Source organism: Podarcis gaigeae (genome assembly GCF_964106915.1).
Source record: "Podarcis gaigeae genome assembly, chromosome: 7".
NCBI lineage: Eukaryota > Metazoa > Chordata > Lepidosauria > Squamata > Lacertidae > Podarcis > Podarcis gaigeae.
The window spans coordinates 23,488,528-23,607,205 of record NC_139683.1 but is presented as its reverse complement, the minus strand read 5'-3'; the positions used below and the strand labels follow the sequence as shown (position 1 = coordinate 23,607,205).

At 40.5% G+C, this 118,678-nt stretch overlaps 4 protein-coding genes and 4 long non-coding RNA genes across 28 annotated transcripts; 4 read left to right on the top strand and 4 right to left on the bottom strand.

Annotated features, from left to right (window-relative positions):
* Positions 1-3,117: 3,117 nt before the first annotated feature.
* On the bottom strand, positions 3,118-11,488 carry FBXO43 (F-box protein 43). 3 transcript variants are annotated; one of them, XM_083749790.1, is made up of 6 exons: positions 10,507-11,488; positions 9,452-9,520; positions 6,494-8,001; positions 5,563-5,665; positions 4,458-4,643; positions 3,118-3,653 (listed from the first exon to the last, which is right to left on the bottom strand). In XM_083749790.1, the coding sequence occupies exons 3-6, from the start codon at positions 7,975-7,977 to the stop codon at positions 3,405-3,407; spliced, it is 2,022 nt and encodes a 673-aa protein (XP_083605916.1). In that variant the 5' UTR covers positions 7,978-8,001; positions 9,452-9,520; positions 10,507-11,488; the 3' UTR covers positions 3,118-3,404. The 3 variants fall into 3 exon arrangements, with proteins under 3 accessions (XP_083605916.1, XP_083605917.1, XP_083605915.1); XM_083749791.1 differs by having other exon boundaries at positions 10,538-11,488; XM_083749789.1 differs by lacking the exon at positions 10,507-11,488 and having other exon boundaries at positions 9,452-9,584.
* A 2,653-nt stretch (positions 11,489-14,141) lies between these two features.
* POLR2K (RNA polymerase II, I and III subunit K) lies at positions 14,142-17,852 on the top strand. Of its 2 annotated transcripts, none has more exons than XM_083749871.1 (4): positions 14,142-14,229; positions 14,646-14,709; positions 16,779-16,871; positions 17,692-17,852. In XM_083749871.1, the coding sequence occupies exons 2-4, from the start codon at positions 14,649-14,651 to the stop codon at positions 17,712-17,714; spliced, it is 177 nt and encodes a 58-aa protein (XP_083605997.1). In that variant the 5' UTR covers positions 14,142-14,229; positions 14,646-14,648; the 3' UTR covers positions 17,715-17,852. The 2 variants fall into 2 exon arrangements, with proteins under 2 accessions (XP_083605997.1, XP_083605996.1); XM_083749870.1 differs by having other exon boundaries at positions 14,149-14,285.
* A 1,950-nt stretch (positions 17,853-19,802) lies between these two features.
* Positions 19,803-49,748, top strand: SPAG1 (sperm associated antigen 1). 4 transcript variants are annotated; one of them, XM_083749772.1, is made up of 19 exons: positions 19,803-20,079; positions 22,390-22,531; positions 23,479-23,638; positions 23,765-23,890; positions 26,324-26,391; positions 27,167-27,279; positions 28,061-28,166; positions 29,622-29,752; positions 31,663-31,769; positions 33,211-33,373; positions 34,846-35,265; positions 35,627-35,726; positions 38,723-38,875; positions 43,289-43,464; positions 43,818-43,959; positions 44,610-44,736; positions 45,026-45,190; positions 47,774-48,142; positions 48,286-49,748. In XM_083749772.1, exons 2-19 carry the CDS (start codon positions 22,392-22,394, stop codon positions 48,415-48,417), a joined length of 2,898 nt encoding a protein of 965 aa, XP_083605898.1. In that variant the 5' UTR covers positions 19,803-20,079; positions 22,390-22,391; the 3' UTR covers positions 48,418-49,748. The 4 variants fall into 4 exon arrangements, with proteins under 4 accessions (XP_083605898.1, XP_083605896.1, XP_083605897.1 ...); XM_083749770.1 differs by having other exon boundaries at positions 19,812-20,079; positions 43,289-43,470; XM_083749771.1 differs by having other exon boundaries at positions 19,819-19,890; positions 43,289-43,470.
* Positions 29,678-32,529, bottom strand: LOC310849561. The gene is made up of 2 exons (XR_014566979.1): positions 32,137-32,529; positions 29,678-29,737 (listed from the first exon to the last, which is right to left on the bottom strand). It is a non-coding gene; the product is annotated as an uncharacterized lncRNA (long non-coding RNA).
* Positions 33,549-88,553, bottom strand: RNF19A (ring finger protein 19A, RBR E3 ubiquitin protein ligase). 14 transcript variants are annotated; one of them, XR_014566954.1, is made up of 16 exons: positions 88,269-88,553; positions 87,604-87,683; positions 84,318-84,467; positions 70,084-70,864; positions 64,747-64,955; positions 62,688-62,832; positions 61,126-61,288; positions 60,589-60,703; positions 59,703-59,864; positions 59,133-59,346; positions 58,204-58,347; positions 56,541-56,740; positions 52,940-53,018; positions 51,671-51,860; positions 46,254-46,486; positions 42,578-42,833 (listed from the first exon to the last, which is right to left on the bottom strand). XR_014566954.1 is itself a non-coding variant. In XM_083749779.1 (14 exons), the coding sequence occupies exons 4-13, from the start codon at positions 70,677-70,679 to the stop codon at positions 52,984-52,986; spliced, it is 1,983 nt and encodes a 660-aa protein (XP_083605905.1). In that variant the 5' UTR covers positions 70,680-70,864; positions 84,318-84,467; positions 87,604-87,683; positions 88,269-88,553; the 3' UTR covers positions 33,549-33,661; positions 52,940-52,983. The 14 variants fall into 14 exon arrangements, 11 of the variants coding, with proteins under 11 accessions (XP_083605905.1, XP_083605904.1, XP_083605906.1 ...); XR_014566956.1 differs by lacking the exon at positions 42,578-42,833 and adding an exon at positions 43,230-43,801; XR_014566955.1 differs by lacking the exons at positions 46,254-46,486; positions 51,671-51,860 and adding an exon at positions 42,922-43,027.
* A 197-nt stretch (positions 88,554-88,750) lies between these two features.
* LOC310849560 lies at positions 88,751-99,307 on the top strand. 2 transcript variants are annotated; one of them, XR_014566977.1, is made up of 2 exons: positions 88,751-88,934; positions 98,403-99,307. It is a non-coding gene; the product is annotated as an uncharacterized lncRNA (long non-coding RNA). The 2 variants fall into 2 exon arrangements; XR_014566978.1 differs by lacking the exon at positions 88,751-88,934 and adding an exon at positions 93,943-96,231.
* LOC310849554 lies at positions 89,289-90,933 on the top strand. The gene is made up of 2 exons (XR_014566968.1): positions 89,289-90,251; positions 90,283-90,933. It is a non-coding gene; the product is annotated as an uncharacterized lncRNA (long non-coding RNA).
* LOC310849553 lies at positions 98,419-115,408 on the bottom strand. Its single transcript, XR_014566967.1, has 4 exons — positions 115,231-115,408; positions 113,939-113,998; positions 110,933-111,027; positions 98,419-98,507 (listed from the first exon to the last, which is right to left on the bottom strand). It is a non-coding gene; the product is annotated as an uncharacterized lncRNA (long non-coding RNA).
* Between the last annotated feature and the right edge of the window lie 3,270 nt (positions 115,409-118,678).

Below are 118,678 nucleotides of genomic sequence, written 5' to 3'. Positions count from 1 at the left end.
AGCTTCAGATTCAAACAACCAGACAACTACAGTGGTACCTTGGGTTACATACGCTTCAGGTTATATACGCTTCAGGTTACAGACTCCGCTAACCCAGAAATATTACCTTGGGTTAAGAACTTTGCTTCAGGGTGAGAACAGAAATCGCATGCGGCAGCAGCAGGAGGCCCCATTAGCTAAAGTGGTGCTTCAGGTTAAGTACAGTTTCAGGTTAAGAACGGACCTCTGGAACCAATTAAATACTTAACCTGAGCTACCACTGTAGAGTCAACCCAAATAAAACTATCACTGCAATCAAGATACAGCTCAGGTTAAGAAGCCCATTCACTTCCTATACTAGCTCTGTTGAATAGCACTTTACAAATGTAATGATTCCAACAAAGACAAATCTTTTGACACTACAATGAAACTGATATCGAAACCTGACTTTACTGATGACCAAAGTGTATTATTATTTTATAATTCTAAGAGACCAACAAAACACCCACCAAATGAGAGGATATATTCCACAGAGTTCTAGAGGCCCATGGTTAGGCTATTCCAATCATCCTATCACCACAAGGAAGCAACAAGCCTGGGATTTGTCAGCAGCCTAAAGACACCCCAACTTATTGGAATACTTGTGTTTCCAGAGCTATGCTGAATATTCTTATTTCCAGCAAATGTCCTATGTGTGCTAAGCCAGCTGAGCTGCTAGGGAGACCAAGAAAGAAGTCATAACTTAGTCCTGATGAGCCAGCTTCTTCTTGCCTTCCAGGTCTTTAACATGATCTCACTGAAACAAACAAAGACTTCTCAGAGCCATAAGTTATAACTGATAGCCAAAGGAAACACATTTTTAATATTAAATACTCATTGGCTATAGTTGGCAGGCAAGGCTGAAGCATGAACCTACGATGCTAAGTTTACAGATGCACTGAATAACCTAAAAGCATTAGTTCAGGTTCGCCCCCCCCAAGCTTTTGTGAAGTATTTTTCGAAGATGAATCTTTGATGTCCCCTAGCGGTGAAATTGAGTATATTTCAATGAACAATGCACAGAAGAGCTTCAGATATCAAACACCAAGGGAATAGAAAGATGTTTGGTACTCTTAACTTACTCACTCCAAACCCTCCTACACGCCTCTTAGCACAGGCTCCCCTGAAGATCCAAATTCAACAAAGAAAGAATGCCCTCCATTTCTCACAAGATCATCTGGCAGCAACTTAAAGTACTCAGAAGGGGGGGGAGTAGGCGTTTTAGTGTCTGGTTTATATCACTTGGGTTCGTATGGCATGGATACTGCTGTAATTAATTTCATTCTAGTAATGGAAAAGCACAGGCAATTTGGAACCATACTTCCATGCTGTGACAGAACTTTTTTTTGGAAAAGATTTCTTCTGGCTTGTTCTCTGCCCCTTTCTTATGAAATCTCGTATTAACTTTATCATTATCTGCTTCAACATACTTCATGTTGAAACAGTTAACGTTGCCATCTTCTTTCTATGTATTTTAGAAACACTGTGCCCTTATTTATGCCCATTACAAATTGCCATCTATGCTGCCGATCCATAATTTCTTTAGGTAAACACTCTTGCGCTCTCTCTCTCTTACACACACCAACACACACACACCAAGGCATTTCCACATGCAACAACTGGTTTGTGGACAAATTGCCACCGACTATGTGACTGCAGAAGGAAGAGGAAACACACACGTCAAGGGCTTTGAAGAAACACAAACTCAGGACGAAAGGGAAAAATAGCTAAGAGAAAGACACATTTGGCAAATCCTCACCAGTAATCAACTTCTGCTCTGATACCTGTGTCCCCACTGTGGAAGGACGTGTGGATCCAGAATTGGCCTCCACAGTCACTTAAAGACAAGACTGTGTTCATGGAAGACAATCTTACTCAGCTACGAGTGATCGCCAAAGAAAGAAGACTGTGTCCAGTTCTGGGCACCACAATTGAAGGAAGATGCTGACAAGCTGGTACACGTGCAGAGGAAGGCAATCAAGAAGATCAAGGGACTGGAAACCTTATGAAGAATGGTTGAAGGAGCTGGGCAAGAGGAAACTGAAAGGAGATATGATAGCCATCTTCAAATATTTCAAGGGCTGTCACATGGAAGATAGAACAAGCTTGTTTTTGCCTGCTTCAAATGGTAGGACCTGAACCAATGGATTCACACTACAAGAAAGGATACTCCAACATATTAGGAAGAGCTTTCTGACAGAGTTGTTCAACAGTGGAATGGACTCCCTCCGAAGGTGGTGGACTTGCCTTCCTTAAAGGTTTTTAATCACAGGTTGGATGGTGTTTCCTGCATTGCAGGGGATTGGACTAGATGATCCTTGAGATACCTTCTAACTCTACAATTCTATGATTCCATTATCAATTGTTATAGCTTCACTTGCATTCGCAGCACAGTTGATTAGGAGGAAATGCATACAATCAATCAATTTCTGTTCCTTGTTAGGAGAGGGATGTATTATAAACACAGCTTGGGATGAAAGCAGTTGTGAATGAAGAAATTATATTTGTTTATTCCAAACTGATTATTTTGATGTATTTGTATATCTTCCAGTTGCCTTATGTTTGATCTCTGGTGATTTTATTATTCAGCTGCAACTGCCAGTTGCCTTGGAACTGTGGAAGGGGGTAAAATGAAGCTCTATCAATAGCCATCAAGCAGAAGGCTATGGGCTGCCTGCATGCTTCTGCATACTTAGAAGCAGTGAGTGTTGCACCTCTGATCAGCTCAGATGATACTGCTGAGATTATCAATTTAAGGAGTAACAAATTTTATTAACTTGCAAGAACTGCTACCTAAATTTACTTGGTTTTCTCTTCCTTACCTTTTTCATTTTGCAGTGTGTCTATTAGATTGTTAACTTGGGCAAGCAGGGAGTCTTATCTTTTGATCTCTGTATAAGACTTCAAAAATAATAATAGTGATGCTTGATATTAAATAAAATAATTTTGGCTTGATGTATGCAGTATGTTTTAATGTACTATTATGGCAATATCTTCTCACATTTATCATAAAATACTCCTTAAAATGTAACAAATATTTAATTATTTTTAATTTACCATTATGACAAGAACTGTATTTAAAATCTTAGAACACGGTTGTAAGATGTAGTAAAAACTACACTGAAAGTACTTTATTGAAATCTCATTGAATGTGTCTGGCAAAATGACAAACACCAAGACAAAGAGTTTAAAATGTTTTCACTTTTTTCTGAAATGTATCAAAAGTCAAGTTTAGGATATTTACACAGAGAATTAAATTATCAACTTGATTAATGGTCAAAATTACAATATGTAATACTTTCAAAATGCATAATTATTTAAAAGTGCTACCTATACAAAATAGAATTGAGGGGGAGGGGAAATACGTTCCATGCATTTGAAGAAATTTAGAGACGTTTTAAGTTTCTCTTGCTTTTTGCACTTCCTGGCAGAGCATCTTTTCTGTTTTGTCGTTTAGCAGATGGACTGCTACAGTCTCTTGATCCGTGGAAGGCATAAAGACATAAAGTGCAGAAGTCAAACGCACAGTCTTCCCGGCTACAGAGTCCTCTTTTTTGAAAGGCTTGGTATTTTGCAGGACACCGACATCTTGGACAAGGTTTTAAAGCTTCGTCACTGAAGAGGGATCGGGCAACCTACATCAGGGAAAGAGATATTTAAGATTTGGTCATGCATTCATTTTTATAAGGTTGCTAACTACCCCATCCTGTTTCTTTAATTTCTAGAGAGTTGCATCAGAATGAATAAATTAATTTTCACTATAGAAATATATCAAGATAGAAGAGTCAATAAAATTTTATCCCAGATGACAAGATACAGCAAAAGAGACAAAGGGTAAATGTTACTAATATGGGCCTACGGGCAGTATCCAACTAAACAGTTCCTCTACTGCAGGGGTCAGCAAACTTTTTCAGCAGGGGGCCACTCCACTGTCCCTCTGACCTTGTTGGGGGCCAGACTATATTTTGGAAAAAAATATGAACCGATTCCTATGGCCCACAAATAACCCAGAGATACATTTTAAATAAAAGGACACATTCTACTCATGTAAAAACACACTGATTCCTGGACTGTGTGCAGGTTGGATTGAGAAGGCGATTGGGCCGGATCTGGCCCCTGGGCCTTAGATTGCCTACCCATGCCCTACTGCAAGGACTTTTAGCTGCAAAATGGAACTTCCCCATGATCTCCTCTCTCCCTGTGCAACTCCTGAATCTGTTATGGGGTTTTCCCCAGCCCTCTGGGGCCAACTTAGGGGGTCACATAAGAAAGGACAGAGTGAGGAAAGTCCAGCTAAAAGTCCTTGCACTAGTAGAACTGTCTATTTAGATAGCCCCGTCACTTTCCCCTCATACTTCTTGTGGCAGCCTTTGTTTAACTTGTATCTGGCAACATTCATTACTAAAGGAATCTTTCTCACACATACTGCAGTTTCCTACCTTTACACACACTTCTTCTTTGCTAACTGACTGAAGAACAGGGCTGCATCCACGAGGTGTCAAAGACTCGTCACAAGAGGGCTGCATTTGTAATACAGCAGGTTTTGCTTGAGCCTGGACTGATCGTAGTGCAAATCTGGTCATCAGAAGTCTAGTGGCAGCATCTTCAGTATCTGGCAGGTGTCTCTGGTAAAGTAACCAAACACCACAAATTACTTCCTCAAAGAACAAACTGAATGTGCTGTTTACTACTTAATGCCAACCATGGCTTGTAGCAGAAGCCCATACTGGGAAGAAGGGGGGATGCCATGTGGTCAGAACCATCTTGGGTGCTGGCTGGAGAAGTGGCAACAAAGAGACTGGGGAGCACAGCCAGCTGCTCTAGACTCAAGCTGCCTGAAGCCATGAGAGAAGCAGGGAGAGACACTCTTGAGAGGACAATGGTGTAAGATCTGTACTGTAGCTCCCTCCAGCTACACTCGGGTTGTATATATGTGAATAAATTCACTAGTCTACACCACGTCTTGACTCTCAATGGAAGCACAACTCTGGGTGAGGGGGTGGAACCCCCCCCCCGAATTTTGTGCACTGCTTGGCAGTTGGTGTGCCACCTTTGTTACAATACAGCTTGAAAAAATAGTTTGGCACCGAAAGGAAATAAAGATGAATTGGAGTATGGGTCAAAGGGAGACGACCACGAAAAGGACCAGGTTTAATCCAAAACTGATCTGCCAGAAGCATTAAAAAAAATAAAAACAACCCCCCAACAAACCTCTAAGAGGTCTTGAAAGAACTATTTAAAAATAAATGTGCTAAATGTGTGGCTAGACACTAAAGACAGTGTGTTATATCCAACTAAGTCATACTAAATAGGCCCACTGAAATCAATAAACTATGAATCTAGTTTATAGGCTCATTTCTATTCTCAGTATGAATTTGTTGGTTATCACCCTAAATCTTTTAATAAGTATCACAGGTAAGCAGTACAACAAATTTCATCTGATGAAATGTCTATTAGATACAGAGTTTTATTTCTGCTTTTCCTCCTCTTCAACCCATACTCTCACCAAACACCCTCAATAATGCCCGTGCAGTGGTATATTACCTTAGCTTCAACTGCCAGCTGTTTTATGTACAACTTTCTCCTCCGATTCGCATGTCTATCTTGTATAACAATTTCTCGCCAGTTCTTGCTTACTTTCCACATACTAAAATAAAGAATCGCTATCAGCCACAATTCAAACATTTTGCTAGAATTTAGAATGGGGCTGCTTTGTCCTCAAGGAACCTGATCTGCTTTAACGTCTTCACCAAGAATCAATAAATCAGCTTCAATGATAGCTGCAGCACAGGATCAAAGGGACAAGTGCTCTGAAGCTGATATACATCAAAGTATAGGGGTATTTACATATATATTGGTCACTTTTAATCATCATACCCTCTTGTCACAGAGGGACAGACAACAATCTTATTTTATTTGCTAATGTTTACCGTTAATACATAGCATTTTTAAATATTATTTATGCTTCAACCTTGCTATGCTTAATAGTTATATGCCAAATTCCGAAACCTTAATTAATGGAGGAATCCAAAAGATTTGTCATTTTGTAAAAGCTTATCATAATACAAAAACAGGGTATCCAAATGGGAAAACTGGAGTGAAGTTGTAACTGCAACAAAACATGGAGTGCTTCAGGTTTATAGCCACTCCCTTCCATTTTTCCTTCTTCCCCGTTTTTCATCCCACACCCCAGGCAGCTAACACCTGTGCCCACTAAGGATGTTCAGTCTTCTGTGGCCTGCTCTGGGTTTTGCTTAGATTTTTCTCCAAATAATTTTTGTTCTTCTGCAAATTATGATGCTCCCACAAGCCTCATGGTGCCTCCCATGTGTGTAGATGGTGCCATTTTGGCTACATAAGCATAAGCATTCAGATAACTGAATTCACTACTAGTATACAGAATTTCAATTATGTTACACTTGTACAATGTCATTAGGTTGGCACCCAGTGAAAGTCCCAAAGTTGTTTCTTTTACCTGCATAGGCTTTCCACAGTCAGGATATCTAAAATCAAAGTAAGAACATGTCTTAAGTCTCTGATTCTTAATTCTGTTAATATATCTAGTTTCTCAATGCCCATTTTCCTGCCAATGAGTTGAGCCACAATACACTTCAGCGCAGATATGTCAGCTCCATCAATTTTCTTCAGCAGGTCATCTTGTTTTGTTCTTTTACTTCTGTTTTGCATAAATAGCGCACGCACTATCTGCAAAGCAGGGGTTCTTGACAGACTGCCAAAATCTGGAGCCATGCATTTGTCATCCTCATGAAAAACCAATTCATTGCTTTCGGTGATAGAGCCAGCTATCTTTAGTATGCATTTTGAATGAGCAACAGTGGTATCACAGTCCTCCTCTTTTTCTGATTGGGAACCACATTCTGAAAGTGTGGATAATCTTCTTGAGCGTTGTAGCTTTCTTACCTTTCTTTTAGAGTTTAGAGATGATTCTGTACGTTTTTGAAGTAGTTCTTGGAAAGATCCCTCATGTTCTGACAAGGACTCCTCCGATTTATCTAAACTAAGTGAATTATAGCTGCTGCTACCAGGGGTTGATAGGCTCAAGTCACTTATTTCTTTAACTGGAGGGGTATTTATTTCAGATATATTAAGACTAAATCCTTCTACAAGACTATTGATGGGTGTGATAAATCTATCATCATTTGTCTCGGACAATGTACAGTTAGGAGTTTCAATCAATTCTGGACAAGTGCTTTGATCATTAAAACTATTAAGAACATTGTCAATAAAAATATTAGGTGTATTTGTAGATGATTTAGGCTGGATTGGAGATAAACAACCTGGCTCGGACAAGCAGCCGCCTTTAGATTTTGAATCATCTATTGTAGATGTCCTCTGCTGAGAGAAAACAAGCCTGAGTTTCTGACAACCAGAAATAGGGTCCTCACTTTTTAAAGTACTAGTAGCCAAAGGCTTGTAGCTCTTCTCTCTTGGAGAATCCAAGGCACATTTTGAAATTATTTCATCAAGACTAAGAAAGTGAGCTAAACATGTTTTTTTCTGACGGCTCCCTGAAGATACTTGTTTTTCAGAACACCCCAAAGAACCAACAGAAGCTGATTTAGACACAAGCAATCTTCTGCGGAGTGACAAGTCTTTTTTAACAACTTTTGGTGTTTCATATAAGTCTGTATGTGTAATTGGTTCCTTTCTTTCAGATAAAAAGGTAACATTTTCATGGTCAATGGGAGACAATGAAGTGCTTAAACTAGAATGTGCATGTTTTGAATATTCAGGCAGGCCTGTTTCATTCTGTTCGCCTTTATGTTCTGCATCATTATAATCAAAGCTTGGGTCTTTTAATGATCCATTGTATCCACTGTCATGAAATATGGAAGGGGAGCAAGAATCTTTAAAGCTGAAGTATCTTGCACTGTTGCCGGGAGAGGTCAGTCTGCCTCTTTTAAGAATACTGGATAGAACTGAGTGGCTTTCTGACATCTTGTGCTTGGAACTGGTTATGATCTGTAAAGTGGAAACAGCATTTTACAATTAATAACATCATACCTGGAATCTCTGGGTACCAAACAAAACACTTACAGGAAGCTATTTCATCAGAGAAGGAAGCCAGTCACCACAGTTGAATGCTGATAGAATGAGGATTGCCTATATACCTATTATAAAGTTATAGGAAAAACGCTCCACTATGTTCGTAGTAAGAGGTCACTCAAGTTATCATTTACCATTCAGTTGCCTCCTTTAAAAATATCATGACATTACATATTCACAAATAAGGGTTATAGTTTTTCAAAAAGCTCGTATTGAAGTAACCGGAAGCCCCCGCCATGCAATCTTAACCATATCTAATCAGAAGTCCTATTTAATTTAATGGGGCTTCCCCCTCTGTTAAGTACAGTTAGGAACGCAGTCACAGCCTTCATTTGAGTGATATGGCTTAGTAACCTTGCATATATAGACAGAGCAAAACAAAAATCTGTCTTATCAATAAGCAGTAAATTGTTGTACTGCAAATAGCATGAGGGGCATTAGAGAGATTTCGGATTATGCTCCTATGTGGTATAAAGGCTCTCCTTAACCACAAGCAAATGTGTCTTGATTTTTATAGCAGTCAGTTAGTAAAAATGATTTTAAACATTAGCTTAAATTGGTCTCTGTTCTTAGTGATTTAAAATCAATCCACTCTGGAGGCGGTGCATTCTGTTTTGCTGCTTGCTGCTGCCTCGCCATACCACACTTACCTGTGTTGTGCAGCGGCACCCACAAAGCACCAGCAGCAGGGCTGGCTCCCATGAGATCTCGTGAGATTTCGGAGAGATCTCATTGGATACCGGCACCACTGCCAGTGGAGGCAGAGAGACAGGCAGTGGAGGAGAGGTGGGTGCTGTCTATTGGTATTCTGCCACTCAAAGAGGGCACCTCACCTTGCCTCGCCTGAAACACTCCGCACTCTCCCTAAGGCTTGCTAGTCTAATGGAATTGTTCGTTTTATTTAAACCGCTGACTCTCATGAAAGATCACAAATTATTTTTGCAAATCCACTCAGTCTTACAAGTGGTTTGCCATGCACCTTTCAGGAGCTGTTCAAAAAACAAACAAACCCCATTCTTGTGGTATAATAGAACTAGCTGCTCAGTTCTTTGGATCCTGGCCAGTACAGTGGTACCTCAGTTTAAGTACTTAATTCGTTCCGGAGGTCCTTTCTTAACCTGAAACTGTTCTTAACCTAAAGCACCACTTTAGCTAATGGGGCTTCCTGCTGCTGCCGCGCCACCGGAGCACGATTTCTGTTCTCATCCTGAAGCAAAGTTCTTAACCCGAGGTAGTATTTCTGGGTTAGCAGAGTCTGTAACCTGAAGAGTATGTAACTTGAAGTGTATGTAACCTGAAGTGTAAGTAACCTGAGGTACCACTGTATTTGCAATGACTCTTCAACAAACTAAGATTTTGTACTTACCCTGATGGAGTCACAAGGAGGCTGAAGTTAAATAAATACTCCACAACTGTATAGGCATCACCTAGGATGCTGAGGGACAAAAACATTTGCTATTACAAAACATAGCATAGCTTTCTTAGACTTTAGTATATGGTGGGCCAAAGTTTCTCATGATTGTATGAGAATCACAGGTTGTGCAGAACACAGCAACCTATCCCATGATAGTTTATCAGCTGACAGTATAAATGAGGTCTCCCAAGTCCTGCACTGCCTTCGAATTTAAGACCTATACAGTCTTAAAATGCATTTGTAATGCAGTTACTACCTCCACCCTCCAGTTAAGTTTGTACTATGTGCTTGGGATAACATTTCATGTGTTTGATGAAGTGGACTCTACAAAGGTATTGTGAATTATAAATGTTTCACTCTTTCACTCTTTAAGGCACAAGACTAACACAATAACGCAGAGAACAAACTGACATTTTTAGTGTCTTGTAAAAAAAAAGAGGCTTAAGTAGCTGAGTTTTTAGCTTAAAGACAGCTGAAAGAACATGACACAGGATTATAAAAACCATGAACAATATAAAGAAAGTAACTAGAAGTGTTATTCAGACTCTCAACATAGGAGAACCAAGGGTCATCTAACAAAACGGATTGTTCTGAACTTGCTACTAGGGAGATGGAAGTACTTCAAACAATACAAACATTTACCTAGAGAATCAACTGTCACAGTTGTTGCTATAGCCACTTGCACAGATGGCTTTAGGGTTGTCAAATCACAACCCGGAGGTTCCCCCTGTACTTTTAATCTAACACTGAATCAAAGGACTAGGTTAATTTCTCTCTCCCCATTTCCCTGTCTTTTTGCTTGTGTCTTGTCCCTCTGTGGTAGTAAGCACTCCTGATCAGCTGCAAATCATGCATGATTAGTCTCATTCAGTGGTAGACTTAAAAGTACAGAGGAGCTTTTCAAATGAGACCTGGAAAGTGGAAACTGACTATTTTTTAAAGGCTTAGATATATACAATTAGGAAAATTGCAAAATGGAACCTCCGTTGGTGGCAAGTTGTAATTACCAGCTATCTGGAGCAAACAGGAAATTATCACCTGTACGCAAGATACCACTGTCATCTTCCTCACTTGCTTGGAAGATGTTTAGAATTTAGAACTATGATCCTCTGCTTTAAGTAAGTAAGAAAAGAAACAGTTATTAGTATAAATGCAGAGCCAGTAGAAGACACATAAGGCAATAATGTGTGTTTCTGGAAACAACTAGGTTGGGATCATAATTTCTTAAGGCACCATCCACAGTATGCTCTAATTAAGTGGCCTGCAAATTAATGCAAAAAAGAATAATTGTGCCTAAAAACAAAACTACAAATGTAAAGTCTTAACATTATAGCTTACTCTATAGTGACTTTTTAAAATATTGAATATAAAAAACTATTTGTCAATGTGTCTGTTTTAAGCAAGAGCATTAGAAAAGCAGGATTTTCTGGTGCAAATGTGTATTTTCTTCACCCTCATCATTTCATCACCTATACCACAGTAACAATACAATCCTACAGGTGTCTACTCAGAAGTATGGTAACTCCCATTGTTATTCCCAGATAATTGTGTACAGCCTCTACAGAACACTTTCTCTTCCAGCTAGGATTTCATTAACTCCATCATTCAGGACTGATTTAGGGGAGAAGAGTGGCTGTGTGAGATCTCCCTCAAAACACACAACAGCCCTACTTACCTTGTGAGTTTGAAAGGCAGGAGCCGCTTCTCATGAAGGTTTCCTTATTGTTAAAATCAGAATACCTTTTTAACCTGGGGAGGAGGGAACGGTGAAATGGAGGAAAGGCGTCCAAGATGGGGAAAAAGAAACAGAACAAGCCAAGCACTCTACCAAACATACAATCTTAATCATGAAACTGATAGGTATGGTTAGAGTCAAAGTATGTTCAAATAAATGGATTAGCATCAGAGTTAATTAACTGTACTCTGTTTTCTTTTAGTAAATAACAGGGACAGAAACGGGACTTTGAGGGATTCAGTCACCTTTGAGTGCAAAACACCACCAGCAGCAGTTCCGCACACCCCAAATCCTCGCACAAGTCAATGGAGACGGTGAAAAGGGCGCTGCTCCCACATGTGGAGCAAGAGATGGGTGCGGGGCGGCGGCTGGAAAGAGTGATTAAAGAGGGCTTTTAAAAGGGAACGAATTCGCACCCATCCTAAGAACTGGCAGGGGCTGCGCGCAAGATCTATGCAGAAAGAGCACGGCTCTCTGCCTGTTGGAGAAAAAGCAGCAGCAGCAGCAGCAGCTCTGGGCTTCCCCCGCTCCAGCTCGCCTCAGCCCCAGAGCGTTGCCCTAAGCGAGAAAGAGAAACGCCTCCCGCTGCACTGCCCGCGTGCGCCTGCCGTGGTTTTCCCTCGCTCAGTTTTGAACTACCCGCCTTTTCCCAACTGCTGCAGCTTCTCTCCTCCGCTCCCTCTTCCTCCGCGTTGCTTCCTAGGAGAGGAGCTCAGAACGGACGCCACGCGCAAGACCGGCAGAGAGAGGGAGGGAGGGAGGCAGAGGGGAGAAGTTGCAGTTGTGCATTAATTGCAAAGGACAGAAAGTTTCGTGAACTGAGGCTGGGCAAGGAGCAAGTTGCAGAGCTTTTCTCTGAAGGCGTGCTAGCTAACACGCGCCGGTGCGTGTGCATTTTTATAACCTGGGGGCGTGTGAAGGAGGGCTTTCGCCAGTCAATTTCCTAAAGTTGACCTCCTTACCCCATGACCCACTTCCTTTCACAAGAACTGAATTTCTCTGACGTCTTCGGTGTTTTTCAGCCACACATGAACACATTTTATACCCCGTATTAATTGAGGTGGATGTACACCTTCTCTCCCCTCACCCCTTCCCTATAGTAGATTAGAATTTCCACTTCCCGCCCCCGCCCCCATTAAGGAGAAGAGAAATGTCATCTTTCACAGCAGACAGAACTAATGTTAAGAATGAGCCAGGAAATCCAAGATCCAAATCCTGCAAATTGCAGTTCCCTCACTCCACCTGCAATGTTGACTAGTGTTGACTAAGTGTAGTGAGGGCTAGCTGTGAGTATATTTTTAATTATAAGGTTTTTTAAAGTGTATTTTAAATGGCAATCTGCCCTGGGACTTTAGGGTGCAGGGCAATCAATACATTAAAAATTAAAATAATAATAAATATTATTACAAAACATTGCAAGATAATGGAAGTGAATTACTTTGAACGGTAATAAACGGAAATCTGCCCTTATTCCCTTATGGGGTACACAAGAGCCCTTGTAGAGTCCTTTGCAGGTTCTCCATCGGTTGGAAAAAATAACTGAGGCCAACCAGAGAATATTGAGAAGCAAAGCAGTTAGTAAGCCTGATCTTTATTGATCTGTTGCAACAGGGTGCTCCCCTCATACGCAAGAAAGGAGGAGGACCCAGAACCCAGCTGTGTCCGCCCTTATACTGTATAGACATTTTAAATTGCCCGCCCTGGAGTTCAAGACCACCCCCAGAAACATCATAAATACATCACAGAAAGGGTGGTCTACAGCAGAAATCTGAGTGTGTTTTTTACCTCCTGTTGTTGTTCATCTCCTGTCTGGCAGGTTACATTTAATGCTTACTTGATTGGATACCCTGGGGAGCCGTGCCAGTCTTTTGTAATGATAAATATTTAGTTCCTGAGCCAGGTCACAGGCTCACACCCTATTCATATCTTAAATGTACCCTTAAGACAGGATTTGTGAGAAAAGAGCCAATGGGGAGGTTTCCCACTTTGACCTTGCAGAGAAATATTTGAGGTCAATTTGTTCAGGACTTTTTTCTGTGGGGTTTCAGACACGTGGTTTATATATTTATGTATTATGTTTATGAACAGAACAGTCTAAAATACTACTGTATACTACTTAAAAGCTTAGTAGTCATATTCTTACTACTTGCTTCTCTGTTTTTGGGTTGCACCTACTGTATTTGGTTTACTCCTAGCAAGTCTAATTGTGTGTATAACTACTAAGAAACAAGTCCTACTACGTTCAGTGGGGCTTACAGGAAAGTGTTTATTATAGCCTTAAGGGCACCCAACCTATCTGAAAGATACAGAACTAATTTGCATTAAAAGACACCTTGTGACAAGACATGCTGCCTCCTCTCTTTTTCTTGATGTGGGTGGGAATTGGGTGGCTACTTGACGTGAGAAAAATACACGTGGCAAACGCTCAGATCCATTTTTAATCATAACCAGCCTATAAACCTTTGAGAGAGAGAAAAGGAGGGGGCGGGAAGTAGACTACAGTAGGTGACACAACCCCTAATATAGATTTTGGGTCTGAGCTTCGAGCCACAGTTCGAGTTTTACCTATGATAAATGTTCAAAACGTACGTTGCAGTGGAGTGTAATACTGGAAGCTAATATACTGAAGTTAAACCTGAACAAATTGTTATAAGAAAAAACTGCTCCTTTGAATTCCTATAACAAAGTATTTGCTGAGCAAACCATTAAAGGCGCAATCCTAAAACATGTCTACTCAGAAGTAAATCCCACTGAATTCAATGGGATTTACTCCCAGGTAAAAGCGATTAGGATTGCAGCCTCTTAGTTTACTGAGTAATTACGAAAGATTATTAAACGCTAAATGGGGTTGCAACCCAGCTCTTTAACAACACGCCTTAACTAGCGGGGCGGGATTCGCTGGCTTGCTGTATGTGCTTCTTACGTCATCAGCCTGCGCCCAAGAGTAGTGCTCATTAGGCTGCGCCCTAGAGCCGCGCATGGGAGATACGAACTGGTAACGGAGCTGGTTTTTAAAAAACCTGTTTTGGGGGGGATTGTTTCTGTTGAAAGGTGAGGTTATAAATTCCCTAATCAGGTCCTTCCCCAAAAGTTGTAGCTCATTCGTGCAGTTTCCTGCCTTCCTGGGTGAGACTATAGATCGACCCGCGAGGGTTGAGTCATGGGTTGGTTGGGGGAGCGGGTAAATAATGTAGCGTCTTCCTCGTGCTCTTTTCTTTTGGTATACTCTTGCTTGGTTTTAAAAGTAAAAAATCGGCGTAATAAAGAAATCAGGTAGAAACCTTCCCTTTTCCAGCCTGTAACACCACCGCCCGATTTTATTTAAAAACAAGCCTGAAGTGGACTTGTAAGAGAACTATGCGTACTAAACTCATAACAGATGTGCATGATTTGTCTTCTTTTTACTGACAGAATATGGACACCCAGAAAGACGCTCCTCCTCCAAAGCAGCAACCTATGATATACATCTGTGGAGGTAAGATCATTTAATGCCTAACTGTTAGGAGTTGTGTGATGTATAGCCTCTTGGTAAGGTGACTGTGCCACAGAGTGTTGCTGAAATTGAGTTTTATCTCATGTTCTGAGGGAAGGATAATGTTGCGACACATCTCTCTCTCTTTCTTTCTCTCTCTCTCTCTCTCTCTCTCTCCCTCTCTCTCTCGTTTCGGCATCCTAGAAGTTTGAGCAAAACCTGGGTGGCATCCAGCACACCTGTTCCATGTTTTTAATGTTTTAAATTTTATTCTGTTTTTAGTGTTCTGTTGAGAGCCGCCCAGAATGGCTGGGGAAACCCAGCCAGATGGACAGGGTATAAATAATAAAATTAGTAGTAGTACAAGGACTGTGCAATGGGATATTCCCCCCTGTGCATGCCCTAAATCTGTTTTGGGAATTCTGCCAACCCATTGATGCGGTGCAGGATACATGTGGGGGGAGGGAAAGGGAGAAGTACCTTTGCTTGAAAAATAAATCCTTGCAGACCCTCCTGGGGTGGGGGGGAGAGAGTTTTGTCTCACGTTCATGAGGCCTGCCATTAATTGCATCTCAGAATTCTGTAGGTTTAAATGAGAGGGAGAGGGAGATGACACAAAGTGCCTGTTGCTGCTTTGTTTGGTATCTCTGCTCCCCACCACAGGGCCATTTGCTACCAACTGCCCTGTGGAAAGGAATATCAGATCCCAGCTTGTGCTCCAATGGAATTAGTTTTATTTTGACTGGGTTCTTGGTGTATCTGTTGTACTTTATAAATGCCCTAGGCCACTTTGAGGACTGATGAAAAATCAAAATATAAATTGTCTATATAACTATTGAACTCAGATGCCATTCTAATTTGACAAACCCCAATATGAAATGTTAAGAACCTTTCATAATTCTAGTGTAAACTAATTTATAAAATACAGTGTGAATATATGTTTTCTGTCCTCACAATCTAAAGCATAACTGAGGAGTAGATGGGTTTAACAGAGCGGCAGGGCTGGAGCTACAACTGTGATTTAGGGAGCAATCCTATGCACACGAGGACGCGGGTGGCACTGTGGGTTCCGTGCGCTGCTCTGGTTCACCAGAAGCGGCTTAGTCATGCTGGCCACGTGACCTAGAAGCTGTACGCCGGCTCCCTCGGCCAATAAAGCGAGATGAGCGTCACAACCCCAGAGTCGGTCACGACTGGACCTAATGGTCAGGGGTCCCTTTACCTTTACCTATGCACACAAAACTGGCATAAAATAAGCTGTTGTAGTTATACCAGATCCAAACCCTGTTCAGTAGCAGGGCTGTTTTTGCTCTGTCAAAAACCGAAGGGAAACAAACCTTTAAAATGGTATTTTACACTGCATTGCCAGGTCACATGACCAAGCTAGGCAAGTTTAGGATCCAGCCTAACCCCCCTTTTCTGGTTGCAGACCTAGAACACCCCTGTTTTTGAACCTACATGGGCCTCAGCTCAGCTCCAGCTCAACCAAGATGAGCAAGTTACACTGTTGTATCTTCAGCTGAGCTAGGAATTAGCCAGCTGAACCGGAAATCTGCGTTGTAAACTGCTAATTGCAGCATGTCTTGCCATAGGATTGCCCCCTAAATCTGGATCATGTCAATGCCATAATATGATAGTAGGGTTAGTTTGGGATTCAGAGGATCCTAGGCCAGCTCAACCCCTACCTGGAATGTTCCAATTCGGGGTTTTCTGCCAGCTGCTGGTGGCAGAATCCCCCCATTAGCATCTCCACCTGCATGTACAGTGGATGGAATGGAGAGTTGTAAGCCAGCAGTGATGCATCACTCCTCAAGTAGAGGCCAGTAGGGCTAAGCGGAGGGATACCTCCACTCAATCCAACTTTCTCCTTAACCCCTCAGGACTTGGATTGCAGCCTAACTTCTCTAACATTTATGTAAAATGAGTTAGCCAGACTGTTCTTTTCACTAAAATGTGACATTGTTTATAATATTTTGTGCGTTATAATAAAAGGACAGTTTTTCTCTCACATTGCTAAGCTTTGTTCTCATTGCTTTGTTTCAATTTTCATATACTTTTTAATATATTTTCAGAATGTCACACAGAAAATGAAATAAAAGCAAGAGATCCCATCAGATGCAGAGAATGTGGATACAGAATAATGTACAAAAAAAGAACAAAAAGATGTATCCTTCTATGTGGGCCTGTTCATTGCTTGATTATTGCATGCTGATCCTAACTACCTGAACTTTTAAAATTTGTTTAGAGTTGCTATAATGTGATGGCATAATTTTACACTAATAAAGGTCTACAAATCTCATCAGTACTTAAAATACTTGTGTTGCAATACTCTGATCCACTCTATATATTACATTTCATATACAGATACTCTGGTTGGTAAGTGTGTTCTTTGCCTGCCTTTCATTATACACAGCTTGGATGGATTAGTCAGATTGTGAAGTGTAATGTGTAAACTGGTCAGCCATAAATATTTTCAACACATAGCACATAGCACCATACTTGTGCATATGTATATGATTCTATGATTCTGTACCCTAGTTGCTTTTATTTGCATGCCAGTGCCATTGCATTCAGTGGTGTTTAAATAGATCAGGGGTTGTCAACCTGGTCCCTACCACCCACTAGTGGGTGTTTCAGGATTCTAGGTGGACAGTAGGGGGTTCTACGGCACAAGCTGAATCCTCCTCCTATTGAGCACTGGTGGACGGTAAGGAAATTTTACCATCGAGAAAGATGCATTAGTGGGAGGTAGGTATAAAAAGGTTGACTACCCCTGAAATAGATAGAACAGCTGATTGCAGAGGGAGATGTGAAAGTTACACCTTGAACACTGGAAAGAAGCACAAAGCACAAACTTTCTGCTTCTTGCTTATGCCTCTTGTTGAAATGTGTTAGGAGCGTGAAATAATTTGCTTGCATAATTCTTATAACTAACCGGGGTTTTTTCCTTGTGCTCTCCAGCTTTTTTCTTTAACTCTACTATAGTGGTTGTGTTTGATGCCCGATGAAGAAAACAGAAGATGCATCTGGTTTATTGCAATGTATTTTATTCATGTTAGACTTTGATTTTCTTATGGGCAAATGCATTCTTTCATTCTGACAGTGTGTAAATTATTCTGTTATGACAATAAAGTTTTATTCCAGTACTTGCTTGACATTTTTGCCAGTAATGAAATCTGATAAAACTTTTAAAAATCTTTTAAAGTTCTATAATATCACCCACTACTCTAAAATCTAATTCTCTTCCTAAGTGGGAACAAAAGGAATACTATTTTATGTTAATAACGATCCCGTTTCTTTGGAACAGCTGGCAACTAATACAGGAAATCTGAATTTAGCATGGTTCCAGATACACCAATGACAACATTTGTTATTGGACCCATGACTGAAAATACAGGCTTGTCAGCCATTAACATGATTTGAGAATTGAATATCTATGTGTGACCATGTAAGGGTATGGTGTCATTAATTTATGGAGGATTTGTAAGCAATTTGATAGGCCCTCTAGAGGGATTATGGGAGGGTATGGGAGACAGTTGTGAATATGACTGTACACAACTGTAGACAAACCAGTTAAATATGTCTCAGCATATGTTTGGGAAAATTCTATCAAGATAATCCATAGATGGCATAGGACACTGGTTCAATTACCCCATAGGACATACGGATTTGCACCTACCTTTTGGGAGGGATGCAATCACAGGAAACATGTCCCCTGTGATTGTCTTTCCCTATGGCCCAGAACTATCGATGGACAACAGGTTTGGAAGTACCACAAATTATCCAGGAGCATGTGGACTTCACTGCTTAGTGTAGTGGTTATGAAAGGGCAAAAGAAACCACACACACATTTTATGCAGTTTGACGGTCATTTATTACATTGACCAACAAATCAGGTTTACAAAACAACTTCTCACCAGATCATCACAAATTTGTATGCCATGTTTCTGCTCTGAAATTTATCCTTGGATATGGTGACATCTTGGCAATACTGTATACTCTGTAAGAACAACACAGGCAACAATCACTATATAAAAGAATGAACATGATTACTTGCCTGTTTCTTGTTATACTCAATTTCTATTTTGTGACTTTGTACGATATGTATATCATTGAAAAACCAATTAAAATAGTTAAAAAATCATTTAAGGTCTAATTTGATTGTAGCATCCAAGTCAAACAGGTGGCTAAATCTAGTTGTTAGAATCTCTTATGTTTGAAGGGATGGAAAGAAGCATGGGGTGATGATAGTGGGTTCAGAACTAGGTTAGTGTAATGGTTAAAAGAATCAGATCTTCAAATGCTTGCTTGGTCTTGAAGCTCTCTGAGGGCATCAGACCTATTTTTCTTTAGCTTTGGGTACTTTGCAGAGACCTAATAACTTGTCCTAAATGCCCTGCCAACTGATGCTGCAGAAATAATACAAATTGCTAGCTACCAGCTGAGTGAAGAACCAAGGATTGTCTCCATTTTCTATTCCTATGCCATCAATTTCCAGCAAGCAGATGGAAGAAAGCTGGATCTCTTTTTTTCTATTTTGTGTTAAATTGCAGTGTAACCCTAACATCTACTAAGAAATAAATCCTGTTGAATTTAATTGAGGGTTAGGCTAAGGCTGCAACTCTTAACTCCACCTAGTATTGTGAGGTCCCATTGATTTTACTAGGATTTGCATCTGTGTACAGGGTTAGAATTGTGCTACTACTTGTGTATTCCATTGTGCAGGTATCTTGTTTGCCTCCTTGAGCCTATTAATGAAAAGCCACCTTTAAGGCGACATATCGGTTGTACTGTTCTTATAGCAGAAGTTTAGTCCTGGGTGGTTTTTTTTTATTAATTATGATGGTGCTTTTTAGTTGCTGAACTTCATTGTTTTTATTGCCCGCTGGTTTTGTTCGGCGAGTGTAAAACATGGTGGGATTGGGATATATTTAGAACAAATTCAATAGACAAGAAGACGAAACATTAAACCGTTTTTAGATGTACGCTTTAATAAAGTGCGGGAGGAGGGGAACGAGCGCCTGCCTTCACAAGGTTGGCAAGCCGCCCTTTCCAGAGTGGCGGCGACAGAGCAGCGTCTCCTTAGCAACCGCCCCGCGCGGCCCTCGGTGGAGACTGTCTTCCTTGGGCGACGGCGCTGAGGTGGTGGTGGGCCGCTCGCCTTCTGCGCATGCGCTTGAGGGGGTACGTTTTGTTGCTCGAGCGAATTCTATTTAAAAAGTGGCTCTTGGCGGGGCCACCTGTAGGGTTTCCCTCAACGGCGCCGGTTCAAGGCCGCTCCGAGCGGCAAGGGGCGGCGGCAAAGCTTTGCTGGGGTCTCTCTCCTGTGGAAAAGGACGTTGGAGTGGCGGCGTTCGCTGGGGAAGGAAGCAGGTAGGAGCGTCCGGTGCCGGGCAGGGGATGCTGTGTGTGGCCGTTTGAGGATAACGGCAGGAGGAAGAGGGAGGGCGAGGAATCTCGGAGGATGGATGGGGAGGGCTGTGGGAAAGCGAGGGGGGGGGCGAGTCTAGGGTGATGCAAACGGGGAAGGTGCGATGATGCTGGGAGGCAGCTATAATTGGGAGAACAGGCTTCATAGGGGGGCAAACAGGTGGTGGTGCCAATGTGTGTTTTTCTTTCTTTAAAATAAAATTAATTCTGATTTTTCTCTCCAGTAAGTTCAGGGTATGCTTTTCTCTGACTGTCTTCACAGCAACCCTGTAAAGTAGGATAGATTGTGGTGGTAATTGGCCTGAAGTCATTCAGCTACATGGGTGTAGCCAGATACCCCCCCCCCATCAAGTAAATAAATAAAAATGCTCAGGTAACTGACCAATCGTGTCACATGGAGCTCAGTTCTGCCCCCCAACATAAATCCTGCCCCCCCCACAACATAACTCCTGGCTATGCCCGTGCTCAACCACATGGGCATTTGAAACTGCAAAAAGCCTCAACGGTATATATTACATGGGCAACATACATGCACAGCTGTTATCTTTCATGCTCCTTTTCCTACCCCCCCATGGGCGTAGCCAAGGGGGGCAGCTGGCCCCCAATCAATTAAAATCAATACAAATTTGAGGTTCTGCCCCCCTAAACAAAATCCTGACTATGCCCATTCCCCACCACCCTCATTGCTCTGAGGGTGAACATAGGGGTGTGACTGCTGTTGCTAAGGTCACTTCTTGATTTTTGTGTGAATTGGGGCTAAGGCTGTAGAAATTACTTTGATAAAGGGGCGCTGGCTGGGCCCTTAAAATACTCATGGTACAGGTCCCTACCACAAATTTGTATGTGCTGCTTTATACAAATAGATACAAATTTAGACCTCTGGGCACATTTAGATGGTTGGTGGCTGGAGTCTTGCCAGCTCTGTGCTTTACATCTATGCCCAGATGCCCTGTAAGCAAATAAAAGCATTTTATTTTTATTTTATTTTATTTTAAAAAGGAGAGGGAAGGAGATCGGGGACCCAACACAAATGATCCAGTTATTTCAGACATTCATATAGAATAAAGCAGAATACCTTCAAAATGTTGTTATTTTAGGAGCTTACTGCATGTACTGAAAAAGTGAGGCTTGCCTCTGTGGTGTTGTGAAACTGCGTAGAGCAGGGCCTAATTTCAGGAGATGATGATCTCCTGAAATTTCTGAGCTTTGTGGCTCACTTCAGTACATAGCAACAGTTGCTAGTGGATTATTTATTTATTTGCTGCAACCTGTTCCTTTTTTTTAACTGTAGAGGGCATTGTCCTTGAATTATTCTTTATAAAAAATGTATTTCCCCATTACAGTGCTGAAATTGTGTTTTTATGCTACGTTGTAGGCTTAAATGATTCTTGTTTTGTTTTTTATGTTTCAAAATGGGGATGGGTCAAAATTTTCTAGCATTCCATTTTCATGGGAAATTACAGGGTTTGTTTTTTAACTGATGCTGACATTTTGCACTTGTTAACCAGTGCACAGTAAAATACTCAGTTTTCTTATAAACTGTAGCATTATAAACCATGTTCAAGAAATGAGCTTGTAGGTATTCTGTATGATTTGCATAAGGAGAACAGAAGGTAAATAATGTGGAAGATCTCTCACAACAGGTAATTCACAAATACACAATGTTCTCTGAACCTATGATTCTCTAAGATCATCAGTCACAAAATTTGCAGACAAAGTTCAATCAATGGATTTATTTATATGCAAAAGGATCTGAGAATAATTCTCACAAATAGGATTATGTTCACTTAGTCTGTATTATGGAAAAAAGTTTGACATTCAGATGGCTGCCAAATCTGAATGAACATAAACGTTATGAAGTCTGCACTTGGTATGTTGTAATAAAAAGCAACTGTTATTGCAAATACAAATAAGAAAACAGTGGCTGCAAAGATTTAGAAGCAAAAACAGAATTATACATGTGAAAAATTCTGCTGAGGAAATTCTTTTCACTTCATCAGGGTTTTTTTTCTAGCAGTAGTTGTTTATGCATATAAGCATTCATGGTGCATAAAGTACTACCCACACAGAAAGTCCTGGTCCTATAAATTATTCCATTTCAATGGACTGAAGCTAGAAGGATTTAAAACAGGTGCATATGTACATAAGAAATTATAACTTAAGAGATTATAACACATTATTCAGTGAGCCTGTGCAATTTCAAAATATATATGAACACTGGGAAAATTTAAATATTACCTTTTATATTTCTAGGTATGAGTGCTGACCAAGTTTCATGCTTGTTAAGCCAAGGAACAACAAAAACATATCAAATTCCTATTGAGCATCTAGACTACAAATTCATTGAAACATGCAAAGATGTTAAGCATTTGGAAAAGATTCTTAAGATATTAAGGTAAACATTTAAATTACATATTTATTTTGTTATGGTTTACATATTTTTATTCATATTAACTAAACATTAACTAGAAACTAACAAGGCCATCACTTATTTTGCAGACCTTGTCAGAAAACTTGTTTAAAAGCTAAATATTGTCATAATTTTAAATAAGTGAAAATAGTTTAGTCTTGCTAGCATGGCATTAGTATAACATAAATTGGTTGTTTGGACTGAGAAGGTGATATATTTATACTAGCTAAGGCTGGGCTATTCAGATTTAATATTTTACAGACTTTTTGGTCTTGCAGAATTGAGCCATTGAATGATTATTGAGCTTAAAAAAGCAATACAAAAACAATACAAAATGTAGCAATATCAGCTGTAAACTAGTTACAAGTCTAGAGCAAATCAAACAAAAATACAGTGGTGCCTCGCAAGACGAAATTAATTTGTTCCGCAAGTTTTTTCGTCTTGTGAGTTTTTTGTCTTGCGAAGCACGGTTTCCCATAGGAATGCATTGAAAATCAATCAATGCGTTCCTATGGAAACCGCCTTCAGACCAGGTCCGGAGACAGTCTGTCCCCCGACCTCTTCTGAAGGCTGGGGGGGACGGACAAGGGATTTTCTTCCCACCCCCAGCATTTTAAAAAACCCCGGGACAGCGGAGGACTTCTCCACTGTCCGGGGTGATTTAAAAGCCCCCGGGAAGGCAGGCAGGGGGGACAAAGACTTTTGCTCCCCGCCAGCCTTCAGAAGAGGTCCTGCCTTCAAAAGCCGTCCAGGACAGCGGAGAAACGCGCACTCTCAGGACAGCGGAGAAACGTGCACATATGCACTCTCTCTTGAGTTTTCCCTAACCTGTCATAGCATATTTTGAGGATGCATGGGGGCTACAGGGGACAGAAGAGAATTCTTGTTGTGCTTACTGAAGTTTGTATAATGTCACGTTTATTAATTTTTAGATCTGGTGAAGAAGGCTTCTATCCTGATCTTGTATTATTTTGTGAAAAACGCATTGAGTCTTTGGCTCCAAATAGCAGAGCTCTGCGAAGAGATAAACCTGCAGCCACTGCTTCTGATTTTACTACTGAGGAATGGAAAGAAATAGAGAATGAAATGAAGGTATTGCACTTCTTCATTCTGTAGCAACTTAATTTTGTATGTGACTTTTAAATAACAAATAGTTGTTGCCTGGTAAAAAAACAATTTCAGATTTTGAAATATGTTTATGTTTTCGATTTATTTCAGAGCTGGATTACCGAAATGAAAGAAGATGAGTATAAAATGCGGTATGCTACAACAGAAGTATTCAAGGAGAAAGTGGAAAATTTGCCACCAGTTCGTAGTTCAGATAGCTCTCTTCCATCTAGACAGGTGGGGATCTGTGTTTCTATACAATATTCAATATCTATATATGAATTTTTTTTAAAAAAATAATTTTTATTAAGATTTTCCAAATTAAAACAAATTAAATCCAATTTATACACTTCTTCCAATAACCAGGACTTCCCCCTCCCCCCCTCTTGTGTTCCAAATCTTCCAAATAAACAATTAAATTCAACAAGTTCTTATCCCCAAATTACACTCATCGTCAGTAACCCAATTTTTTCAAATTCCCATCCCCTAAGATCTGTCTTCCCTTCCACGAGTTCCCCCCTTTCAGATATAGTGCAGATGAAAAGAAAATACAAAAAGAAAGAAAAAATAATTTTACAGCCTTTGGATTCCAAATTTCCCTCCCCTCTTTCCCTGTTGCGTTCCTTATATCCCTCCAGTTCTAATATCTTCCTGGTGTTCCCACATTTCACTAAACCCATATCTCTCTGATTCTTTACCAGTCATTTTTAATCACAAGTGTCCAATCTTAGAAGGAGTCTATCTCAAAAAGGGGCTCATTTCTTCTATCCAGATTTTTGTATCCAGGAGTAAAAACTCCAATTTTATTTCCATAAGCTTGTCAAATCTGGATATCCCAAATGTCCCCACTTCCAGTTCTGTCCAGTTCTTGTTGTTTCCTTATTCTTGTCGGTCACTCTCCTCCTTCTTGTTTCCCTGTTCTCCCGCAGAAAGGTTCTTTTTCCAAAAGCTTCTAATTCCTCTGCAGAGGCTTGTTATTCAGGAGCAAAACATTACGTCATGTCCCTTCCATTTTCCAACAGATATATCCATTGTTTCTTGTAGTATGTGGACCTCTGTAGACAAAATAATGTTCCATTTCTGCAGTTTCCCAGGAGGTTGAAAGTTCTATTCAACTGTTCAAGTTTCCTAGCAAAAACACATGCAATATCCCTCAGCTCCTCTAGATGGATTACGGTAACTGAGTTCCCTTCCAGATCACATCCACCAGTCCAAATAGCTTATTAATCCTTATTTGAAACAATTTGTATCCAATTTATATCCAAATGTAACTGGCAAAGTCCTCAAAACACCGTCTCTATTTTGTTCTTCCGTTTTGACAGCTCTTCCATTACTCTTCTCCAGGTATTCTCGCAGATCGCTCCAGGGATTCCGGGGGGGGGGGGTTGCTTTTTAATGCAAATTCTCCTTTTCTCCTCCAGCTCGAACTTATAATTTTCCCTCGCGAAGTTGTTAGTTCATCAAGATAGGGTTACACTCGATCTTAGTTGTCAAGTCCTTTGTTTTGTCTTTTCTACAATAAAGGGGGGGCTGACTTCCTTTTTCCACCTCCCCCGTTCGCGTCAAATTTTAAAAATTTATCCCTCTTTTTAATCCATAGTCCAATTACTCACGGGTTTTTCTTTTGGATCCAAATTTTCAATAGAAGAAGCTAGCGCTCTCCACCGAATGGCATGCGGCTTCGCTCGGCAGGGGAAGCGGCGGACTCAAAGCACCCCCCCCCAGGCGCCCGTTCCTTAGCCTTTAAAAAGGCTCTTTCGCGGGCCGGGGAGGGGCGCAAAGGTGCCAGCCGAGTCACCATGTCCATGGGGCTCCGTGCCCATGGCTTTTGAGGGTCCCCGCGTCGCCGGCGCGGTAGAACCCAACCCCTGCCGAGCCGGCTCCCTCCGGAGCACGGAGGGAGCCCGCCATTCGGCGATGGCGCCAACCCGGAAGTCATATATGAATTTTTTTTAATGTGTTGTTGGCATCTGACTAAGTCATACCTGAAGGAGACCCATTGAAATCATGGCCAACTTGTCCCTATTTCAGTAGGTCTACTCTGAGTATGACTTGGTCATATATCAAATGGGAGGGGGAAAACATCTAATAACCCTGGAAAGAAGTACTCCACAATGGAACAGTTTGTCACAGGACCCTACTTGATTCAATTCAATTCAGGACCCTACATTTATATTTTCTGAGTGCCAGTCGTGTAAAAGGAAGCTATCAGTAGGTTCAGGGCATCTCAAAGGTTTGCAGAAGTAAGAAAAAAGTACAAACAAACCCCAATCAGCCCAGTGATGGCAGAGCATTCCATGCCCACTAACTGGAGGTGAAGAATGGAAAGCTGGAGGGGGAGGGGCTGGATTCTTGATGAGATAGCACTCTATGCTGCAAGTCCCACTTGGTTATGTATGTTTGCAAATGATATGTTTGCAATTCTATTTTTTTCCCGTATGAGAATTTTTAATATCAAAATATTGACATTTATTCTTAGTTGATAAGCACATGATTGTTGAAAGGATAGCAAGTGATTGAGTTACTTACTGAACATATGTGAACTCCAAAACCTCAGTTTGAGGTAGCTAAAACATGTTATAATGCTCATATTACATGAAATGAAAAGTAACAAAACAAATTCTTTGATGAAGCTTATTTTTTTATATCTTGTCTGACTTCTCATTCTAGAGCAAAACTTCAAGAAATGGTGTGATAAAGAATAAAAATGTACCAAGGGACTATAGAGAGTGGGATAAGTATGTCAGATACCTTCTGCATATTGTTTAATTCAGTTATTTTCTAATGTTCTATTTAGGTTGGTTTTGAAAAAGGAAGGTTTTTTTCTATGTTAACGTTCCCTTGAAATTCTCAAAATCTCACAGGTCTAACTATAGACAAATGGTATTCGAAAGTCTAGTATTAATGGAGAACTTTACACAAAAATTGCATGTTGGGAGAAAGCACTCTAAATATGATGAGTTGTATTCAACATCATACTAAGGCAAGTATTTGATCTGTGCAAGAATTTTTGCTTGCCCTGCCAATATCCTCCTTAAATTGTGGTGCCCAGTCCAGGACACAGTACTCCAGGTATGGTCTTTCCAAGGCAGAATAGGAATTCCAAGGCAGTACTCTTACTTCATTTGATAGGGGCACTATACATCCTAGAATAGCATTAGCCTTTTTTTGCTGCTGCACCACACTTTTGACTCACATTAAATGTGTGGTCTACTAAGACACCTAGATCCTTTCCCACATCTTATATTTGTACAGCTGGTTCTTCCTACTTAAGAGTAGAACGTGTCCACTGCTGCAGCTCAATTGGTTAGAGTGAGGTGCCGATAATGCCAAGATCATGGGTTTGATCCCCCTATGGGCCACCTGCATATTCCTACATTGCAGATTAATGGTCCATCATACCCTTAAACTATGTAAGTGTGAAGTCTTGTTATAGTTAAACACACATTTGTATAATTTATGGATGTTTATTATTATAATGTAAATATATTAAATGCTTTTCTATTTTTTAAGGTTTGATGTGGAAAAAGAATGTTCCAAAATTGATGGTTATGAGGAAAATAAGAGTAAACCCATCTTTAAAACTACTAACAAAGGGTTACCAAAATCTGATATAGACACAACAGGTAGGTTTTCATTCAATACTACAGTGATTTTGGTTGCTGTTGCCTTTTATTGAAAAATAAGAAATCTACTACTCATAGGAATCCGTTTTCAAAAATACTGCGACTTGATGCTCATATAGAATTGTGACAATTTTATATGAATTTGTTTATCAGTATTGTATGCATTGTCAGTAACTCCTGTATATATCCAATGTCTGCCTATCCTTTCCCAGAAACATTTACCCCCACTTTACCATGTTACTTCAAAATTCAGTAATGTAGGCAGTACTGCTGGATTACAGTATTTAAAAATCCTGTGTTTTTGATTGCATAATTCTGCTAAGGTAGTAAATAAATCAGCAATATAGCTAGAAAACATTTTTTTTGTAAACAGGGTTTTAAAATGTTATAACCCTTACCTTGAAAAAAATAGTATACCCTTAAACAATAAAGCAAAAAATTCCAAAGTGTAATTTCAACCACTGTATAACTGCCTACTTTGACTGCCACTAGTATTTCAGGATCTCAGAGGTGCTTCCTAGCCTTGTTACAGGAGTTCCTTTTAACTGGACAGACTAATAATTAAATTTGTTACCTTCTGTACACAAAGTATGTGTTCAACTATTTGAGATATAGCATGTTGCCTGAAGTGGGTGGAGACTCAAATCAACACAACAGAGCACTTGTAGATTGTGTCTTTTACAATATTCCCTCTCTCTTATTATTTCTCTGTAGTGTTAAAGAGAAATTTTGGTTTGGCCTGCAATTTTTCTTCCTTTAATATGTAATAGATATTTTCTAGGTTTGACTACAAAGGAAAAAATCTTCATTGCTAATCGTGAAAAAGAAAAAGGAAATGAAGCATTTGTTACAAGAGACTACAAAGAAGCCGTTATCTACTATACTCGGTGAGTCATCCATAGTAATTATTAGCCTGCTGCAGTAATAATAATAATAATAATAATAATAATAATAATAATAATAATAATTTATTTATTTGCTTACTTATTTATTTATACCCCGCCCATCTGGCTGGGCTTGCCCAGCCACGCTGGGGCTTCCAGCAAAATATTAAAATACAGTAGCAACCTGGATGCAAGGCAGGCATTAATATGTAGTCTTAAAAGTTACAACTTTCACTTAAAAAATCATTTATCTGTTTCACTATCAACTTCGTTATTTAAAAGTGGTTTAAACAAAATTTGTACTAGTATACATATATCAATTTTATGGTATGCATTTTTCTGTATATATGTTGTTTAGCCACACAGTAACCCTCACAATAAGGCATTCTAGACTGAAACTGTGTACTGACAAAAACCTCAGGAACTTGAAAGTGTGACATGACACTATTTTTTTGCCTTCTTATCCTGTCCTATTAGGCAGCAAAAATGGCTTGGACTGATTGTATTGAATATGTTATATATAGATGCCTTCTTCCTGGTGGTCTTTGCAGTTGTGCTGGGCTTTGTTGGAGGTTTGAAACCCAGCATAACTGTGGGGATGACTCCCACCCTCCTCCAGTTCCAAATTTGTAGGTGGAGAACTAGAATTTGTTTTGGCACTGGACAGCTGATGTACTTGATGTACCCCTGCTGCCCATTACCCAAATGAGCCTATGCCAACCTTCACCTCCAAAGCCAGAGAGAAAACTTGTGCTTGTTTAGGTACTAGGCAGCAGAGGCACTTTGTGAATCTTTAACTGCCCACAGCCAACATGGCAGGCCACAGCCTTCGTCTTCAGCTTGGAGTTGGGGGTGGGTGCAACTTAGTTTGCTCTAAACAAAAAAAAATTCCTTCCAGTAGCACCTAGTTTGCTCTGTAACTCAGTGCAGTTGCAGGGGATTATCCCAGCTCTACCTTCACTTCTAAGCTGGAGAGTTCATCATCGTTGACATATGTAACTTTTGCGATGACAAGGGTGACAGGCAGAATTGTAGATCACTTGGCCTTTCTTACATGCTTTATCATATAGTCTTCATATTATAATAGCTTTATGACTTGTAGTCAATTTTCTGCACTGAGTTGCATGAGATCAATAGAGAATGAAAATGGTTAGGTAACTACGGAAAATAATTTGTCCCTCTTTAGGCCTTTATGTGTATTCTTTATCTTCCTTTGCCATTTTCATTAGCAGATGGGAGGCCTCACCCACTCTGATTGGATCTTTTACTCTTTTGACCTGTACTTGTTTTCATTTGTACTCTGTACAGTACTGTAACACTCCTATCTTTTTCATTCTTGGGTCTTCTGGCTTTACTTTGTAACAACATCCCCACACCTTAGGCTTTAAGGCATCACCTGACTCTTTTCTGAAGTGTCTGTGTTCATTTCAGCCTGCCTAATGCCTCAGTATTTTGCAGGAGCATATCTGCCTTTCCCACTGTGGCTGCATACAATAATAAAGCTCAGGCAGAAATAAAACTTCAGAATTGGCATGTTGCTCATCAGGATTGTGAGACAGTGTTAAAAATGGACCCTGAAAACATAAAAGGTAAAATTAAAGAAATCACTTTTGAGAAATTAATGCTAGCAAAAAAATCTTTTTAAATTAATGAAGCAAAATCAGCATAGGTGACAAACACTGGTTTTTGAAATTTGTGGATTGCATTCTGTGGAATAACTGCTCTCAGTTTTTTATTTTTCCACTTCTGCTATAGCGGGAAATGAATTGTTCAGCACATAGTGGCTTAGTACCCATGCTAAGTGCTTTACATGGTTTAGTGGAAGGGAATTTATGGGGGTACAGTATCTGTGATTTGCCATTAGAACCCTGAATATTTTCCCACTCATCTCCAATATTCACTGTAAAAGCTTGTATCCCTTCAATTCAAGGTAAATTCCGAGACAGGGCTAGCCAGGCGATGGTGGGAAAAGTTTATTCCGAGCAACAAGAGTTCCCCTTCCAACTATTAATCAGCTGAAGGAAGTTCAGTCTACTTTATCTAAAGCAATTTATTGCAATCCTGACAGATGAAAAGTTGGCTTTTTATATACAGTGTAAATGGGAAGTCCCCACATGTCTAGGTACTGCCTTTTCCTAGCACCAAACTAAGTAAATAAAAAGGGAGGATAACAGAGCAATCCTACAGAGATCCAGGGAAGCACAAGAGTCTAAGCACAAAATAGGACATAAAGTGGTGCTGGTGGACTTATTTCCTTTATTCCTATCCCTAGTTGGTTTCAGTAGGAGGGAAGTTATGCTAGTTCCAGTGTTGGCATAGTTTGTATAAAACTTGCCCCTACTGCAATGAAGAGGCATCCAGGAGTGGAACTCCTCCACCTGGTGAGGAAGGGATTCAGGATTCTGCAGCTGCCTTTCCTGGGAGTGTAGAATTCCTCCTGGAATTATGCTTATACCTTTAAGAGATAGTTGGCCTCTCCCACTCACAGCAACTGTTATCTCTTTTGCTCTGTTTTCCCATTACAAGTGATTGTGTACAGATACAACATTTTGAATTTATGTGTCCATGCCATGCAATTATCATACATACATATACCATGTGGGAGACTTTTTATAGTGTGGTTGTTGGACTAGGACCAGGGAAACCTGGCTTCAAGGTTAGCCCACTTTACAGATTATTTTGACAATAAAACTGGGGAGTAACATAAGCCACCCCAAGGTCCTTGGAGGAAGAACAGCATAAAAATATAATGAATAAATAAGAAACAATGCCATGTTACATTATATAGGTTATTGCAGCTGTAATCACATCTCTTTTAGTGGGTTAATTTTTGGTAACAGATTATACTTTGATGGGAGACTGGGACAGACTAGAAATTTAGCGGAATAATTACAGTATTAAAATAAGGGTTGAGGATCCTTTTTCAACCTGAGGGTCTCATTTGCTTTTGGGCAGCCTTTTAGGACCTCGTGCCATTGATGGGCAAGACCAGAGGCAAAAGTGGGCTAAGCGACTACTGCCATTTTTGCCTTGTGTACTGTAGGTTGGCTTCTTCACACTCGCTCATCTCTCTGTATTCTCCATTGAGGAAGCAAGAAGCCTTATCGGAGTTAAGGACACATTCCAGCCAGGCAAAAACACTAGAGTGGGCTGTAAAGAAGGACTAGTGATGGGTGTGGTTCAGGAGGGGGTGTGGCCTGGGGAGAACCTCAGGGGCCAGATGGAGTGGCCTGGAGGGCTGCATTTGGCCCCTCGGCCTGAGGTTCTGCATGCCTGTACTAAAATGGATCCTTATATGTGAAGCTGGCTTGTCTGCGTCAAATTGAAATTATTTTTAAACCATTCCTCTTTATTACAAAGTTATATTGCAATAGTTGCAAGTTATTATATAATTAATGCAGAATTATTTTACATTTCCACTATTTCACATTATATTGACATATTTATTATGTAACTTAGAATATTGCAATAAAATAATGCATTCTTTATTGATCTGCAGCTTTTATGCGCCGTGCCACTGTTTACACTAATCTACATAATTTCAAAGCAGCTGCAGAAGATTTGAAGAAAGTGTTACATATTGAGCCAGAAAATGCTATTGCTAAGGTAAGTATTAATTGTTGACTTCACGGACGTATTGTAAACTATGGATACCATTTGTATTAGACATATTTACTATTGAAAGATGGTACACAATGAAATATATCTAATACAAATACTGTATTTGATACAAATACTGCCATCCCACAGATGACAGCAGATTAAAGTGGTTTTTCAAAAGGGGGAAAAGCAATAAGTTTCCATCAGCTGATCCAGAGTGGAGAGCCCACCACTCACCCAACTATTACATTACCATATTTTCTCCCAATTTTGATGCTGCTCTGCAAGCTAAGTTATCTGATTTGGAGGGAATGTCACACAGAAATAATCTGCACATTTTGAGGGTTCAAGAGAGATCTGAGCAATTGATTACCTCTGTGGTTGTAGCCACTCTGTTGTGGATATTGCTATGGTTCTGTACACTGAGTTGGCCAATTGCAGCCCAGTTCCTTCCAGAATGAGTATCTCAAGTTCCAGTGGCATAGCATGGCTTTCAATAAATCCTGTAGCCCTCAACCAGTGGAGTACAAGATTGCTGGCTGAGCCATTTGCAGCAGATTGAGTGGGGCAATCTGGTATTGTGTAGGCTGGGGATGTGGTATTGTGAGTTCATTGGCTCCCTATGTGGGTGTTGTCACTGGCACCGTCCCTGATTGGTGGGCTTTGGTAGTGTTTCTCTTGACACGGAAGGCATGTCAGCCTGCAGCTTATTTTCCTCACTCTGGTTTAGTGCAGGTGACCTAAGTAGCACATACATGTCAGGAGAAGTATGGTAACGTATAATTGCTCCACACAATTTATATTTATTTATTAAATTTCTATACCACCCTTTGTCTGAAGATTACAGGGTGGTTTACCAATTACACATGATGAATTTAATATAGAAGATATTCTAAAACAGAGTCTAGTTTTTCTTGCCCTTTCAGTAGCTTAAGTTGGTGAATGATCTTTGTGCCAAACTGAGAGAGAAATCCTGAGCCGATTTCTAATGATGAGCTATAGTCAGTCTGGTTCCAAAGGCCATCTTGATAGACTGATAGTAATGAAAGCATCAAACAAACTGTATTCAGTAATATCAATTGTGGTATTAAACCAGTTGCCTCATTCAGGATTTTAGACATTTCTACTTTAACAATCTCCCACTACAGATAATTTAAAGTACCACTCCCAATATAATATCCCTACATTTACAACGGTATTACTTAAATTTATTCGAGAACTACTATTGTACTGAACAGGTTCTTTTTAAATAGAATTTCCTATAGAGGTATATGTACTTTCAGTTCTAAGTACTTTGGTTCTGATCTCACTTCTGACACTAGGTTCTCTAATTTTCTCCTTTTGCAATTACAGTATTATGTAATGCTGAAAATGTTTAGTGTATCTTTCAGTGGTGGAAGAATTATTATTAAAATTAAAATAAATAAATATTGCTATATTACTACAGAAAAACTTGTTGGATATTGAGAAGAAGCTGAAAGAGTTGGAACCTATTTCTCAAACTAATAGCAAGGGGAAAAAAATACTTATTCAAGATATAGAAGACTCAGATGGTGATGAAGAACTAGGAGGAAATGAAGCAGAATGTGAAAATGGCGGTGGAGATAAAAGTAATTTTAACTTGTTAATTGTTAATGGAAGGACATGGAGCTGACTGTAGTGTCACCTCACTGGAAGATAGTACTGCACATCATCCCAGTCTTGAGCAGTGTGAGATTCCAGGGGTTGCAGGCACTTACCCAGGGTTCGTGTTTCCTTCGGAATGAGGCACAGTGGAGACTGAGGTGTCTTTATGATATATGTTTTATTTACACATATATATGTATACCTGAGCCTACGATGGAGGGGTTCACAGCATTAACATCCCAAGAGGGTCTTGCTTCCCCAATAGCTGTGGCCTGGAATTCAAACAGAAATCAAATATCTCTCTGAATCACCAGCTTCCCAACTTGTTTGTGTACAGTACTTAGACATACTTTCAATCTGTAATATTGCACATTATTCCCCACCCACTCCAATTTTCCTTTAAAAAGTTTTCATAGCATAACCTTGAACAGTTGTTTTTCATATGTCTTTTAACAGTAGATTTGCAGACACTGGAGCTATTTTAAGAGGGAAACTCTCATAAAGTTGTGGTCTTCTATTTTTGGTTTAAGATGGTATTAAACAATTTTGTTTAATATTTTGTGTTTAGATAAGTAAGAAATAAACATGTTCAATATTTCAAGTTTTACTTTTAAAATCTGGAATTATTTGTTTTAGGAAGATGCTGCAAAATGATTATTTCACCTTTTTACGATCTCTTTAAAATGTCATTCTCTTTAAGATGATTATTTCATACTATTATAGGGGCTAACAGAGATAAAGCATGTGGTAAATCTGTTTATCTGCTATACATTTTATATGTTGAATATTCATCAAGTTTCTAAAACTGATCTCCAAATTGTTCACTTTAAGCAATCTATTCCTTTTTTTCAGACAGGAGCAAGTGAATACAGCTCTACTAGTATAAAAACTGTTAATTGGTTTATCCAGTACCATTTTGGCCCCTGCTATCTATTCTAGACCATTTGGATATGAATAGAAAGCCTTTTTGAAATAAAGGGTAGAAGAATTTATCCTTACCTTTTAGTGGACCTGAAACTGTATGTGAAACTTCACAATACAGAACATGGCTTAATCTTTTTATATGTTTGATATAGTCTCAAAAAGGTAGGTTGCAACTGTGACTTCAAATGCAGTTGTGATTTACTGTCTAATTTGCTTGTCAGGCCAAATTTTAAGTTGAGCATCTAGTATTTAAAAGGTTAATTTCAAGGTGATTGTATACCATTCAGAAGAGAGTAGTGCCAGTTCTTAAAAAATACTGATTTGACAGTGTTAAATTCCCACGATGGCAAACCGTTTATACTTAGCTGTGCAGTCTAAAAAGACTGCAGAAAATGTTATCTTTCATTGAATTCATTTCAGTAAGCTAATATGTGTGATATACCGGTACATGCTTTTAATCCACCCCTCCTTTGCTTTTACAATGGTTCCTTCTGATGATGCAGTCTAACCTAGCTGATTAACTTCCTTGTAGAAACTGCTGTGCTAGTGGGAGGAGAGATCACAACTGAGAAGACAGAAATGGGGAATGCACAAAAGAAGTTTCCCAGCAAAGGAGATGGCTGTAAATGGGAACCCAAGGAAGCCCAGAAGCCCAGAGACCCTTTGGAGAATAGTGTTAAAAAAGGCACACCTGAAAAAAAGACAGCCAAGGTTTTACGGGATTCTGAAAATGAAGTAAATGGCTATCTGGGCAGTGACAAAAATAATAGTGAAAACAAGGAAGTAATACAGAAAAATGCAGAATCTTCAGCAGCTGGAAAAAACAGTTCTACTTTGCTCCCTTCCACTGCAGCAAAACTGAAAGCTGAAGGAAATGAATTATTTAAAAATGGACAATTTGGAGAGGCCGTCCTCAGATACTCAGAAGCAATTGAAAATGTAATTAGTTCTGGTGAGTTATATCTTTATGCAGTTCTTATGGTGATTTTAAAATGTATCCTTTCTTCAATTAATATATTTCTAGGAGAAAGCTGAATTTCTCTGTAATAATTATGTAGTTGTGAAAATATTCATATACAGTTGCCATGAGAATCAGATTTATTGTGTAGAATTTCATTGTAACTGAGTTATGGCTGCATATTAAAGCAGTACGATGTATTTATAGGTGATCCACTAAAAAAAAGATCCTTGAAGCTTTGCTTCATCAGCACAATTGCACTACTGCAATGCAACTTACAATCTAATGAAGTATTTTATACTAATAAAACTTGATTTCAGTGATCATAATCCACTATAATTTTTTGTAATTTAAGGAATCCAAAGTCCAGAGGATCTAAGTATTTTGTATTCAAACAGAGCAGCATGTTACCTAAAAGAAGGAAACTGTGTTGACTGCATTCAAGACTGTAACAGGTAAATACCAATCTTACGCAGATAAACAATTCCCCTCCCCCCATGATTAAAAGAGCATTTAACCTTCCTTTAAAGAGTTTAAACAGTTAAAATGTGTAACCCCTATGAATATGATAGTATGTGTTTCGTCAGAATGTGTTGGAAATCACTTCCTTGCTAAGAGGGAGGAAGATGAGAAAGACAGTTAATATTTCTCCAAGTTATATAAACATGTAAGGTTGGTTTGAATGTAAAATTAAAGCAAGTTCATTACAGAATTGTATGTTAGTTCCTATAGCTATTAATGTATTTTCCATTTGATACCTGAGCCTAGAATTATGTTTGATATTATCCAGAACGTTTTTAAGTAGTTGCATCATAATTGCAACATGATTGCAATTGTGTTGCAGTGGTTCCCAGAAAACACATTATTGGTCTCTTACGTATGGTGCAGTATAGGGTATAGTTCTGAAGGCAAATGTCTTGAATCCTTTCTCTCATCTAGAACATGAGGGGAAGGGTGTAGCTCAGTGATAGAGTATCTGCTTTTGCATGCTGAGAGTCCCAGGTGCGGTTCTTGGCACCTCCAGATAGGAGTGGGAATGTTCGCAGTTTGAAACCTAGGGAAGTCGTCATCAGTCTGTGTATACAATACTGACCTAGATTGACTAATGATCTTACTCAATAACAAGGCAGCTTCATATATTCCTAACTTACTGCTGGCTTTTCTAAAATGTATCCTCTTATACAGTGAATGTATTTAATCAGTATCTAATAAGTTAGACATAGCAGCAGAGCTATAGCTGTCCAGGCCTTGCCTTGTTAAATGTAGACATTAGATGGTCAATGTATTTTATACAGGGGTAGCCAGTGTGATGCCTTCCAGGTGTTATTAGACTGCACTACCTGTCAGCCTCAGGCAGCATGGTCATGATGAGGAATGATTGGAGTTGTAATCCAATAACGCCTGGACTCTGGAGGATGCCATGTTAGGATTTCTGATTTAATTTCTGTTTTAATATAGTTAAATTTCTGATTTAATAAGCATTTTTGGATCACAGTTTTCTTTAATAGCTCTTGAATCTCACAGGCAACATATAATTCATAATTGTTAGGCAACTCACACAAGCTTTCAGGTGTCAGAGTTGTCCAAGACAACTAATCATTGTTATATAAAAATAAGTACAAAATAGGTTGGTATCTTTAATTGCACCAACTTTTGTTGGTTTAGAAATTTGAGAGTTTTAGAAGTTACAAAGAACTTGTAGTAATAGGTAGTGATAACACTGGAGACAGTGCTTAACTCTGTCATTACTCACTGCTCAGAACTCTGCCTTGAAAATAATGGACAGATAGTGTAATCATAAAATTCTTTTCTGAGAAATTTTTGTTACTTAATGCTGAATGAGCTAAGAAGGATGAGCGGTAGAAGTAGGGACCAGTTTTAAATATTAAAACTGTATCCCAAATTACTGAATGGTGAGATTGGTGAGACTATTTTCTAAATATTCTCCAGGGGAGGAATGGAATTATCTGATGCTTCAGAAGTGGCTCTGAAAAGGAAATCACCAGAAAATTCTTTGAGAAATTTCAGCTGAGCCACTCACTCACCTGCTGAAGTTCCTCACCACTGAAACTATGAAGATAGGCTTGAAAGTTGTGTGCAGTGCTTTAAGTCTTAGAAGGCAGAGAGTGGGCACAGCAGGATTTCCAGAGCTAAGAACCTTGGTTTGGTATTTTGCAAAACTCTTGTCCCTCCCTATGATTACCTGACACATTATAAATTATGCAAACAGAGGAAATATTTCTAAACAGTCTTAATTTGCATAATTTATACAAGCCACAGAATTCAGCTTTTTTTGATTCAAAATGTTGATTTGAATTGAAGTCCTACCTAGCATTGTTCATATTATTACATAAATGCTTAGAATTCTCAGAACAAGTGCTTCTCCCTCCATTATAAAAATTCCCAAATGTTGGATGTTACTCTTTTATGATATCTTTATTAAAGCTACAGAGTTCATCATCATATGGGATGAACCATTTGTAGGTAAATTCTGTATATATCAGTATTTTCATGTAGGGGTGACAAATTCAGGTAATATTACTTGTAAAGATAATTTGGACCAAGTAATTGGCAGTTGTGTATATTGCAAGGAGACAGTAATAAATAAATACTTTTTTCAGCTATTAGGTTCTGGGTATACAGGGGTACCTCTAGTTATGGACTTAATCCGTTTCATGGTGCTGTTCACACCCCCAAAAGTCTGCAACTAGAGCGCCTCTTCCGCACATCACGGCACAATCAAGCACTTATGGGCATGCACACGTGGTGAACCCAGAGTAAACACTTCCGGGTTTGCCGCGTTTGTAAGCTGAAAGTCTGTAACAAGAGTGGAACGCAACAAGAGGTACCACTGTATTTTGTACCTGTACATACTGAATGTTATGCAACTATAACAATCTGCAAGCTATATAGATATAGATACAGATGACAACAACAACTACTACTACTAATAATAATAATACAATTTATTATTTATACCCCGTCCATCTGTCTGGGTTTCCAGGGATGGGGAATCTGTGGCCCTCCAGAAGTTGTTGAACTCCAACTCCCACCAGCCTCAGCCAACATGGCCAATGGTCAGGGATGATAGGTGCTGTAGTCCAGTAGCATCTGGAGGGCCATAAATTCCCTACTCCTGACCTAGATACTACTTTAAGCGCGATAACCATTAATCCTCTGAGTTGCTTCTCTGCTAATAAGTATCACTCAGTTTAAATCTGTCTCTTATCTATATGATTAATAGACTTTCCTTTATATTGTCCCAATATAAAAAATAATATAATAAAATAGCAATAGATGGCTTGGTAATTATTTCCTTTTCTTTCGATTTATTTTAGGATAGGTCCATATCTGAAATATACATGTTTATAAGCGTATCGAAATTCTGCATGGTTTTTTTGTGTGTTTTTCTTTCAAGTATTTGTAATAACTTCTGGCCATTTGTCCTTAGTGCACTAGAACTTCATCCATATTCTCTGAAACCTCTTCTGCGTCGAGCAATGGCCTATGAGTCTATGGAACGATATCGGCAGGCATATGTTGATTATAAAACAGTACTACAAATAGACAGTGGAATCCAGGTAGCAAATGACAGTGTTAACAGGTAAAACCATTTATAACATGAATATAAAATTGTAGCATACCAATGTGGAATGACTACAAGCTTCAGTGTCAGTTCATCTAAATGGACTTCATATACTGATCTGTTGGATGGGGACCAAAATCTTTTGTGACGGGTGCCTGTTTAGTGATAATCTAATTCTGGATATATATAGCCATATGATGGGTAGAAATAATTAAAAATGGGGGCTGTATACTGCTTCCTTTACTGCATACCCTCCTTTTAAAATTATCTATTATTATTTTTGTGCTGTTTTTAGTTGCTTTTATTCTGTTCTGTACATTACCTTGTGATATATATGTGGAAGGTGATTTAGTAAATATGCCTAATTTAGCAGTAGTGATTTTGATGTAAAATGGTTTGGAGTCACCCAGGTTGGTGAACCTGAGGGAATTAATTATACATTTGTCTGGAGAATGTAAGGATTTCATGGCTGCATGACCACCATGGGTCAGTCTCAATCATTATTGAGCTTCATGCTTCTGGCAGGTTATAAGGTTGATATGGTGTTTTGTACTTGACAGAATGATGGGTTCTAGGGAACTTGATGTGGTCCCCTTATAATGAACAGATTGCTGCCTCACAGTGTTAAAGTTCACTGGGACCTCTAATCTCTGCAGGGGTGGGGAACCGATTTAGAACAGTTTGCCTGGGAATGGATGCATCCAAATGGATTCTTGGTGCTTCTTTGGGAGTTTTCTATTTCCAATGTCTAGCAGTCCTGTTGGACCCCTAGCCTACCTCTAGAATGGGGAAACGACTAGGGCATTTGACATGATTGCTTCTAAATCTCCACTTCACTTTTTAAAGCCCAGCTCCACAATTTCTGGGATGATTGAAACAGTGAAATAGCAGATACATCAGCTAGACACACAGTGGTGAAATATTCAAAGTGAATCCAACCCAACATGGACTAGAGCCCATTTTCAGACTCTTTGGTAGTACTCAGTGGTAGTAGTGATGGTGGCTATTAAATGTTACTGTTCCATCATAATTTGGTCCGTCTGATTTTGGCAAGTGTAGCTTTTCCGAGTGGTGAGAGGGCATTTAACCTTACTGTAACTGATTTCATAGAATATTATAAACATATAATTGTAAAGTTTGAAGGGACCACAAGAGACATCTCATCCAACCCCCCCTTCAATACAGGAATCTTTTTGCCTAATGTGGGGCTGAACCCCACAACCCTGAGATTAAGAGTCTCATGCTCTAACAACTGGTCTGTTGTCTACACTTGTTTACAAGACATTTCCTGCATGAAGTCGCTCACATCCACTCTGTCTTGAATGCCATAGTAATTGCGGAATCATTATGTGCATTTAGAACTCTTGCTCACCCTGTTATTATGGATACACTTCAGCTTGTGCATCATTGGAGGTTTAAAGTCTACAACAGGCAAGGATAGATTGTACACATAATAGCCTTATACCTCCAAGGATCTTGCAGCAAGAGGTGGAACGATTGGTTGGGTGAATCAGTAAATGCTTCTTTGAAAGAAGGCAGGAAAGGAAGTTATGGTGAAAAGGTGACTGGCAATGTTTTCTTAGATGCCACCAGTCTGGGCAAATAGTCGTCTGTGTCCTGCATACCATTTTTGGACAAAGTGCTTAAGCATCTAGTGATGGCACCCAGCAGCAACAAATATTTATTACGGTCATAAACCAGCATAAATGACACCCAAATTCTTTATATTTCTAGATGGTAGAGGTATTTAGATCCTTTTCAGTCTGGTTTCTTGTTTGGATTTGCGACAGAGACTACTTTGGTTGTCCTGGTAGGTGAGCTTCATAGAGAACTGAACAAGCAAATGGTGTCCCTCTTGGGACAGATGCTTTCAATGTCTGCTGAAGACTTGGACAGATGCTTTCAATGTCTGCTGAAGACTTATGTTTTTGCCCAGGCTTTCCCTGACTCATTAAGTTTTACAAGTTTGAAATCATTCAGATTTATGCTTTATTTGCTTTTATGTATTTTACTATTTCTTGCGGGTCTTAGGTTATGTTTTTGTTTTAATGAAATATTGTTCCTTTTTAGACTGTATACCATTAGTTTTTTTTAAAATACTAAGTGATATATGCATAAAGGTAAAGGTAAAGGTACCCCTGCCCGTACGGGCCAGTCTTGACAGACTCTGGGGTTGTGCGCCCATCTCACTTAAGAGGCCAGGGGCCAGCGCCGTCCGGAGACACTTCCGGGTCACGTGGCCAGCGTGACAAAGCTGCATCTGGCGAGCCAGAGCTGCACACGGAAACGCCATTTACCTTCCCGCTGGTAAGCGGTCCCTATTTATCTACTTGCACCCGGAGGTGCTTTCGAACTGCTAGGTTGGCAGGCGCTGGGACCGAGCAGCGGGAGCGCACCCCGCCGCAGGGATTCGAACCGCCGACCTTTCAATCGGCAAGTCCTAGGCGCTGAGGCTTTAACCCACAGCGCCACCTGCGTCCCCGATATATGCATACATGTTTTAAAATGAAACCATTTGGCCTAAACATCTTGATTAATGTACTAATAAGTTCGCTTTATTGCTGTGATAACTGTATTGGCACAATAAATTTAGTTCAGTTTTAGTTTTCCCGTAAATTGATCTCTAGTGTACTGCCAGATTTAATCTTAAGATCTGTACTGTACATTACTGTATTAATAGGGAGCCTTTAAGAAAAGTGGTTTGTTGTTGACCACTCAGTTAAGTGTTTCTTGCACTAAAGGCCAATTATTAATGTACATAATATACCTATATGTCTGTCACCACTGAAAGTCTAATATTAGTTTTGAGGAACCATAATAATAACCCCACTTCACTTTTGGGACACACTTGGAAACTGAACTGACATGCCAATTAGGGAGCTACTTACCAAGATCTGCTACTATAAAGGTTTTTTTTTTCTTTCCTAGCCCACTTTGGATGTTATTAAAAAGGGGGTAATCATTAAAAATAATAATTTTCAAGTTATAAAACTGCTTATATATAATAAATAATTCCCTTTTATTTTTGTCACCTGAGATGATTATACATGTCTCTTAAGTGCTTTCAATTTTAGTTCATGTTTTAAGTTTTATTAAATATGGCTCCTGTGATTTCTCAAGATACTATTTTTCCATCATTTCTCCAAACAAGAGCTTAGTTCATAACACTGGAATTTTAATGAGTTTACAGTAGGAGCTTTGTAAGAGTTTAACATTCCAACACGAAGTCATATGTGCAATATTTCCATTTTATCTTGTATTCATCACACTGAATTACATTTTTTAATGTTCAATCCACAAAACATTGTAGGCCATACAATGTATTTTAGACTAGCTTGGATAGCTTTTTGTACTGTGGTGGTCTGGCTGCAGATGTAAACTATTTGAAACTAAATCCTGTGATATTTAAAGAAATAAACAGTGTTCATGGCATGTCCATCAGTCTTTGAAAAGTGCTTGAGAGATTTGTGTCTTGCTTTGGTTAAACAGACATTTTTTTATTCCATATTTGCTTTGAGAAATGGTGGGAAGCACCCAGTGTTAATAGACCCACTGAAAACCTTGGGCTTAGCATAACTTGCCCATTGATTTCAGTTGTCCTGCTCTGAATATGACTGATATCAAATATCACTGAATATATTTAATTGGGGCTATGTATATTCAGGTGTTTTCTGTCATGTGAAATAGATGAAGTAGAAATTGGAGGTCATAAACTTAGGATTTCCATTCTTTTCATCTTATATTTGCATTTAGATGTTTTAAGAATTACTCCAAATACCTTCTACTTTCTTGCTTCTTATGATGGCTTCTCCTGCGTAATTCTGAACACATGGACTCCCCAGCCCCTCTCTAGGTCTTACTTATGCTTTTGCTTCACTGCTTATTGCTCTCTTCCTGGCAACCCATCTCCTTATTTCAACTGCTTCCTTCTCCTTCTGGTAATTCATTTTCAGCTTGCAAAGTATTTGTTTCTGCACTATGTGAAATAGAATTAAACTAAGTTGACATAGTATTATAAAACCTGAGGTTTGAAATTTGATTCCTATGAAGTAATTATTGAATACCTCAAAGTCTATGTGTGGAATGCTCCTAGCAATACAAAATAAACAGAATTTGATTATCTTGGGGCTGATTTGTGTGTACTGTACTATGAAGTGGTCCTCACTGGGTCTGAAAGAGAGAAACAGTTCAATGTGGCTTTCATGCTTGTACTTAGTTGACATATTCAGTAGATAATGTTATTGTTACTAGCATTCTAAAGATAACATGGGTATGGATAATAAATAAAAACAGCTTAATGTGATTTTTTAAAAAGATTTTTAAAAACTTGAATGCATACCATTTAAATTGTTGCAGTATTTTAATTACCTAGTTAGTTTACTGCATTTTATTGCCGTCGGTGAAAAAAAACAACACCTTGTTTTTCTCTAGGATAACAAGAACTTTAATAGAGGAGGATGGCCCAAATTGGAGGGAGAAGCTGTCCCCGATTCCTGTTGTTCCAGTTTCTGCTCAGTTACATTGGTGGGATGGAGGAAGTGTTACTGCAGAGCCAAAGCAGAAGAAAAATGCAGCCAGGCATGGAGAGCAACAGTCACATTTTCCTAGTATGTGTAACGTGATTGCTGATAAATGTTTTATTTGAGAAAGCTTAATACTTGGGAAATTCTTGCTAGTAACAAAAGAGCTGCATATATAGCTTTCATGCTCTCATTGCAGTGTCCTTGCATGGGCTGGGGGAGGGAGTTCTTAATTTTTGCTTCCTCTACAACTTCTTGTTCCCCCAAAGCCTGGATTATCCAGTGAAAAGCGTGATGGTATGAACTTGCTCTTAAGAAATAGATCCATACTCTATGAATTCCAGCCTTGCTTTCTGAATGCCACAAAACTAGTGCATGAATGATCTCCCTACTCAAGTTTGCCGATGACTGACAATCTGTTTATCTGTTTGGGAAAATAGATGAAAACCCAGAAGAAATGTTCAAGTCACTTAAGAATAAAGGAAATGAATTTGTGAAAAAGGGTAACTATGAAGAAGCATTGATAAAGTACAATGAATGCATCAAATTAAATTCCCAGGAACAGACTATCTACACTAACAGGTAAAGAGAATTTTAAAACACTATCAGATACAACCCAGCTTATTCAAATCAGCAGGCATTTGTCATTCATTTTAGTGGGAAACTGATTTTGTCAGACTTTAATTTTGTAATTGAAAGCTAGGTTCATTGCAGTTCTGTTATATGAAAGTCTATGCCTTTATATTAAGACGTTTATACTCTGCTATGCAGGGAGGACCATAAACATCTGGCCACACAATTCTCATATTGCCTTTCCAACTAGTACAGTCATACCTCGGTTTTTGAACAGCTTAGTTCACAAACAACTTGGAACTCAAATGCTGCCAACCCGGAAGTAGATGTTCCGGTTTGCGAAATTTGCCTTGGAAGCCGAACGTCTGGCGCGGCTTCCGATTGGCTGCAGAACACTCCTACAGCCAATTGGAAGCTGCACCTTGGTTTCCAAATGTTTTGGAAGTCGGACAGACTTCCGGAACGCATTCTGTTTGAAAACCAAGGTACAACTGTATATCAGAATCAAACTTAGGTTGGCCATTTAGCCATTCTTATAACTACAACTATACACATTTCTTAATATACAAATAATGGGACTTTGAGAATTGGCCTCAGGGTTCTATGGGTGCTACCCTGTGTTCTTACAGTGCTTTTTCTTTTTTCTTTTTACTCTATAGGGCCCTTTGTTACTTGAAGCTGTTTCAATATGAAGAAGCCAAAAAGGATTGTGATCATGTTCTTCAGATTGATGGCTCTAACATAAAAGCTTTATACAGAAGAGCTCTAGCATACAAAGGATTACAGGTAAGAAAAGAGTTTTAGCTCTTAACTTGCTCAGTGTTAGTTATAGCATAAATGATAACATTTAAATTATCAAAAGTTTGAAGGAGGGAGAATTCCTGTTGTTTGAAGAAACTGCTGACTGCTGATTTGGAGGAACACTTTGTGGTAGTCACAGCATCACATGACCTAGTCTTAATGCCAGTTCTTACTATGTTTTGCTATGTTTCATATTTCTGAGTATTTGTAAATTTTGTGATATTTCCAGCTATTCAGTTTATAAGGCTAATAATTGACTTTTTAAACATTTCAGAACTACAAAGCCAGTATTGATGATTTGAAGAAAGTTCTTCTAATAGATTCAAATATTGAAGAAGCAAAGAAGGAGCTGCAGGAAACAACAGAGTTGCTAAAACTGAAAAATGAGCATACAGTCAATGGGCAACAAAAGCAAAGGAAAAAAATTGAAATCCAAGAGGTATTCAGTTAAAAAAAAAATCATGTACTGGGCCTATAAGTGTGTAAGATTCAAACCTCCTTATGAAATGTCTGGATTGAGCTGCTCAAGCACTTTGTGGTAACTGGCAAGCTAAGTAAGTTGTGCAAGGCAGTTGTAGACCTGCTGTTTGTGGGGACTCTTTTCTGAGAAAATAGTGGAAGGCTACCAGCTAGTCTATACCTTTGCAGATCATGCTTAGGGTCTTCTGGACTTGTGTTTTATTAATGGGAACCTGTTTTGTTTGATGTTATAAACAAATGTGGCTAGCCACCAGCTGATTATTACATAGTAAGCACCGTATTAAAATAAATAGTTTTGGCTTACTTATTGCTTATTATACAGCAGCCATAAAGAGAATCCCACTACAGTACTAAAGTAAGGTAGTTTAGAATGTTACTTATTACAGCCAAAGTATTTGTAATGCTTACAATCTTGTTGCTATATTTAAATTTAAAATGCCCTCTTAGTCCCATTGCTTCCTTTTCTATATTACAGGTAACTCACAACTTGTTTGCATTCAGCTTTATGTGCTTGGCAAATTTTCTTTAAAAAAACTATAAATGTGAAAATTGAACCACCCTGAGATGTTATGATGAAGAGTGGTATATTAACTATGTGTTCATTTTCCTTTTCACTCAAAAAGGGGTTCCCAATTAATGATAAATGCCAAGAATGTTTCCCCCCCTCTAATTAAATGTTTAAATTTTGCCTCCAATTTCCTCCTTTGTGCATATAAGAATTTATCTGCTGTGATCGTATATTGAGATAATATTCCAAAATCCTTTTATTATGTATCCATTGGCCCACACCCAGTTCTGTATCTTCAATTTCCACTTCCTGTTGTATTTGCCATGTTTTTTCAGCCTTATCTAGTACTTACTCTTCCTTTTGTGTTTCTCTTTCCAAAAAGACTGCCAGAGATTTGATTGCTTTATCCCTAGGATCACTCCAAGTCATAGGTCAAATTCTTTCTCAATTCCATTGATGTCAGATTATCCAGATCTCTCTTCATTTATGTCATTTTTGTTTTCCAAAATCTTACCTTCATTTCTCCAAACACTTGTATAGTGGGTACTTCCATTTCATCAGTTGTTCCTTCTAAGTTTTGTCATAGTTTCATCTCTCAGTCCTGCCAGTTCTCTGTCATCTTCTATATAATTTCTGATCCTAATTTCCATTTCATTAATCTCTGGTTTAATTTCATTCCCCATTTTCATTTTCTGTGAAGCTTTATTATTATTATTTAATTTTATAATGTATCTAAAACAGAGAATTCTAACAGATTAAAAGATGAAAAACATAACTATAAAATAGGAATGAGTAGCACGTTAGTGTTTACTTGCACTTTAACTATCAACGTTGTTATGCACTTGCCATTGAGTCAAGATTATTGTCGAGTGATTGAGGGACAGCAAAAGCCCAAATCAGCAAGTGGGCAGATTGGAAGCTAGAGGGAAATGCCCTGGATCAAGGGCCACCAACATTGCTTTGCAGGTGCACACATGATCACCAAGGGCTTCCCTGGTATCTGCAGGGTCTCCTCTCCTCCACTGAAATTACTGTATTGGCCCAAATATAAGCTGCACCTTTAAAATTGGAGGGAGTGGGGATGAAAAGAACCAAAATATAAGGTGTTCCTGACTGCATACTGGGCGGTGGCGGAGCCGTGCTGCTTTGCCAGCGACCTTTCCCCTTTCTTGCTCTCTCCCTTCCCAGCCTTGGGGGAGAGGACAGGGGACTGCACACAGGACGGGCACTGCTTTGCCGCTCTCTGGATGCATACCATAAGGTCGCAAATATAAGCCACACTTTTAACTTTTCATGGTCGGAATTTGGGAAAAAAGTGAGGCTTATATCCAGGCCAATATGGTAGGGTCTGAAAGTAGCTTTCTGTTGTAGCTAGTAGAATGTGTTAGTGTGGGTGATGCCCATGGCAGTTTCCCTGGTTTGCAGATGTGCCCACAGGCCTCCAAAGGTTGGTAACTCTTATCCTAGACTCAGCCCAGTCTCTCGGTTCTGAACAAAAGTTTTTTGATGCTGGAGTTAACATTGAAACTCTTAATAGTACCTCCCTCACCCAACCTCTCTGATTTTATAAGTGCACCAGTTTGTTTACTGCTTTTAGTATATGCTGCTCTGATCACAGACACTCCATCATATGTGCAGCCAGCTATGTGGAAGTCAGTTAAACATATAAGACACCTGCACGGCATGGGCATGCAGAGGATGAACATGAGCAAATAGGTGAAACCAGACATAATTTTTTACATCCTTTTTTACCATGCAGTCAGCACCCCACTGAGAGGGATGGAGGCACCACAATCAAGCTCACCAATGTTATAATCTGGCAGCTGCACATGTGAACAGGGTCAGACATTGAATATATCATTTTGATGGTGTCTAGGACAGAATTAAAACGTCTCTTGGGAAAAAGATTTTCATAAGTTTTACTCAGGCGGCAATAATAATTTCTCTGTGCTCCTGCTTATCACAATTATGAAATGTTACATGTTGCATACATATATCAAAACCAACTGGGCATGTGGTTATTTCTTTGTGAAGGTGAATGAGGAAGAGGAAGCTAGAGAGACCTGTACTTCAGAGAAGGCTACATCAAATCATGACAGCGCTAAAGGAGAGACTGACGCAGTGCCAATGAATAGTTCAGAAAAACTCATTATTTCAAAGCCATCTAATGCCTATGAATTTGGTCAGATTATAAATGTTGTGAATGCCAATAAGGACATCGCTGCTTGTGCAGAGCTCTTGACAGCGATTGAGCCAAAAGATTTACCAGCCCTTTTAAGCAACAAACTAGAAGGAGACATTTTTCTGCTCTTTATCCAAGCCCTGCAGTCGGATGTATTTTGTCAAGACCCTGGACTGGTGTACCAGCATCTTGTCCACCTGAGTAGAGCAGAAAGGTTTAAGGTAAGGAATTATGTCATTTGCTGTCAATTATTTCTGAAAATGTGCATGTTTATGAAATGCTAGCTTTTACTAGGCATTTAGACAAATACCATTTGCAGATAGTATTTATAAATGCTAACCACACATTATTTTCCCCTTTTCAGATGGTGCTAACACTACTTAGTAAGAACGAAGTAGAACAGGTTCAACAACTGTTTGATTCTCTTTCCAAAGAGGAAAACCAACAATTTTCTTTAGATGATCTGAAGAGCCTTAAGAGAGACTTTGAACTTTAAACAACTTCATTTTGGAACTGCCTCTAGCATGCATTCCCTTAATGCTTGTAGGACGGGCATATAAACTATGCAGGCTTGCATGAGGTAAAGTCAGTCTTTTACCTGGACTGTTCAATATGCTGTACATTTTTTTTACAGTACTTGCACACTGAAAAATCTGCTCTTCCGTCTTGTATATATTTTATCCTACAGAGTACACACGCATGGCTTTATAAGTAATGGGCCTATTCACTTACCATTTTGTTCCTGCAATTATACAATGAGATCGGGAGCACAGGACTCAGGCTTGCACATACCCTTCAGAGGGGAGAGAACACATGAGCCAGTGAGGACATGGTTCTCTGGGACAAATCAACAGTTTCTAAAATGTGGGTTCCATATATAACAGTATATCTAATAATCAGAATGTATTCAATGACATCAAGCTGTATTAATGGGCCTGAATATAGCCACCTATGTTGTATTCCCTTTCTTGTAATACAGGAGAGTCTTCTAAAGATGCTACTATTTCAGAAATGTCTTTGGACATGTAGCAGAATTGATGGAGAACATCTTGTATAAAAGTTCCATTGACAGAATGGAAATTGTGCATCATTATCTTTCAGTGGGGCTTATGCCGAAAAACAATCCTAGTGCATTTGTGCCTACAGCCGCTCTGAGCCCGGCCTTGGCTGGGGAGGGCGGGGTATAAATAAAAATTATTATTATTATTACAGCCTTCATTTTTTTCCTGCTAGTCACATCTAACTGCAGTGCAGCTGAAACCTACCGTTCTTTCCATCAGTCGCCGATGCACTTGAACAAACACTTGCATCTAGCTCCAATTCTGTGTGGCTTCAAAGGAAAACACTGGCACACTTCTTAAAATTCAATGCTAACTTAAATATATGCAGTAAAATGCTTTATGGCACTGAATGTGTAAAGTTACATCCGCACTTTGGTAAGCAGGTTCCAAGAAGGGACAGTTTGGTCGTCTTCTACTTTGTGTCTTCTAGGTATACAAAAATCATTTTATATGGCTTGTGGACTACTGGTGAACAGCAAAACGGGAGCAGGATAGACTATGTTGTTAAATGTTTTAAAGCAATAGAACTGTTATATTTTTAAACCAGAGACTCGTAATTTATTGTTAGTGTGCATATCAAATTTTATTATGGGAGGGACTGCTCAGGTACTTGCACTATTTTGAAGGTGAAATTAGTCAGTGACTTTCCCCATTATTAAATAACCTATGTATGACATTTCTGTTACCTTAAGACTTTAACCCGGTTGAAAGTTGTTTCCTTGAAGAACCCTTACAGGAAAATGTTTAAAAATAAATATATTTGGCATATTTGTGTTTTTGCCTTTTCATTGCCCTAGCGTAGCAAGGCAACAGTTTTAGGATGCTTTCCACACTGGCAAGATACTTTCTAGAAGACTGCAATAATTTAGATATTGTTGATAAATATGAAATGGGGACTTTTATGCTCCCAATTTAACGCTTGTTAATTGCCCAGTCCAAATGTAGGAATGTCCTCTGTAATAATTTGGTGTCCTCTGATAACTGGCTACCTCAGTTCTGTTCTCTGTCACATATACGTTTCTAGCTCATTTTTAGAGGTCAATTCAAGTAATGACAAAGAATAGATATTACATTTCAGTTGCATTCTTAAGTAGGAAGAGGCATAAATTCTCTAAAGACAGCTCTCTTGCATAACAGCTTCTATAGGCAGATTCACATTAGAAAGCATTTGTGAGGTATAAGCCCATATACACAAAAAATTCAGGGTAGCAGTTCATCTGCTCAAGTAAATCATGCTTAAGGCAGTTTTTCACTGCCATTTATTACAAGCAGTATTTTCTTGTTTTCCTTGTATATGCTTTCTGGGGCCTAGGCTTAGCTTGGCAACCTGAACCATGGTTTCAGCAGATATGTTAGTTAATAAAATACTGTCCACCGTTATAAGCAAAACACTTAATTTTGGTTTGAACTACCAGACAACAGCAGACGCCTACCTACAGATTTAATTTTGAAGGGTATCTGTACCTGAATGATTTGTAACTTAATGTATAGTGATGAACATTATCCTAGTACAGTGAAATTAGTTATTTTCCTTATTAGGTTTCATTTATTCATATCATATATTGTCTATATCCTTATGTGTGGGGTAGATTAGTATTAAACATTACTCTTTTTAACTGAAACAAAAAGCTGCATTGTCCATAATGTCTCATCTCTTGTACAATTCTATCAAAAAGTCCTATCCAACACAAGACACGTGCACACACAGCTGGCATTTTACCTACTTAATAGCCTTGATAGGTCTGATTACAAAATTCTCAGGGTATTGACAGCTATTAGACATCGATAGCCCTATAAGTCATATTATTTCGTTCAGTCAAAGGTTGACAATACTGAGGACAGAAAAGACACAGTTTACCAGGATCATATTCATATGAAACTTTTCAAAATCATTTTCCATCTTCAGTGTTTTGGTAGTTGTCACTTGACCACCTTGTCAACCCTAAACTAGTTTTGTTCAGGGCTCTTCCATGGACACTGATTTTTAAATAGGTGCAGGGTACCTAAATGGTATGGTTTGCTTCCTGGAATGCTAATAGGTTTACATTAAAATGCTACTAGTGTTCTTAATTTAGAACTTAAGTAATTTTAGCTTACTCATCCGTTGATCTGTTGTTCATTTTCATCTTAAACTGAATTAACCTCATCATTGCAGTCTTATAGTTAAGATGTGCTTTTTAATTAACACAAACACTCACTTGGTATTTATTTAAAAGCCTTTATGTATCACAATTAGTTCAAAAAATATGTATGTTGTGGCTCTTAAAAGTATAGAGATTAATATTTCATGTACAGCCTAAACAAATATCTATTTCACCATATAGAAAACCTCTTTTTCTTAGAAAGTCAAAGAGTAACATTTAATTTCAGTATTTTCTTCTAACTCAATCATTAGACTAAGACAAGGAGCCTATTTCCTTTGCTCAACAAGTTATCCTGACTTGCAGCAACACAGTCATCTAAACATCCTGCAACTTGCTCAAGGTTGGACAGCAAATTGTCCACTGAAGTAAAGATTAATGTGATGGCAAGCACACAGAGTTGTTACAAAATTGCTATATGTAGAATAAAAAATGCTACTGGTGTGCATGAATTGCTACTTATATATTTAGCATAGCCATGTATATGAATACCTACAGCAATTACAGTAGATATCAACAAGTGAGACCTATTACAGTATATCCTTACCCAGTAACAGAAGTGCTCCTTTTCAGGAATCCAGGCAGCTGTCCATGCCTTCCTCCAGAACACAGTACTGTAAACAGCTAAAGGAAGCCAGCCAAATTCCTGACCTTCAACTTTGTTTGGCTTTTCCAACTTATATAGCATTTAAGAGGCTCCTTCCAATGATCACTGAAGAAGCTCAACTCTCATTGGGCTGTTTAAGGAAGATGGTCCCATTGGGTATTTGATTTTTAGATGTTTTGTACTTCTGGAACCTCTGGCTTCCCCAAGCATGCTAATTTCTCATTTCTCAGTAGCCCCACTTTTGATTGTGAGTTCACTATTAAGAAGAATAAGTCCTATTTTTAGATGTCATCTAGACAGGAATGTTGTAGAAGGCTAAAAAGCCCTAACTCCAGAGAAGACCCACTCTCTGAAAGCTTGTTTAGAAGTCTTCCACAAAGTAACAGAAATAAAACAAGGTCAGTAGAAATAGCCTCAAGGAGCTGGCAAAGACTGTGAGAAAGAGCTTATAGTATTAAAAGCTCACAGTTGATCTAATATTCTATGGAATCGTAAATGCAATGCATATACCAGTTTTCCATGGACTTGTTCCAGAGTCTGGCAGGTGACTCCTAAAATTTTAAAAATCCTTAAATCCTGCTGCGAATAGAGAACATGAATTTAGAGATGGCTACTAATAGTCCAGTGTCAGTCACAGATCCTTGCTTCATGCTTCCAGTCCCTATCTGTCCACCTATTCCCCATTGCTATATCCTTCACCAGTATGCAAATATAGACAAAGGTGCACATGTGCATAACTTACTGATTCTATCAACATATTTCAATGCCAAAAAGTGGCATGCATATGCTGGTTTCTGGAAGTACTGCGCCCATGGTTTTTGCAGCACAGCCCATCCACCTTCCTGCAGCTAACCTCCCATGTGAGGTGAATTAACAGCACTGCTTGAAATTCAGCCACTGCTACTGATTGGTTGAAAGTGAGTTTGGAGAAAAGATAGCAACTATTACACTCTACAGAGAAGGGGGTGTATTTAAATGGCCTTTTCAAGCAGAGCTTAAATGGAGACATAGACACGAAGCCAAAAGCTATGCAAATGAACCTTGTATTAACACTGTCTTCCCATTTGAGGAAGGATGATTCACAACCACAGGTATGAAAATCGAGTAATAGAAATACTGAGCTTTCATAGTTGCTTAAAAAGAATCCAAACCAAGAACTGCAAGACTCAAAACTTAGTGCACTCCAAAGGAAATTCCATAACTCCTTACATTTAGTCAGGTGTGGAGTACGAAGAGAACGCATGAGCTTTTTTCTATCTTGGCAGCAGCTTCTTTCCTAGCCTGGGCCCTGCAGTCACACAGAAGTATGAGTGAATTAAAAAGATTCAAAAATAATGACATCTACACATTACAAACCTTGTTGCGCAAGTTTCTTCCGCTATAGTGGTTCATAAAGCTAATTCTTTATACTATGTGGAACCTATGATCATACTTAACAGCACTGTCAGATCAGAGCAAAAGACTGTTTCCAACAGTGGTCAATCAGATGTTTCTTAGATACCTTCAAGTATGGCCCCAGCCCTCAGGTGCTTGTCACCAGCAGCTGGGATTCAGTAGTACACTACTTCTGACCAAGGAGACTCCCATTTAGTTTGTTGGCTAATCGACATTGACTGATAGGCAAGATTCATGGATAAATTATTTATTTTCCCTTTTAGTCAGTGGCTATCACATCCTACAGCAGTGAATTCTTTAATTATGTGGTATATGAAGTACTTGCCTATCCTGAATCTACTTTTAGTGGATGACTCCAAGGTCTTCATGCTTTGCAAAAGGGAATAATTTGTTTACCTACCCTAACCATACATTTTATAAACATCTATCGTGTCCCCCTCCCCTCTTAGTATTTTTTTCCTAAATTAAAAAAGTTCCTAACAGTTCAGTCTTTTATTTTTCATAAGGTACTGCATAATAGTTGGGTCAGTAAATATATGGTTGCTGCAGCAAAGGAAATAACTGGGAGCACATACATACCATTATACCAAACCTGACTTACGCCATTACCACTCATATGCTATCAGAAGTGAAACTACCCATTAGGAACTCCTACATCAAGCAGTTTTAAGGATGTTTTGACCATTTTGCAGTATCTGACTAGGAACAAAGTAATTTTACAAAATTCCTACCATATTATTATTTTTATTAAGTCTTCTTACCCATCCATCATAAGATCCCAGGGGGTGCTACACTAAATATACAATTATAAAAACAAATAAAACAAAATTATAAAACACTCTTTAAATAAAATGTTCAGGTCAGGTTTCCAATTAAAGTTAAAAAAAGATGGCAAAATATGCCAAACTTTCGTTTCCAAGTTTACATTTATCTGTAGGATAAGACATACAAAGGTATATTACACACTGTGTGCCATAAAACAGTTTTAATGTAGTAAATAATACTTACTGGAAATAAAAATAAGATGCTATATTGAATATTTTCTGTGAAATGTCACAGGAGAGATTATTTGCCCATGTAGCCCTGTATTGTGTACTCTGGTTGGCAGTAGCTCCCCAAGGTCTGACAGACAGACCAACTTCACATTCCCTGCTACCAGATCTTTTAAACTGGAAATGCCAGAGATTGAACATGACATTCCGCATGCAAGGCATGTATGTGCTCCATAGCTGAGCTATGCTTCTTGTCCTATATTCACCACAATAAACTATTTCTGATGGCCTCAGCCCTACTTAAGTAGCTGAGAAGGGAGAGGTGAAAATGCAAGACACACTACTTTTGGGGACCATTCTTTGAAACAGCTATTTCATCCCACACCAATAGTGTATATGCTTGATCTCCAGGCTAAAGGTTCTTTGTTCAAATGGACAGAAGACAAACAAAATAGTACTCAGACATTTATTTCAGGTATGCAGTTTACACACATCATTGAGCAAAAGAAAAGAGCAAATATACAAATATTGTAACAAGCGTTACCAAATGACGTATCTGGCACTAGTGTTATAAGCCGATTAAAGAAACTGGTGAAGGGAAGTCGTGGAAGAAGGCTGCAGCTCACAGCAGCCGTCTTCTCATACAACCAAACTTTCAGTAGCACCATAATGGCAATACTTACAAAAAACACAGAACAAAAATTGGAGGCTATTATGCGCCAAGGATAATCATTTTTTTTCTTTTGGGGGAGGGGCAGAGGGCACATATCATTCTGGATTGTGTAGCAAACATCTAACAGTGCAGACGCCTGAGCTAGCTTCAGCTTATGTTTAGCTGAATATCTTCCATAAGGAGGATAACATGGGAAAGCCCCAAAAGCCAGCCAAATTTGAAGCCCAAATTTTGTATATGTGCAAGCTCTGCACTGTGCTTTATTTCTGTGTATGTGACTCGCAAAAGGGATGTCAGAAAAGTTATCCACTAAAAGCCTGAGTGAGTCTTTGGTAGGCTAATACTTCAGTATTACGATACCCATTAATCTACCACAGTCAGTTGATTTTCTGAAGTTTTCCTTTAGCTTCCAAAAAGGTGGCAAGAGAAAACATTCTGGAAAACTGTACAGTGAAAGCATCAACAGACCAGGCACTTAAACCCCCAGTCTTTTCCAAAGGCACCAAGAATTAAACAGCATAACTGAAGTCCCCTGGGTGAAAGGCGACTAGATCAGCTTCACTATAATGGATTACAAATTAAAATGATCTTAAATTTTACAAAAACTTTTATACAGCATATCATAACCTTACCTTCTGCTGTCAGTTGCAAATATAATTAAATTACCCCCACTTGCTTGATAAGGAGACGTCACCTTGCTACCTATCATATATCAAGTACCAGTTTTTCATACTTAAAAATTATATTAAATGCCATAACCTTGCTCAAGGAACGCTGTGTGTCTCAGCATTGCCTAGAACAGATTACATTCTGTCCCAGACAATATTAACAGCACTGAAATATTTGGTATGGTTAATGCAACTTATTTTTGCTAGGTGCTATTCACCAGAGCTTGAAGTTACTGCTGGGGACTTGAAACCACTTACTGCGTTTTTACATGTTATCTATTACCAAGTGGTCACTTCTGCAATTGACACGAGTCAGCTTTTGCCCCTACCCAAATGCAGACCTTCAGCAAAGTTATGGCAATAATACAAAACATCAACATATTCATTTCGTTGTAATGCACTTGTTTACACCTTCATGTCACTTCACATAGTTCTGCAACAGAGTTCCACGCAAAGCATTCTGCCTTAATAGAGATATATAAAATGTAAATTGCATTGAAGCTTTGCTTCTGATGGCCGCTGAAAGTTACCTGACCAGCTAACAGAAAAGGGCTCTTTAGTGGTAAATACATTTCTGCAGCGCTTACAGGTTTAAATCTCAGTCTGAATTGCAGCATTTAACTCCACAGCGTGCTGTGAATGGTTGTTGTTTGCTTCTTTCAGTGTTTCACCAGAACCCATATCTGCAACACTTGAAGTCCCATTATAAACACATTCTTCAGCAATGTAACTCAGCTGTGGAGCCTCTGAGTTTGGAGCAGCTGGAATCAGCAACGAATTGCCACTTTGGTGTGGAGAGTTTTCTAAACGGTCATTTTCTACCTCTGGGAGAATGTTAACCGTGGTAAACCGGGTATGATAATCGCTGGAACCATGGCTACATGAGGTTTTCATACTCTCCATATCAGAGCAACTAAACTCAGAAAAATGACTTGAGTGGGAATCAGCTACAGATGGGATACTGTCACTGAGGGAGGGAGAGTCAAATTCACTGGAGTTTGTGCTTTGTTGCTCTAATAACTGAGCATCCATGTCCTCTCTGGTCTCATTTATCTTCATGCTACTCTTTTTTCTTAGTTTACCTTTGCATTTTTTCCCTGCCGATGCATCTTTGGACCACTTGGTGGCACTAGATTTGTTTTCTGACAAGCAGGCTGACGAACAACCAGCGTTACTTTGACCTGCAGAACTACCATCGTCAACACTACTGCTGCCACTGTTGTGTCTGAATTTTGTGGGCTTTGATTCAATGTCTACTTGTACCTCCATACTGCTGCTATCTCTAGAAGGGGGAGAAGAGAGAAGTATTCATTAAAAAAATGTTTCAATTTGTGAAATTAAAAATGGAAAAATGCAATTTAAAAGCATTTTAACACAATGCAGTATAGCTTTAGGAAAAAATGGCACTAAAAGCCTGGTGACTCATTCTGCTAATATTGCCCTTAATAAAATGATGTAATACAATATAAACACAACTATTTCAGGTGCTGAAACATTGCCTCTATTTATCTCTACCCATCCCTTTAAGGAAAAATGAGCCACTATTATTCAAATATAAGTTTAGTTTCTTTTTTTTAAAAACTGCAGATATAAAGCCTTATGAACTGCAACTGATTTATGTGTTGAAACTCTGCTTTAAGAAAATAATTAACATATCAGATTTCTCACTGGACCTATGCACATAATCCATTATCTTCACTGTTCACTTCATGGATCAGTTGCAGTAGGGTTTTGCCTTGGAAGTTCTTGTCACAATCCATTTTAGTCCTTGAAGTGTCATAGGACTTTCCACTGTTTTTAGTACACATATCTAAAAGCACATTATGAGAACTTCTTCCTAACTTTAATGTGCCATGGATCCACAAGCATACATTCCAGAAGCCCATCAACCATTTGTAAAAGATATCCAGAAAGAAAACCATACAGGGTTGGATCCAGACATGCCAAATGGAAAAGGATGAGAGGCAATTTTCAGCAATTCTCCTTCCTCCTGCAGCCTGCCAAAAGCAGTTTAAGAGTCGGAGGACTACCTGGAGGCATGGGGGGGGGGGCTGCAGGAAGAATTGGTAGAAATCACTGCTCCTGTCCAGCAGGAAGTCTCTACAAGACCTCAGTCCTTTCTGTGAATGGAATGTCTGAAATTCACAGGGTAGCCAAGCTGGATCTACCTTTACCAAGCTTTGCAAACTGTGGGAGGTGGGGAGATATAAAGACATCTTACACCAGTTTCTCAATAAAAAAGAAATGTGCAAATATAATTTTTAAAACCAAGCCAGGAAAAATATTCTGCCAAGAGCTTTTATTTCAAGGAGCTTTTATTTCAAGCTTTTATTAGATGCACTAAGTGGACAGTGAGGATTTTGGATAGTTCTAGCAAGAAATCTGATTGACAAAGTTACTTCATAAAAGCAGAGATCCAAAGCTTTTTTTAAAAATGAATTTAACAAGGTTTTGTATCTGCAGGTCAAGAAAATTATATTTGAGTAATAGCAGCTCAAACCAAGAAGAAACTAAAAATCCCACCACCTCCCTGGCTCTGAAGGACTGAACTTCAGAAGGGTGGGGCAGAAATTTGATAATAGATAAAAAATATTGTTACATCCAACAACAATCATACCAGAAATTTCAAAGAAGAGGAATTCATTAATGCTGCTTTTGCAGACTACTGCAAGGTATGCATATTGAATACGACATCGTTCAATTAACAGAATTGAATAAGCTGCATTTCCACTACTTAATTCTTACCTGTCCAATGGGATATATGAATTTAAAATGGATCCAGCCATCGCTTTGGTGCTGGCATTGTCACTAACTGTTCCTAAACTAACGGTGCCCGACTCTCCACTCAAACTGCACCTTTCCTTCTGCACGTCTGCTTGAACTTCCAACCTTGGGGAGAAATTCAATTTTAGTTCTCTTATTATCTTTCAGCTTTCATATCACTTGGGAGTCTTTTAGAAGCTTCTGCTTGCAAGCTACTCACAGGCATGTGGCTAGAGAATGAGACTCTTCATCTCAGGGTCGTGGGTTTGAGCCCCACAATGGGTTGGACGATATGAACCTCACGGTCCTTTCCAACTCTACAATACTATGATTCTATTACCCAGTTGGCTACTGTCAGTACAAAAGCTTCCCAGACTACAAAAGACCCATGTTTAGACAATATATTCCTGTTACCCCTGAAGCCATACACATGGTAGAAGGTAGAACTCCTTATGCTATTTTGGTACATTGCTCACTGTAGTTGAGACAGAAAACCAACTACAGAAGAATAGCACTATTTGGCCAAAAAAGAGGGGCAGAAAATATCATTTATTATGAGCTCAACTCATTTCAGAAAAAAATCTTCTCTCAAAGCCCCCCTTTTTAGCAACAGTTTTGACACACCAAACACACTGCACTAAATTCTGTTGCCAGAAACTTTCGAAGTGGCCTATGTAATTTGTAGCACCTGAACTTCCTTCCCTTCCTTTAACTGCAATTGAGTAATCAGGGATCAGAAAGCTTCTTTAATCCATGTAAACAAAGTAACTGTTTTTAGACTACATGAGATCAAAATAAAAAAGTATCACATCAGAACGTACAACACGAAAAAGTTCATCCTCTCAGAGCTAACTGTAGTTTGTTTACAAAAGCAGACACAAAAACTGAACTTTGGACACAAATTATCTTACCTGTTAAAGCAGTTGACCATTGCACTTCCCGACAGACTCCCTGTTATACTGGCTCCAGCCAGGGCCATAGTGCTGGCAGTTTCGCTCAGATTGTCTCGAATTGCTCCCATTCTGTCCATATGGCTACCACTTGCACTCAGGCTTCCAGTCAATCCTCCAACACTTTCTTCCCCTATGCTGGGGTTATTACGTGCCTCTGCTACTGATGTGGTATCTAAATATGAAAGGTAAAGGTAAAGACACTTAAACTCAGGACGTAAGGGAGAAACGTGCTAAGAGGAAAGCACGGTCGGCAAATCCACACCGTGATCAACTCCCACCCAGAAACCAATGTCCCCACTGTGGAAGGATGTGTGGATCCAGAATTGGCCTCCACAGTCTCTTACAGACTCATTGTTAAAACCGTGTTTATGGAAGACAATCTTACTCGACTACGAGTGACTGCCAAAGAAGAAAGATCTAAATATGAAAAGGGTGGTACTTAAAATTAATAGGAAAAGCATTTCACTGAAACTCCTTCAATGTAGAAAAGACATTGCGCTTGGAAAAGCTGGAACAGACTTTCCTTACCTACTGCTGCATTTGTTCCACCAACAGTTATATCATTTTCATCATCAAATTCTATTCTGACACCCTTTCCATTGCCAGCCGATACACCGCAACCTCCACTTCGGCAGAGAGAGATAGGAACTACTCCATAGACATAGGCCAACATAATCGGGACACCAATTCCTGCAATGAAAATGTAGAACACTATAATCAGTACAAAGTTGTCATGTTGTGTGATATGTCTGTCTGTCTGTCTGTCTGTCTGTCTGTCTGTCTCTCTCTCTCTCTCTCACACACACACACACACATGAGAGAGAGATCACTATATATCTCCTTATTATACAATTTAATAGGCTATCACAAAAAGTGGCAAAGAAAATAAAAGCTGAATTACTAGTATAAATGAAAAAGACACTCCCCTTAATCCTATAAACACCTCGTGATGCCAGGAGTTTCTATGTGACACTGAGATCCTCTGCTTCTAATGCCTCTTCCATTCATTTCAACTGATGAATCAGGTCTGTATGTACACTGTTTTGTACCACTGGGTGTGGTTCTTCCCTTGGAATTGATGGGGCTTGACCCAAGGGCTCACATACATATCTGAACACACACAGGTATCTTGTACTGAGGCCCTGGTTTTCAGAGAGAATCTTACCAAACCTACAATAATTGGGATGAGTGCTTAGGCACAGGGATTGTTTCAGCTCCACATACTTTTATAAGCTAGTAATGCATTTTTGAAAAATAGGGTTCAGAGCTGTAAAATGAATGCCTAGCAGCATCGATAATATCAATTCTTTGTGCCCCACCTTTACAGCAATGTGTAAACAAAGCTTTTTATAAATCAGTATAAATAACTAATTCTGAAAGGGTTTTCCTGATTTTTACCTGCACCTTTACTTACCAACAGTTACTGCAGCTACAACCGGTGAAACAATTACAGACAAGGTTACGCCGCCTGCAATGGCCAAGTTCCTCTTGTGCTTTGAAATGTCTTTACCTTCATAGCGATTGTGAATCTTTAAGAAAAAAGAGCATTTTAGAATGCATTGCACATCACAAAACTGAGAAGTATTTCCTGCAAGAATATATATATATTTTATTTTGAGCTGCCTTTTCTTAAATGAAGCGTCTTAATGCCACAGATTTATAGACAGAAACTGTTTGCAAATATTACTAGCTCATTTAATTCTATGCTGCTGCATTATACTATTTTTAAAAAAGTGTTTTTTTAAAAAAAAATATACTTTTTTTCCTGGTTCTAGGTACATTTATTTATGTAAGTTGACTAAAGGCAGTCTCTCTCTCTCTCTCTCTCTATATATATATTACTACAATATCTTGAAGTACAACATGTTGCTGTGTGAACAAACCTTAAACATGTGTACAAAAGTATCCAAGTCGTATGTAACTGAAGACTCTAAACACACAGTCACCTTACCTTACGTCCCACATATACAGGTATTCCAATAATCATAGCTGGAATAGCAATGCCTGCTATTAAGGCGATTCCCACAGGTGCACCCACAAGCGTCCCTAGTTGCCACAGTATTTTCTTCTTCCGACTCCATGGTTTTTTCCCCCAGAATGTACAACCTGATGGACTATTTGAAGAAATTTTCCATAAGTAAGGCAAACTTATGACTCACAGTGAATAGTCTTAACTAACCATCAGTTTTATAATAACATTCTCTAACAGAGAGAGCAAGAATGCTTGAATCTGCAATCCTGCTAAAAGTGTTAACGTAATGTAACGTTTCAGGTTGTGGAGAGAGCAATCTGAAACTAATATAGTACCAGACCAGCAGCACACCATTTATATCCAGTGCATTTTCTTTTTGGTTCCATCAGATCGTGGCTCTTCCCAGGGCTGATGCTAAAATGGGCAACTCGGGATTTGGAACAAAGTTTCTCCACCTACGTTTTAAATGAACCTCTTTACTATGAATGGGGAAAATTTACCTTCCTCAAATTTAACTGAAACATCTGACAAGTTTTGTCTTTCTCTAGGAATTGTATGTTTTACTTAGGCAAAAGCTCTAAGGCCTGTTGATGAAGTTTTATGGCAGCAGCTGTCCCACTTGTTCTGAACACAGCTAGACACAATAACAAACAGAATGTTCTCTTTGCAAAAGGCTTCTCCAAGCATGTAGGACATATGATGGGAGGCGGGGATTGTGGTGATAGATTTGATTCCATTGCTATCTTTCCTAGTGAAATTTACTGCAGGAAGTCCATTTTCTAATCTCCCACAGTAAGTCCTGGGGTTTCCCCGTCACTTTATCATATTCTGAAGAGAGCTTCCGTGTGACCAGGCTATAGAAAGCAAGGCACTTCCTGTAGTTGACACCCATGCAATGGAAAGTCCTGCCTTATCTAATATCAGTAAACTCCCTCTCAAACCAGTTTTTTTATATATTAAAAATCTAACCAGGTATGAAAATAGAATTCCACCTCAAACTAAGGTAAAGGTAAAGGTACCCCTGCCTGTACGGGCCAGTCGTGTCCGACTCTAGGGTTGTGCGCTCATCTCACTTAAGAGGCCGGGAGCCAGCGCTGTCCGAAGACACTTCCGGGTCACGTGGCCAGCGTGACGAAGCTGCTCTGGCGAGCCAGCACCAGCGCAGCACACGGAAACGCCGTTTACCTTCCCGCTATAAAGCGGTACCTATTTATCTACTTGCACTTAGGGGTGCTTTTGAACTGCTAGGTGGGCAGGAGCTGGGACTGAAAGACGGGAGCTCACCCCGCCGCGGGGATTCGAACCGCCGACCATACGATCGGCAAGTCCTAGGCACTGAGGTTTTACCCACAGCGCCACCCGCATCCCTACCTCAAACTAAAGACTACATCAAATGTGCATGATCAAAACAAATGTCACTTGTTTCTTCATTCATTCATTCATTCATTCATTCATTCCTTTTAAAGGATTTATAGCCAAAGCTGCTGTTAATTAGTGGGGTACAACATGAAGTGAGGTATATGAACTCTTTCAATACATACCTTAAATAATGCAAGTCTGAAATCTCCTTCATGCATAGCCAACAGAATTCACATCCACAGACCGCACATGTCATATGATTGCAGCTTCCATCATTCATCTTTATTATATAAGCAGCACAGCGTGGGCATGGCTTTATGTCATCAGCTGTTTAAAAAGAAACCCAATGAACCCATGCTGCTTATGAGAACAAACACTGAAAATCATGTCTGGAAATGTTTGTAAATTTTAACTGGTTGCGACCAATTCCAAGTTCAGCCTAACTTAATAAAGAATTAACCTAAAGGGAGAAAAAATTAACTGGAGAACCGGGAGATCTGTGGGTGTATACAAAATTAATAAATAATAAGAGGTACATGCAGGTGCCTTTTACACAATTTTTGTGCAATGAGCTAGCTTGGTTGCTTCAGCCTGTCATTTGCAGTCAGCAAGGAAAGTCAGCGCTGTTTGGACACCTGGGATCCTAGAGAACTTCTGTTTTCTTCTCCCTTTTAGTGAATTATTCCTGCATCTGTCTTATTTAGAGTAGTCCTTGGAATCTCCCTAGTTTTCCACCTTTTCCTATGGCAACCAGGATACATATATCCTATGGATAGTTCATTTGTGATCAGGTACTGTCTAGAGGTTATTTGTTGCAACTACTACTACACAGTAAGCGTGGGTGGAAGCTAAATAATCCCTTTTCCATATGGCAAATGCAAAACATGAACACTTTGGAAAGTGGCTTAGGCGTGTCTCTTGCAGTGTAGGAGCACTCCAGGCACTCATTAAGAATTCAATGTATACTTAACTTACAGCTCAACAATACCCATACCTCCTTCAGAAGTAGTCTCTGTGCTTAATGGGACTTACTCCCAGGTAAGTGGGTACAAAATAACAGCCTTGGCTTTGGTTTAAAATTGACCCTGGGGGAAATGGGGTTTTTGTGCCTTTAACAGTTGCATCTCCACAATCAAGACCAGCAGGACACAAATCTTCCCATGATAAACATGAGGTTGAGGAGGCTGACCATGTTCTCTTATTTTGTGTTACACCATGCTCCTATGGCAGCCATTTTGTGGCAAAACATATCCACTGGCATGGGTGTAGCCAGGATTTTTCTTAGGAGGGGCAGGCCTTTTGTTAGGGAGGCAGAACCTCAGTTAGCTATGTATTTTTATTTAATGGGGGGCAGCTGTCCCTCCCTGTTCCTGCCCCCAGCAATACCCATGTCTATTGGTCCCAAAAGGTTAGCAACCCCTACTCTAAGTCAACATCTGTGACTCAGTATAACAAAGAAGCACCTGGATCAGATGTTCTGACTATCCATATCCAAATAAAAATCCAACAGAGTGTACAGTGAAATTATTCGCTCTACATTAAGTCAGTAATTATGCTCTAAAGCGATGCCAACTCCTCCCCCTTGCCCAAGATTCTGATGAGGTTTCTGGCTGTACAGTGTGAAATAGGTTCACTGACAAAGCAAGGCATTATACGCAGTCAGTCCTCTTGCACAGGTTACCAAGGAGCATATCATAGGTGAGTCAACAGATAGCCTGTTTTCTCTTCATATTGTATAAATCTTTTGCCTTTAAAACAGGTGGATAGGCATGGTTATCAGCTGCAGAAGTATAAGCACAAGGGCAGTTTTTTAAAATAAAATAAATCTAGTATAGTAAGCTCTGTCCTTCACTTTCTACTTAAGTCATTGCTTATATTTTGAAGGCCTTCCCCAAAGTAATCATAAAAACAAAATAATTCATGAATGGAATCTCAAAGCAAGACAATCATGAAAATGTCTAGTTTCACTGCACTGTGATCCTTGGAAGAAGTACAGTAAATAAATTTAATAAATAATAATAACAACAACAATGATATTGGTTAACCTCTATTAAGTCAACCATTATCAGTCGACTTTTGGATCATCTGATTATGAAAGTTTGCACCATTTGCATAATGCTGAAATAAGGGCTACTGGACTCAGCGCTCCTTTCTTAATAAACATCAATAATCAGTGAACAAAACAGTTATCTGATAGTTTAAAATGTTTTAAAGACACCTAGTATTTCAGGTAATAAATACCTGCTGCTCCAGACTCCTGGCTGTAGCTAATGGACGAAGAACGAATTGTTCGCAAGCGTAGACTCTGGGCTCTCTCCTGGCGAGCAGCATCACAAGTCTGGTTGGGATGCCAAATTTGTTTACAATGATAGCAAAATTCAGTTCCACAGCCTTCACGTCCACATGTAAGTTTAGGACAGCTTGCACAGCCAAAAGCGATTACAGCATACCTTAAAATGTTCAAGAATAAGTAGGAGGAAGATTGTTATTCTCAGTATTGCACAGTGGCAAGCAGTAAAACTGACTTTCGGGGATAAATTAAGAAATATCCCTTATTCTGAAAACAAAACTCCATTGTCATTGTGATCTAGCTAACAAAACTTTGAAGATCTGAACCTAACAATCTAAGTCCTTGTATTTCACAGCCTGTGTAGCATGTACTCTTTGATCTAAGTCCCAAGTTTCAAAAATGAGAATGGTACATTCCAGATTCCCACAATTCTAAATGCTTGGTGCTGACCTCAAGCCATCTATAATAATTGTGTTATTTTTTAAGGTCTTTCAAAGTTGCACACATTTTAGTGGTTAAGAGTTAGCCCAAATAGACTATGTAATTGCAGTTGCTTGTAGTTGCTTGTGTTCAGTGAAGCCCACAGTAGACACTACAAATGACAAATAAGTAATCAATAGGTCTAATCTTAAATTCCCCAAACCACCTCATCAAACTAAGGCAAAAAGGAGTACCCACCAGTTGCTTGCAGCCATTTTATATAATAACTTGAGTTGTGAGAATAAAATTAGTTATTGTCAAAACCTCTTAAAGCCAAACTATGGGGAACTACTATCCTCAAAAGCAACAAAAGGTCAATGTTGTATAGCATGAACTAATATAACTTTTAAAAAAACTACTTCCAATCCTGTGACTTGTCTACTATATAAAATACGATTAATATAATAAGGACCATCTCAGGCTTCCTCATCATCACAGTGGCAGCCAATGCCTGGAACAGAAGATCCCACTAAAATGCAGTCTCTGGTCCTGCATTCAAAATGTTATCTCCTGGTTCACCCTTTACGTTCCCTCCGTGGTGTGGAAGCATTGGGAGGAATGTGGAGGCCCAAGGTTTGCTCTGAATTCCACAAGCTGTAAAATCCCAGGGGCCCAGGTCCAGCTGAAAACAAGCTTAGATTCAAATAATATTTCTGAGAACCCAAAGTTGAAGGTAATCTTAATTTTCATATTCCAACCCAACAACTAACAGAGAGAAGTGGGGCACATTGTATCAAACAGACATAGTGCATATGTGACAGAAAATCAGTGAGCACTGGAGAGTTAACAGTGTCTCTTATAATACACAAGAGGTTTGACTCTGAAATTCAGCTGTTAATCCCAGCTTTTCCCCATGAACATTCTCTAATCAATAATAGTAATGCAATAATGCCATTTATAGAAGGGAAGGCATGTTCAATAGACCAACAGGGATTCTGCCCTTTTGTGTAGAAATAGGGGCTTTACTGGCAGAATCAGAGAACAGAGTTATAAAACATTAGGCGTCTGCATTTCAGTCTTCTCACATGCTTAGAAACTAATCCTCAGTATCTAGAAGCATCAAGCCTCAGGCTGTTTAAAGATATATGGGGGGGGGGGAGAGAGAAGAGGAGGGACAGTGGCACTTTTGTACTTTAGGCTACATTCCAGCTACACAGATACTTCAGGATTCCACAGACACACACACACACACATACCCCATCCTCCAGCCAGGCAACAGCAATCAAGGAGGATGCAGAGCAGGGCTGATGAAAACTTTAACTTGGAGAGGAGGCATAGCCTAGGGAGAGTCCCAAGGGCCGGTGCGAAAGGTCTGTGGGGCTGTGTCATTCCCAGATTCAACATACTAAGCAACAGCACAGCACAACAACAATGGGGAGGAGCAAAGTTCTCTGATCTTTGCCCTGGGAGCCTGTGCAATTGTGCCAAGCCATGGTTTGGCTTAGCATGACATATGAAGCAGGCCACTCACAGAACTTGCTAGTCAACAAAAGAGAACTGATGCACCGTATATTAAAAAAAAAATATCGGGTGGGGGTGGGGAACCTCAGGTCCAGGAGCTAAATGCAGCCCTCCAAGCATTTCTATCTGACACTTGGGACTAAGCCCAGCTCATGCCACCTCCCCAGACTATACCAGCCCTACTCTATGCCTACCTTGATACCTTTTGCCTGGCTGGTTTTTGTGTGGTTGGAATGTAGCTGAGCTCAAAGAAGTAAGAGTCATCCATAGCCACATCCATGTTTTGTCTCTGGCCCACCAATTACATGCTTCCCTCAGAAGGTCACCATATAGTAGCCCTCACAATGCAAAATGCTCCCCATCCCTGGTTTATATCATTGCTTTATTTGTCATCTAATATCTGGCTTTATATCTTAAAATATTTTTAGACTTGGCAGTTTTTTGTTTTTAATGCATGTATTGTCTTTTCGGCATTCCTCTTTCAAGAAGGAAAGTGGATATTTTTATCCCAATCTGTATTGGATATGTAATTGTTCTTATATGTGCAAGTGTTTTATATATGTTTTTATTGTATTGTGAAATAGCTTTGAGATGTTTCACAGGAAGTGGCTTAATAATAACAACAACAATGATGATGCAGAGCCCTTTAATTACAGGCTTGACCAGAGTGACATGCAACCCAGCCATGCAAGAGCAGCTCCCTCACCACTCTTGTAACACATGAATCATTTCTAACAAAGGAATCTATATGCAAGGTCACTGAGAAGTAAATACAAGTGTGTTCAATGAAGCTACCTACCAGAAAAGTGTATGCAAGATTGACGCCTCAACCTAGGACACAAAACTGAATCTGAACATTACACAGGACTCAGTAGATTAAAAAATAAAATAAAAGGTACAATCAACAAAAAATCATTTAAAATAAAAAGTCGCTCAAATAAATCCATAGCATTGTGAATCAAGGAAAGGGGTGGTGAACAAAAACCTATTGTATTGTACTGATTAAATAATCAGGTAACTGGTTCCATGGTCAATCAATTCTATTTCTCAAGGAGTTCCTCTTACTGTTTAACCAAAATCTAGCCTCCTATAATTTTAGTATTTTCTTGAAGATGTGTAGTCTTCTCTTGGAACATGTTCCAACACATGGTTTGGAATCTATAGGTTTCCAAGTTCATAAATGCTGTAGTGGGGCAGAGAAGGACATTCAAAATAGCTACAACGTTGTCCAGAAAACTGGCAACATCTCAAATTAACAGAATTTTATGCTCCATACTTTTGGTCTAGGATTGGACTGATAAGAACAAGATGATAAGCGCAAAGCAAGAAAAGCAAACCACGCTTCTGCAATGTTTCTTTCTAAATAGGACCACAATCCAAATTTGATTCAAAGCCAATACTGGAGAACATGCAATTACTGTCATTTGAACTACTGAAGAACTGAATTTTTTTTTTAGTTATTCAGTCAATCAATAGATATTTAGTAATTACTATCCAACATATACAGAAGTGAAAAAACATACTCATCTGTTATTCTCCATGGAAAACCAATTACTTCCCTACTACCAGCTCATTTTCCATGCTATTTTATTTACAACATCACTATACTTTTTTCTCACCAGCCACCTGTTCCTAGCTACACACAATCTTCTTGCTAACATGATAATGCAGCACTTCAGGTCACAGAATAAGTATATACTTTTAATGCAAAAAGTGCTTGGCTTAATGACTTCATGGATACTAATGCCATGTATACGATAAACACGAACGCTTAAATTGGTCTAAACCACAGAGCCTAGGGCCAATCAGAAGGTTGGCGGTTTGAATCCCCGCAACGGGGTGAGCTCCTGTTGTTCAGTCCCTGCTCCTGCCAACCTTCCCGGCGGGAAGGTAAACGGCGTTTCTGTGTGCGGCTTTGGTTTGCCTGAAGCGGCTTAGTCATGCTGACCACATGACCAAGAAGCTTTCTGTGGACAAACGCCGGCTTCCTCGGCTAGTAAAGCGAGATGAGCACCGCAACCCCAGAGTCCGCGACTGGACTTGGGGTCCCTTTACGTTTACCTTTAAGCTGAAGTTATTCTTTTGCTAAGGATTAAAATCATCTAAAAATCAGCAGAGGACGTGGTATTTGTCATTGTATCTTATTTGTGCTGGTTGGCATACTGTTGTGTAAATTTTGTGTAGGAAGGTTTGTATGATTTAATATAAGGCAAGTTCAGGGGGGAGTGAAAGAGGGATGGAATGTTTGTGTGTGTTGTGTGCTGAATGACAGGGTAGCTTATGACAGAATAGGTATGTGTCTGGGGAATGACAGTTGGGTTTTGGAGGAAGTGAGAGTAGCTGGTGTGGGTGCTGAGGAGTAAGGGGTAGAGTAGGTTGGATAGGATACAGTTAGGAATAGAGGTATAAGCACATGTTAAAACATAAAATAAATGAACACCGTTATTAAAGCAAATCCCATAAAAGCCCTTTATATTCAGCTTTTACTATACTAATGAAGTTTTGTTTGTTCCAATCACATTTCATATTTGGCCAAGTTATCACAGCTATGACAAAATAAATCAGAGATAGGTGTTTATATGATAGCAGCAGAATAACAGCAGTTAGGAGATTGCTTGAAGTTTGAGAACCCAGAGCTAGGAACCGAACAAGGCAACCGAAGGCAGGGAGAGTGGTGAGAGGAGCTTTACCAAGCAAAACAAGTGATTAGAATGAAAAGTAGCCTCTTGCTCCTCCCAAGTAGTGGGCTTGGAAAGGGAAGAATATGACAAAGGGTACACTTGTTCTGGCTTAATGATGACAATCAAATGTGTTTCCTTGAATATTAAAACATTTGCAGCTTAGGAAAAAGTATTCTAGCATCAAGCAGCAACAACAAACTGGTTTATGCTCTCTTATACTGGCCGCCAATATTTGGGGTATTAAAACTGCCATTGCCAGGATGTGTATCTACAAAGTTAACTTCTTTATTTTATAAAAACTTTCACAATTTACACTCAAGAAACTGCTAGGTTTCTTTTCAAAGTGTATTAAAATATTTCTATTTTATTTTAAAGGAACTAAAGTCACTCCTTTAAACACTCTACAGTGTGAAATAACAGTGTTTATCAGAATAAATCTGCCTGTCTGTTCTTTTACTTTGTTTCATCTATGCCATGAAACAATAAGGACTACTTAGCACAACCTGAGCAATATGAGGGAGGCACAAAACTTCAAATGTTAAAATAGTTACAAATTAGTAGACAATTAGAGCAATTTAATGAGCTGAATAATATATTTCAGAATGACGACAAGATCCATGTGCTTTATTAGAATGGGTAGGAAGGGGAGTGGAGATAATAACTTACCCACAATCAGGAGCAGGACACCACCTACAATCAGGGTCTGCCACAAGCCATCTTCTAAGCATAAATTCTTCATATTTTTCCATCAATATGTCATCATTTAATATCAATCGAATATCATGGGGATTGAATCGCTCAGAGCACTCTGGACAGCTGATATTAACTCTGCTCTCAGAGATTTCTATCCGAAGATACTGACGTAAGCAATCCACACAAGATCTATGGTGACAAGTCATTATTTCCGGAAACCTCTCCTTGGAGTGTCGCAAAAGGCACAAGGGACACTCCATGAAGTCTCCGCTCTGTTTGCTGATGATGGCTGTTCCATTGTCAGAAGACATATAGGCAGAGAAAATAGAGTTCTTGTCCATACACATTTCCGAATGTATGCTTTCAATACTTGCAATGCCATCCACACCTCCGTTTATATCTCTGGACTTGCGTTTTGTATCCCTTTTTCTTCGAAAGAGAGACCCCAGTGAAATCCTTCTTTTCTTTGGTGCCTTTTTAATTGAAGGCAAGCTTACAGAGGAGGCAGAAGATTGCAAGTCTCTATCAGATCCCATTTGCCGATGTAAACTCATGGCTAAAACATTCATCAGAAATGGATCAAAGCATGTGTACAACACTGATCACTTTAAGGAAAAAATGCCTATCGAGAAGCAGCAAACTTAGAGGTCATGTTGGGGAGGGGGCTAAGTCATGTTATACATGGTCTGGTCTGTCTTCTTCACATACAAAATTCTTCACGACATACAATTCCAGGAAACTCTTCACAGCAATTCTACAAATGAAAGGGAAAGACAAGAGACAGATTAGCATCACATATATTCAGGTTCTTTGTTGTTTTCAAAGGACTTGTATTACTCTGCTAACTCCTATTACAGCTACCTCATCAACTAAATCTCCACCTTGTTTGCTTCAGCCACCTGTGCACTTCTGTCAATTAGCAAGTTGATATAATCAAGGGGTGGACTTTTTTTTGTTACAATTTAATGATTATACTATATGAGATATATACAACAAAAATAAATAATCTAACAAGGAGAATTGCCTGGGAGTTTTCCATTCTTGTGAAATTGATGCATTATTTAAGAACTAAGGGGAAAAAAGCAACATGATAACTTCATGGCAAGCTAGAATCCATTTATTATCGTAGCAGCTTAATATGCTTTGAGTTGGGGGGATGTAAGACAAAGGGACACAAATGCTGAATATGCCAAAAGGCGATATCCTATAAAAATGGTAGAAGTGCACAAAAGGGGGGGGGGGGAGAACTGGAAAATGATTGTTAATCACACTGACAATCCTCCCAAGTTATAGATGCATTTAAATCCAGTATTTTATTGAACTCTTACAAGGGAGACACTGTTATTGCTAAAGCTGATAAAGAGCAAAGGAGAAAGATAAGAACAACCATACTCCCCAGTTAGATAGCCCAACTGACCCTGAGTGTCGTCTTGTTCAGGCAGAACCATGGAGAAAGTGAGCATAACCAGCTGTAGCTAATAATGGACATCCAGTTACAAAACCAGCACAGGCAAGCTGCAGTGGGTGTCACTGGCAGGGCACCCCAGATAGGGAGACACCGAAAGGGAACTCTCCCCTTTGGCCTGTGCATTCGGGGTTGCAACAAGGGTGCCCTCCTGCTAGTTGGGTTTCTATTTCCTGGGGTGTGTCCATGATGTGGGTAGAAAATGTCTGAGGTTATTCTTTGGTGAGAGGAAGGAGTACCAGGGAAGGGTGTGTGCAGTTCCACCTATCCTTGGGTGAGAAATAACAAAATGGGTGAGAGCCAGATTGCTATGCATTTCTTTTGATAGTTCTGACAGTGCATAGTCAACTCCTGGTGATTCTGCATACATTTTTAGCAGAAACAGTAGAATGATTGGTCACAGCAATGTGACGAATGAGAGGGAGATATTGGAGTAACGGAGTGGATAATGTATTTTTAATTATGGATGTGTGTGAGTTGTGGAAGTGAAATGGGATGAGTGATACGGATGGGTAGGTGGTAGTACATTATTTGTATTTCTGTAGAAGGGAAATTGAGAATACACTTAAAATAGAATCTGGAGGGAAATATGCATGTATTACTTGGGATGAGTTTTGCTTATTATGAGTAAATGTGTCCCTTGGTAATAAGAGCGAAATTGTTTCCAAAAAAAGTACTACTATGTTTTGCTTTAGGGGGGAAAGTTATTATTTTATTTTGTATTCTAGTTCTTCAGTTTCATTGTTTATAAATATATTTGTTACTTTTGTAACCCCCTTAAGACACTTTCTTGGTATAAAATGGCATATAACTCTATCAAATAAAAACTTGCAATCCAAAAAGCAGGAGACACACAGCTTCATATTTTCCAATACTTCCCTCTTAAACATTACCGTTTTGGCCACATAAGCAACAGCACTCACATAACTGAACAGGAATCAGAAGACAAAATGCTGGTTATTAGGAAAGAATGGAAGCATTTGTTTACAACAGCTATGACCAGGCTTTTTTGAGTCAGAACTCACCAGAACTCAATTCCAGCACCTCTCAGGTAAACACCGTTGCCACTGAAAGAGCAAAAGAGGCGTTCATGGTGAGTTCCAGCACCTCTTTTTCCAAAAAATAGCACTGGCTGTGACCATAATAGAACATCAAGATCATAGAATCTTAAAGAGTTGGAAGGGACCCCAGGGGTCAGCTAGTCCAACCCCCTGCAATGAATGATGATAAGGCTTCTTTCCTGATGTAGGACTAAGCAATGGACTTCTGAGAGCATATTGACAGTTGGAATGCAACAGAAGATTCAGTTTAGGGCACAGCTTTCCAAACTGTGTGTTGTGACATGTTAGTGTGTTGGCTGCAGTGTTAGGTGTATAGTATGAACGTTCCCCAAGCTCCTCCCAGGACTGGAAAGGGGTTAGTTTAACCTTCAGTTTGCTAGTAAAACTAAATTACAGTGTCGCAAAATGATGCATGTCTAAAAAGTGTGTCACCAACATGTAAAGTTTGGAAAGCTCTGGCTTAGGGGGTTGAAGGAAAAGGGGGACATCCTAGGAAAGAAACACTCCTGTAACTAAAGTGACTAAGGTCTAGCAGTTCAGCATAAAAATACAGTGGTACCTCTGGATGTGAACGGGATCTATTCCGGAGCCCCGTTCGCATCCTGAAGCAAACGCAACCCGCGTCTGCAGGTCACCACTTCCTCGCATGCGCGTGACGTCATTTTGAGCATCTGCACATGTGAGAGCAGCGAAACCTGGAAGTAACGTGCTCCGTTACTTCCGGGTCACTGCGGAGCGCAACCCGAGAATATTCATCCCGAACCATATTTAAACCGAGGAATGTCTGTAATGCAAAATTAAATACTATAAATTTAGGGCACAGTGCTTTGTTTGTTGTTTTGATAATCTCTTTAGCTTGGTTGACTTTTGTGCACAATGATACAAATTTGTTATTGTTAGTTAAAAAGGAGAATTTATGCCTTGGACAAACGCAGTTCCCACGTTTTTATTCTCAAGGCTAACAGCTGCCATAGCAACAACCCAAGTTACCTTTGTATATTTGAGGAATACATGGTAATGGAAAGAAATTCTTCAAGCAGTTGAAGTGGGCTGGTAATACCAGAAAGACCGTACTCAAACCCACATGGTGTGTTGTCATACATATTAACATTTTAAAATTCTGTTAAATCATTGGAAAGTAATGTTTAAAATCTGAAGAAAATTGAGTTTCTTATTAAGAGATCAGTTGTCACTAACAAATGGTCTAGTAGTGGCATTTTCCAAATAATAGTGCTGCAGTGGGAAAGGCCCAGAGAAATCTAAATTGGGACTTGGCCCAAATTCTCTCTCTCAAATTATTCTATGGTTCACCAATGTGCTATATATTCCTTAGGCAACAGCTACAAAGGAGCTGAGAAGTTGCTGTTAGACAAGTTCATTTGCCAGTCATCACTAATTATTCGGCAACTTCACACTTCCTCTCAGAGAGCTCATTCCCAGCTGATACAGAAACATACTTTACTTAAAGCAGAAGCATATATTTAAAACTTTTAATTAGCTGGCTGTACATTTAAAGTCTGACATTCATTTTTTCTTTCTGTAAAAGCAGTTGAACAGGAGTGTTGTAAATTACTTTAATAGGGCATAGGCCTAGAACATTTTTTTAAAAAAATAAGCCCCTCTTAAGTATTGATATTTCCTTTCCCAAGTTATTCCACCTAACTGTCCACCCCCATATCTAATAATGGAGCTGAAATGAATAAATGTGGCTATTTAATTTAGCTGGAAATGTACGGTAAACGATGTACAAAATTAGTAAAGTAAATGTATGTATCAAAGTTATTGTTGGCATTAGCATTACTACAGATACAGCATTTGTTTTCACTTTTAATGCTTCAGCAAAAATGAAATAAATGTTTTACAATGCATGCAAATATGAAACATGATTTACATGAATTGTGATTAACAATCCTTCAAGGCACTTAGCAGGGAAAGTTCCACTATTTATGCATCATCAACTAGCTGCTGCTGTTGTTGTTGTTGTTAGCAATTTCAATAGGTTCACTTTTATTTATTACTTCATACAATATAGTAATGAACTAGCACATATTAAAATTTAATTTGCACCTATTTCAATGATGTGAAATATGAATCCCCCCCCCCCCGCCATCATATATCCTGCAGAAATAGGCCACAGTTCCGAAACCTAGAAGCTTTTAAATGCTGCCCAACTATAACAACACTAGCATGAACAATAAAAACATTAAGAGTCAGGGCACCATAAAGAGTAGCAAATTTTAGTACAGTGTAACAAAAGCTTTTACAATCTGGAGTCCACTTTGGCTGATGCATGAAATGATCTCTTAAAATAGACATGTGGGCACCTGGGTACAGATGGGGGGGACGGACAAAAATAGTGTTTACAGAGGGTCAAAAGGCCCGGAAAAGGCAGGGACAGCAGTAGATATTAGGGTGTATGCAAGGGCTTCAAATCTGCCCTATATATCATCATCTCTGCATTTGTAGTCTGATTTTTTTTGAGTCACACTTTGTTCTGTAGTTCAGCTCCTGAGCCACTCTGAATGAAATGAAGTTCTGTGTTTTCCCATTCACTATAATGTGGAATCTATAAAATGCTCATAATCCCCCCTTTTGGCTGAAGTGGATGAAATTTATATACAAAGGAGCCCCTCCAGAGTGGATTAAGACTTCCAAATTGCAGACAAACTGCTACAGAGCCTCAAAGGAATGTAGGATTTGGGGGGGGGGGTGGAACTTAACTGAAACTTTTAACCTTGCTAGTTTCTGCATCTGCATATTCCAGACAGGAAACTAGGACTCCAAATCAATTTAAGCATCAAGGAATACAAGAGTACAGGAAACAAAAGGCATTATCCAACTTCATACAGAAAAGAAAATTAGCACAGAAAGGGGAAGAAAAACTGACAAAACAGCCCCACCTAATTTGCACTCTACAGGTCTGTGAAATATACATTTTAAACCCAAGGATGGGGAAAGATAGAAGAACGCCTTGTTGATATTTAACTGAGCTAAATAGTATATATCACATTCTAGCTGATTTGTTGAAAATTTTTAAAATGTAAACTAAGCAGCACTAGAAAATGGCTGAATGAAAACAGGTTTTCAACATGGAAAATTTTGAACAATCTTCAGGAGGTCACCATAAAAGTTACCACATATTTGGAAGTCAATACTGAAATCACCAGACCCTTAGCTTATATTTTCTATACTATGTTTGCTGAATTTAATATTTACCCTGAACAGTATTTTTATAGGTTTTAACTGAGAGGATTCCATGTATGACCAAACACTGATTGATGTGAACACTGCCACTGTTATCTAGTAATGCATACACCTCTGGTCATTACTACTGTAGGTAGCACACAATCAATAGCTACAATTAATTTAATTTGGGGGGTCTTGCCTGCTGAGTAATGTGAGCTGAATAAAGCTGCAACATACAGCTTGGGTAAAGAAAGTTTGTTTTTGCTAACCCTGCAGGAGACAGAGCCAGTGAATTGCCCAACTCTCAGGAGCCTACAATTTCTTCCTTTGACTTTGTAATAATATAGTCTCTCTCACACACAGTTAATGTAGTCTTCTACAGTTACAAATAATTTTGTTTGTCAAACACATAATGCTGGTGTTGGTGATTCCATGGGATAACTACCATTTGCTCGGCAACTATCACTCTGCATTGTGACATTGTGTATTTCAAAGTGAAACACGTTGAGTCAACAGAAGAGTCAGTCCTCTTAACCCTCGTCACATTTCCAAAAACATGCGAGTGCCTAACAGCTTTTAAGGTTTTGGAAGAACCTGCCAATTGTTCATGTTTGAAAGATACAGCAAGTCTTACCAAGAAAATATGCGTTATTGAGAAATTACTTCCAGTAAATGGGTAAAATGTAGGCCATATTAGCAATCTTGTCTTCGAACTGCTTGCATTTCATATAACTATCTCAATAGAGAGGGAAAATAGCTAGCAAGCATACATATTTTTAAAACAATAAAATTAAATACAGTTTCATAAAAAGAAAGGGATAAAGTGCTCTTTTTCAGTGGATAAATCATAAATAAAACTTTAACTTAAGGCTTTTGTTGTTTAAAAAAAAAGCAAAGAAGAGGAGAAAGCATCTAAATGAAGTTGTGTGCGAAGAACTGTTTTTTTCACAATTGCAGCATGTCCTGTTTTGGATTTCCTATTTTCCTGGGGAATTATATATAAGAACCTACAACACTATAGGTAAAAACTGGTTATCCTACATCTTCATTGAAAGCTTTAAACCACTTAAAGGTAAAGGGACCCGACCATTAGGTCCAGTCGTGACCGACTCTGGGGTTGCGGCGCTCATCTCGCTTTATTGGCCAAGGGAGCCGGCGTACAGCTTCCAGGTCATGCGGTCAGCATGACTAAGGTGCTTCTGGAGAACCAGGGCAGCGCACGGAAACGCTGTTTACCACAACTGGACCTAATGGTCAGGGATCCCTTTACCTTTACCTTATGCTGAAAAACAGAAAAAGAACTTTCCAGGGGAAATTGTTTTGTATTTCCAGGGGAAATTGTTTTGTATAATTAGAAACCATTTTAAACATTTCCATCTCAGCTTCCCATTAATTAGGGTAGCTAACAAAGTGCATATATGTGTAATTTTTAGAAGAGTTAGCTTGACTGTTGATTTAAAAATATATATTCCTGAGTCGTTGATTCAGGCTTGTTTTAAAGGACTAAACAGGAAACCTCTTCAGCAATTCAACTAAATCAGGGGTAACAACCACAGCCCAGGTCAGGCACACAAAGCCATTTTAAATGGTGCACAAACCCTCATTTTACTCAGCATTAGCGCACTAGGCCAGGAGGATTTTTCACCCACCTGTGCCACACAAGTTAACTGAGATTGTTTCCTCATCCTAGGAGAATTAACAGTGGGTGCAAAGGCACTCCCAGGAATGCCTGGTGGAGGAAATCTCACAGAGCAGGGAAGGAAGGAACTGTAACTGCCCATTACAGTTCTGGGGCCTGTGAAGACATAAACCTCGTCCAGCTAGCTTAGTGCTGTGATGAGGAACTTACTCCATAGCAGGACTGGGCTGAAAGGAGGGGCTTAAACCTCCAAATCCAGCTTTAAACCTCTGTTCTCAACCCAGTGCTATGAGAAGAATGAGCATGGCTTGGTCCCAGCATGTGTCTGTGTGTATAAGATATGTGCACTGTGTGTGTACGTTTGTGTGCAGTATGCACAGACAATATGTTTGATGGCCACTTTGGCCATTATGACTGCTGGCATGCTGTTCACAGAGGACTGACCAATCTTGAATGTGGCCATGAGACGGAAAAAAGTTACCTCTCCATAGACTAACTAAGTCCAATAATTTTTAAAAGTATCCAATTAAATAGAGTCATGGGTAGTTGTGTCCCATTGCTGGCTATGCATCTGCTTATGTAGTACAAGATATAGAAACTGGTTAACTATTTCTGCCATTTGTATTTCAACATTACAGCTGACATGATATGAAATTATATTTAATGTGCCTTATTTAATAGTCTTCTTTAAAGTTTGATGCAAATTGTTAGATTTCTTACTCGCCCTTCAACATGAGGTTCTAGGGTTGGTTGCAATAATTTAAAGATACAATATTTTAAAATAACGAATTACAATTCAGAGAGAGGGTGTCAAGGGCCAAGGTAAATAGATGTCTGGGAGATGTGGCAGTGGTCTTTTGACCATCCATAATCCGTTTAAATCTCCAGAGCACAAAACAAATCTGTTAACACTATCAGAAAACAGTATTAGATTAAAATAGAAATAATCTACCAGAAAACATTATAAGATGCTTTGTAAGTATTTATTTATTACTAAAGCCAAACAATTGTGCTAAGGCTCTCTGAGAAAAAGGACCACCTGAAACATGAAATGGGATCACAATACAAAGAGATAATTATCTACCAAGATATTTTAAACTGCTACTTTGTTCTTATATATTTTCTGGTGCATGACTTTTGAAGCAGGTGAGTAATATCCTGTTCTCTTCTAATGTTGTACAGGACTAATGCCCGAATCCAGAGATAGCCTGTTGTTACCTGTGACTATGTACACAAAACTATGCAGCTATTCACGTATGAATAGCTTCTAGAAGAAAGCATCTAAAATTTGAGACACACTGCTGCAGAACCAATAAGGGAGACTCATAGCCCAGGAGTTAAATGAATACTTAAGGATGAACAAAGATCAGGCCTCCTTACTTGCACTCATCTCACCATTTTCAGAGTGGTAGGTTCATAGCTCCAGTGCTTTTAGAATTTGAAAATAGGAAAACAAAAAAGGGACAGAAATTTTCCCCACAATCAACAGACCTTTATAACTACTTGTAATATATTTAAAAATGGCTGAAAAATAGCTGGTTTCTGCTTTTGGCAGCATAATAGCTGAATAACAGGAAATGGTTCAGACTACAAAAACAACTGTTAAAGTTAAAACACATGCATTGGAAAGCATGTGATTCAGCCATGAAAAGAAATGATTTTATTATGGGAAGTGCTATAAATTTCATCTTCATGTGTTGAACATGAGAAAGAATATAAGCAAGTCAGTAGAACAGAATTACTTCTAGAGTCAAATATATGCTGCTAAGCTGACAACTAAAAATATCTAGTTGCTAATATGGAAAAGATAAGGAAGAAGTAGCCAATACTAGTTTGCCCAAAGTGAATAAAAGTTTGCTACAATTCAATTTCTATTACTGGAAGAGATACATTTCCTTTTTTATATTTTTGCTCTGAAGTTAAATCTTTTTAGGTAAGTGGATTCCAGTTTATCTGGAAACAATTGGTGCCACTCTGATAAGTCCTAAGGAATAGGAAAGGAATGTCATCCACCAGCACATACAAATTCCTTTAATCTTTTAAGAAGTGTATATTGGGTTATGTGTGATCGGTGAACTTTGAACACTATTTTAGTACCTACTTAAATCCTCACATGTATAACACTAGTAATTACAATGCACTATTGACATTATAAAGTGACTACCATTGAGGCACTCAATGGGTGCATCAGCTCCATGGATGTTGGCAACATGGCAGGAGACAGAGCCAAGGAAGCTATACATAGATTTCCTAAGAATACTAGACCAAATGATACAAAACATCATTCATTTATTCCAAAGACTTCCAGTTCATCAAAAGCCCCCAAAGTAGCTACACAACCTGCATAGAAGGTAACCTCCTAGATAACACAGATGCTCCTTGATAGGGGTGGGGAACCTTGTTCAGCTTAAGGGCAGCACTGTTCTAGGCAACTTTCCAGTGCCTACATACCACTGGTGGATGGGGCCAGAGGTGAAGGTGGATGGACAACAAGTGTAATTTTTACCTCTTTACAGTAGGCTAGTTTCTACACACAACTTATGCCCTTCGCTATTGTCCATCTTGAGAGGGAACCACTTGAGGGTATTCTCCTGGGCCTGAGGTTCCCTACTCCTGTTCTAGAAATATTATTATTATGGCTCTCTATGTTATGATTGCTGCTGAAGTTGTGTTTTATGGTATATTTGTGTTGCCATTGACTGGTTTAAAATTTTGACCTGAATGTTTCAAATATGTACAACACCCAAGAGAAACTTTGTTATCAAGCAGCTGATAAATAAATGGCTAAAGGCTCAAACCCTTCGGAAGGGATAAATGGCCTATTGGGGGATCAGAGCAAAGCAGCAGACACATGCAATTCTGAAGCCCAAAATGCCTTGGCACCTATGACCAACATGTAGTAATATGGGGAGGGGGGGATTTTCCGCAGGAAGTTTTCTACTATTATATTTTTCCGTTTAAAAAAATGTTCCATTTCTAAAAGTACATTTTTTCCATAAAATTGTTTTAACATAATGAACTAATACAATAACAGTAAAGTTGCAGTTTCAAACATGCAGTTTAATATTTTAGGTTCCTAGGAATCACAGCCTGCCTATCCTTGTGCATGCCTGCATACCCATATCTCCAGCCCATTTCTGGAAATGGGATGGGATAGTAAAACTAAATGTCTAAATAATCCAACTATGCCAAGTCAGATCCCAGTCTATTCAAGGCATTTGAAATTTTTCAAACTAAAGTGCCCTAAAAAACTTCTTGCAACTTTTTTGCAGGGCAACAGCAACACAGTATCTATTGTAAGGATGTATGCTTCCTACAGTTAAATATTTTATTCATGATTTTCCTAGCGGCTTTAGGGGACTTTCTGGGTTTTGATAATATAAACACACTGATACTAAATGTGTTAAAAACCGCAAGTGAAAAGAGATATTGATGAAAATCTAAAATTTGCTTAATATTTAGACTCAGTAAGCCCTTGGAGATTCAAGTTTGGAACTCCCATTTCCAAAACCTTTGAACATACGGCATCATGGGTAAATATTTAAATCAACAATTGACAGAACCACACTAGCACATGCATAAATGAACCAAATTTTTGTATGGTATTGCTGTGGGCTTCATATAGGACCCACTGACTAGCAAATAGTAACAGGTGCTGGGATCCAGGAGATAGCAACTCTATTCTTATTTTAGGTCCTTCAACTAGCTGATCTCTGCAATTTGTTGTCTGATTCTACTAACCAGAAAGAATTAACATTTACTTCCCAACTCATGAAGTAATGACAGTTTGTACAGTAACTGATATGGCTTATGAAAAAGTTCTGGGCCCAATCTTTAACCAAATAATCTTGCCTAATATTCCTGCACAAAGACAGCCAAACCAAAAATCTGCCTGCCTCTAAGCAAATATAATTCTGCAGTGTGTGCAAACTACATGACTGAAGGTTCGGGTTATGTTCCTAGCTTGTATAAAAGCTCTATATATTTTAATTGCTATAGCAACCATATTTATTAACTTGCTATATTTGTTTGACTGCCCAACATGTTCTCTAGAGGCTCCAAAAATTAAATAAAATGCCATATCAAGAACACAAGCTAACCAAGATGTTTGTTCAGGAAATGTTAAATTTCAAAATGGAAAACTTGATTTAAAAACCAATCCAGCCTGTTTCCAGAATGTGCAGTGTCCTCCATGCAACATTTCATTTGTGTAGAGCTTCCTCCCAAAGTTGCTTCTTCCTTCCCCAAATGATCCCCCTGCCCCCACATAAGCACATTATATTCCAAGATAAGATGGTACAGAAACAGTACTACACATGGCCATTAGAAGCATACATGTAATTTTACAATTCATTACAGGGTCATTAGGGAACTTCCACATGAACGCCAAAGTTTTTGTACAACATCTGGAAAAAATAACCTCTATGACATTAAGGACTTGCCAATGAGTCCTTATGGATATCAATTAGTCAAGCAAGTTTGCATTACAACCCTATACATGTCTACTCGAAATTTAAGTCCCACTGAGTTACTCCCAGGTAAGTGTATAGGATTACAGCCTTCAGTGTCTATAAAAAGAGAAAAACACCATTCCAGAGACTTCCCTCAATAATAGTATTTCATATGTAAATACAAGCATAATAAAAATAAACAACTGAAGCATCCTTACGGGGTTAGGGAAAGGCAAAATATTTCACTTAAAGTGCAGTGACTCTCAGAGCATGAACAATGAAGTATAAAGCCATTTTTACTGCAAGAGTAGTGATAATTGTTAAAGCAAAACTGAATAATATAACTGGATGCAAGAAACAATTTTTTAATAAGCTAAGATAATTACTGATATGCTAAAAAGCATAGATTAAAACTGCAGAGTGGAAGGAAAGGAGGACCTTTTTCTGCCTCCCCACTTCCAGCTACTCTCTGAAGACTGGAGACCCTCTAAAGAATATCAGGGGGGCGGGGCAGGGGAAGGACCAGAGTCCAGACCATGTGAAAAATGAACATAATATTTAAGCTGCAGTTTATTCATTTTCAGCTTCGTATTCTTGTTATTAAAAAAGTGTGCCTAGACATTCCGTTGTTGCACCCATAACTTAGGTTTAAGGTGCCATTTAGCCCCTAGCTTTCGTATCTGTTTCTAACACTGCTTTGTTCTTGAAACAAAAAGGTGAACTTGATTCAAAATAAGTTTATTTTTAAAAATTCTAGACAATTTTGTCTGTTGGTTGTCCAATACATTAGGCTAGAGTAATTTTTAAATATCTGAATGCCTCAGTTTTTTCTAGTGTAAAATAAATGACGTTACTGTACTTCTATTGTTGTGATAAAATGGAGGTAGGAATTTATATCATCTAACCTGGATGCATTCAACTCAAAATATTGCCATCACATTTCTACTGTGACATGTAGCTTTTACTGTGCAGTGTCTATTTCAGAAAAACAACCCCTTTTCTCTCCAAAGCAGCCTCCAGGGCACATCCTTTAAATGTACGATTATTGAAGGGATGGAACAGGAGCAAGGTGGTCATAATAATGACAGTTTTTAAAAAGGCAGGCTTACGTTGTGTTATACCTGCCAAAAAGGTAGGAAGAGTTTGGTAGAATAGCTCTATGCTATGTAGATAAAATAAGCTGCTATCTAGAAATTTTTCCTATGGAAATGTACACGAAAGTTAAATATGATTAACAGGTAAAGGTAAAGGGACCCCTAGCCATTAGGTCCAGTCATGGCTGACTGTGGGGTTGCGGCGCTCATCTCACTTTATTGGCCGAGGGAGCCGGCGTACAGCTTCCGGGTCATGCAGCCAGCATGACTAAGCCGCTTCAGGCGAACCAGAGCAGCACATGGAAATGCCATTTATCTTCCCGCCGGAGCAGTACCTATTTATCTACTTGCACTTTAACGTGCTTTCGAACTGCTAGGTTGGCAAGAGCAGGGACTGAGTAACGGGAGCTCACCCCGTCGCGGGAATTCAAACTGCCGACCTTCTGATCGGCAAGTCCTAGGCTCTGCTGCCATTTCCCAATTCCTAAAGGAAGTCATCCAGTCTTTTTGCTGAGGATCTCTTCAAGACAGTATCTTTTCTCCAGGGAAGGAAGTTATACAAACACAAGGAAGCAAATAAACCCACCATATGAAAAGGTGTTATTAAAGTCCCTACTAAGTTACTTACAAGACAGAATTGTGTATTTAAATATTTTTATTAAAAATTAGTCTAATTTGCAAGCATCTTACATTTCCAGGGTTGTGGCTACACAAGGGTAAGAGTGAGTTCAGTTCTGTTTTCTTTCACCTATGTGCACAGGACTTTCCGCCTTCTACAGCAGAATCTGACACTGCCATAAGTAAGGACACAGAATACTGGATGGGAGAGACTTCTATATCCATACAATATTTCCTTTTGGTGATATATGCCACATGGTTTTGCTTCATGTTAAGAATGTTCCATTTGTAGGTCATAAAATAATTCTATGCCAGGTCTGATTGCCTAATGACAGATTTAGCAAAAGTCTTGAAAAGGTAGCAGCTTACATATTTATCTTGCAACTTGCAATTTAAGGAATTATGTTTATTGCATTAATGCTGTGCAAAAACTGAGCTATAAAGACATAAGAGGTTTTTGGTCTTGAGAAGTTGAAAGAAAGCAGAACAGCTAGAAAAAGAACAAAATGCAGGTAGCTTAGGAATCATATCTTAAATAGGAATCATATCTCAAAAGAATGATACATGTCAAGATATAGCTGCAAAGCTTGGCATTTATTTAACACTGTTTAAGTGTTTTCAATACAGAAAATAAAATTTATTATTTTATGGAAAAATGGAGTGATATATACAATGCAACTCAAGAGTCATTACCTTCTTGGAGGAAATCAACCTCCATGTGCCAGTCAGATGTACATATTAAGCCAGGGAACCTTAAAGATCATGCTCAATCTTGTAATGCTGTCATCTGTTGAATTAATCCATTATATCTTTTGCCAACTAAGTGAAAGTGGAACTTAAGTGCTGAAATACAAACAAAAGGAGAAAACAGCATTAAGCCATGAACAGTAGAAGGAATCCCCTCTAACAATACACAAAAAATGTCTTAAGCAGTAGATGAAAATTCCATAGGAAGGAAGGGAAGGGTGGACTGGAGATGGTGTAATTTTATACATCAAGGAGACCAAGCTAGATATCCCCAAAAAGGGTGGCCACCTTCACAGAACCAATATGGGTAGCAATACCAAGGCCGAAAGTGTGATTCAATACTGGGGACGTACTATGATAACCCTGACCAAAATGCCCACAATGATCTTCAGGTGGCTAATAAATCAAGAATGTCCCTAAAAGACGACCTTGCTGTAGTAACAGGAAACTTCAATTACCCTTCTAAAGACTGGATACATGCATGTTCCACTTATGACAAAGAGGTAGAATTTCTAGATCCCTAAATGTCTGTGTATAGGCGTAATGTGGGGTGTCAGCAGAAGAGTAGTACCTTTGTGGCTCCCAGAAGCTGCCAGCATGTAACACATCCACAATGCTGAGAGGGGGCCCTGTAGAGGTCACTAGTGCAGCAAAAACAACGTGTGAGGCAGCAGTTTTAAGTTACCAGTCTCTGCAGCCATAGCAGGTGCGGTGATTGTCCAGAAGTTTGACTTTACCCCTGGAGACACACTCCATTGTCAAAAATGACTGTACCTAAAATACCCTAAAATACTTGGTCATCGAATGAACCAGAGGGGCAACAAGCCTGGACTTTTACGTAGTGCTCAAGACTCGATGCAATGTGTTGTCAAACCAACTGGCCACAACAACTACACAGTGCTTTCAAATTCTATATATATGTAAGTGGACAATTGCCAAAAAAATCCAACAGTCACACCTGACTTCAAAAGAGGAAACTTCTTTAAAAAAGAGGCTTTGTAAAAAGGAAGTTGAAAGGAAATGTGAAGACCATCACATCTTTCCAGAGCACCTAGGGTTATTCAAGCTACAAGTAGCTAGAATGTACGGTATGTGGTACCGCAAACAAGGAAAGGCACCATCAAGGCCAAAGGGATGTCACCATAATTAATGAGCAGAGTCAAGGAAGCTTTTAAGAGGCAAGAAGACTTTCTTCAGAAAATGGAAGCCCCCTCCAAATGAGAACAAAAGGGAACATGAACTTTGACAAAAGAAATGAAAGCAGACAATAGTGATGCAAAAAATAATTCGAGGAGTACAGTGAATAGCTAATGAGAACACTTTGTTCTTTCACTGTTTAAGTAAATCTATCTTAACAGGCTTAGTTCAGAATTCTAACTTTACTTTTATGAATTTGAACTGATGACCAGTGATCATAGACCTCTCTCTGTTTTCAACCTAGTATTTAAAAGAGAAAAGTTATAGCTCAGTGGTCGAGCATCTTATTTGCATGCAGCAGGCCCCAGGTTCAATCACTAGCATCTCCAGGCAGAGCTATTAAAACTGCTGCCTAAAACCTCAGGGTGTAGACAATACTGAGCTGCCTTTTATTATGTCAAACTTTGGTATATCCAGCTCTTTTATCCACACTGACTGGCTGCAGCTCTTCTGCATTTTAGGCAGAGGTCTCCCCTAACCCTACCTAGAGATGCAGGAATTGAACCTGGGGCCTTCTATATCAAATCAGGTGCTCTACTACTGAGCTATATCCCTTCCCCTTCAAATGCCAGTGCCTATGATCATTCATTTTAATTAATTTCAAATTCATAAGACTAAAGCTGGACTTCTAAACTAACTAACCTGTTAGTTTGGACAAATTCACTGAAATTGTGACTGAATGAAGTGTCCTCATTCACTATTCCATCTTTCTTAACATGTTAATTAAGACAGTTAATCTGTTTAGTCAGAATCTGCTTATCATGAACACTAAATACTTTATAGTGGGTAAAAGTAAGAACTCAAATACCAGTCCTTCTACTTGCACTTTTTAAAAACAACAGTTTTTATTTTAAAGAGAGACTAAGAGAACTTCAATAAGGTTCTGTGGCTATGTATGATTAGCATATTTAGTCCTACAATTCCACAGTCCCCTCCACAAGCACCCTCTGACCTTTGTGCAACTCTGACTTTAACTGCACTGATGTGACACACCAGTGCCTACAAAAATGTTTTACATTAACAAATTCTGTGTCCAAGTGGAAATAAAGGTGGATTGTGGTAGAAGTTATACTATTGTCAGTCTTCCCCCACACTTTTACAATCAGCAGCATTCCAATCTGGGCACTGAAAGCACACACTGAAGTTTTGGTTTAAAACCAAGAAACTAGCAAAAAGATCCCTCAGGCAGTACAGTTGTGGTTGCCGGTGAAATACTATGGGGAAATTCCACATTACTTCATACTGAACTCTCGGTGCAGTTCATTTGATCAGCAACAGCTCTCCTTTCATTAGACCTAAGCTTTTTAGATGTACTTCTGATGCCTATGTAGCTCTCAGGGCTTATTGTTAAAGCTCCCATTTCCACTTGTATGAAAAGGATCCCACTTCTGCAAGCTACTAAGCTGTGCTGTTATTCATTAAAAACTTTTCAGACACTGGTATCACCCAAGTCAGCCTCAAAGGAGTTCCTGGCATAAGTAGTGAAATGCCAGTGACCACCTACAGGGTGAGTTGCACTGTAGTTGCCTTTTTCGTTTTTTAAATTCAATACTCCTCCACTGAGAAATACTGTACAGTTCAATAAAGTATTTAAATATGTCAGACTGCCCTTTGAGCACAAGCCTCTTTAAAGAGATTACATTTAAGGCTACCCAGCTTATTCAACCGCCCCAAAAGGCAGGATAGGGGAGGACGACGGAATATCCACATTCCCAATAAACTGTAATCCGAGGGGAAAGGGAAGAAGTAGCAGCAGCAGTAGCAGCACTGCAGCCTTTATAGGACAAAAGTTAGCTAGTCTCGCCCCAATTTGGAGTGGATGTGGAAAATTTCCCCCTCCCCTGGGAGTGAACTTCCTCGTAGTTTCGGCTGTGCGTGTGTTACTGTGTCTTTCTAACGCTTTCGGTTTTACAGAAAGCCCCATTTCTGACAGAAAACGGTTCTATGTCACAACTTCTAAAAGGGGTCTTTAATAAAAATTACTATTTTTTCCACAGATTCCGCCCCCCACCCCACCCCGAGGCGGAGAATGTACCTTTGTTTTACAAGAAGGAAGTGCAAATAGAGATGCTCCGAAGCTGTATGAGAGAAAGGAGAGGGCGTTTTTCCAAAGTCCTTCCCTCAGAAAAAAATAAAATAACTTATTGGGGTGTGGAAGCGATCGAATATGGAGTTTCCACCTCCCGAACCCCACCCCGAGTTTCTCCTCGGACTTTGCCCGCGGAGTGGATGAGGGTTTCAAAGTCTGTCCAGTATTGCACCCCCCGGGGGTGGGGTGGGAAAGAGAATTTACCCGGCGGCTTCGGAGAACAAGGCGGGCCCCACGGCTGGTTGCTGGCCTCCCCCCTCTGGCGGCCCAGCCGGGGAGCTGAGGGGAGACAATGGCCACGATGACTTCACCCTCCAGCAATGCGAGGAGCAGCAGCAGCAGCAACGGCCGCCGCCGACTAATCCCCTCGGAGCGCCCGCGAGCGGCGGCCTGGGAGGGACCCCTCGGTGGAAGCCTCCCCCCCCCCCCACCTTCAGGCGCCAGTTCGCTCGGGGAGCCACTCCCGCCCGCCCGCGTCCCTGACGGGCGGCTTCTTCGGGGACCCCCCCGCCCCCCCCCCGCGACCAACTGCCGACAGCCCCTCGAGCCCTCACGGCAGAGGCCCTCGGAACGTCAACGGACGCCCGCCTGTCCCTTCCCTTCCCCAATACCTTTTTAACTCCGCCGAGGCGGCAGCAGCAGCAGCAGCAGTCTCCCCCTCTCCACCCGACTGGGCCCGGCCCGGCCCCGCGCAGGAAGTGCCTGTGAGGAGGAAAAAGAAAGCGGAGCGTGTGAGGGAGGCGGGCGGGCTGGCGGGGGAGGCGCAAGGCGAAGCGAAGCTACCAGGCCCCAGGCAGGGCTCGGGTTGGGCTTTGCCCGGCCGGGAGGAGGCTTCTTTCCGCCTCTCTTTCTCCCCCTGCTGAGATCACAGACGAGGCGGGGCCGCCGAGCGGTTGAACCCGGTGTCCGTCCCGCGGGGGAGGAGGGAAGTCTCGTGGATGTGGGGGGAGAAAGGGGCAGGAGGAGGCGGCATTTTTATCCCCGCGCCTTGGAGGGCGGAAGCTGCTCCCGGTTCCTTTACCTCGCCGACACCTGAGAGGTAACAGCCGCGCTGCTCTGCCAGGGGATTAAGCTCACCTGACGCTCGCACACGTGGAGTCTCAAGGACTAGGGCTGCAAGCTCCTCCACGTATCTGCGAGTAAGCTCCATTGAATTCAGTGGGGGGTACTTCTGAGTAGGATTGCTCTACAAGAGGTTTTATTGCGGCGTGTGGCCCACCCCCCCCCCATTTTTTGGCACTGGAACCCACTCCTGTCACAGTCTTTTAGCCTTGACGGTAGGTGCCCCCAAATTATTATTTTTAGTTATTTACATAGTAATACCTGTTCTTTATTTAGGCTTTATTTATTGTCTCCGGCATTATGTCAGCTGAAAATTAGTGCACTTTTAAAAACATGGGGGAGGGAGTGCTCTCCTAAACATGGTTATTCAGAGTTAGACGTCTTCCCCTAATAGGTGGGCTTAGGGATCCATGGGAAAGGCTGAATTTTTGCTTGGTATGCAACTTTTATAGTATTCCTGGGGAAGGAGGATTTAGCAATCTAATCCAATGTAAAACAACCTAGTAAAGTATAAAATGCCCTATAATACATTGAATTAGAAGAATAAAAGAAAACTTATCTTCCTATTTTCTAGTAAAATGTTGAATTGGACACTTTCACAAAGGTTAAACTTTGGTTTTTAAACATCTAAAAAGAAATAGGCACTTTCCTACTCCACTGGTTTATACCCAGATTATAGAGTGTTCCAGGATGCAGATAGGTGTTCCTATGTTTCAATACAGCTCCACAAAGAAAAAGATAACATGCCAGGGAGAAAGCTGAACTGAGGTATTCTCCACACAAGGGAGTTTTGTTTTAAAGAACAGCATTCAAGCAAGTCAACTTCTATCTGTTTTTCCCAGCAAGTACTAGTCACTGGATTCTACTGGATGGATTTTACTGGACCTTACAACTTTTGGAAAATGCCCTTCAGTTTTCTTGAATGGTGTTCCATGGTTGCTATGGGGAAACTGGAAATGCTGGTATGCATATAGTTTGAAATACTGTATATGTCTCTTTTCTTTCTCAATCACACAACTATAATTAATTACTCTCCTCTCTGCAAGACTGAGTGTCGATGTGGGTGAGACAACAGAAAACCCAGTAGTTCCATCATCCATAAACCACCTCCTCACACCCACATTTTCTCAGAAGTGCACTTTAATTACTTTATAAACCAGTAGTAAGTGTATTTATTATTGGTCTCCACACTCATAATTTATGAGTAAATCTCAGAATAATTTTCTTTTATACTTCCAAACAGGCCATACTACTTCACGCCCACACTGAAAGTGTCTCAAAAATATTTTGTAAAGTTGTTCCACTTGTTGATTTTAGTTCACACACATTGTGTTTCCTCAGTAAATGCATGATGGAGAATTTCCATTCTAAATTAAAGTCAACTTCCAGTAAAGAGGACTAAATATTAAAATTACACACATACCCAACTATATTATTTATGAACAGCTAATCCTGACTCTTTGCACACATCCTTGGAAGGTGTGTGAAGCTTCCCCAGTGAAGCTGGACACTTGGTGTGTTCATTGCTTTTTGTATTTCCTGTGTTCATTGCTTTTTGAACAGCCTGTGTTCATTGCTTTTTGTATTTCCTGCATGTGCACAATGACACCACACAGTGACCCTGTTTAATACATGTTCAAATCTTAATGCCTTTGTTCTTTGACAACTGCCTTTCCATAATTTCCTCCAATAGGAAAAGCTACATTTATACTGTATGCCTATTCATTTCTAAGTAACATATAGTGTGATATGTGCCTGATAATGCATAATTTTAATAATAACTGGTTGAGAACAACAGGAAATAATGTAATCACTGTATCATTGAATTAGTCATATTTCTTAGAACTACCCTTTGAATTAAATTTACTTTCCTTTGTTACATGTGGCATTAACCATATGTTCATACCAAAAGCTGTATGACCCTCCACAGGCCTTCTGTTGTTCCTTACCAATCAATACACCAAAAGTAAGTTTGCATACATGGAATGCAACCTTAAACAAGAGTTGGGGATGCAACTGTGTAATAAAAACACAGGCTGTATAGCCATGCCATATGTATGACTGTGCAGTCAGATTTATATTTTTCTTGTATCATATTGACTTTATAAGGATTACAACAGTATTCAAAGTAGTTAGATTACTTTTGGACCTCATGTTCACTGATAAGTAAAAGTACAGAAGAAAGATTAATACTTGAATAAAGCAATATTTTTATGTACTTGTTGACCTGCTAATTGGATTTTTATTACATTTATTTATTTCATAACATTTATACACTGGTTGATTGTAAAAATAACCTCAGAGTGGTTTACAAAGAGATAAAACAAAAAAACAGAGAAAAATTCACAACCATACGTGCCAAAACACAATTTTCCTTAGTTTTCATGCCACACCTTTTGCTTCACAAATACAGTGGTACCTTGGGTTAAGAACTTAATTCGTTCCGGAGGCCTGTTCTTAACCTGAAACTGTTCTTAACCTGAGGCACAGCTTTAGCTATTGGGGCCTCCTGCTGCTGCCATGCCCTCGCCGCACGATTTCTGTTCTCATCCTGAAGCAAAGTTCTTAACCCGAAATACTATTTCTGGGTTAGTGGAGTCTGTAACCTGAAGCGTCTGTAACCCAGTGGCGTAGCGTGGGGGGTGCAGGGGGGGCCAGCCGCACCGGGCGCAACATCTGGGGGTTAGGGTTAGGGGGCGCAAATTACTTGCCTTGCCCCGGGTGCTGACAACCCACGCTACACCACTGCTGTAACCCGAGGTACCAATGTAACTATCATGCTTCAAAATGTAGCTTGAAAGTTTGGTCCTCTAGGTTTTTTCCTGGGCATGATGAAGTACAGAAACAGATCACCAGCAAGGACCAAGGTTGATGAAATATTTTTCCTCCAAGGGAGAACACTCCATTGAAGCAATAGGCATGGGCCTATGAAACGTTCATAGGAATGCAAAATCTATAGAATTTGCAGACCAGATTTGTAGAAATGCCTCTGTGAAGGCAAACCATTAAACTGGATTGACTAGTAATCACAGAGGCTGGATTATGAGCAAAATGAAGGGTGAGCTGGCTTGATGTTGAAGTCACAAAGTCTACATGTAGCCAGAGTCTTAAAATGTAATATAGGAGGAGACTGCAAACTCGCAGCTGCAATTCTGTACTTACTTACCTTGCGTGTAAACCTCATGTTTTTCACATAACACCATTAACCTTTAGAGCAAATTGACACAAATGCCATGATGGCCAGTAGGTGAATACAGTGGTACTGTGGGTTAAGTACTTAACTCGTTCCGGAGGTCTGTACTTAACCTGAAATTGTTCTTAACCTGAAGCACCACATTAGCTAATGAGGCCTCCTGCTGCTGCCACTCCGCCGGAGCATGATTTCTGTTCTCATCCTGAAGCAAAGTTCTTAACCTGAAGCACTATTTCTGGGTTAGCAGAGTCTGTAACCTGAAGCTTATGTAACCTGAGGTACCACTGTACAGGGAAGTTGCCTCATACTGAGTCAGACTACTAGTCCATCAAGGTCAGTATTGTCTACTCTGACTGGCAGTTGCTCTCCAGAATTTCAGATGGGATTGCTCCCAATACTAGCATGGGGACTCAACCTGAAACAAATTGTGTGCATTCTGGTACCTTTCACTAGCTAGTAGTAAGACTAGCATGAACTGCTTGCTATGAAAGCAAAAACCAGAACCTTTCTGTTCAGCATCGGTATACCCCAGACTACAAGGTGCTGAGGAATGCTTATTTTGCTTAAACTATCTTTCAGGAAAAACTACCCCCTGCTTCTGAACTTCCTTGATGAATCTGGCTAGCACTTTGCCATGAGAAAGAGTGCTAATGTAGAGGAACTGTTGGTCTAATGCAGGGGTAGGCAACCTAAGGCCCGGGGGCTGGATGCAGCCCAATCGCCTTCTCAATCTGGTCCGCGGACGGTCCAGGAATCAGCATGTTTTTACATGAGTAGAATGTGTCCTTTTATTTAAAATGCATCTCTGGGTTATTTGTGGGGCCTGCCTGGTGTTTTTACATGAGTAGAATATGTGCTTTTATTTAAAATGCATCTCTCGGTTATTTGTGGGGCATAGGAATTTGTTCATTTCCCCCCCCCAAAAAAAATACATAGTCCGGCCCACCACATGGTCTGAGGGACAGTGGACCGGCCCACAGCTGAAAAAGGTTGCTGACCCCTGGTCTAATGGTACCAAACATGGAAATCCTGGCACTGTTAAGGGCTTGTGCTGGTTTTATAATCACTGAAGTTAGAGTGGGCTCTGCTTATTGTCTCAACTCTTAACATTTGTTAACAACAAACTGCTAATTTCAGACACACACAAACCTATAAGCTATATGTTTTATTCACCCGCTGTTTCAGCTTTGTCATTCAGCTCCACAAATTTGCGTTGTAGCAAGCACAAGCAGAAAAATAAGTAACTCAGAAGAATTCATATATTTCTTCTATTAATAAATGTATCCTTTTTAAAAAAAGAATTCAGATAGTTCATTACCAGAGATTTCATCCTTCTGGCTGCTTTTTACCCCTATAGATGAAAGCTCCTAAAAAGAATGATTTCTAGATTAACTCAACTTACTAAAGATATAAAAGGCAGAAATCTTGAAGAATATAAGGAACTTATTAATAATCCAACAAAGGCAATGGAACTTGCTTGACATTCCCATGAATTGTGAAACCAGATTTAGACCTGAACTGTGCCTTTGTAAAGAGAGAAATGAAATGTAAATTGCCAGGGTTTGCTGTGCACAAACTTGGATTTGTATTACCAATTTACCCACAATTGCATTAAGGTTGGTTTCAGCTGCTATGGTGATTCTTCATCTGAAAACTTTCCAAAATGAAATGTAATAATAGCCTAAATTGCTGAGCTAAATTTTGTCAAATTATTGTTTTGGCTGAGTGATGCCCTTTAGAGCAGATTTTTCTGGTCACTTCTCTATAAAACAGGGGTGGAGAACTTCTGGCTTGCAAACAAATCCTGGCCCACCAGGAGGTCTGATTTGGCCCATGAAGCTACGTTTCCCATAGAGTATAAAAGGTACAAATTTCTTGATCCAGATTCCACACACGAGTTAAAACATTTCTACACAAGTTAAAACAACTTTGCATCAAAAACAATCAGCTGAAACTATTAGTATCTCCCTTTGGTTCAGTTGGGAACTTTGAACTTGATTGGAAAATACACATTTTTGAAGCTTTGTAAAAATGATAGAGGTGAAGGAGGAGACGGGCACTCAAGGATAATTTATGCCATCTGCTTATTTCAGTCTGTCAGAGGTTGCCAGGAGAGGTTGCCAAGAGAGTTTGCTGTGCTTAATGGCATGGCTGAATCGCCTACCCTGGAATGCCCAGTCCTTCTGACCTGAAATGTTAAAAAAAAAATGGGTCAGCTTATAAAGACTATAATGAGATGGAGTTTGAAGTAGGTTCTGTCTAGATCATTTTTTTTAAGTAGTTCACATTGCTTGTTTCCAACTGCCCCATCAGGTCCAGGGTCTAGTAGTAAGTTGTCTGTACTGTTCCTTTTAAATGCACTTTAAACAAATTCTGTTGCAAGCAAATGCCAAAACATTCCTGCTGGCAGAAGAGAGTAAGGACTGATTCTTCTTCCTTTTAAGCACAAAAGGAGAAGTACGGAACTGTCACGAAAGGTAACGGTAGGTTTGGCAACAGGGCTGTAATTAAGAGAGCAAAGAACAATACAGTGGTGGGGGGGATTCTGTAGGAAGGAGCCTTGAGGGTGGTGACAGCTTTGACTCCTCTACAACAGCTCTTGCTGTGAACAACATGGATTAGTGCTCTTGGGCTCTGTCTGCGCCCGCTTAAAAATGCTGGAAGGAATTGTTAAATACTGGCCGAATGCCAGCACTCAGCCAACCTTCGTAAGCTGCACCAAATCATGAGACAATTGCGTGTTGGCTATGTGCTGATGTGCAGCTAAGCCAAGATGTCTAGATTCCAGCCTGATGTGATTAAGAATGCCGTCATGCCACTGGGGCCCAGTTAATTTATTTTTTGATGCAGTAGCTAACAAGATGATGCCGTCCCATGGCCAGGCTCCTACATCACTGATAAAAAGTGAAAGCACTAATCATGTGGATTGTCTGGGTCATGTGGTTACTTCTATGCCAGCCTCAGAAATCCCCAGTTTGGGTCATAACCCTGATCCTAGCACATGATTCACATTTACAGAATTTTACACCTATATGCTACTAGCCTGTTTCGCACTTGGAGATCTTGGACCTCAAATAAGTGAGAAAATCAGCTGTGCTGGGGAATACAAAACACGTTTGTTTATCATCTGTTATTTCAAACATTTTAGAAATGTGCAGTATTATGCAACTGTCTATTATCAACATCTTTGAGAGGCATTTTATGTTAGTCCTACTCAGAGTAGATCAACTGGTGGTTTCAAAAACTCTAGCATTGCTGTCCGTCCATCCCCCGTCCCCCGAGTTCCTAAGCCTGGAGTGCTCTATGGGTCTGTTGCGCAAGACAAGGGTGGGGAATTCTCGACTGCTGGTCAAAGCTGGCCTGCCAGGCCTCACCAATCTGGACTGCCAGCTATGAGCACCCACAGGATCTCCCCTCCCTGCCCCGATAGTGGGGGCTAAGTATATATTGCTAATAGATAAATATACAGACATCCATACATTAATAATAAGCACCAGAGAGCAGTGTATTTGGTGAATGGGCAGTTCCAAGGCCTTGGCTAAACATGGCCTTTGAGAAACTTGTATTCCAGATCTACCCTTACATAGTTTCTTAGTGGGTAGACCTGCTGCCCATCTATGCGTAGCTCTGGCATCTAGACATCTTTCCAGTCACAACTGAAACCCTCAGTTTTCCATGGGGTGGCAATCACTTCTCCACCAGCACAGAAAGCTTAAAAACAAACCAGGAAGTTCCTTCTCTAGAGTCTGGGTGTTCCACTCTAACCTTTTCTTTGTCTAATTAGCTGCTTTCCTAAATGTCAGCCATTGCTCAGACTTCACTCATTGACTAAAAATGCAGACAGACAGGTATAGCTTAGTTTTTCCCAAAACAAATTTGGTGAATAGTACTTGCACAATGTGTGTCTCATAACTTGCATTCTACAAGGGCTAGAGACTCGGGTTGGGGTTTTTCCTCTAAATAAAAGCTGAGAATTGGGGAGGGGGTGTGGCTCATCTGGAGTGCGCACGCGTGCAACTGTTCCTCCTTCCCACTTGACATGTATGCTGCCAGCCTCTTCATAAGCACCATCTCCTCTGCTTCTCCTGCTTTTCAGCTGAGAACAGTCCTTTGGAAGGAGTGGAGTTTGGTGGTGAGGACCATCTCTTCCATCATCACCAGCCAAGGATGGTGGCCTATGTAGTTCAGCTTGTTCTCTCAGTGGCCAGCCAGATGTCTGGGAAAACCCACAAGAAGAATCTGAGCACAAGAGCCCTCCCCCCTCCTGTGGTTTCCAGCAACTGAATTTTGTTAGCATTAGTGGAAAGGCAGCCGGAAAGGTAGAGCATAGCCATCATAGCTAGTAGCCAATGATAGCTCTCTCCTCCATGGATTTGTTTAATCCTCCTTTGAAGCCTTCTAGGTTGGTGGCAATCACTGCTTCCTGTGGGCTTCTTGTTGCATTTCCTCTCTGTGCACTAGAAAAGCATGCTCATTTCTCAGCATGCTGGAGAGAGAGAGAGAGAATATGTGAAAGGAATGAGCATGCGGTTCTCTGGTGCATCTCTGGTTATGCCACTGCAGTATGCACTGGGGTCAGGACAGCACCGATGGAGGATGCCTCTGTAGCATAATGTTTGTTTGAGTTAGTATAAGCCAGAAGAAGATGAGAGGGAGAGTTTCCAAGGGCACGTTGTTATTGCATAAGCATATCTCATATTGGCACCTGCCACCGGGATAGGAGACTTCCTGGAAGCCCCACACAAGCTGCTCTTGAGCATCTTGAAAGAGAGATCGAGAAATGCTATGTATTAAAAACAACCCCCGTGATCAATAAATGATAAGGCCAGCAGGAGCAGGACCTTGGCTCAGATGCCTCTGCTCCAAATGGCTCCATTGCTGAGTGCTTCGTTGTACTGAATAACATCTTTTAAGAAATAAGGCAACTAGAATAAAAAGTACTCCCTAATAGCAATGCAGTATTATAATGTGCAGGTGCACCCCGCCCCCGCTCACACCGCTAGATAAAAATGTGTGGTATGGACTGCGCATGTGCGGCATTCCATACGGAGTGCACATGCGCAGGATGCCGCACATGCACAGTCCGCACAGGCTGCGCCGCCCGGGGTGCAGGAAAGGGTTCGTCTGCCACTGCTCACATCATCCTTGACCAATGGGCCTGTTAGCTTAGTTGAGTTGATGGGAGGTATAATCCAGCAGCATGTGGAGAGTTACAGGCTCCCCACCCTGACTCCCAACATATATAATGAAGTTCTGCTCATCTCATGCCATATTGGGTGGCAACTTGATAGAGGACCATTGTGGGAACACCCTCTTTGAGCAAGTGCATCAGGCATCAGAGAAGTGAGATTGCAGGTAGATGTGCATACATACCAGGGTAGCTTTATAAGGTATATGTCTATCAAGACATACAAGGTGTATTTATATCCTATTAGTGCTCCAAGGAACTCAAAGTGTTTTGCATACCGTTTATTTATTTATTTAATTTATTTCTACCCAACTGTTCAGGCAGCTCACAAAAAATGTTAGAAGAAAATGGACGAACATACTAATTAAAACTTTATCAAATATATATATGTGCTTAGCAGGGTCAACCATTCTTTCAGGTCCACTTAAAGCCTGAAAGAGAGGGAGCTAAGCAGAATTCTCAAGGAATGGAATTCCACACGTGTGGGGGCCACCACTGAAAAAGGCCTTGTTCCTGGTAACTGCTAAGCTGATCGCTTTATCAGAGGCACACAACAGATAGGAGGGCACTCTTAAGACCAATCTGAGGACCTGGGCAGATTCATATGGGTGTAGGGAAACATGTGGTTCCCAAACATTCAGGGTTTTACAGGTTAGTTACTAGTACTTTAAACTAAGCCCAGAAATGAATGGGTGACCAATGCAGCTGATGCAAAATTGGGGTGATATAATCAAACAGGCTTGCATTTTGCACCAGCTCAAGTTTGCAGACTGTCTTTTAAGGCAGCCCCACATAGAGATTATGACAGTAATGTAGGCTGGGTATTTAAGAGAGTGTGTATAAGAAAGAAGCCCATTTTTCGCAGATAGTGGTCCTTGGAGTGCTCTTAGTTGGGCAGCTCTTCAAAATCTTTACTGAACTCCCCACCCACAATGCACAGCAAAGGGGCTGGTAAATTAGATGCTAACACCCACTATCAGTTCTTGCAAAGCACATGCAGGTGGAAGCAGAATGTATCCCCATATTTAGAGCAAAAACACGGGCCTGTCTTCTTCTCCTTCATTACTGGTGAGGATGAGACACCTTTTACATGTGTCTCAAGGCCATTTACAAATACATTATCAACACAGATAAAATAGTTTTTAAAACAGTGCAGATACAACAACTAAAGATAGGTCTTAAAACAGTACAAAAATAACACCCAAGGCCATTTCATCCAGCTTGGAAAGTGTGTCCAAACAAAAAGGCCTTCAGTCATTCTCAGAAAGGACAAATAGTGAGTGTCTTGTCGTATCTCAACAGGGACGCTGTTTCGCAAAATGGGGCCAGCTACTCTGAAAGCCCTGCTCCAAGTTACTGTAGAACAGTGGACAGAAAGGGAGAAGATGACTTCTGGAGAGCGTTGACCTGGAAAAGTAATGCAAGACGAGTATCACCCGGGTATAATAACTGCTGGTGGTTGCATCAGAGCCTCTCTCTTTAAACAAATGCTCTCCATGCCAGCAGCTTCCAAGCAGAGTGCTTGAAATAATAGCCACATGGGGCACGTCACTAGATTTTCCGAGTTCTTCGTGCATAGCGAGAAGAAATATGCATTTGCTCAAAGCTCCCCCTCTATTAATTGCTGTGTGAACTTCCTCTATAAAAATCACCCGCGTCTCAACAGTAAAATGTTCCAAAAATAAATACAACAAACCATGTTCACATTACAGGTCTAATTTAAATGTAAAAGCAAGCCAACGGCAAAAACAAGCCAAGGTCCAATAACAACAGCAAACAAAAAAAAGCACTCAGCAACCACAGAAAACAGCAGAAATTCATTTCTAAAGCAGACGCAGATGGCAGAATGGACACTCTTTCAACCACCTGGGAGCATTTACCTCTCTTGAAGGAGTTAACATACTCGAAAACCATGTTGGTTATATATGACACAGGTCCGAATAATCTGCTTATCACAGATGTTTCCACGGATTTCCCTCCTCTCTCTTTCTAATGTCGAGGGAGCTGAAGCACTGAAATTCTGATAATCCTCACTGTACCTGCTGCTGCTGATCCTTCGTGGGGAGGTTATCACTCCACAGATTAGAGTCTTTTTGAAATGCTATTTCAGTAGGCTGCTGCATTCTCCTACAATTATTTCAAAGTTCACTAGATTCTCTCTCAATGAATAAATGATACTGTTGCTCTTGTATAGATGCTTACAGCGGGGGGGAAAAGGGGGGGCACCTGGGAAGGTCAGCAATTCTGTAACACGGAGTGTGTGTTGTAGTATCTGGAGGGCAGCACAGTCCAACCCCCCTTCCCTTAGCCTGGGATGCTGTGTGTGTTGAAATACAGTGGTACCTCAGGTTAATTCGTTCAGGAGGTCCGTTCTTAACCTGAAACTGTTCTTAACCTGAAGCACCACTTTAGCTAATGGGGCCTCCCACTGCCGCCGCGCCGCCAGAGCCCGATTTCTGTTCTCATCCTGAAGCAAAGTTCTTAACCTGAGGCACTATTTCTGGGTTAGCGGTGTCTGTAACCTTAACCCGAGGTACCACTGTAGGTGGTGGTATCCCTCTGCCAAGCCCTTCCAACCTCTTGACTCTCCCTGAATACAGGAATAGGTGTTAGCAGAAAGAAGTCCTGCAATGGGGTGATTTGAGGGAGGACAGGGTGGGCCTGAGGTGACCCAGGATTTGCAGGATCCCAGTTTCACAGCTGCCATACAATGGCATCAGGCCCAATCTAACTGATTGTGTACAGATCAGGCCTGATCGTCCTGCACCTTCTATTGCAGCCACTGTGAGCAAAAGGGCTACAAATGTGGAAGGGCTACAAATGTGGAAAAGCCCCACCACCACCTGTTGGTGGCAGGTAGGAGTTAGGGTTGCACCCTGAGTTGTGCTCAGAATCGACCCATTGAAATCTGTGATTTTCAAAGCAACCTACTGGGCACACGTGACCAGTCTGATGCAGTTTTTGAGGGCTTGCAAAAGCACGCTAGAAACTCAGTCCTTTCTGTGGCAGGTCCACAGAAGTTAAATTCCTTTCAACCATACAGTTTCAGAGATGTAACTGCATCGTGGTAATTTCCCAGGTGTCCATTTTATTCCACTGATGGCAGCTCATGGATGTTTTCTTCTTAGGAAGGGGATATCAAATGTCAAGCTGGAAGTTATATACCTTATTCACTATCACCCTTTTAAGAGAGTGGCAAAAAGCAGGTGGGATCAGGTGTGCTTAACATGGGGAGCACATTAAAATATTGTTGCAAGCCTAGGGATGTGGACAAGGGGCCACATTTGGCTGATTGCATCCTTTGGTTAGGTAAACTACAGGTGATACATCACCACTGGATCCAAACAGTTAGTCAACTGCCTCTTGATACATGATCTTTTGGGGAATGTTTTGAATATTCAAAATGAGCAGACATTTCCACTTTCCAGGAAAGGTTGATGCAGTCCAGGTGTCTGTGTACAAAGGACAGGCTGTGTGTGTGGTATGAGTCAGAAACAAAGAGACAGGGAGCTGAGCAGGGATCTGTTAAGGGTCTGGCTGGAATCTTATATGGGTGCAATGTCCAGTTGTTTGCCTACAGAGGTGTGTACGCTTTGCCTCTACCTATAGTCAACCTGTCTATTTGAAAGTAAATAAGTACTGCAGACCTGGAATTTCTCATTGCTCACCAAAGAAGGGGTACATAAGTATTCTTCAGGCCTGTGCCACCAACCCTCTGCTGCCAAGCCTTCAGCCCACTCAGTGCGCCTCCCATTGGCCTCAGGGCCCCAACATCTGCGCCACCATGTCATCCTCTTTAGCCGGCAATGAAAGAGGATATCCCATGTCACAGAACGCATATAGCAGTACTATGTCAAAAAGCTGAAGAAGCTAAAGAGGCATTTTCAAAATGTGGCCTAACATAGTTCGGTTTGCCATATAAGAATTGAAATGTCTTTCGTCAGCTGCGTACGATGCAAGAGATGGATCTGCAGCAACTACACTTGCGACCATCTTTATGGCCTAGCTCTCATGGAGGGCGTAAAGCGGTGTCTGGTCTCTGCCACTTCAGACTGCTGGTCGGAAGTTACAAGACCAAATGAGCTTCTGCCACAATCCCAGCATCAAAGTAGCAGCCAGGATTCAACCAGCATGATGGAGGTGAAGGAATTGGATGAGCTGGTGGGATCTTAAGTCAGACCTGGGGGATCAGATGCAAAAAGAAAAAGAAAAAAGGCAGGGCTCCTGCACCTCTAACAGTTGCATTAAAAATTGTGTTAAAATTGCAGTAGCCCTGCCCTCCTTTACATCTGGTTATCCTATCTGCAATAACCATGCATCAGTGCAAAGAGCCACCAGGTGGGAAGCAGCAAAGAGGTGAGAGAATCTAGAGCAGGGGTCAGTAAACTTTTTCAGCAGGGGGCCAGTCCCCTTGTGGGGGGCCGGACTATATTTTGAAAAAATAATAATGAATGAATTCCTATGCCCCCACAAATAACCCAGAGATGCATTTTAAATAAAAGGACACATTCTACTCATGTAAAAACACACTGATTCCTGGACCGTCTGCGTGCCAGATTTAGAAGGCGATTGGGCCGGATCCGGCCCCCGGGCCTTAGTTTGCCTCCCCATGGTCTGACTATGCTTTCAAGGAACTCCATTTCTCAGCAAGGGTGTCAAACCCTGGCATGGCAGCCTGGGGCAAGAGAGATGAAAGACCTCAATTGGAACAACTCACTTCTCACTTCCCGTTATCTGTGCGTGATCCTGCAAGTGTTATGTCTGATCATCCTTATTTTCCAGGCCCTGGACATGCCTGCCTGCTTGCTACCCTTGCTGAACTGTCTGGTTTGCTGATCCCAGTTATCTCCAGCTCCCAGTCTCCTGACCAACCCTCCTTCCACCCTGGTTGTGTCTGAGTTCTGGCTTCCTCAAGACAGACAAACAAGCCCCCTGCATAGAAAACTAGCTGTCAGGGATATTTATTCTCCCCCCCCCCCACCCTCTGACATCCAAGCTCTCTTCATGTGAAAATCATACATGCAGCTAATATGTGGAGCAGGGAGGGGATCAGGGTGATGCCCCGAGTTTCATCCACCCTTGGCCTCCACGTGTTCAGCTACAGATGTGCATAGAGCCCTACAGACATACAGTTAGCCTCCTATCTCAAGTTATTAAAGAGCAAGCGATGTGCGTTTAAAAATATATATTAAAAAGTGAAACAAGTGAAAACAACTTTGGGGAAATGATTTTGGGCAGGAAAATGACTGAAAGGGGGAAAGGGTTAAGTGCACTTTCTCTTTCAGAATCTCAAACTCCCAAAACTGCTTGTCATTCTTTTAAATATCAGGGCTTTGTTGCTCATATTTCCATATAATGTAGTTTGCCAGTCAAGCATTCGTTTCCTCAGGCTTCCACCCAATATTCACATTGCCTTCTTTCGCCACCTCTTCCCAGTCCGACAGTCAGTTCCCATATTATCCCTATTTGGGCATTATCCCTCTCACAATTAACAAACATGTAAGCAGAGGGGGCGAGAGCGGAGGCAACACCCGCCGGCCCTGATGTGTTGCTGAAACATCATGTCCCTGCTACTCACACTGGAAGGACACACCTGCTGTACGGCACACAGGCTCTCCGTGATTTACAACCTTGTGATTTACGATCCTGTTAGTCATATAAGGGAGGACACCCACATAGGGCTTTACTTTACAGTTTTCTGCTGACTCTTTAGAGGAAACAGACCAGGAATAATGACTTTGGCTGTGCACTGAAACAGCTCAGATGTGAAAGTGAGCATATGGAAACCACATGGTTGACTTAATCACATGCCACTCACTGCACAATCCACCCAGAGATTTGGGATAACAGGTCACCATCGGTCTACCTAAGAAGAGGATCATATGGCTTGTGATTACATATTCACCACCACATTTCAGAGACGAAAAAAGGTTAGCCATGTATGCCTGTAACATCCCTGTGTCCAAACCACCACTTAACTCCGCACACCCAGCTACTATGAATTGCTGAATGTTCTTCCCTGTATTTATTGACTCTGAAATAACCCATCTTTTGCTGGATTCTGAAGCATAACAGTTTCCTTTTATTTAAAAAACCCAACCACCTAGGAATTTTCAATTGCCTATTTAATCACAAAGCAGATCCAGTTGTATTGATTGCAGAATGGCAGCAACACCAAACACATTTACTACCTCAATTGATAATTATGGGGAGATCGAAGCAAAACAACCACAAGCTTGATGTGCCAGTGTGCATACTAACAAAAGTGTTAACAGGTACCCCAAAAACATCCCTGGAAAGGCAAAACAGAGACAAAAGAGACACCAGAATCAAGACAGCAGGGAAACAGGGACCACTTCTGGAAAATCGGAACAGCTGCATCATATGTAACTGTGCTATTAGCATTATAGTGAAAACCTCACTTGACCATTTCTCAAGACTGCTTCTTCTAACAGGAAGAGGCCATAGCTCAATGGCACATCACATGCTTCGCACACAGAAGACCCCAAATTCAATCCCAGGCATCTCCAGTCAGTGCTGGGGAGACTCCTGCCTCAAACACTGAAGAGCTGCTGCCAACCAGTGTAGGCAATTCTAAACTAGATGGACCTATGGCAGCTTCCAAGTCAGATGTTGCTCAGAGGGAAATGATGTGAAGTAAGCCTAAGCCAAATGCTGTTTTGCACGTACAAGATGTTAGCACATGACGAGGTCTACAGAAAGAGAAATTAATGATTGCATTCCCACCCCCACCCCCCCGGAACAGGAAGAGCTTATTTGATGTGCTTTGTAGCAAAAAATAGCAGAGGGGAGGAAAATCTCTTTGCTTCAGATTTAAAACAGAGGCTTTAAAGACGACGCAAGTGCTTTACTCTCAGCAGCCAGGAGCAAGCAGTTCATGTAAATACTTTTAACATCATTAATGCAAAATCTGCAAAGGACGAAACAAGCATACAGGCAGAAAGATAATCCACAGTTTTCGGGGCTATAAGTGGCAGTATGGGTGGAGAGAGCAACAGCATACACAAACCAAGAGAGGAATGTAAGTAGGATTCAGGCATTCCTGGGACAATTTACCCTTTATTACTTAAATCTAACTTTGTTACTCTCCTGAATTTTAATCATGTTGCAGACTTTGGTGTTGAAAACACAAAACTGAAGCACATACTGTATGTGGCAAAAGGAAGATCATTCCAGACAGAAAAATCCTTGCCCTGGACCTGAATTTTATAGGAATGTATCTCTCTCCCGTTACAAATTTATTGTGCAATCAGAGAAAATGAAATAAAGAAAGCAGAGAGAGTGATAATTAAGTTATTAACAGTAGCCATTCACAAAACAGTTGTTGGTGATAACAGAGGCACCTTGGCATTTAATTAACACATGTAGTGCAATGGGGAAAAAATCCTTCTCTAGTGTCAAGCCAAAAAAGTACAACTGAGCCTTTTGATGAATTGTGATTCAGTGGTTTCCCAGGGCACTCTCGCTTTGATGTTCCATTGTTCATTAGAATACAGGTATAAGAGGATCTCTGCTGGATCAGACCAAAGACCCCTGTAGCACGGCATTTCTTTTCTCTCAGTGGCCACCCCTATGCCTATGGGAAGCAAGGAGACGAGCCCAACAGCACTCAACCTGGTTGCAATCCCAAGCGACTGGTATTCAGAAGCACATTACTTCCACTACTGGGGGTAATATAGCCATCACGGTCAATGGCCATTGACAGCCTTATCCAAGATGAATCCATCTAATCCTCCTTTAAAGCCATCCACGTTGTGGGGGCAAGGTCTACAGTTTGTGAAGAAGCACTCTTCCTTTTGTCTGTCCGGAATCTCCCAACTTTCAGCTTAATTGGCTGAAGCCTGGTTTCAGTATTACGAGAAAGGGAGAAGAACCTCTCTCTAGTGACTTTCTTCACACCATGGATAATCTTATAACCTCTTCCATGTCCCTTCTTACTTGCGTTTCCTCCCCCCCTCCCCTTGAACTAATAGAGATGCTCTATCTTCAGGATCCTTTTGGTTGCCCTTTGAGAATGGTGGCTTGAAAGGAAATCACAGGCTGCATTCACACAGTAGTTTATTCCATCTCCCTGACTTTCCCCAATTGTTAATTTCCACACGGTATTTGAGCCACATGATGTAAACACCACTTCCAGGCGGATGCCAACCGCTTCCCACCCCCCAAAAAACCCCAACCCAATAGTGCAACTTTAGCACTCATTTCCATGTTATTTGCAAAAGGACTTTTTCTGGAAGCAAATAACGAGCACTAAACTTGTGCTACATTTCTGGAAGGGCTTTTTACCAGTGTTAGAAACTGAGATATGAAAGCTAGGAGCTAAATGACACCACAACGGAATATCTAGGCACACTTTTAATAATAAGAATACAAAGCTGATAATGAATGAACTGCAGCTAAAATATTATGTTCATTTTTCACATGGTCTAGTCCAAGCATAGGCAAACTCCAGCCCTCCAGATGTTTGGGACTACAATTCCCATCATCCTGAGCTAACAGGACCAGTGGTCAGGGATGGTGGGAATTGTAGTCCCAAACATCTGGAGGGCCGGAGTTTGCCTATGCCTGATCTAGTCCTTCCCCTACCTACCCGCTACCACTCTTTAGGGTCTCTTCTCCAGTTTTCAGAGAGTAGCTGGAAGTGGGGAGGCATAAAAAGGTCCTCCTTTCCTTCCACTCCGCAGTTTTAATCTGAAATCTTAGACTAGTACTGTGCCCAGAGCTCAGAAACTGCTCGCTCTAATGAAATTCCTTGTCACAAAATGTACCTAGAATAAGGGGAGTTTCGAACACTGGTTTTTACATTGTGTGGGGAAATGGAATTAACTATCATGTGAATGCAGCCACAGAGTGATCTAGGAGGCTAAAATGTTTCGCCTCCAGTTTTCAGAACCTCCCATTTCTGATGCTATATTTTTATTTGTTTGTCTTCAATGCTCCTAAGAGCAGTTTACAAAATATTAAAAATCACACTGCAACACATATAAATGGCCTGGAATCCACAAACCACCACGTGGGTAACACCTCTTCCCATTCCAGACCGCCTGTGCCTCAAGATCTTCCACAGAGCCCCTTCTCAAAGTACTTTCTCTAACAAAGGTACATTATGTAGTCACAAAAGAAAAGGGGCTGTGGGTCAGTTACAGAGTACATGCCTTGCATGTAAAAGGTCCCGGTTTTATTTCTTATTATCTTTGAATACAGCTGGGAAGGACTCCAGCCCCAAACCTGTTATCTGTCACTGTAAAAGAATATAGGGCTAGATCATGGGTAGGCAAACTAAAGCCCGGGGGCCAGATCCGGCCCAATCGCCTTCTCAATCTGGCCCACGGACAGTCCGGGAATCAGCGTGTTTTTACATGAGTAGAATGTGTCCTTTCATTTAAAACACATTTCTGATTTCTGGGTTATTTGTGGGGCATAGGAATTCGTTCACTCCCCCCAAAAAAAACAATAGTCCGGCCCCCCACATGGTCTGAGGGACAGTGGACCGGCCACCTGCTGAAAAAGTTTGCTGACCCCTGGGCTAGATAGACCAATGGCCTAATGAAGGGTACTCCCAGACAGGGGCTTAATGTCGCAAATGGGTAATTTGGATTCCTGATAAGATTAACTTTTGATGTTGACCTCATGTGAACGTTGCAAAAAGGAGAAAAGAAACACCTTCATGCATGAATACAACCCATAATAAGTACAACTCTGAAAGTACTCTCAGCAGAGACCTTGAGAGTTCCCTTCTCCCCACCTGGGATCAGGAATAGCTCACATCTCTGACCATTAGGTATGCTGTCACTAGCCCTTCCCAGAGGGCTCTCAAGACAACAAAATATTTATATTAGTCAGGGAGATGAGGATCATCCAGCCTGCTGCTCTTCCTCTTCTGGGACACAAGGCAGCATGCTTTCCTCCAATTCTCCCTAGACACAAATGTGCAGTGTGATCTAAGCACAGCGGGGAGAACACAATCTCCCATGAGCGGTCACAAATGCACAGCAAACCCCAGCAGCCCGTTTTAAGAGTGTTTATTAAGAGCACGGTTTTAAGAGAGCAAGGGGGGAAAGGCAGAACAGTGCATGAAAGCAAATAAACTTTTCAAATTTACCTGCCCTCTGCAGCTGCTTTTACACACACACACACACACACACACACACACACACACACCACAGCATCCTGGATGATCAGAGGGATGAGGGATGGGTGAAGAAATGCTGGCAACGTTACATTTTTCAGTGCTCTTGACCCAGATAATTGACAGGTGCCTCTGAGCAGCCAATCATAGTATAAAAGCACGCACAAAACAGTATAAATGCATCAGAAGAATTAAAAGCAAACACTAAAACTTGAATTACAACACCGAGGCAATGTACATATTATTAAAAAGTCTGAGAAAATACCTGACACCCTGCAAGCCTCTCGCGGGAACGCATTTCACAGACGGACGCCACCAGCAGGGAGACTCTTTTGCCTGTAGCCTTCAATGCTTAATGGGTGGGTTGTTTATTTCTTATGACTGTTTTAAGCCTGGGAGGTTGGATTGGATGAAGACCAGGGTCCTTCCAACTCATTTATTCTGATTCTAAACTTATATTAAGGCAGGCCACTGGTCCACCTGGCTCAGTATTGTCTACTATGCCAAATGGCAGCTTTCTTGGATTTTAGACAGGGAATCTGTTCCGGGCCTACCTGGAGATTGAACTTTTGGCCTTCTGCTTGCTTCCGAAAGATTGGAGCTGATAAAATTGGGGCTTGGAAGGAAAAAGTTAATGGGCAGAAACAGCCCCCTCCATTGGGTTTGCATGGCGGCCATTTTGGGCGCTGTGATCTCATTTCATCTCATGTGGGTCATGTGATGAAACCCCACAAAGCGGTGTCCTGTTTTTCGCCTTGATATGTTGAAAAGTATGTGATCTGACATCCGACTTGCAATCTTTCTTTTTTAAGCCCTGCCACTGTGCTTTATGCAAACCAATGTATGTATTTATTATTTAACAAAATTTATAGATTGCTCCAAGCAGTTTACAATAATGATAGAGGAAATGCTTTTGAGGCATAAAGATAAAACAAGAAGGATCTCACCTGCATCCTGTGTCTTGGTAGCAGAAGCTGCGGAGTGAGGTCTTACCACTTATTAATCACCACACTTTGCAAAATGGCTGCTCTTAAAGGCATAGGGCTGAGGATGTAACAAAGGTGACAACCTTTAAACTACAGACATTCCTCCTGGAATTAACTGGATTTATTTTTTGCTTTTGTTAAAAAATAAAAAAGCCAAGCCAAACTGGATTGCATACTCTTGAGTTTATTTCTTGCTAAGAAAGAATACACTTCAAAAACTTTTTTAGCGGGGGCTTTAAAAAAGATATCTATATCTATATGTCTATACATCTATGCAGCATATGTTTGTTCTGTATTTGACAGTGTACATCACAAACATTCTTCCTGAGAATATTGAGGCACAAGAAGCCAGCTGATCTTGTAGAAACAAGCAAAGAAAAAGAGCAGTCATTTTTGACTCCTGGCCAATCTGCTTTGTATATACTAAATCAACAAACTGGACAAGTACTTTCGTGGTTTTTCCCTTTTAGGTACCTTAACTGGCCGCATCTAATCTAGATGCGCATTTCCAACGACTATTAAATTCTTTGCTAAGGCTTTCTAAAAGCTGGAGCAGACGCAAGGCTATCTCTCAAGCAATAAATGCTGCCAGGCCTTAGCAACAGCAGTTTATATAGGTGTTTTGGATACCATCCAAAGATTACATCAAAACCACTCTGCTTATTGAGCGATTGAGAAGGTGCTAATCACTATATTTATATATATATCAAGCAGCCTGTGGTTTTTCCAATGGTTGTAAAGTTAAAAATAATAGAAAAACCCATGTATTCTTTGAATCTGAACTTCAGGACATTCGTTATCAGTTAGTATGTTTGGTGCAGTGCATTGTACACTGACTGGCAGTGGCTCTCCAGGATGTTTTGAAAGGAGTCTTACCCAGAATTATGTGGAGATGCCAGGGATTGAACCAGCGGTCTTTTGCATGCAGAGCATGCGCTATACAGTGGTACCTCTGGTTAAGAACTTAATTTGTTCTGGAGGCCCGTTCTTAACCTGAAACTGTTCTTAACCACTTTAGCTAATGGGGCCTCCCGCTGCGCCACCGCCGCACGATTTCTGTTCTCATCCTGAAGCAAAGTTCTTAACCCAAGGTACTACTTCCGGGTTAGTGGAGTCTGTAACCTGAAGCGTTTGTAACCCGAGGTACCACTGTAAAACCATTGAGCTATGGTCCTTCCCCAAAGGTCAAGCCTGACACTGTTCTTTGATACAAAGAGACACACGTTATCTTAGCCGATGTGTGAAATGAGGGAGAAAAATGAGTTTGAAGGAAATGGGATGGTTTCAAAGCGGGAGAAAGAAAGTCTCCAACATGGTTGAAACAAGCCTGAATTGAAATTGATGTTTCATCTGAACCCAGGGCCCATGGTTTGTTTCTTCCAGACAAATCACAACCAGCAACCAAGGTTTGTTCTCGCTTTGTTTTGGAGAGGCAAATCAAAACCTGCATTCAGATGACACAATATGCCAAACACTGGCTTGTTTCATCAACAGTGCAGCTGCAGAGCGAGGAGAAGCAGAAAAAGATCACTGCATAATCTTTTGTCAGGGTGCACTGTGCTGCTTGTTCACATTAAAACCATCATTTCTTTGAAATTGGTTTATTGTGGCATGCGCATTGGACCAGGGTATGCATTCTGAAGCACTTTGTGCACTGTAAATGTGAAATACAAATGCTAAGTGCTATATATATATATTCTAGCATACTGCCAGCTGTGTACTTTTTTATATTTTGTTTGGCTTTGGGCTACAGCGGGCAACCTTTCTTCCTGGTGTACACAGTTCCTTTGCTGAGAATGAATGAAATGGCTTGCAGCGCTTTCCCTTCTCTGTCTCTTCCCTCTGAAGAAGGCACATCAACGCCCCTGCCTTTCATCTGTCAGCACAATGCAGACCCCAGTCTGGAGTATTTAACAGGGACCCATCAGAATATTTCCTTGCAGGTTATTAGGGAACTATGTATTGACAGAGATGACAATGGGAACATTTTACTCTCTGCCAATCCACCAGACACAGGCAAGGTGGCAGACCCTCATCATAGAGTGACAATTAGCTCCCTTTGAAAGAGTTCTCTTGCAGATGAAGTAAGGAGAGATGAGTCAGCCTGAGAATGCAGAAGTGTTTCACTGGAGATGAAAATAAGCCTGATGTTCTGGGAGGGCCATCTTTCATCTGTTAGCGACTGATGGATATTTCAAAGAATTACGAGCTGCTCTGGGGTGATTTTAATAAGAGAATATGCATATCTACAGTGGAGACTTTAAGTGGTTTAATACAAGGGCTGCACTGCATTCCCTTTATGGCTAACTTTCCTGGGGCTGCATGCCAGCAATGTGCAGGAGGAGCCACTGCAAAAGGGTGGTGCTGTGGGTTAAACCACAGAGCCTAGGGCTTGCCGATCAGAAGGTCGGTGGTTCGAATCCCTGCGACAGGGTGAGCTCCCGTTGCTCGGTCCCAGCTCCTGCCAACCTGGCAGTTCAAAAGCACGTCAAAGTGCAAGTAGAGAAATAGGTATTGCTCCAGCGGGAAGGTAAACGGCGTTTCCGTGCGCTGCTCTGGTTCGCCAGAAGCGGCTTAGTCCTGCTGGCCACATGACCCGGAAGCTGTACGCCGGCTCCCTCGGCCAGTAAAGTGAGATGAGCGCCGCAACCCCAGAGTCAGCCATGACTGGACCTAATGGTCAGAGGTCCCTTTACCTTTATGCCCTGCACACAACATCCACATGCACCCATTCAGATAGATGGAAGATAAGCCTTTTAAATCCATCCAAGTTGATGACCATCACTACTTCCTGTGGGAGGGAATTCCAGAGTTGTTATTATTATTATTATTATTATTATTATTATTATTATTATTATTATTTCAATTTATATACCACCCTTCATCAAAAGATATCAAGGCAGTGTACAACTTTTAAAACAATTCAGATCAAAGCTAGTTTTTTTGAGGGTGGGGTGCAGGACAGCATAAGAAATAACATTATAGCTATGGATTGCAGCTAATGTTATTTATACACCACTTCTCAAACCAGTGATGGGAGTGCAATGCATTCAGAGTAAATGGGTGTATATACACAGCCTATGTCTAGTCTTTATTGAGCATGCATTCTGACTTGTTTACAGGGTGGTTCTATGACAATGAGTCATAGAATCACAGAATTGTAGACTTGGAAGGGTTATCTAGCCCAACTCCGTGAAATGCAGAAAGCTTTTGCCCGACGTGGGGCTCAAACTCGCAACCCTGAGGCTAAGAGTCTTGTGTTCTACTGATTGAGCTACCCACACCTGCCTGTGGGAAGCTTGCAAGCAGAAACTTCTAAAAGACTCCAACTGCAAAGCAATTTGAAAGCTGAAATATAATTACAGAACTAAAATTGAATTTCATATCCTGAAATACTTGCAGGGTGTTTACACATCTCCCCATTAATCAGTCATTCATCCCACACTTTCCCCTATCACTTTCCAAACTGCAAAAAAAAGTCTTTTTTAAAAAAGTGGGTTCATTTTTGTGCTAAGGCAACAGAGCACTTTAATCCACTTTAAACATTAAATCCTAAAGTTGTCGAATGTGCTTGAATCCCTTTTGCAAACTACTGACAGTCTGGAGGCACCCTCATAACTTTTAGGGGGGGGGAGTACTTCCCTTTGTCAGCTCAGAACCTACTGCCAAACAGCTCTCCACTGGATCTGAACATGAGAGAGAGCTATCATTGACTTGAGCATTCATTTTAGAAAGAATAAGAGTCCCTCTCTGCCGAACTAGCCTGTTAATATTTCCACAGTATGATAATTAAGAAAATATGTGACAGGTTGTTCTGGTTTCTAATAGGAGACTAGAATGTGACCTTCTGTTCCAAAGTTCCCCACTTTATCACTTCCTTCTCCAAAATATCTGGTTTCATTCTGGTTAACTAAGAACTCTTTCTGCCCAGTTGAATACCAAAGACAGTCTCCAGTCTGCAAGACTGGTTTAACAAGGGCTGCTTTTCACAGTTGGCTGTAAGCCAGGGGGATTCTCTTGCAAGTAGCTCACATGATTAAAAATCAAACCAAGGAAAGGGTGCATCGTACATGTGTCTACTCATAATAAAGTTTGATGAGAAACCCAGACAAGCTCATTACAGGATAGATCTTCGGTGAGATTTGGAAGGGTACTGTAAACATCAGAGAGAGATTGTGTGCATTATCTGATTAACTACATTAACGGAGATTGCATGAATTAACTTTTTACAGCTTAACATATCCCCAGCTCTCAGCATCTGAAAATATTTGCCACAGTTGTATCTCACCCTTTTTCCAAGGACAAAAGAGCCCTGTTTTAGCCTGATAACAACCCTGTGAGACTGGTTAGGTTGAGAGCCGGCCTCACCACAGCTAAGCAGGGTTTGTTTATTTTTTAAATGCTTTTAAACCTTTTCTCTCAGGAGCCAACTAAGTTTGTTATTGGTATGAGCTTTCTTGTGCATCTGAAGAAGTGTGCATGCACACAAAAGCTCATACCAATAACAAACTTAGTTGGTCTCTAAGGTGCTACTGGAATGAATTTTTTTAGTTTGTTTCAGCTTCCATCATGTTGACATGTCCACAGAATGGAAGATTGTTTGCTCTTTGGGGAGCTGGCTTCAGGCACTAGGTCCATTGGCAGACCAACTCTACGTTGCAGAGATGTCTGCAAACAAGACATGAAGGCTGGCAACATTAGCCGTGCTATGTGGGAAGCCCTAGAGCCGGCTGCAGTGCCTGGAGACAGACAGTCGGGTCATGCTTCTATAGCAGTGACCAGAGGAGGAACGACCGCTGGGAGGAGCACAGAGAGAAGAAAGGCCATGGTGCATCTGCAGTGGCACAACCAGATGCCTTCATCTGCCCCAGCTGCAACAAAACATGTCTCTCCCCTATCAGTCCCTATAGCACAGCAGTTGCTGTAACTCTCCAGCCAAAGGTGCACTCCTCCTTTTTGTCTCCTAAGACAGACGGATGCCAACAGTGACAACAACCATCATCAACCACCATTGGCCATGCTGGCTGGGCTGATGGCCTCTGAAGTGTAACACGTGTCTCCTAATGCTGCTCTACATTCTAACTCAGGGGTGGCTAATCACAGGCCAGAGAGCCAAATGTGGGTGTTTTCTGTCTGGTCCTCAGGACTCTCTCTCTCACCAGCCCTGCTTCACACAGTCCTTGGGTGTTTATGCCTGGCTGGAATATGTCCTTGAGTTCTGATACTGTTTCTTGCTTGTCTTAGAGGAAGGATACAGAGAGTGGGAGGTGTGGGCATGTATAGTGAAGCCCTGACTAGGGAAGTTTTTAATGTTTGATGTTTTGTTGTGTTTTTACTATTTTGCTGGGAGCCGGCCAGAGTGGCCGGGGCAACACAGTCAGATGGGCAGCATATAAATTATAAAGTTGTTATTGTTGTTGTTGTTTGCTTCTGTTGTTCTGCCGGTTTTGGCTGCTGGCCCTGCTCACCATTGGCACATGACCCTTCAGTGGTTGCCCAGAAGGCATTGCAAAAGGCGAGCCACACCTGTTCTAGTAGCTTCACCACCCAGGCTCTCTCTGTTGCTAAAAATGATGGGTAAATTCCACACATATCCAATCCTATCCTCCAGGGTAAAACAAAGCCTAAGTGTGCATAACACAGGCAGCAATAAAGGTCACTGGGCGACCTTGGGCCACTCATGCACTCTCGGCTTAACTTACCTCACAGGGTTGTGGTGAGAATACAACGGGGAGGAGAACTCTCTACACCACCTTGCGTTCCTTTGATGACAAAAGGCAGAATATAAACATAATTAATTTTTAAAAATATTTTCTCTTACTGCTACCATTGCTTCTCTTTCCTCTCTCAAATTTCTGATTGCTTGCTCCTAGGGGCAAGTGCCCTGCTTTGCAGGGGGAAACCTCCATATGTACTATATGAAGTCAACTATTCAGCCTCCACTTGGCATTTGAGGTTGTACAGCCTGGCTGGGCTCAAGCTGAGATTCCTGCATTGCAGGAGGTTGGACTAGATGACCCCCAGGACCCCTTCCAACTCTGCAATTCTATGATTCTGTAAGGAGAGCATTTCCCAAAATACAGAGCAGCTATAGGCTGCTTCCCATGTCATTTGTTTTACTATTTAAAGACGATATTGAGCGTTTCTCCTTCAAGAATCTAGGAAGTCGCTGCTGTGACAGCTGTGGAGGATTTGTTCTCATTGGGAAATTGATTGGTGGAGGAAGGGACAAAAGATTTAATTATGCAGGGACAATTTCTAGCTATCTTTCTAAGTACCCAGACGCAAACAAGGCCACCCAGAATTTCCTATGTCCGGATCCTCTTTCTCTTTGATCCCCATTGAGTAGACTATCAGGCATGCTTGTCCTCAATCGATAGCCCATCAAAAGTGCCCTGGTTTTGTAAAACACCCCTGATTTCTCAAACTAATCGCAAGTCATTGAGGAAAGGGCTTGCTAAAGGAAGACAGCACAGCAGGAAGCAAAGCACAAGCAATGAGCCATTCCTCGTGGCATTGCCAGGACTGGGAATAATAGAAATGGAGTTGCTCTAGCAAGATGTAGCTATATTCAGCACGTCCATGTTAGGCACTGGTGGGTGAAAAAATGGACAAGTTGATGTTTACTTCCTTTAAATAAACAACTTAATTTTTATCAATTTTCCCTCTTGTGTTAGGGACAGGACTAAACTCTGGACTGTAAACACTTGGAGGCCCATGGGGGGTCGGTCCCGTATCTCAGTCCACCCTCTGTGAATTTTCAGTTTTCATTTAGAAAACAAAAAGAAAACTTCTGTCTCTTGGCTTTTTTGTTGCGCCTAAACTTGCTCACAGTATTTTGCCCAGTGAGTACAAATGAGGCAGTGTGATTACTCACAAAGCGCTAGGCCCTTATTCTTAACTTTTAGGACATTTGACATTATTTTATTTAATGTTTAATACCATATAAACCTTCCTTTATTTGGGTTCTGGCTGTTCAGCATCAGTTCCCAACCTCATCAGGCTTGTCAGGCAACAGAAGGAAGACTCTGATCAGTTGAATCTGAGAGCTGCCATTTAAATTTCCCATGATGCCTTGGGAAAAGCTGTATCGTGGGCAGGTCTCACAACTCACCAAGGGCCATCATGCCCTGGAGAAGCATTGTGAGGAATCCTTTCATGTTACAGAGGATTCTAGGAATTGGGAAGTACAGTGAAAGACGCTTACAATAAAATTGGAGTAAATCCAATACAGTGGTACCTCGGGTTAAGAACTTAATTGGTTCTGGAGGTCTGTTCTTAACCTGAAACCATTCTTAACCTGAGGTACCACTTTAGCTAATGCCGCCGCCACGCAATTTCTGTTCTTATCCTGAGGTAAATTTCTTAACCCAAGGTACCACTGTAGCTTGGGTTACATACACTTCAGCTTACAGACTCCTCTAACCCAGAAATAGTACCTCAGGTTAAGAACTTTGCTTCAGGATGAGAACAGAAATCGTCCTCTGGCGGCGCGGCACCAGCAGGAGGCCCCATTAGCTAAAGTGGTGCTTCAGGTTAAGAACAGTTTCAGATTAAGAACAGACCTCTGGAACGAATTAAGTACTTAACGCGAGGTACCACTGTATTTCTGGGTTAGCCGAGTCTGTAACATGAAGCGTCTGTAACCCGAGGTACCACTGTACTGTAACTCAGTGCATAATGGAGCCTGAACAGACAGGCTTTGCCTTATTGTTGCTTTATATGCCTTGCACCCAACACTTCCCTGCACAGGAGATGAGTCAGGCCTGGTGGGCAGCTTTGACCTGCGTTCCTGGCCTTATCACTGCATGCAGGGAGTCAAAGCAGTGTTTGCTGTACTATTACCTCCTTCATTTTCACAATGTGGAGATATGGGGTGTCAGTCGTGGTCAACAGGAGGCTTATCTATGGCTTGACGACTCAGTGTTATGTTGTAGCTTGACTACAGAGACATGGGCTATCAACAAGCACACTCCTCGTCAACATTTCTGCACAATTCAACCTTTTTACCCCACAAGCAGGCAGACAACCCACACCAGCCAGCACAGCAAAACAGTTTGCCCAGGAAATCCTCATGTATCTTGAAATTCGGTTTTGATAGGAGGTGTGAGTCCACTGAGCCAGCTGAAGTGAGGAGTTTTCTGGAGATGGGTATTATATTTGGTAGCCCAAAGCTTAGTTTAGAATTTGCACCCCACCCCTCAGTTCCTTCTTTGCAATGGTCAAGAGCATTGTGAAACAACAAACATGCCAAGCCTAGCTGTTTGGATTGGAGAGAATTCTTGTGGACCTTGAAGGAAACTGTTTCTCAGTCAAGGAAGCTCATTTTGCAGCCCAGGGACACATATGTATCAACTCCAGTTCTTTATTCAGATTGCCCATTCAGTCCAGTTTTGAACTTTTATGGGAATAAGGAACTGGAAACAAGTACTCAGTTTCAGCCTGGGAGATATTCTCATCTGCTTTTTTGGATTGCAGCCTCAGCCCATGATAAAGTAGGGACAGTAGAATGATTTGTCAGGATCTTAAAAAAAATGTAAAAGGTAAAGGACTCCTAGATGGTTAAGTCCAGTCAAAGGTGACTATGGGGTTGTGTCGCTCATCTCGCTTTCAGGCTGAGGAAGCCGGTGTTTGTCCACAGACAGCTTTCTGGGTCATGTGGCCATGACTAAACCGCTTCTGGCACAATGAAACACTGTGACGGAAGCCAGAACACATAGAAACACCGTTTACCTTCCTGCTGCAGCGGTACCTATTTATCTACTTGCTCTGGTGTGCTTTCGAACTGCTAGGTTGGCAGGAGCTGGGGCAGAGCAACGAGAGCTCACCCCATCACAGGGATTTGAACCACTGACCTTCCGATCGGCAAGCCCAAGTGGCTCAGAAAGCTCCCCTTCACCTTTTCTTTATCAAAATAGTGAGTGTGTGTGTATCGGTTGAAGCAACATTTCTGCAATAAACACCACTTGCCTACTGGAGCTTTCTTTAACACCTATACAAATAGGACTGGGGCAGAATTGAGTAAAAACTGAATCACTTAACCAACTGCATTTCACATTCATGTTTACATCCTTCTAGCCCCTTGTGCCCCTGTGCCATCCCAACCAGAACCCTATGGGTGCATGTCCTCAGGATGCTCTAATGCCAGGGTTAAAGTGTTCCTGTAGTCACCACCCTGCTGGGGCTGGGTGGCCACACAGTTAATTGCAAATATCCTTTCCAGGCTGTGGAACGGGTTCAGCGCCTTGCAGTGACTCAACTCGTGGTGGAATGTAAGGCTGAGGATAGTTCCCCAAATATGTACTGTGTGTCTCATGAATAGCTTGGCCACACACAAGCTCATAAAACTTAGTAATAACAGATCACAGGGCTGTGTAAACTGCAAAATGTGAGTTTCATTAGATAAATACAGTGGGAAGTTTGATTCAGGTCCAAAATGAGTTGGCAGTCTTTCCCATCTTCTGCCCACAGTGGACATTCAAGAATTTTACCTGCTGAACAAGTGAAGGCATGTAGCCTTAGCAATGCTGTGGGTGCATGCTACGATTCTACACAAGCACAAAAGTCATGTGGAACTTGGCAAGGAGTGCAAAACCCGAAGTTCTGAGAAATCTCAGTGGTTTTTTTATTTTTTTAAAAAAGAATGTTTCCAGCCTTCGTCACTGGAAGGTGGGATTGAAATGGGTTTAGCAACATCTGATGAAATAGTCAAAACTAGAAGTGACTTCAGCAGGAATTCTAGACATTCAGGCCCAAGGCTGCAGTCTTCTTGCCCTTTTCCTTAGTTATTAGAAGTGAAAAATCTCACAAGGTGGACAATAGGCAAAATAGAGAACATGCCTCATTCGCACCATTTATATACATTCAGAACTCACTTATTATTCATTCAGTCACAAATTGGGTTTCCTTGGTGTGTAGTTTTAATTTCTTCAGGGTACACACAAATGAGGGTTGTTGTTGTTGTTTTACTACCGGCTCCATGTTTCAGATGATGTATAAGCTTGACATTTTTGTCCCCCCCCCCCATTACTTCTTGCTGCATCACATAATCCTTAGATCCGTAGGCCCTTATCAAACTGGGTAAAAGTTGCTAAACATACCACAGGACATTATTGCGTTCAGCTCAGTTTACAACTTAATATTCACTGTAGTTGCCCAGCAACAATAGACTATTTTTAACATTTCCGTTAACATTCAAGCTCCAGCTTGACAAGATTTCCAAATAAGCGGAATGGAGGGCACCAATGTATGCATTCATTGTGAGGGGGGGGGGAATCATAACCCCTCACTGCATACGTAAGCAATCTAACAACCCATTCTTGTCTAGCTAGGGTGAGAAACACCGCATGCCAAGGCTAGACTCAGAGTCTCCCAACTCTAACCATGTTTTAAAAAGTCAAAATCATATAACCGTAAGAAGAGGCCAGCTGGATCAGACAAAA

What these genes read in the sequence shown, in the direction of transcription:
- FBXO43 (XM_083749790.1), bottom strand. Translation starts at nt 7,977, where the DNA reads ATGTCAGAAAGCCACTCAGTTCTATCCAGTATTCTTAAAAGAGGCAGA. An exon ending in ACTGTGGAAAGCCTATGCAG is followed by an intron (nt 5,666 to 6,493) that starts GTAAAAGAAACA and finishes TCTTTATTTTAG; the next exon opens with TATGTGGAAAGTAAGCAAGA. An exon ending in AGCTGGCAGTTGAAGCTAAG is followed by an intron (nt 4,644 to 5,562) that starts GTAATATACCAC and finishes TTACTTTACCAG; the next exon opens with AGACACCTGCCAGATACTGA.
- POLR2K (XM_083749871.1), top strand. Translation starts at nt 14,649, where the DNA reads ATGGACACCCAGAAAGACGCTCCTCCTCCAAAGCAGCAACCTATGATA. An exon ending in TATGATATACATCTGTGGAG is followed by an intron (nt 14,710 to 16,778) that starts GTAAGATCATTT and finishes ATATATTTTCAG; the next exon opens with AATGTCACACAGAAAATGAA. An exon ending in CAAAAAAAGAACAAAAAGAT is followed by an intron (nt 16,872 to 17,691) that starts GTATCCTTCTAT and finishes ACTCTACTATAG; the next exon opens with TGGTTGTGTTTGATGCCCGA.
- SPAG1 (XM_083749769.1), top strand. Translation starts at nt 20,241, where the DNA reads ATGATGCTGGGAGGCAGCTATAATTGGGAGAACAGGCTTCATAGGGGG. An exon ending in GACTATAGAGAGTGGGATAA is followed by an intron (nt 26,392 to 27,166) that starts GTATGTCAGATA and finishes CTATTTTTTAAG; the next exon opens with GTTTGATGTGGAAAAAGAAT. An exon ending in GCAAATGACAGTGTTAACAG is followed by an intron (nt 38,876 to 43,288) that starts GTAAAACCATTT and finishes GTTTTTCTCTAG; the next exon opens with GATAACAAGAACTTTAATAG.
- RNF19A (XM_083749783.1), bottom strand. Translation starts at nt 70,679, where the DNA reads ATGAATGTTTTAGCCATGAGTTTACATCGGCAAATGGGATCTGATAGA. An exon ending in TGTCCTGCTCCTGATTGTGG is followed by an intron (nt 64,956 to 70,083) that starts GTAAGTTATTAT and finishes GAACATTTTAAG; the next exon opens with GTATGCTGTAATCGCTTTTG. An exon ending in TGGAACAAATGCAGCAGTAG is followed by an intron (nt 59,347 to 59,702) that starts GTAAGGAAAGTC and finishes TTTCATATTTAG; the next exon opens with ATACCACATCAGTAGCAGAG.